This window comes from Mastigoproctus giganteus, chromosome 4, assembly GCF_048544385.1.
Source record: "Mastigoproctus giganteus isolate SK-2022 chromosome 4, ASM4854438v1, whole genome shotgun sequence".
Classification (NCBI taxonomy): domain Eukaryota; kingdom Metazoa; phylum Arthropoda; class Arachnida; order Uropygi; family Thelyphonidae; genus Mastigoproctus; species Mastigoproctus giganteus.
In genome coordinates, this window is record NC_143578.1 from 10,695,015 (window position 1) to 10,836,703 (window position 141,689).

Consider the following 141,689-nt stretch of genomic DNA (forward strand, 5'->3'; position numbering starts at 1 on the left):
CCAAGGTCGCCCGAGGGCTACGTCAACCATAATATACCCTATCTGACGCTTGTCATCAATTGTTTCATGAGGTTCCTGTGGCCACAGGTTCAAGCAATTCAACCGGACTGTGTTAAAAAAGCTCAGTTGAAGTGGACTCCACTTAAGGAAGCCGATGGTTTGTATCCCATTAACCCCAAACCAATGCAGAGTTCGTTGAAACTGGTGCCATGATTTCGAGCCCTGACAAATGGAGTACAGTTCTGTTCTCTGAGTCCCATTTTAGCCTATAAACAGATTCTAGACATTATTTCATCTGTAAACAAGGAATGCAGAACCATCCCTCCAACATCAGAGAAAGGAGCACTTATGGTGAGCCGGTGGGGGCGGAATAATGATTAAAGGCCGCACCCCTCTTCATGTTTTTGATAGGGGTATCATAACTGCGCAGAGGTACCGAGAACAGATCCTCGATTCGGCTTTTTAAGCGTGTGTTTGGCCCAAAATTTCTTTTCATCAATGATAACGCCACTGCACATGGAGTTCAAGTGGTAGAGGAATATCTTGAAACTGAAAAATCCAACGATTGCCGTGTCCGGCACGATCACAGACTTAAATCCGATCGGCCATATGTCGGATGCTACTGGGCGTGCAATGCGATGGTCACTTGGTGAGCTAAGGTCTGCGCTGGTGGAAGAAAGGGATTTGTTGCTACAGAGTCTATAGACACCCTAATATCGACCATGGTTCACCTCTGTCAGGGCTGTTTAGCCGTTGGAGGGGATCATACGCCGTACTGATGTCAAGTGACTATATTTTCGAGGATCTTGATTCGACTTCTGTAAGGTGACAATTTTTTGGTAATTCTTATACAACCCCTATAAATGTCCCTTATATATTTCCGAAGTTTATCGCGTTTTCCTCATTTCATTGTTAATCTACGGTACACCACCATATCAAATTTTGTTCCTCTTCACTGCAAGCTGCAGGAGTTCCACCACCACTTTTTCTACGTGTTCTGTTAATTTTTCCGAGCAGTGTTGCATCTTTATAATTTTAGTATTTTTTTCATTTCATTGTTTTGTTTTGTTTTGCTTTTAAATTCCCAACTTATATATTTTAGTTTCAGTTCTTTTATTTGCATCTTGGCAGTGGTAATAAACCTAAAGTAACAAACCTGTTGGATATCACTGTACATCTAGTGTTACAAGTTTTTGTTTATACAATATTGGAGAAAATATAAATTATTGTTACATATACATATAATACAAGTAGGATTAAAGCGTGTTTGAACATTAAAAGTAGAACAACTTAGGATTAAGTGCAGAAGAAGACAGAACGTGCTGGAACAACTTTTAAAAACAGATTCAGCAGTGGCTGTGTACTTGAGACTAGGAGTACTTGAGGGAGTTTAGTTTGGAGAAAGCCCTTTCCAATGCTTTTTCCAGTTACTGTAGTGGTCAATAATCAGCAGTTCAGCTAGGTAGCAGATTCCACCGGGTACTGTACCGTCCTGCATCGGGTTGTGTACCCGCGGGCTACCAACAATCGGATTTCAAGTAATTTTTCGGTTCATGGTTGGGTGCGGTCCCAGTTCTTATAAATAATTCATTGCCACACGGCACCGAAAGATTAGAATTAAAAGATTCAACAGAAAGAAAAATGAGAAAGGCAGACGGTCTGTTTGAGGTGGAAGATTCAACCAACAAAAATGTTGAACCTCCACATGGCGAAATCCAAAATTACATATCACAATGAATTTCACATCTTGCAGCTATGGCTGGTTTCATCTTTGCCATCCCTGTCAGCAGTGTAGCCAGTGAGATTTTTCTGTAGTTGAATTTCTAATCTAAGAAGAAATACAAATTTGCCTGTTTTGTTGGATGAAAAACTTGGGTTTCTGAGAATAAAAAAAAACAAACAAAAAATCGCCATCCTTGCCTGAGACCGATGACTCAGCCAGGGAACCAAAAAAAGCCCATCGCGTCATTGACCGTTTCGAACCACAGTCTTTTTCACCCAACTTGGGGAGGACGGTGCTTATAGCCACTGTTCTACCCTCTCGGATGGTAACAGATATAGAGAGATAAATAGTAACATAATGAGGTGTAAGAAATATAATATAACATAAACAAAAGAATATGCAATATCAATAAAACATACTCTGCAAATAATAAAGTAACAAAAGAGTCAATATGCAAATACCATTCTGATAGTAGTTTAATACGATGTTTAATATACAATAAATATATTTTAAATATTGAATTACTTACTTAATAGAGCTCAAAGTGGGTTACAATATTTTTAAAACTATTCACAATTGAAACATTTTTAAAATTTTTTAAACAAGGAGTTTACATCTCCACTGACTCATTTTCATCTGTCTGATTTGTTTGTTCTAACTCGTTGACCCGTAACAAAAGATTTGCCTTCTCCTCAGGATTCTCAAAGATGCTTTCTTTCTCTAGCAACGGTGACCCATATTCGAAGGGAGTTTCCGATAGATCGGTTGCCCACTCGGTGTCCCACTCTAAATTGGAAACCGCTTCCTTTTCATCCTGGGGCAACAATACGCTGATATCGTCCTCACTAATGTTGAATATTTCAGTCACTTGTACTCGATTGTTTTCATCTGTGTAGTAAAAAGCCATCACCGCATCATTAGAAGCACTTACATCAAGGAGCTTCTCAAAGGTGTCTGTATTTTGAGAGTCAATGTTAGTGTGGTAACTCCCAATGTAATCTCGTTGCCAGTTAAGAGCTCTGCTGGTAATGTCTAATACATTTTGAAGCTGGCTGTTATTATCTTTACGTAGTGATTTCAATGCATCTTCAAGTGTCACATTTTCTTTTTCTGGAGTTTTAAAAGTTGGAGTTAGACCCATTGTAAAATCAAACCGTAGATTTCCAAGCACTCTTTCTGGACCGTTGCTTTCATCGAGAGACCTGCCACGCTCAGGAAGACTGTAAGGTACTTGACCAAATCCAGCATAAGACTTTCGTTGTAATCTAGGTGGTGGTGAGAATTTTCTGGGATCTGGAGACAAAAGCCCATCAACTATGTCTTCATGGATCACATCATCATCAGGGGTAGTAGCTGCTTTCGGTGAACTTGATGTTTCACTCTCATTATAATTGAATTCTGTCACTGAAAGTTGACAGGAGAATACTGCTGTGTATTGAGGTTGTTCATTGAAGATTTTTCTCAAAATAGTTTTTGGGAAAGCCAATAGTGATTGAAGACTATTCTTTAGTCTCTGGTGGACTACATCGACCAATCCCCATAGACTATACGTAATGGAAATGGCTGTTTCGATAGGTATGACATACGACACTGTGGATAGCAGTTTTTCTTGTATGTGTTCCGAAAATTCACTGATTATCCCTTTTTTATCTTGTTTGCAGACCTCTTGTATTGCAGTAGCTACAGATTCTGGAAGGCTGTCCATGAGTGCTGTTTGCAATCTGTAGCGACAATCTGAGCAGCCGTCATAAATATGGTTGCTTGGTAGATAGCTCTTCTGAGGTTCTGGTTTTTTTTCTTCGAGAGACTCCTTATCTGAAAAATATATACTGGAGTGGACAGCTAAGCATCTTTTACACGATATGAGATTATTTCTTTGGAGAAATTTTAAAGTGTCATCAAATCCTTGCTGACACATTTTGCTTAAAATTTCTGGATGGGGAGGAAACAGCACACGTGCGAATCGATAGAGATTTCCAGAAGTTAACGCAATGCTCGTATTTGAGAAATCGATTTGCACAATGTTCAAACCCTTGTCTTGTGGACAGATATCACTCTCGCCAGAAAATGGGGAGACAGTCACTGTGTTCTCATCTAGCACAGGCAAGTTGTTGCTGAATCCGCCGTCAATGTATCCTATACCATGAAATTTGGGTGGTGCGAATCCTGCATACACAGGAATAAAACAACTGCAGATTAAAGCTTGGATAAGGTCCTCCCTGCTGTCAAATCTACTCAATAGAACATTTTGGCCATCTGAAACTCTCGTGACAGAAACGTAGAGTCGTCCATTAGCACGTAAATGAGCATCGTGAGGCAGCATACGACGAAGACCGGACTGGACTATATGAACTAAATGAAAACTTGGCTGAAAAGGTCCTAGAGTTCCCTCTCGAGCTTTTACTGCTACCCTTAAAATCTCGCTGGTCACTTCGCCAAGAGGTATTCCCGTCATCAGAGCACATGCCGCCAGAGAACCAGCAGAAGCCCCAGCAATCTTGTTTACCACAATATGAGGAGCATATTCCTTGATACAGCTGGCTACTCCCACATGATAAATTCCCAGAAATCCACACCCCGAGAATGACAAATTCACTTTCTCAGGGTACGGCTCTGATGTCCGGCTCATATCTAATGTTTAGACTGCACCCTTTCGAAATTTTAATTACACTCCCTAAAAAAAGTTGCACAAAGACACCAGAAATACACTGTTTAACACGACCACAGCGATCTACTCCTGCGGTAACGAAGTTTGTATTTCATCACAGATACACACACAACACGAGTCACAAGATTATCACCGATATGGCACTGACTCAACATGATTAAGGATCATGACATCACTGGAATTTCAGTTTACGTATACAATCACAGCATATAACGCAGCTGATTTGATAAGAGGCGATCAGGACATCGGGCAAAAGTTGCTTATCACATCAACTACACATCTAAGCACTTTGATCGGAAGGCTTAACAAGGTCCAGATCCTTTGTATAATGAAGTCAAAATCCCTCCCTGCCATTGTTTGTTGCCTTGCGCCCGTGAATTCTCAAATTTACTCGGCTTCTTTAAGCTGACAGAAAACAGGTGGAGAGTTTTGAATTGAGTCCTCAACTTAAATTGGGCGTGAGAACAACTGGTATATTTTTCAAACTGTATTACACTTCACATTTGGAGTTTGGAACAGTTTTACAGGCACCACAGATATAAAATTTTCTAGTCAATAAATATGCGAGTGCCAGCAACTTTTCTTATTGTTCATAAGGATTTCAATTCAGTAGGATACATTTGGAGCTACCATAAATACAGATTAAAGTGCTATTAATGCTCATGAACACTTACATAAAATCAAAGAATAGTAAAGGACTTCTAGAAACCCGATCACCTTTATGTAGTAGCACTCTCAAAAGATTTCAGGAAAGTGGATAGAGGGGAGTTTAAACATGGAGAGACAATTGTGGGCATTACAAAGTGGACTATATAGTCCTACACCACGAGAATGAAGTGAGACCAACTAACACATCCACGCTGAAAACAAAGGCCCATAAAAATTCCTCACGTCATCAACGGAACTGGAACCCATGTATTTCCATCTGGTGTGGGGAGACGGCGATCCTACCAAGTGTGTTATCCATGAGGGCAAAAATTAATCAAAAAATCCAAGTTCCTATATTACATCATCATCAGCCATTTTCAATCCAATACAGGATGAAGGCCTCTCCAGCAACTTTCCAGTTCCTTCTGTTTTGAGCACTGGCCAGTGCTCAAAACAGAAGGAACTGGGAAGGAACTATATTACATATTTGTTTCTAAATGATGACCTTGAGTTCAATCTTCTGGTTGAGCTCAAGTATGAGGTACCATGGTTTTTTCTCCCGCAAACTCGGGTTTTTCGTCCAGCAAACAGAAAATCGGCCACAGAACACGCGCAATTTACAGACCGTATACACGGAGCAATATGGCCTTGGTCGCTGATGCTCCTAAAACTGTACAGCAACAACATTGAATTTAATAATGTTTAGATAACAATGTAACTGTGTAATTCCCAATAATAATAACTTGCAAATATTTAATAATGTGGTCATTGGGGGAGGTAGAAACATGCGTCAGAAAATAATGACTCATTCCCTGCTTAAATTTTGCATCAACACTTGATTCCTATGATTATATTTAAAGAATGATAAAATATTCAGGCACTTGCGATGGCGCATAACCTTGATAAACATCCGTTTCTGTTTTAGAAACTCCTTTATTAACCTTTATGGTCTTCAATGTCCTTGAACATTGTACTTTGCGTATCTTAATATATCATCATCATTAAGTTGCAGCTACGACATATTTAATAGTTTCGTGGCTGGAACCCACTTACTGTTGAGAAAGACTTCTAATTGACTATTGGAAGATTTCTGAACACAATAACGAATATTTCTTTTCCTTGAGAGACTTCGGGCTTATCTTCTTTCATTTGTCTAATGTGTCCACTCTTATCATATCTTTGCCAGGTGGTCCGATATTTCTATTCGTGATTGTTTGCTTTATCAGTTCTTTCTCTGGCAAATATTCAGACCCCTCCATAAAAGTTATTTTTACTGTTCCAAGAGGAACTTCCATTTCCGGTTGTTTTTAAAGACTATTTTCTTTCAAAACTATTAATAATGCAATAAAATATCCGCTTTACTTTTGGGTAAAAGTTTTAAGGCGAGATATACTTTTCTCCTTTCCAGAGGGTGGTGATATTGAGGACCATTGAGCTTATTGGGTCTTTCCTTTCAAACATAAACATAGCGCCAACTGTCGGTGAATAACTTTCAGACTTGAAAAGGCGAGTTTCGCTTTCCCCTGGAGTGTTGCCATGGGGAGTGTCTGTTGCCATACAAATGCAAATGTAGGATGTCAAACATCATTCAACTCCTCAAGCCAACGATCCCCAACGAACACAATACAGGAATTAAAATGGGTGAACAGAAATAAATGTATTCGAGTTTTTCTGCTGAAAATAAAAAATAGACAGAAAGATGGGTGCACGTTGGGTAACCACTGGTGCGATAAACCGGTATCATACATCAGTGGTTTGCTAGCTACAGAGATAATTTTGCGATTGTTGAAGAAATAACTGGAGGGAAAAAATGTGAAAGGATCGAGGATTTAGCCATGTCATAGATCGCACAATATGTTGCATAATACGCTCTTCGAGTTAACATTGTTATGTAAAAACAGGGGGGAAAATAGTACGTTGACTCATGCCAGGAGAAACCGGTAGCTCCTTTTGTGTGAAAAGCGTCCTCTTGCGATAGATTTACAAACGAAGAAGAATGAAGAGAGAAAGAATGCATGGTAGGATCTGATTAAAGAGTACTTATAGAGAAAATTTGTACTAGTTATTTAGAAGTTGGAGTTACTGGTAACATCCTACACTGGATGCAAGCTGGCTGAAAGATAAGAAACAGAGGGTTGTCATAAAGTGGCCAGTCTTCAAAGCGGACCAGTGTAACAAATGAAGTCCAACAGGGTCGGTGTAAGCTGCCCTCCTTTTAAATTTTCATTGATGAGTGCGCCCAAGAGAAGTTGTCAAAGTTTGCAGATGATTTGAAACTGCGAAAGGTTGATTAGGAACTCAAGCCAGACCATGGTGCTTCAAAAATACTTGGATCTATTGCGTATATGATCCGAAAAATGGCAATTAAACTTTAATGCTTCTAAATGTAAGATGATAAAGACTTGGGGGTTATCAGTGGCGGGTCCAGGTAGGGCTAAAAGGACTAGAGCCTCTTTATGATTTTTTTAACTGCTGCATGATGATTAAAGCTTAATGATTCTCCGAACATTGCTTTAACCCCTCCTCCCTTTAGAAAATCCTGGGATCACTGGAGTCACAACACTGGGCGTTGTGATTCAGTCTGACATTAAATTTTCAATGCAATATAAACGACTAGGAAGGTACATGGTGTCCTGTCTATGATTTATAGGGCGTTTGTTAGTTGGGAGAAGTGATGGCTAGACCTCATTTGGAATATTTTATTCAGATCTGGCCACTGCACTTAAAAAAGACTGAATTTGTGGAGAGGATTCAAAGAAAGGTGAAGATTGGTGAAGAGAAATTTTGATCCAAAGTTTTCCCTGGAGGAAAGAGACAAAAGAAGTTTGATTGCAATAGCTCCCGTTAAGTCCACGTAGATGAAAGAACAGCGACTTTTTCCTTGTATACTGTATTAGATTCCACAGTAGATAATTTTAAAATTCTATTTTTACTCTGGAGTATTCATAAGGCCCAAACCCTATTATTAAAAGAGATAATGAGATGACAAAAATGCTTGTGTCCCCTTCCTCATCCTATGAAATGAGTGCTTATGGCATAAGGAAATATAAAACAAAATACGTTCTAAGAATACAACAAAATCAATTATATCCTTGAAACACTGCCAACAATCACGAGCACAACAGAAAAACTCGATATGGCTGAAGTTATTTGTCACAACCCATAACATCCCTATAAATGATATTTCTCATTCACTTTAGGAAAGTTGTCTTCGAGTGGTTTCATTCTACAAGGTGCTGCACAAACCTGAAATGAAAACCTTGAACGAGTTGTCGACCTACTTTAATCACTTAAACAGTTTAAGTACCAGGAGACTCTTATGAAGAACTTCGAACCAAAGAAACTATTCAATGTAGAATCTCATTACATTGGTGATAACTCATGACAAAACTCGAAAGAAGAGCTTTTATATCATCTCTTGCGTTTGTTGCCGTTGTAGTTAGGGTTTTAGGAACATCAGTAGAACTTTGCAAACGAGACGATTGACAGTTTCACTTAATGGAGTCAAATTATCGATGAACGAATCTCATCGATTTCAATAAGGGAAGGAGGATATCCTGAAAAAATTCCTTCTTTCCCCTAGGTCGTAATCCATCATTATAAGAGTGTGCGTGAGATTGATTAAAGAAAATAAAAGGTTCCGAGTACTCAGTTACACAATACCTTTCAAAAGCTACCTATAAATCGTTTTGATAACATTTATATTCAGTTGCAGAAGAGATGGAAGGACCAGAAAGATAAAGTGACCTCTTTATCTGGTAATTAGAGTAACAAGCGAGTAGAACGGGTCAATTAAACTTCCTCTAATTGCAGTTGAAGCCCTCGATTTGCCACGACTTAAAGACTACACACTCGCTCACACAAACGAGATCGAAAGGGAAATCTTTTGTTTCTCCATTAGGACAAAGTAGCTGGTCCATTATCTTATGGACCCCGCATTATATGGCAAATAAAGAAATCATTTATATCAGTTGTCATTGTTCCGCTATCAACCGAGACCAAAGAGAAAAAAACCTTCAATGATCATTTCTCTTTCATTAATGTTGATTGTTTTTGCAACATCGGTTGGTTGATCACAGTGGAGAAAGAATCCCTTATCTCCATTTAAGAAAAAAAAAATAATAATAAAATAAATAATCTATTTTTTTTCTTCAAAAGACCTTTTTATTTACGCTAGAGTTAAAGCCTGGGTTGCTTTTGTTTGACTTTTCATCCCATACACGAGATTAGGACCATCAGATTACGACTTTTCTCAATTCTTGTCCACCCAGAGAAAAGTCGTTGTTCTGAGCTACCAGTTCGTTCAGGTATGATATTATTTTGTTTTATTTTTCTAGGTGGCGCCTTTGTTGGTTATTTCTTTGAAATTGCAAATAATACTTCGGGGAAAATGTATTTAGTGTTAGATGGCGCTAATGATTCACCCAGTTCTTAATCAGCCTAGAAGACGCCATATTTGAAAATATAGGACGGTCAATTTTCGCTAAATGATTTGATGATTTGAAATGGCGTAGCTTATACGTTTCGAAAATAGAAAGGAAACGTAACTCATTCGTTCTCTTGTGGTGAGCACGCAGCGCGTTTGCGAATAATCAGATAACGCGCTCCCTGTTATTGTGTTTTTCCAAATTACGCTGTTTACGTAAGGAGGCAACTCGTTATTAGTTGCAGATGGATAACGGAAGAGGAACTTCCTCGGGTAAACAATGGATAACGCAATGATAAACGGTGGATGCGAAACGATAAGGAATGGCAACGACGACATTTTCATCTTGAAAGAAAAATGGCCGACGGGAAAATTTTATACAATGCTATTTTTAAGAATCCACGCTTCTTAAACTAATGTAATTATTGTTAGAATTTTTAAGTGTGAAAAAAAAAAATTAGAATCTTAAGATTTGTAATAATGATCTTTAACGAAACGAGAAAGCTTTGCACTGGCTGGGAATCGAACCCGTGCTGCCCGTGGGGGAAGCGAGTATTCTATGACCGAACAACCATTTTTAATTAATTAATTTTTTAATACGCGTGAAGATGTCGAGGCACAGAATGAGGAATTTCAATAAACGCGGGGCTCTTTTCCTTTCTTTTCTGCATAAAATTTCATTAATGAACGAATTTACTGCATCGTCTTTAAACATGGAAATGTTCAAAACTTGGTTTCGGTCCTGCCCTCCTGACTTGCTTTTCTCTATCCCCCCCCTCTCTCTCTTTTTCCTATTTTGCCTCTCTCTCTCTCTCTCTCACTCTCTCTCTTTCTGCCTCTCCTATTCTGTCTGTCTTCCTTTCCCTCTCTCTTTCTGCCTCTCCTATTTTGTCTGTCTGTCTCTCTCTCTCCCTCATCTCATTCTGTCTTCCTCTCTTTCTACTTCTCCAATTCGGTCTTCCTCTCTCTCTCTCTCTCTCAATTTTATTGCTCCATTTTTACCTTTGAACCTCTCTCTCTCTCTCTCTCTCTCTCTCTCTCTTTCTGCCTCTCCTATTCTGTCTGTCTCTCTCTCTCTCTCTCTCTCTCTCTCTTCTTTCTGCCTCTCCTATTCTGTCTGTCTGTCTCTCTCTCTCTATCTCTTCTTTCTGCCTCTCCTATTCTGTCTGTCTCTCTCTCTCTCTCATCTCATTCTGTCTTCCTCTCTTACTACTTCTCCAATTCGGTCTTCCTCTCTCTCTCTCTCTCTCTCTCAATTTTCGTTCTCCATTTTTACCTTTCAACCTCTCTCTCTCCTTCTATCCGTCCTGTCTTCTGTCTTTCTTCTCCCTCTTTACTTTTCTTTCTCTCTTTTTGTTTATTTGTTTCTTTTTCTTTTCTTCTCTCTCAATTTTCCCAATTTTTACCTTTCTATCTCCCTCTCTCTTAGTCTTTCTCTCTCTTTCCATCCCTCACCCTCTCTTTTCGGTCTTTCTTCTTCCTTTCTCTCCTTTTGTTTGTTTCCTTTTTATTTATTTCTTTCTCTTTTCTTCTCTCTCTCTCTCTCTCTCTCTCTCTCTCTCTCTCTCTATTTTCCTTTCTCCATTTTTATCTTTCTATCTTCCCTCACTTTCTCTTTTTATCTTCCTCTCTTTATCGTTCTCTCTCTTTCTGTCTGTCTTTCCCTTCTCTCTTCTTTGCCTTTCTTTTCCCCTCTCTCTGTACCTACCTCTTCTTTTCGTTCGTTACTGTTTGTTTCTTTCTTTCTCTATTTTTACCTTTATATCTTCCTCTCTCGCTTTCTGTCTCCCCATCTCTTCTTTGTCTTTATTTTTTTCTTTCTCTTTCTATCTCTCCCTTCTCTTTCCTTGATTTTCTTTTTCTCTTTGTCTTCTCTCTCTCTCTCTCTCTCTCTCTCTCTCTCTCTCTCTCTCTCTCTCTCCCTGATTTCTTCTCTGTCTCTCTTTTTCATTCTCTTTCTGTTTCTTCCCTTCCCTTCTCCGTCTTTCTTTTCCCTTTCTTTTCTCTCTTTTTGTTTGTTTGTTTCTTTTTTATTCTTTTTTCTGTCTCTTTCTCTTTCTGGGTTTTCCGTGTTCATCGCTCCATATGACAATAACTTTATTATCTGAAGTTTGAAATATAATTGTTAGATACTCCATTCCCTTGCCATATATCTCCACTAGAGGCGCTGTTTGTGGGTGAATTTGGTGAAAAAATATCTTCTGGTCAATTTTTCAGTAATTCATTTGTTCTAACTGTATGTCTGAAAACAGACCTACGCTCTCACTGATCTTTTCTTTTTTTCTTTGTAGATGGACAGGCTTTATTTATCTCCTTATTAAAAATTTTATATAATTGATTTTAAACTTTTTAAACTTTATTTCCCATGCTTCACAGTTTTATCGACTTACTACTCTATTTTGTTCGGTTAAATACTGTTCTTTTTACAATGGTCACAGCAGTGTCAATCACTTTAGACCAATTCGAAACATTCCTCTTATATAAATACTTCAAAAAGAATCCAAAAAACAGTAAAAGTTGAAGAACTTTTCGCCACTCGAGAAGAAACGAATAGCACAAACTATGCATGTGTGTAGTAGTGTTTGAACGCATAACAGTTTTAAAAGTTTTAATGGTATTTACGCACCTGGATTTCCGAAATCCTGGGAAGAGAAGGAGAAGAACCTCAAAGTGCGTTTCTTCCCCTTGTGTACGACCCTGTTGAGTGGTTAACCGCGGCATAATCACAGCCGTCCTCTTCCGCCAGAAGATGCCCACACTGTAAATGAGATCCGAAAGTAGTTTGGCCAAACATTGTATATATTTACAAGGTTTGGTTACTCTGCAAATGTGTTTTCGCTTGAGCAATCCATAAATCCTCTTGTCACATAACAGTGCGTCCGTTTCTTCCTCCCCTCCCACCCCCAAGAGTCTAGAGTAGGGGAATGCCTACAGAGAAGACACAGCCTGTGCATCTTGATCATTACCGTCCTGTCCAAATGAAAAATGATGGTACAGATTACCATAGCCAGGAAGGGGAAATGAGGCAAAATTTTCTTAATCAATGTAATTCCCAGTCGTTTAGCGTAGTTTCAAAAATAACTGATAATACCAATAGCTCTTACTGGTGCTATCATCTATGTACGTTAGAAGTGATTAGCTTGGAATCATTTATCACAAAGTAATGTCTTCTGTGCTGCGAAGGCCCTTTAATAGACACGTTGAGTCTCTTCTCCACTAAAATTTTCTAAAGTTGTTTGCATGAAGCTTCAGACCAATACTTGTTGGTATTGACGCTTCCTCTGAACATGTGTACGATAATTACCTCCAGACTGTTCGTATGGTATAAACTTTGTTTTGGTTTTTTTTCCAATTTCCTTTTTTCTCAGAAAAATTGTCAACAACAACAATCATTTCCATTATTCCACATGGCTTCCTCTTGCGGTGTACATGGTGTTTGTGGACTGTACCATTATTAGATTGATTACAATAATGTAATCAATAAGATTTCTTTTTAGTTTCCAATTTGTGGTTATACGTATAATATAAATTTAAAACTTTGATAGTCAAGGAGTTTCATTAAGGAAAAGGTCACCTTCTTTTTGTATCCTCCATGAGGAATACAAAACATCATATCTGTGTATTGCCTGTATTCTATGACCGGTTTACTATTTTTCGGGATGAAGAACCCGAGTTTTAAGGACAAAACCATATAACCCTCCCGAAGCTGATTAGCTGGGCCACAATATGAAAAAAAATTTTTAAATAGTAAACTCTATTTATCGAACAGATTTAACAGCAGCTTCATGACTTTTAAAACCGTTTTCTGTTGAATGACTCGTCCTTCCATTATTTTGGAAAACCATACCATTTTAGAAGTAACGAATAGCGAACAAAGCGTTTACCCAATCTGTTGACCACATCTAGAATATTTCTAGATGTGGTTATCTAGAATATTTCTAGATGTGGTCAATAGAACGCAATTTTACCAAGACAGAGGAGTAAATCCAAGGATAACTGTTCCTAATCCCTTTAATACATTCTTAGGCCTAATCGAAATATTTTCTTCTCTCAAATTACAAACTTTTTAAGATTCGCTTTCCTCTTTAAATCTTCATATCATTATGACTAACACACTAATAAGTCATATAGTATAATAAAGTATGTTTTCCTAAACAACCAACAAATCTTTTAGAGAATCATGAAAATAACATTTTTAAAAAATAAATCTCAAAAAAAGGGCGACTTTGTTTACTGAGTTTGGAAAGAATGGTTATGACCCCTTAGAGATGTTGGTATAGCCACCACCTCAAAAGGATTTATATTCACTACGCGAACTGCAAAATGAGGACACCGTATTTTCCTTGTCCCAAGTTCCATTAACCGAGATGATGAGTCGGTTCTGTTTGCTCCTTCTCACGGCCGATAGTATAGAAATATAGGGGAAGGTGAAGAATAAACGAATGTGTTTGAAGGGAGAAGTTAGGGGGAAGCAGTAAGACAAGATTGCATTATGCTCCATTCAGGTCTCGTCACGTCTAAGGATCTACAGGGGAAGGTGTGCCGTGGGAAGGAAAATCCTCAAATTTACGCGTATACAAGCTCATGTGTATGGGAGTATAGGCCAGAATAAGTTACACCACCCAAGTAGAAAGGAACAAAAGGGGAGGACGGGGGGTTTTCACATTGTGCAAGCAGGTTTCAGAGAATTCAGGTCGACCAGTTTTCCTAGAAACTAAGGAACGTTGGGATGCTTAATAGGAAAACCTACAGAGATTAGGTGAGTGACGGTGAAATTTAGCCTTTTTTGCGGTATCTGATGAAAACAGAAGATGGAAATTGCAACCATTGGAGTAAGCGATAAAAAGCGCAGATTACCAGACAAAGTGATATATGAGGACATGTATCACTTGTCTGACATAAAGGAAGCTGTTTCATGGGGTTAGTTTTCTCATTACTCAAACAGTATCATGACGAGCTACATTGCCAGATGAAATGTGTCCTCAAGAGAACAGCAACTTTCTATGGCTTCAAGTGGGAAGCCATAGAGAGTTGCATTTTCTCTAGGTCATTTCGTCATCGAAATAACATTCGCAGAGATCAAACTATATAAAAATTCCGCTATTGATTACAGAAATATGGTTTGTTATGTAACAAAATGTCTTCACTACAACGTGATTTTCATCCCGATTCGAGACATAATTCATCATCCATTATATTTGCGAACTATGTGTTTTACAGTTGACAAACACAATACACTAAAGCCTCATAGCGTGTGTTGACCTGGGACTAATGTAAAGGAGCTCATTCAGGTCCGTACATTCACCTAGATTCGATATTGGCAAAAATATAAAATATTAAACGTCGACTCTCTTCTGGTATGTTTCCTAGACAACCAAATAAAAACAAGATTATACCGTCCCTTTTATAGGCTTTATAGGAAACTTGCATTAATGGTGTCAGCTAAGGGATGGTCGTAACACAATACCGTAGAGCACGCGTGCGGACACAAGTTCCATTAGTCGAATTGATGGTCTTCTGTGAATCTCCTTACTATTATGTAGTTAATAGAGATGGCTGACCTCGTTTCACGTGGCGCCCGTAGTGTTTACAACTGCCCATTTGTTTTCTTCTCTGATGAGCAGAGAAATGTAAAAATCGAGGTAATTGGACAGTTTACTAGTAACCAAGGACACAAGGACTTGTTTGAAGACTGAAAAACGGCAAGTATAGTTGGTTGTCAAGACACGTTTTGGCCATTACAATATGTTCCAGATGAATAGTTAAGAGTTGAAATAAATACCCAAGATTGCCAGTTCAATATGTGGACAAGGACAATGAAATGGATAAAAGAAAGGGACTGGAGGACAAATGAGATGCGAGCAACTGTTACGAGATATTTATAATATCCATCTAAAGCGCTATGTGGTTTTAATCGGTGTCTACCTTCAACGGAAGTGTTCGGCTGGTTAACTGACCTGATTAGCCAACTGGACGCTATGAGTAAACAAAATACATTGTATAGTTTTTCAAAGTTCAATAACCTCATTACATAAATGATGAGATTATTGAAAACATTATCAAACCTTTGGTTTTGCAATGCTCGAGTAAGATGACGTGAGGAATTTTTATGGGCCTTTTTCAGAAGGTAGGTGAATTAATTGGTTTCCTGGACAAAAAATCCGAGTTTCCGGGTGAAAAAACCATGCAACCCTCGCCCGAGACCAACTAATTTAGCTCGTTGTGGGAAAAAAAAAAATTCCTCTTATCAACGACCAGAGTCGAACCCAGACCTTTCCCACCGGATGTGAGTAGGATGGTGGTTATATCCACTGTGATACTCACCAGGGCTACATTTCAGCCTTCCTCCCAAATTCAGGGACTTGAGTTGCCTCTTACGCTGTGTGTACAGTACTTTAAAAATAAATGAAAGTTCGTGGATATTTCTTCGAGTTTTTAGAGGCAACAGGCTGTGATTTTTAAAAGCATATGATGATCACGTCTATGAAGGTCAATTTCAGAGCATATCTGAAGCATATATACACTTACTGACCAAAAAATTAGACACCACGTTTTGCTCGAATTACAACTCATACCGGTGGTCGCCTGGATTCCATTAGGTGTCTCGGGGAATCTAGCTGCAGATTTGACCATTTTTCCATCAGGATCTTTGTCAGTTGCTGCATTCTTCTGTAGAGAACTGCGAAGCTGAACAACCCTTTCAAACATATCCTAGTCATTTTCAATTGGATTCTGATTTGGAGAATTAGGCGGTCAGTGTATTTTACTTTTAGAGATACATTCTCCTTTCGTCTTCCACTCATTGTATACTTTTCAGATGGTTGCTATCGACACACCTTTCTGCAAATCGGAAAGATCATTGTCTTCCCCATAATCAAATCGACCAAGAAGCTCCAGGAAGGCATGCAGTGCCGATACCAAGGAAATTGTGATTATATCATGTGACAACTTACATTTACATACTGTGCGTTTAATTACCTATTCACGACAAATGCCAAAGGTTTCTAAATTTCTTTGTCCATTAATTGTATTTCATTAATTTCATTTCAATGGTTTTAATGAACTGAAATAGATATTTCTTGTTGCACGGGTACCAAATCTGTCTCCATAATCAAGTATAGGGAGAAGTTTCCTTTGTTCCCTCGGGGTTGCACAGTTGGTAGAATCGCCATACTCCCTACACCGGGTGGAAAAGACCTCAGTTCGAATCCCGTCGATCACGAGAGGAATTTTCATGGCCTTTTTCGCAATATGGTTGAGTTAGCCGGTCTCAGGCGAGGGTAGCATTGTTTTTTCTCCCGGAAATTCGGGTGTTTCGTCTAGCAAACAGAAAATCGACCTCAGAACACAAGCAATTTACAAACAGTATATATGGAGCAATATGGCCTTAGTGGCTAATGCTCCTAAAACCCAATAACAACAACAACAGTGGTTCTTTATGCCTGAGCGTGTCAATCTCTTCCTGTAACTTATACACATGAAATATTTGCAAGGCTATGTCATTTTTCGGTTAAGAAACAGGTGACGAAATTTGGTAGAAAGTCAGAGGTATTTCGCATAAATAGTTGAAGCATAGCGTGGCTTATTAATGGACCCTAGCTAATCCTTATTATGGTCCCTTTCCTTTTCTATATTTATTCATACACTGCTTCCTTTCAGCACTTTTGTTTCACGGGTTCAAAGTTACTACCCTTTATTTATGGATTTGTTTCCAGTTGATGTGAAAATCCTCATTTCAGAAGAAGGAAGCTTAAAGAGTCGTTACGAGGTTTATCATCAAAGGCACGCTATCCCACGTTTTTTTCCCAATAGTCATCAACTGGGCTGTACCAACTTACTTACTTTCTGCTTCTAATGCTTTTTCCCTCAACGAATTTATGTCACATTCGTCGTTAACGTTAAGTGGGTTATCTGCTGAATTGGAAAATGCGTACACAGATGTCAAAAAAATTAAGCGTAAAGAATTATACAAAAATAAAACAGTATGAGTAGATTGTAGACAACTAGGATGGTTCCATTTTTACAGAGAATTTCTGTTTTTGACCATCCGAATTTCGACGTTCATTTGTTCTTAAAAACAAATTAAAGGTCTGCCACTTACAATTTACATCATGTAGTAACCACGTATATATATATAGGGTGTCCAGATATCGATGGTAGGGCATTGTATATTAGATGCAAGGATTATTCTCTTGGGCTGGAGAGTGACAACACGTCTCCCTAGTCCATAAAGGAGGAGCTAAAGAAGTTTTGAGCTATTATAGACCGGTATGTTTGGCTTCTGTGGTTGGTAAGGCTATGGAGTCTATGACTATTGAGTCTAAGAAGGAGTCTCAAGATTTGGCATTTGCATTTGCAAAGGCATATGATGCAAGAAAGCAAGTTTATATAGCATCAGCCAAAAAAAAAAAAAAAAAAACATTCCCATTTCATCCATTCATTCCCAAAAGTTTGTCCAGTTCTTTCTTGAATTTATTTAAACTGTCAACTTCCACAACAACAGATGGAAGTTTGTTCCAGCAATCAACCACCAGCTGGCTAAAGGCAAACTTCCGCACATCTATTCTACAATTCTACATAAATCTGAATTTATGTCTCCTCAGGCAAATTAATCTGGGCAAGAGGAAGAATTCCATCAGCATTGAGCTTGCCCAAACCATTCAAGGCCTTATACACCTCAATCAGGTCACCTCGCGAGTTGCTAGTCTCCAGACACTGTAATTTGCAAAACTTAAGCTTTCTTCTTAAGAGCTACCCTTAGTTCTATTCACTAATTTTGTTGCCCTTCTCTGTACTCGTTCCAGCAGCTCTGCATCCTTCCTAAATAATCACCTCCTTAAACCTGCTAGCAAAGTTCCTGTATATCATTGACAAAACCCCATGACTTGCTCTGGCAGCCTCTCTGCACTGTCCAGAAAAATTCATATATGGCTGCACAATTACCCCCGGGTGTTTTTCATTCCCCACTACCCTGAGTGTAGTACCACACAGTTGGTACATTTCTCTGGGGTTACTACTACCCATATGCAATACTTTGCATTTGTCACTGTTAAACGTCAGTTGCCACTTTTCAGCCCATCTTCCCAACTTTTCTAGATCCTTTTGCAGTAGCATAATGTCTTTACTGTCGTTAACAACCCTGCCAACCTTTGTATCATCTGCAAACTTGGACTTTAAGCCTGATATACCTTCATCAATATCATTGATGAAGGTATATACAAAACCACAATGGGCCCAGCACCGAACCCTAGGGGACTCCACTAATAACATTAGTCCACAAAGGGCAGTGTACGAAATTACTACGTAGCCTTGATATGGCTCTTCAAGAGAAATGGATTAATACCGTTGAGACTTTAGATTTTAAACAATCAAGCAGGCAGGCATGGTCCTTATTAAGAAATTAAGTGGTGGAAATCCATTAATACGAGACAATTCTTCAATTACTCCAAATAAGATTGCCGAGCACATAGTTACACTGTCCAGAGTACCAAGAGATAAAAAGCATACTATTCAAATAAATAAAAACTTAAAAACTCTGAAGACTACTTGCCTAGCTGAATCGGAATATTCTCAACTATATAAAAATGAAGAAGGCTGTGGTCTGGCCCTTCTTCTGTTTAGTTTGTATATAGCAGATATGTCCAAAATATTTGGGCGTCACTCTTGACAGAACTCTATCATATAAATACCACTTAACTAAGACTGTAGCAAAATTAAAATCCCGGAACAATATTTTGCAGAAACTCTGTGGAACGACCTGGGGCTCTAAGGCAGAAACTCTTCGATGCTCAGCTATGGGTCTTGTTTATTCCATGGCTGAGTACTGTGCTCCTGTCTGGATTAATAGTCCTCATACCAAATTAATCGATACACACCTTAATAGTAAGATGCGTCTAATTTCAGGCACAATCAGATCAACTCAAACTCAATGGCTGCCAAACTTGAGTCATATTCCTGCACTACACCTTCGAAGGAGTAAAGCATTGCTAAAGGAATACCAGAAAATTATGGCAAATCTGCATTTCAGATCTAGACATCATCCTATTAGAACAGCGGAGAGATTGAAAATTATTAATTTTAATCTCTTAAAGAAATGAAAACATGAATGGAGCCAACTTTCTCCTCCAGGACCTTGAAAATACTAAATGGATTTCGGAAAGACCGGATGGTTTTAACCTACCTCGGAAGATCAGGACCAAAATAAACCGAATAAGAACTAGACATGGCAGGTGTGCGGATTTCCTTTCTAAGTGGAATAAAAGTTCTACTTCACGATGTGACTGTGGTGCTGATAGAGAGATTGTGCAACATATTACCATACAACACTGTAGTCTAGGGTAAGATGTTGCACAATAGTTACTCACTCAAGGTAAGAGTGGATTAATAGTTTTGTAAATTATAGATTTGAGATGAAAAATGGTACTGATTAGACTAGTGGAATGTGCTTTATTGTGTGGAATAACAATATACACTGAGGTGCATCTTCCCCCATGATTAAGAAGAAATGTATTAGTATTACTTCTCACTTGCTCTGTCTGCAGCTTAAGCTCGAAACCTAAGGAGTTTTATCTGCAGAAGTTTATTGCTCATAATCAGTCCTCCGATTTCTTTGTGTGATGGCTTTATAATTATATGGTAGCCATAAATGCACTATATCAGGACTGTTGGGATGTTTTACAGATTGAATTACACTGGTGTGCAAACCTTTCTAAAGGTTACAACCACAAAATCTTTACTTAAGGTACTCTTTACTGATGAGAGTAGATTCAGTCTCAGCAGCGATTCTGGATGTCAGCAAATCAAATAAAAATCTTTAAAGGGATCGATATGGCGGTCGAGGTGTTCTCGTGTGGGGAGGCGTTATCTTCGATGGACGTACACAACTCCAGATACTGGAAGGCGGTACTGTAACCGGTGCACGCTACTGAACTGTGGTAATCCTTCCCCATGTGCGTCTGTTCCGAGGTGCCATTGGCCCCGAGTTCGTGTTTATGGATGATAACACCACACCCCATCGCACTGCAGCTGTTGATATGCTTTTGGAAAGTGAGGACATTGTTCGTATGGATTGTCCTGCCCGTTCCATCGATCTAAATCCCATCGAACACATATGGGACGCTCTGGGGAGACGCCTAGTGGCACGTCCACACCCACCAGAAAACGTTCACCAGCTGAAGATGGCGCTGACGAAGGAATGGACGATGTTACCGCAAGAACTTATCAACAACATTGTTCTAAGTATTGACAGACCGTGTAAAGCCTGCATCGACGTTAGGGGTGGCCATATCTCCTACTGAGGACCACCTCTTCCCTTTGTTTCATCTTTGACAGTGATGCATCTGTATCATGGCAGCCGGTGTTATGTTGCCAATTTTGAATAAAGTCCCTCTGTACCGTTTTGTTTCCGTTGTTGTGTCGGTGTTGTTTCCTTCATCATTTCTGTACCTCACGAGGTTCCTCTGGTATGCCATTCCCATATCCAGGCCACTCCTGTAGGCCACTCCTACAGGTGAAAACCTGACTGGTCCTTAAATTTTGCACACCATGTACTATGTCATTACTTTGAATACTATAATGTCCTGATATGCTACAGAATTTTAAATTTCAATTTGTTCATAATGGGATGAGAAGATGGGGATTAGCATTAGCCATATGGTGCATGGAAGCCCAAGGCTTTTGCTGCACTAGCCAAAAATAAATAAATAAATAAATAAAATAAATAATATAAAATAAATCAATAACTAAATAAACTATCTGACCCTCTCTTCATGTAAGACCCTATCCAGATGATCTTTGAGTCTTCCCAAACCTTCTACCATAATTTGAATTCATAGTCATAGTTCTGAAATTATTTATAGCAGTAAAAATTTCACCACCATTCATTTTAATTTTCTCTCTTGGAGCCTATACACTTCAAATGCTTCCTCGGTGGTGCCTTGTTACCAAGTTCTGTACCTCACATAATCGAAGTGTTTTCTCATATGGTTATCCTTTTACTAAACTTACCGGGTGCTTTGCCCACCTTTGGACCTTTTGCTTGACCTTTTTTTTAAGGTGTGATCTTATGCATATTGCCATAGTGTTGGGGTAAGGTGACACTGGTGGTTTCCCACAACTGCGCCATCAGTAATATTGTGAGGTAAACAGAACTCTGTAAATTCCAGAAGCGTGTGTGGTAAAGTGTAAAGTGTTAGCTGTCAAACGGTCCCAGGGGTTCCCCCATCTCCACATTGTGTGCTCTGTTTGTGTACCACAGAACGCTGTGAGGGTCAGAGGTTTTCAAAATTGTAATGTGTGCGTTAGTGTTGTGTAATGTGTGTGTGTTATGTCGTTCCTCTGACCATTTAGCTGTTGGGCCTCTAGTGGGCCCCCGTTGCCCACACTTAGCTGAGGTAGTAGAGGGATCGCATAGTGTGTTGTTGTGCTGTTCTTCTGGCCACTTGAATGCAGTGCCCCGATTGTGGACTCCACATTGCCCACCACCAAAGGAAGGTGAGCAAGGCAGTCCCTTAATCTCTGGCCAGTCTCATCCTGAGCTTCCTGATGGAGACAAAGTTAAACAGAAAAAAAGTGAGAGTAACAGAGATAGTTTAAGAGGGGAAGCAAAAGTGGGAAGGAAGTAGGAAGGACGGGGAAATAAGGAATCCTACTGATGAGAGAGGTAGGGATGAAGTAAAGGGTTGGATCCCCTTGAGCTGAGAGATCCACTCAGATCCAGGGAAAGTAGAAGGTTTGCAGGGCAAGAGTGCCCTGCAAAGTGGAGTACCAGAGTGGCATCCCACACTGGAGAGACAGGTGTCAGCAGGCTGACACCTGATCCACCAGATGATATACAGTACACCTTTTTCCGTCTACTAGGGACCTAGCAAATCCTAACCTGAGGATATTCAACTCGTCAGGTCTAGTTGAATTCCAAGAATCTCGGTAGGGTTTCCTTAGTCGTTGAAAGAAGCCTCACTTTTTGGCCTCAAGATATAGAGGCACGAAACTAGCCAAGACCTGGAGTACCATCGATGCGGCAGGCTCTAGTGACTGTAGCAGTAGTAGCAGCAATTATAGAGGCATATGTTGCAAGAAAGAAAGCGCATGAGCTTATGTAGCATCAGCCAAAAAAAAAAAAAAAATGTTCACACGACCATTCCCTCATTTCCTCTAAAAGTTCGCCCAGTTCCTCCTTGAATTTATTTAGGGTATCAACTTCCACAACGACAGATGGGAGTTTGTTCCAGCAATCAACTTCCCGCTGGCTAACGGCAAATTTCTGCACAACTGTCTTTCCTCATTTTGAATTTATGCCCCCTCAGGTTCATAATCTGAGTCATCGGAAGAATCCCTTCAGAATTCAGCGTGCTCAACCTATACACCTCGCAGGTGCCTAGTCTCCAGTCGCTGCAATTTGCAGAACTTAAGCCTTTCTTGGTAAGAGAACCCCTAGAAAGACATGAAGTATTCATGCAATGTAAACAAGCAGAAAGAAGGGCACATAATATTGTGTATGATTTATCAGAATTTTTCAAGTAGACAGGTCTTTACCCCTCTCTATAAGATGAAGGGTCAACATTTGGAACATTGTATAAGGATGTGCATCTAAAGGAAGATATAGAACGTCTAGAGAAGATGCAAAGAAAGGCGGCTAGATTAGTCCCAAAAGTCGAGGAGAGGACATTACTTTGCAAAATAATTGATATAGTAAATGAAATTCAGCATGAAAGAGCATTATGTCATCATAATATGTCTTTGTGTGAACTTTTTGGAAAGCATGTCATGTATGAATATGCAAATTAGCTCAAAGAATATGAAAATGGGTGTTCAGTAAAGGAATTTGTAGATCTCAATATGTGGGCAATATGTTATGGTACAAGAAACTATTGCAATGTTTTTAAATCAGGATTCTTCGAGAATTTCCCCACATGTTCCACCAAAAATTAGCATTTATCGTATATTCGGCATATAAATTGACCTCTGAAGCACTAGGAACTCATCTAAAATTTTAAGGTCGACTTAACTATGCTGCAAACCATTCCCTCCTAAAAGCGAAAGCAATTCAAAAAAATGCGACCTTGACAGACAGATAAGTCGAACAGTATCTTCTCCTACGCCCCTGATTTACAGATATCGTACATACAATTTTTATCATTGACTATTGAATGGGTTAGCGTCTTTGCACCATGTTTGTTCGTAGTGAACTGTCCAAGTCGATAACTGGCGTCGTTTTAATTGTACCTCATATTGTGGATACCTTCACAACGAGTAGCCGGTATTGCACTGCTTTGAATAAGTAATGCTTCACCAGTGGAGAAGACTTATTATCGGTGGATACCACCACTCAGTCTGCATTGTTTGAAAAATGGTATGGGATAAAACTCTGTATCCACATACTGTCCCTATTAGACTTAAGAAAGCAAAAAAGGTGTAAGAAAATGATAGTAGGAGACGAAGAAGAAGAAATGCGATCGAAAGAGGAAAGAGACAGTTACTCATCACTAAATTAAACCACTCTTATCTCTCGAATAGGCAACGCTTTCCCATTAGGGAAGACTATTCGCTGTAACGAGGGCCCCATCAAGACCTTTCACCCCCAGAAGGCACCGTTTCAGAGCTCTTAGGCTCTTTATCGGTGGGTGGGCAGGTACCCTGGTGTTGCAATAGTGACAACATGGTGCAAAGGCACTGACCTGTTCAATAGTGAATCCTAAGCATAGTCCCATTGCTTCATGCAAAATAATCGCCTTAGTTTATACGATTATACACCATCAGGCATCTCTCATATTGTGGACTTATACTTCATAACTAACTTACTTATTCACCGATAAGTAAGCCAACAAGCTTTGAAACGGTGCCATCTGGGGTGGGGGAAAGGTTGATAGGGCCCTCGTTTCCCCGAATAGGTAACAACAATCTTCTCTAATGAGGACGCATTGCCTATGCGGGGGATTTATGAGTGGTTTAGTTCAGTGAGTGAGTGAGAAGAGTAACTGTCCCTTTCCTCTTTCGATGGCATTTCTTCCTCTCCTACTATCACTTTCCTACACCATTTTGCTTTCCTAAGTCTAATTAGGATGTGGATAACACAGTTTCAGTTTCTTATAACATACCATTTTACAAATGGTACCGTCTGGGTGGTGGTATCCGCCGAGAATAAGCAACATTAGTCTTCTCCACTGGTGAAGAATTACTTATTCAAAGCAGTGCAATACCTTGGCCACTCGTTGTGAAGGTATCCACAATATGAGATACAATTAAAACATACGCCGTTGAGAGGCGCTGTTCTAAAGATCTTGTCAATTGTATTTTTAATAAATAAATTCCTTGCTCGTGTACATTATGCATTGTTTTTTTAAATTGAAAAGCTTTTATTGTGAAACTAATTCTATTTAAAATTATGCAATTATAAAAACTTGTTTATATATCTGTAGAGGCTGCACAAAATTGCAAAACAACGACCCCATTTTCTTTTCTTTCTTTCTTTTTTAACCATTATTGCTCGCTAATTCTGTTGTCACTAAAGGCTTCATTACACCTAAACACGAAGAACTGACTTTTAATTAAGCAATTATGGTCTGAATTCCCTTTAGCACCTTTTTTGTAATCACGAAAGTTACTCCAACGTGAAATCTTGGTGAATATGAGGTTACGGGAATTTTCTGCCCCTTAATTTTCTCCTCTTCAGAATACACACACAGTGCGGGACCGAAGCACGTGTAATAATTTTACGGTTCGCCCAACTGCGGAAGTACACTCAACCTGTCGTTAGCCCATTAGAACACCTAAGAGTTCCCTAATCGCTGTGTGCACGAGGTCCACCACTCACTACCAACCCCCGTTACTGAGAAGTCGCGAGAGATATCAAAGTGGTGCCATGTCATTCCTATCCGCATAATTACGGGGGCGTTGCCCGGCTTGATTATGAATCCGTCTTTTTCTCTTCCGTGTACAGTGCGCAGTTCCGTCTAGTGCTTATTAACGAGCCCACAGGGCCGGGATCGGTGCCACATTGGATGATAGTTTGTTGACAGCGCAGTTTCCATGTGGCGGTGGTGTGTATTGTTAACGGTTACCATAGAAACGTTAGTGTGAGGTCAGAGCTGTCCTTTAATTAGGATGTTCCGTAATTGCATCTGAAGAGGTGAATGCACCGCAGGTTCTTGGTAAACTTCGCTATTATGTGTTTAGTTGGGTGTTACTTGGGTCCTGAACAATATCCTTGTTGAATGCCACTTGTAAGCTTGGGAAGAAATGTCTGGTGATGCAATGAGTCTCAGGCTACGATGTACCATAATACTATTAGATTCAGGAAGGAAAAAAATGCATTCTACTAGTTTACCAATATTTGTTTTCTCTTTTGATCGACACACTATTGTGTTTGTCCATGTCCACTAAGATTGCAGGCAGAGATGATATCGTAGTTTCATAACTTGCTAATTGGGGAAATAGGCGCCTCACCCCTTCTTCAAATATTAGATTACGATGTGATTATGATAATTTCTATTGTCCAGTCAATTATGAGATTCCTAACGCGTGGTTTTACTGTCAGAGAGCCACGTGGCAGAGTTCTAGCAGTAAACAAAGATTTATTACAATGCATCATTTGTATCTGTCAGGTATCACAGCATGGATTAATGACGTTAGGATTTTTTTTTTCATGCTGGCCATTGAGAAGAATTACAGTTTTGTAACTGTTTCGTAATTTCTACTCTCAGTGGATTGCAGACATTTTTTGGACAACACTGATACGGCCATTCCAGCAATTATTTATTTCCAATCCTAGTACTGTATTCTATTAGAAGGCCCACATTGAGTCCTTACAAGTTAAAACGAAGTAAACACTACCCTTGCATCCAGTTACAGGAAGATAATTTGGTTCTTAGTAGGTTTTTTCTAACTCTTCTTAATTCACTCTATAATGGAAAAGATTTCAACCAGCAACTCCCTGATAGAATTATCCAAGTTACCCAAGAGATGTAGCCCCAGGCTATCAATATTATATTCTTGAAAATTATAAAAGTCCAAATGAAAACTTTATTGCTTCAACAAAATACAATAATTATTTATTTGAAAACAAACAAAAAACTAATAATAAATTCAAAGATTAATGTAAAACTTTGTGAACTTGAATTTTTTACAAAAACCATTTGGTTAAATAAATAAATATCAATAATGTGAGGAATACTTGAGATGATACAATATCCTAAGATGTTTTGGAGGTGGCAATCTGTCAGCCCCAAACCCCTGTTTTTCTTTTTTCTTTTTTGTGGCTTTATCACAGTGGATTATTATCATTATTTGAAAAATAAATTCACCCCTATCCATCATTACTTTCTGATAAATTTATAAAAATAATTAAAAATTAAGAATTCTAATAATAATTAAATAATAGTTCGAAGTTCATTCATCCAAGTTTGAGCTTCATATAGCGTAAATCTGGTTAGTAAACTCTCCCAGGATATTAATATAATAAATAAATCACCTGATTTCATCTGCGTGTTTGTCCACCCTTAAATTTGTTCAAGCTCTCAGTGACATAAAACAATTTTGCATTGTCAATATACGAGGGGTGATCGTTTAATTCACAAGATTGGTGCAAGAGCACGCGAATTTTCCATAACTGCCGCTAGAGGCGCTCTCCCTGATCACTACTGAGCAGACTCGGTGTGCGCATGCTAGTACTTGTCGAGCTAGTGTTGTGGGAAGAGATATGTGTTTTATTATTGAAGAGATGAATAAGGAGTATGGTAATGATGTCTTGTTAGGACGGCCATGTTTTGCAGGCAATCACTGCCGCAGGTGCTGAGATTCTGCCACATCCCTCTTATTCACTGGACTGAGACCCTTGTGATTTCTTTCTGTTTCCACGTCTGAAAAAAGCTCTGAAAGACAAGGGTTTCGCGTCCGGCACAGTCTTTCGAAAAATGGTTTGAAAGAAGCATTTAATGCGCGGGTACAACGGGGGCGAAAGTGTGTAAAGTTCAAGGGAGAGTATTTCGAGAAGGAGAAACCCGCAGAAGATTCACATGATGACAATTAAGATAAGATCTTGTACCAATCCGAGCTGGCACTCAGATATGGGCAGCCTGAGTGCGGAATACTGGCACCCACCTGTATAGCACTACCTCAAGTAGGTGCGGGATTAGTGCTAATTTACACAGTAAGATCTATAGTAGATCCAGGTCCGGCTCCACCTGCAAGGGATAAGCACCAGCAGCTGCCCAGGTGTTGGTTGCTTCCTGGTGGCAAAGTGGCCTGAACACACACACACCATGTACAGTACACAACGTACATTCAGGACTCTACACAGAGTATTGACAAAATTACAAGGTGGATTTGGACGAGAGCCTTGGGCCCACCAAAGACTAGATACACAGATAGACACCAGTCCGAGAATTAAATGATCATCCCCTCGTATAATAAGAAATTATTAGAAAATAATACTGCAAATAATACAGCTTTATTTACTTAATTTTAATGTAATTGAATTTTATTTATGTAATTTTATTATTTTATTTATTTTTTATTTTTTTATTTCTTTCTTTCTGTTAAAAAGCTGCAATGCTTCTTAGTAAAAATCAACTGCGAATTATCTAATTCGGCTTTGATATTTAATGTAATCATATTTTAAAAGATAAAATCAAACTGTCAAAATCAATATAAAAAAAACCATTGCATAATTCATATTTCAATACATTTTAACACTCTGCAATTCCTGGTTGCCATAGTAACCCCATAGCAATTAGCCAAGTACTTTCTTGGCTAACAGCGCATGTCGTCATAATGACATCATTAAGAAGCTTTTTCAAGCACGACTCTTTGTATTCACATAACACGTAAACAGCTAAAAAACAATTAGAAAATTCTCGTTAAATAGATTTTAATAAATGATTCACCCCCTTGTGTCGAACGTATTTAGACTTGGGTGGAATACATTATTTATTGCTGTAATAATTCATGCAATAATGACATCCCTGCGTGTGCAAATAAAATGCTATCAACTAAATAAGATAAAGAACAGAAACGTATAAAAGCATGCTACATCAGCGCCATAGTGTCCACTTTTGAAACTATCGAGCTGTATACCAGTTTGGCTGTTGTCAGTTGACCTCAAGCGGCTTCGATAAAAGGCAAGTATATATTTTCTGTGGTGCATTAATTAGCGGAAATGATCTTTATCTCTTTCTTTATTTTGTTTCTTATTTTGACAAGCCGTCTTACCACTTTAATATTATTTAAAATAACGTAATTAGAATCCCTACTCAAATCCTTGGTTTCCTTATAGGTGAGTGGGACAGAGGGGCCCAGCCGTGGGCACAAGTGTCAAGGATATCGGAAGGCAAATGAAATATATATTAATTACCACAGCTTGCCTTGAATATAATAACCCGATGCAGTAATTTTCTTTAACAACTGACACAGGTTAAGGCTGGAGTAGCAGCCGTCTGGGAACGAAAAATACTTGAACGAGAAAAGAAGAAAAAATAATATTTTATTGTTCTCTTCAGGGACGTAGTTTAGCTGTCTGGGGGTTGGGATTATTTCCCCTTTATAATAACAGTAGCTACTTGCTGCTGAACACCGTAACGGGCTACAAAAAGAGTGTTAAACTGGGTCAGTGACTGCTGAGTTGTATTTTCTGGATGAAAATGTCCATAAAATAGGGGATAAGTCTAACAGACAACTGTCAGAGAGAGATAAATGAGACACAATTGAAAGATAAAATGAGAATAACCAGCTGCGATGGGAGGGGAGGTATTATATCCCCTTCTTATTTTACTTTGAAGTTCCTGTACATTATCAGTTTTTATTGACTTTTGTTTTTAAGCAGTCGCGAAGGCTTTGCAGTTGCTAGGTTACAGACTTTACCCTGTAATCATTCCAATCTATGAGTATTGTACGTCTATTCTTTTCTAAAGGACTTTTTTATGCCCATGTTATTTTTATTTTTTGTTGGGTTGCTATCAACAACTCGATGCTGTTTATTGCATACCATGTTTAGATATTTTTGTCGTTGGGTTCTGTGGTGGATTTGGCTGGACGAAAAACCAGAGTTTCCAGGAGAAAATACCGTCTCAGGCTGCCTTCGCCTGAGACTGATTAACTTAGCCACATTGTGAAAAAGGCCCATAAAAAATTCCTCACATCATCAACAGGACTCGAAATCAGGTCTTTTCCACCCGGTGTGGGATGGAGGACGATCCTATCAACTGTGCTAACCACGAGGGCTGAATTTTAGAGGCGGTATGATGTTTTGTTTAATGGCTCATCAGTGCTTTCTCGTAGTCAACGCGGATCTGTTCTACATGCACACTTAGAAGACTGAAAAGTAAATAAATTACGACTTTCTTTTCCCACTCCTGCTAGTCATTTCAAAACCTCAGGGACTTATAATCAGTTGATCAACCGATTATAAGGCCTTGGTTGAACTTGATCTTAGGCTGAGTAGTCAAAAGCAATTTCATTATGCATTTGTGTTTCTATATCTGTCATTCTATTCAACCTCCCGCTCTTTCACAGATTTTTCTCTTTTTTTTTTTTTTTTTTTGGAGTGACAGTTAAAGAGAGGACACGATGAACTAGTGTATTCTTGTATTGTATGGGTAGTCTGTTTAAGCCGAGGTTAGCGACCCTTCTGTGTAGGAAACAGCTGTGAGTTAAGACTCATACGGATGGCTTCGAAAGGAAAGCTTCGATTCTATAGAATTAGGACATCAGGCCAGCAGAGAGGTCACAGAGCTAAACGAAGGAAACTGTTCTACAAGAAAATGTTGGTTTGAACTGTAAGACATGATGTAGATTAACTTTGAATATAGACACAATAACAAAAATTGCGTTATATATGATCCTTATAATGAATATTATGCAGTGCAAAACACTTTTTTAAAGCATGAGAATTAAGGTATGTCTTACTGGCAGTATGCTATAAAAAGAAACTGGATATTCAAAAGAAAAAATATAAGGAAGGACTTCCTTTTTACCTCACGTAATAAGTGTGTTTATTGATATCGGTTTAGAACTACGTGTACAAGAATATAAGCTTCCTCAATCCTATCAAACTACTATTTTCACCAATTACCTGGCAACGTTTCTGGCTCCACTACAGAATCCTGTCATCGGGCAAAGCAAAGGTGGGGGGAATTATTCTGAAAGCAAGTATAATTCGTGATAATACAGTGACCTTGACTGATTTATTATTATTATTTTATTTATTTATTTTTAAATATTTTTTCTCCTTTATGGGATTTTTTCTCCCCCTTGACGTGTACTGGTACCAAGTGTATGGGGTTGTTGGTTGTGTTCTTGACTTGGCGCATTATGGCCTTAGTTGCCAATACGCTATAAAACGGCAAATAACCAAACTTTGGTTGTGTTCGGTTACAATTAATATTGTTATTATTACTGTTGGTGGGGGAATTCTCTGGCTATCCTACAGGTGTTCTCTGGGTGGCCAATTGCTGCTAGGTTCTTACGGAGACTCTTTGGCACCATGCCGGTGGTTGATAACGCTGATCGGGATGGTCATTACTTTTTCCATATGCCACATTTATTTGACTTCCTTAGATCTCTGTACTTCCTGATCTTTTTCTTGAAGGTTTTCTGGAGGTTGCTAGTATTGGTCACTGCTATGTGGATCATGTAGGTATCCATTTCGCTCTTGCCCATGAGGGTTACGTCTGGTGTCTGTTGTGCGGGATATTCTTTTCCGTTATTATGGTATGGTCCCAGTACAGTTTGTGAGTAGGGGTCTCTAATGCGGCCTGAGGGTTGTTTTTGCGCTAAATTCTGATGTATTATTCTGGCGACCTGATCGTGTCTGAGTATATGTGGACATGCGTCTCGCCGAGGAGCCCGGAATGACAGATGACACGTCGACGATCCCACCTGGTCTCAGTAACGATCCAACATATCACCGCAGGATGCAGAGTGTACCGTATTACAAGTACGAACCCCCAGGCAATACTAGAAACCCCAACCCAAAAGCTGTACTGGGACCGCGCCGTAATAATGGACAAGACAATCCCGCGCAACAGACCGGACATAATCCTTGTCGACAAGAAGGAAAAGGCTACCTATCTGTCTGACACAGCGGTCCCCAACACTGGCAACCTCCAAAAAACCCACGAGGAAAAGATCAGAAAGTACAAGGACCTAAGACAGGAGATCAAAGAGATATGGCATATGCAACACGTAAAGACCATCCCGATCATCGTGTCAACCAACAGTACAGTGCCAAAGACCCTACATAACAGCCTAGAAGCATTAGGTCTCCCAGAGAACACTTACAAGGAACTCCAGAAAGTCGCAATCCTGAACACCTGTAGGATAGTCAGAGGGTTCCACGACCACAGTAATACCAGACATACCAACCACACTGTGCACTTGGTACCAGTATCCGTCACGGGGTGGAACGCACGCATCAGGGAGAAATAATATAATAATAATAAATTATTAATATTAATATTTTTTTTCCAATATCCGTTAACCTGTTCTTGGGTTTTGTAACTTTTCAACAGTTGTGAAAAACGAGTATCCGCTTTCTTTTTTCTTTTTTTTTAATGAAAACCTCAAACACGAGAGGTATTGGAATCTATAGTACTTCGTACCATGCATGGGTTGAATTACGGTCTTCTAACATTGTGACAACAATTTCAGATGACTTGAAGGTTTATAAGTAATAAATTCACCATCTGAGAGCACAGAACGTCAAAGTCTCCTTTGGTTGAGTGAGTGGTGCCTCTCTCTAGCCTCCTAGCTTTCGATAAAATGATTATACCAAGTAAAAGTAATTATTACTTTCCATCTATATGATTGGGTCACCCTTGTTATTCTCCTTACACACACTGCACTGGATTTCGTATGTATCATCGTGGTGAAGAATCTACCATAGTCTAAAACTATGGTAGATTCTTCACCACGTAAGTAGAATCAAAATACAAAAGTAGAATGGTAATCACAGAACTTACTCAGTTTACAGACAAGATATAGTAAAGTGTCCACGCTTATTCGGAAAAACCCCCACTAACTTAAGCCAATTCAAAACAATATGTAGGGTGTAGTAACGGTAACATGTGACTGCACTTCATTTCGAATTTTTGTCCAGTAGTCAAGGCCAGCTACTGGATTTAGCTGCATCCAGTTCAAGGGCGGATGGTATTGCTAATAAATTTTCCTCTGGTGTATTTTAGCCTTCACTTTTCAACTGCGGCCTTGAAACTTTTTCGTCTTCCTGTGAGTTAGTCTGGACTGTTGGAGTTGATTTTACAAAAGGTAGCGCAACTAGTTTGCACAGTGAGGTCATCATTGTTTATATCTCCCTGATGTCATCCATTATTTGAGAAAACACAAGTGTGATTAGTAATCTTGTTATTTATTATTATTTTTTAAAGTATATATTTTGAACTATCCTGTCAGTATTCCATCATCGGGGCTATCAGTGTCATCTGGGATTCGTCAGGGCAAATGTTTGATTACACCCACAGTAGAATTAACGAGGTCAAGTAACGGACAGGGAATTTACCTTTCATAACGATCGTCCACTCTATCTTAAAAACGTGCCCCGTCAGGGTTTCTTAAATTGGCTTATTTGGAGGAATCTCTACGATAAAACAACTTGGTGAATACTCCATCTTTCCTTTCAGTGCCCGAAACAGGAAGTGCCATCGATCATTGAATCAACCCTCCTGCTGACCCAATTAGGACTCCTTCTTTCGCAAAAAAAACATTGTGTTAGAGAACCGCACCTCTCGGGAGTCCGTAATGTTGGAAAGTCGTAATTAAATAGAGGGCGTTTTAAAACATGACACTTTTGTTAACAGTGTTTTGTTACATGGAAAATCAGTACAATTAGGGCGATAAATGATGTTTCACAACTTGCTGTGCATCGTCCCATTCGCTAAACCATCTTGAAAGCAGCACATTAGTTATTTATACTCTCTGGTTACGCAACAATGTCAATCTAGAAAGATAAAAAATAAGAAACTGGAGTCCTCAAAGTGAATTATCAGGGAAAGAATTTGTATGGAGTGGTACTGTTATATAGTAATTAAAGACTGACCAATTGATAATGAATTTCCTTCACATTTTTTTAAATATGAACAGTAAGTGTGAGCTTACCCTCGCTGGCCAAAAAATTAGGAACATTTATTCAATATCAATTAGGACCACCTTTTATCCAAATTACAGCCTGAACATATGACACGGATTCCACTAGGTGTCTAAAGGAGTGTCGCTCCAGATCCGACCATTCTTTCATCAGAATATTTTTCAGTAGCTGCATTGTGGTTGGCAGAGAACTGCAAAGACGAATTGCCCTTTCCAGCATATCCCAGATTTTCTCAAGTGCATTAAACTCTGAAGAATTAGGCAGCCAGGGTAGATGCTAGACGTCTTGGGAATGTTCCTCGAACCATTCACATATAATTTCTGCACGGTGGATAGCTGCGTTGTTCTTGAAGGAATCCATCGCAATCCAGGTAAAAATTGCAAAGTGAAGTTGGTCCGATATAAAGAAAGATATTCATTGGAGGTAACACGACCTCCATCGGCTTTGATCGGAGGACATGAGATTAGACAGTCTGGATGCATGGCTTCATGAGGTACACACCACACTTTCGCCCTACCATTGGACTCGTCAGACCACATATTTTTCCATTGTTCCATAGTCAAGCCATGGCATTGGCAGCACCACTCCAGTCAAATCCTTTGGTTTTTTACGGAAAGAAGTAGCTTTCCTACAAGGCAGAAGACTACCAAATCCTAGATTGTTCAATCCGCCGCATAGTTCAGTTGGAAACGGGTCTTTCTTTGCCTAAAGTGAATTTTTCAGTCATGTGTTGCATAATGTACATTCTATTCGTTTTAATTCATACGCACAGTTCGGTTAAAATTCCTGCAGTTTCGAGTTCGAGTGCCGACTTTTTGCCACATTTCTTTCTTTTAGAGCTGCATTCTCCTTTCATCTTCCACTCATTGTCTCCTTTTCAGATGTTTCCCTTCTACACGCCCCACCCAGTGAATTCCTTTGTTTTCTGAATTTTGGCTCCTGCAGCCTGCTCCAACAATAACACCCTTTTGAAAATCGGAAAGATCGCCTACCTTCTCCATGACTGGTTCGACTATTCTCAGGAAAGCATACAGTATTTAAATGTGACAATTAACTGAAACGTACCTGAAAAGTGGTATCCAGCAGGGAAGGTGGTGGACTTTAATGGACCAGGAGGCATGGTGCCATTGAAAACCGGGCAACATTCGGAAATAGCTATCTACTGCTGATGAAGCAAGACTCCTGACTATATTGAAGTCCAACCTTCTAGGACAGTTTTCATAATTTGTCTGGAAAGTGGTTGACGAGCACTCGCAGATAGCACAGTGGACGTAAATACTGTGTTTTCTACACTGGGCGGAAAATTGGCAAATTTCAGCTGGTCAATGACGCTTAGAATTTTTATGGGAATTTTTTCTTATCTGGCTGAGTTGATCACTATCAAGAGAGGGTTACATGTTTTTTTTACCCGATATTTTTCATTCAGCAAACAGGCAGATCGACCACAGAATATACGCAATTTACAGACACAATATACTGACGCCTCATAATCTTAGTTGCTTTGGTGCCAACACACATATAAATATAAGTGGTTGATGACTGAAAATTTTGTTGCCTACGGTATCTGTTACATGCTTAACTGGTTTTACACGTGGAGACCTTGGGAATTACTCAATTAGGAAGACATTCTCTGAAGAAAATTCCTTTCTATGAGGAGCATTTTCATCCACTAATAAAAGCTTGGGCTTTCAACACCAAGTGCCCGATTTGGTTAGTTTGGTGCTGTACCGCATATACATTTTTAAGAGGCCTTTTTCTAATATTTTTATGCACAAGATGGCTGAGTTTATGAATGGGATATCAAACAATAAGGGAGAGTAAGAGATTTTAACCCAATAAACTAAAAGAGCAATATTTATAATAAATGAAATGAAATTATAAACTATAAAACTTTTACTTCTTTCAATAATTGCGTTGGTCGAAGGCAGGGGAATATTCAGGGAGCAGAAGAGGGGGAATATTCCCCTCCTTAATTATACGTATAAGTGTTCCTAGGTCTATCTAAAAAAGCACTGAAAACCCTGGTCGCCATGCTCCCCCCCCCCCTCTTTTATGATGATATCTGGAAACGATAGTGATTCAAGGTGTCCCTGTGATCCTATAGCAATTGCGCCATTTCATCTCGGTAAATCCGTCCTTGACTATACCTAAAAATTCTGACTTAGGTTCTAAGGTTTCGTATCATTAACTCATAATACTGTTCCAGTACATTAATACCTACCCACCAGGCTGCCAGTGGTCCCTTTTATAAAGAAAGGGACCTCTGCATTGATCAGTGATTTTGGGCTATTAAGAAAAGGAACGTAATCCTTGAACCTTGGGCCAGAGTTTATTAAGGATTCGGTATGACTTGATTCGGTGATTCGGTAGAATGGTTTTTTCTCCCGGAAACTCGGGTTTTTCGTCCAGCAAAAAGAAAATCGACCACAGTTTCGAACATACGCAATTTACGAACAGTATACATGGAGTAATATGGCCTTAGTCGCTAATGCTCTTAAAACTCGACAACAACAACAACCACCAACTGGAAAGAATGTACACTTCATTGTTACTGATTGAGCATTTTTTGTGACAGTATAGATTCGAACAAGCAACATTTATCCCAACAACCACGTATTCTACCCCAGGACAAAGGAAAGCGGAAATCCTGTTCTAAATGATTGTCGACGATTCTTATCATTCTATCCATCTTTGACAACTGTTTAATATTCGAGTTTCATCCTCGTTAACATCTTCTAATTTAGTCAAAATGTAACGCTTTCTTTGAAAGGGACGATCCATTTTGACACTTCTTAACCTATTATCAAAATTTCACGCATGATGCACAACTAATAGTAGAAGCAGGAAGTTCTACGTATTAGGAATAAACAAGAATTGTGTAAAAAATAAGACTTTACTTCTAGTCAGCAACCTGAAGTTTCAATGGAATTTTAAATGCTCATAACCGAAACTTACAGTAACTCGTAACTGAAACTAATCAGGTTTATGGTTGATGCAATTTTTATTTTCCTAAAGAAGGTCAGATTTCCCAAGTACTTGTAACCTTTCCACTCTTGTGGAATATTTTGTAACTCATGATTTACGACCCACTTTGAGAATCACCTACTTGTAGCTAAGAGCAGTGCCAATACGTATGATTTGTCTTTAGAGGTAAGTCGGAGGGGGAGGGACTTTCTGCCACCTTATAGCAAAGTTATTTATTTCCCCTGATGGTTTATAAATCTCTTTCTTGGTGAGACAAATCAGGAGAGGCCGTTGGTTAACAGGGATAAGGAGAAATTTAATATATGTGTTTAGTATTAGTATTGGCAAAATGATGCAAGCTTGTATGGCATCAGCCACTGAAAAAAAAAATACTCCTTCGATGCTTGCCCTTCCAATAATTTGTCCAATTATTTAAATTTATTCAAACTACCAACTCTGACGTGTCCCACTCATAATATTGGTCCATGAATAGCATTTACCATTAATAAGTACTCTCTGTATTTGGATTTCAGGAAAGCTTTTGACACTGTAGAGCATGAAAGACAATTGTATAAATTGGAGTACAATGGTATTAAGGGTAAGTTGCTACAATGGATAAAAGGATGGTTAAGTGGGAGAAGACAGAGGGCGGTAATTAATGGGTGCTGCTCTTCGTGGACTAATGTTATTAGTGGAGTCCCACAGGGTTCGGTGTTGGGTCCACTGTTGTTTTGTGTATTTCTCAATGATATTGATGAAGGTATATCAGGCTTAATGTCGAAGTTTGCAGATGATACAAAGGTTCGCAGGGTTGTTAATGACAGTAATGGCAGTGTGCTACTGCAACAGGATCTAGATAATTTGGGCAGATGGGCTAAGAAGTGGCAACTGAAGTTTAATCTTGACAAATGCAAAGTACTGCATATGGGTAGAAGTAATCCCAGAGAAACGTACCAACTGTGTGGTACTACACTTAAGGTGGTAGAAAATGAAAAAGACTTGGGAGTAATTGTGCAGGCAGATATGAAGTTTTCTGAGCAATGCAGACAGGCTGCCAGGACAGGTCATGGGGTTTTCTCAATGATATATAGGAATTTTGCTAGCAGGGAAAAGGAGGTGATTGTACCTCTGTATAAGGCAATGGTCAGGCCACGCCTTGAGTACTGCGTACAGGTCTGGAGGCCTCATTTTAGGAAGGATGTAGATTTACTTGAGCGTGTACAGAGAAGGGCAACAAGATTGGTGAGGGGAATGAAGGGATCCTCTTACCAAGAGAGGCTTAAGTTCTGTCAATTGCAGTGGCTGGAGACTAGGCACCTGCGCGGTGATCTGATTGAGGTATATAAGGCCTTGAATGGGTTGAGCACGCTGAATTCCGATGGGATCCTTCCACTTGTTCAGATTACGAACCTAAGGGGGCATAAATTCAAATTAAGAAAAGACAAATGTAGAATAGATGTGCGGAAATTTCCCTTTAGCCAGCGGGTGGTTAATTGCTGGAACAAACTTCCATCTGTCGTTGTGGAAGTTGATAGGTTGAATAAATTTAAGAAGGAACTGGACAGGCATTTGGAGGGAATGGTGTGATTTTTTTTTTTTTTTTTTTTTTGGCTGATGCTGCATAAGCTCAAACACATGCTTTCTTGCATCACATGCCGCCACTACTACTACTACTACTACTGTCTCCTGCCACTCAGCCATCTCTTTAGCAGTAACTTTCCTCCAGAGCCAGAATGGGGGAAAGTTTAATACAAGGTTTCAACCCTCACACCAAAAAAGTTATGTTTCGTCCCATATCCCGTGGCTTGTCTAAACATGTCCTGGATTCTTCTAAAAAGAGGGTGAATAAATCCTACGGTCAACTCAACCGCGTGTGCCACTGCACTCTCCCAACTGCCTACTCGGCTACTTCAGACCAATTATGTTGTTACTGGCAGAAGTATTTTGTATCTTTACTGAATCACTTTTGAAGGATGTTTTATCAACGTACAACCTTATACAGTAATAGCATCACAAGAGGTGTAATCTCCAAACCGGGCCTTCTGTCTGCGTCTCCCCCTCACCGCGATTATTACACCCCCGACTACGATTTGTACCTTGTCAAAGACCGAAGGGTGTCGCTCAGACTCACAGATATGGCAATTTTCCTCGTTTGCATCCAAAATTAACCACCCCGTCTGGTATGATTGAGTGTTCTAACTATATAAGGCTTATCTCTTACAACCCATACGAAAAAAGTGGGTGTCGTGAGATGTTCTAATCACGTTTAATTTATAAGGACCGACTTTGCGTGGTATTAAAACAGGACCAACCCACTCATGTGACAGTCTTAGGTGTAGGTACGTTCCATACACCTAACAGTCACTGCAAAGGGGGGGAGGAGATATTTTTATACGCCTCATTACACCTCAGCGGATTCTTTACTAAGATTTGGTGGTTGTCATGGAAACGACTCACACGCCTCTTTCCTCTTCGTCTTCCTTGGACGCTCAACCACCTAGAATATATCCCAGTGGCATTGTTTACCGCTGGGACTACGGTAGACACGCCTTCTTTTGTACTACGGGGAGGAGGCCCTTCAACGTCTCGTTTGACTGTGTATACTCCTCTTCTCCCCCTCTCCCCGCTCTTTATCGGTCAGGTCGCCGACCTCGCAGTTTCCCGTCTAACATTGACATGTGGGTACCCATATCAACCAAACAACTCGATGTCAGTTCGCGCTAACATACAGTGACGGGTAGACGGACAGGTTTTTCCCTCGTGCGCGAAGACTACACAGTTCATAGGAAGGATTCGTTCTGGTGAGTGGCAGGTAGGTACAAAGGCCGTTTTTATTTTCGTCATTTGAATTTGGTATTCTCTCGTTAAGTACCTGCTGTAATAGTAATAATAATTTTTGCTATTAGATTTTAGTGCCAGGATGAAAATTCAAGTTAATACTTATATTAGATTCTGTCTGACTTATATTTTTATATTCAACACTGAAATAATTTTCATGATCCACTAAAATAACCTTAATTTTTCTATCTCATTCACCTGATTATGTGGATAGAATCTATTTAAAAGTTGGTTTAAAAAGTTTTTCTAAATATTGACTTATTTACAGCCAACACGCCACCTTGTGGGAAAAGTACAATTTTTTATGAAATGTGCGTCACGTATGGTTTCTATTATTAAGGATTGTACAGAATTCGTTGAGATTGCCTTTGTCTCCAATGATCTATTTGCATTATCAAAAGTTCTTGAGTATTTAAAGTGGATAATGAAGTTGCATTTCTATCTTGGGTATACTGTGGACAGTCAGTAAGCACCTGATTGTGATGGTAGAGTTATAGTCGGTACACAGGTAGTTAATTTCTAGTTTGGCCTCCCCCACACCGGGTGGAAAATATCTAGGTTCAAGTCCCGTTGATGACGAGAGGAATTTTTATGGGCCCTTTTCACAATGTCGCGAATTAGTTGGTCTCCGGCTGGGTAGCATGGTTTTTTCTCTCGGAAACTCAGGTTTTTCGTCCAGCGAATAGAAAGTCGACCACTCAATTTACAAACGGTGCATGAGGAGTAATATTGTAGTCCTTGATGCTCCTAAAACACAACAACAACATTTCCAGGTAGTAGGTAGAGGTGTGTAAGATGATTATGTCAAGTGGATGTACCTCGGGAGGTCAACTGTTCGGTTTTGGCCGGGAATCTCCAATACTGTCATCTCCAATACTATCATGCTTGATATGCATAAGTTTGCTTTTAATATGGGTATGTTATATTTGTTTCCACTGTGTATGATAAGCTCAGTGTACTGAGGGTCGATAGTTGAAGATTGGCAGTGAAATGAAAGATATTGGTCTTATCAATATGGATGGATTTTTGGCTTTAGAGAGTGAGTTGGGATCCAGCAAAAGGTTGTCTTGGTTTTCTTGTTTTTTTTTTTTTTTTTTCCTTTTTCCGTAATTGGGATCTGATGATTTGGTTCATGATGGGGGTTCTTGTTGGCAGGTCCTTTTTTGCAGTTAAAGAATTAGTGAAATGTACGTACTTTGAGTTGGGTACAGTTTTCAAGTGCTATTTTTATGGCATATAATTCTGCACTAAAGTTGATATAGTAATATTGGGAAAGATGCTGATACACCAACTTTCGTGAATCATTGGTATAAATCTGCAAGAAATGAGGATAATTCTCGAGATGTGCTGTATGCAGTTTGCTGGACATCGAAATCCCTTGGGCATTTCTTATTCCAATTGCCTAAATTAATTATCGCAGGTTGGTGGGTAGACAGAAGCCAGTAGTAGTCAATATTTTCAGTTTCTTTTTGAATTTTAAGGTTAATATTCCATGGTAGATCCGTTGATGTTTTCAATGTGCCCAAAGCTATGTGAGGGCATTGTCTGGATGGGTTTAAGCCATTTCAGTTATGCTTGGCAGAACTATAAATAAATACTCCATAATCCAAATGGGATCTGATTACGGTGCTGTATAGATGGAGTAGACTAGTTTTGTCTTCATCCCAAATCACAGCTGAGCATACTTTAAGTATATTCGTGTTAAGAGATGGGATATAATTGATGTGCTTTTAAAAAATTAAATTAATTGTCGAGTATTAGTCCGAGAAAACGGATGCAATTGAAGAGGCGAAGTTTAGGATTTGAAGGCAAGAATCGTTTCTGGAGAAGTGTATGGCTACTGTTTTTGTTGAGATGGCCGACTATTATTATAATAGGTTATTCAATAAATTTCGAAGTTGTCATTCTATGATGCTCACGTCTTTGAAGTGAAAATAAATAAACTATCTGTAAAGGGGCAAGTCTCCACTGTGTTTGGGAGTTGGTTTGTCGCCTGGCTTATTCTAAGGAAAAAGGTGGCACTTAGAAATGATTCTAATGGTACACCTTCTCCTTGGATAAAATGCCGTGATTGAGAATCTTGTCACAGACCTGGAATGATCGATTTTGCAAGGTTTCGAATGTATAAAGGAAGGCGCAGTCTAAGATTATAGAGTTCTTTAAGGGTCCCAGAAAAGTTTTTTGTATTGTCTTTTTACTTTACGCAATGAGAGACTTAAGTATATAATTTATTTGTTGGTTTATAAAGGACTAATGCCCTTTGGTGTCATGGATAAATTAAGCAAAAATTAAATCAGGAACTGGCCTACACACTATAGCTGTGACATACTTAATTAATAATTATGGTAATTATTTTTAAAGTACGTCCTACTTAGAGAATTAGTCAAGTAATAAGCAAACTAGCAATAAACAAGAAATTAGGCCTGTTGCAGCAACAACTACCTCCTTTTTCAAGAGGTGGATGAAGAACTCTGTCACATGTACTGTCTTATCGCTCTATTATATGTACAGTACCTTCTTAAATTTGGGTAACACAATAATTTGGTGGCTGTGTTGTCTCGAAAAGTTAATTAAAAAAAAAAATAGATTTAGATTGGCTTGGAATATAAAAGTATGCTGTCTAAAGAGATGTCACTTATAATATTCGTGGTTTTTATTTTCGGGCAGACAGAAATAAAGATACTCCATCAAGGAATCCATTCCTCACCTGTACTGTTTCATTTAGACCATGAAAATAGATTATAAAGTATTATGTATGTATCAAGTATCTAAGACTATTAGTTGTTAGTATATTGTGAAAATAAACTGTTCTGTTGTCGAATTGCTTGTTTGCTGGATGAAAAAGTTTTCCGGGACTTGGATTTTTCATCCAGCCACCACTTTTCACCACTACTTAGCCATGTTATAGTGAAAGAAGTCCATAAATTCTTCTCGTCATTAGCGGGATTCAAACCCATGACTTTTCCACCCGGCGTGAGGAAGACTGTAATTATATCAACGTGCTACCGTGAGGGCAGATTATTAGGAGTGAACAAGTTCGCTTTCCATATTTGGAAAGTGGGCTAAAAATGACTAATATGTCGAAAGAATGACATACGTTGTTTTTCATAACGAATTAACGAAGATTGACACAAATTAAGTGTCAACTTAAGTGACACTTTCCGTGTGTAGGAGTTTTAACTTACTAACGGTAAGTCTTTCTCCACAACAAATTTCACTTCATAACAATTAGCCTGGTTTAATAAGTGCCACCTTATTTTAAAAGTAAAATTTCATGGAAGCATTTATCTAAAATGCAAAACCCTATTATTGGTCCATTACATAACCAAACAGGTCCTTTCTCAAGAAAGTAAACAGATATTCTTCTACACTACCTGCCCACTTTAATACGACCGCGATTTGATACCGTGTTGACCTGCATCACCACTGCTCTAACCCGGCGCGGCATGGAGTCGATGGTGTTAAAAAGTGACATGAAGAAAATAGCCCATTCGTGTAACAAACTGTCCTCAATTAATGGAGTGACCTGGGAAGAGGACTGTGCTGACGAACGCTCCTTTCCAGTTAATCTTGAAAATACTCAATAAGATAAAATCATGTAAGATACTTGAAGTCTTCCTTGCATTTCCCAAACCCCTCTTTTAGCTTGGTGGATGGTTGCATTGTAATCTTAAAAGATTACAGTTTTTTTTTGTTTTTTTTTTGGTTTTTAGGAGCATTAGCAACTAAAGTCATATTGCTCCGGGAATATGCGGTGGTCATTCCCTGACCTCTCCGTATTTGATGGTCACGGGCTCGAACCCCGGTCTAATCAAGAAGCGTGTGCTACGCATTGCTGCTCCTTTTCGCCTGTAATCTGGGGCGCCTCGGATTACAGTAAAAACATTAGGGAACTTTCAGGGGAATGGGTCATAAGCGATACACATGCAACATTGCCTGGAGTGTACCCGAGTTGCATCAGTGTTCAGATATGCTCTGGCGTTCATGGTGCCCTCCAGTGGGATCGGGAGACCGAGGGCATGAAAAACCAACCCATGCCATTACACCTTCTCTGGCAGGCTGTACTGACATTGTGTTGTCGGTACACAACACGATGGTGCCGAGTATGGTTTCCTCCATATGTGCGCCTTTTCCATCAGTATCTGCTGAAAGAGTACTGACAATTATTGCTCTTTAGAAGTCTGTGAGATCTTGACCGTTCCTGATTGCCGGTGAGAAAATCTGGACACTTCGGGTCACACTGTTTTATAATTTCCTGCAAGTGTCGCACAAACATACACCCCAAGAGCGGGGCGACCCTGGACTGTCAGAAATCGACGCACTAGGCGAATCATAAAATCTGCATCGTCAAACTCCAGGTGCAGATGTCGGCTAAGGTTTCTTTTTTTTTTGTTAACTAGAAAACATTTTACTGAACATCTGAATCATTATGTCCGAGAGGGTCACCTTGACCTCATGTCGCCAATTAAAAGAATTTAGCTAAAATATTATATATCTTTGAAATAAATAAAACCTTTGAAACATTACTGATAATTTAATGTATAGAGAAAAGAATTGTCATATTCCCTACGTATATTTTCAAAATCGAAATAATGGCGTATTTATATTGCGTGCATAGTTACATTTAAAATTTTTTAAAACTTGTTTTACTTTGAATTTGGCTTCCTAGGCAATTACCCTTAACTTTGAGGCGTCCCCTCTAACTTGGCACCTTAGGCAACTGTCTAGGTCACCTATATGGGTGGCTACCCCTGCCTCAGTAGCAACAAATCAGGGGCGCAACAATCCATGTAAAAATACTCTTTCCAGTCAAAACATTATGATCACTCTCGTGTTTTAGCAATCGGCCATTACTCCCCAACTGGTGGCGCATATGAAAACTGTGAATCTTGTGGGCTGGTCGCCCACAAGATTCACAGTTTTCGTATTGAATGAGGGAAAAGGGGAAAAAAACGAAAGAAAAATATTCCCGGCTCTTATTCACCTTGCTCAGAGCCCTTGCAGGAAAGCACAGTTGGGTATAATTGCCTTCCTACCCACACCAGGTGGAAAAGACGTGAATCCGGTCAATGATGCCAGGAATTTTTATGGACCTTTTCACAAAGTGATTGAGTTAGTCGGTTTCAGGCAAGAGCAGCATGGTTTCTCTGCCGGAAACTCAGGTTTTTCGCCCAGCAAGCAGTAAAGCGATTACAGAATATTATATACGGTGCAATATGGCCTAAGTTGGTGATGCATCTAAAACCGTACAGCAACTAAAGCTTGCTCAGAGAAAACTAGCAAAAAAAAAAAAAAAAAGGGGTCGAGAACGTAAGATTTCCTTTGTGGGGTTTCATCCTATCATTCACGGGACTTTAGATGAAATAGAGAGCAGTGGGTTACCCTTTTGAAATAGGGACATCCGGATGAAACACAATATACAAAACGATAATGCAAATAGAGATATGCTGATGTCATTTCCGGTGGCTAATAATGGGCATGCTTAAAGCTTTGTCTGCGCATGCTCTTATAAATTGACATGTTCACTGGACAGAACTTTATTTTGCCTTTTTCGCAAATCCATTTCCTGTTCCGTTAATGTTTTTACAAACAGAAGTGCAAGTGTTGTTAGATTTGTTTGCTGGAGATTACAAGCAATAGTTAAACTCCATGAATAAAACATGCCAAACTTGATTGTCCTGGTGGTTACTACAGATAACATCTCCTATTCTCTTCGTGTCTATTTTCGGATTCGTAATCTGATCTTAATGTTCCTGCTTCCGCTCACTGGCTAGGAAAGGGGGAGTGGGGGGGGAGTTGAAGAGTCTTTTGAAGAAGTCTTAGTATATTTACCGATCTTGGCAGCATTTGTCCACTAATGCAGTGCACTGAGCTTCTTTAAGTACCAGCAACGCCGCCTACGAAAGACAAGGTCAAAGGAGCGTCACATGCCGAGTGATATACGACACCTCTCTTGGGACTTGTCAAGCGGCTTGCCCCTGTTGGTAGGGAACAACGTGGATGGGCTGTTTTATCGCATTTTGTTATCGGAGGTCCCTCGCAGATCATCCGAACTTCGGCTCTTGTTGATGGGTGGGGTCCGATCACACAAGCCGTCACCGGCTTGACCTGCACGATACGTGCCGTTACTTGAGATGGCTGCAGGCTGTCGGACGACTGTTAACAAAACCCAGAGTCCGGAAGAGATACACAATGGGGCGAATAAAGAAAACTAAGTGAAAATCTTTCTTGATTCCCTGCTGTGTTGACCGTTCATTTCGGTAACTTGAAGAGACCATGGTGACGTTATCTGATTGACAGCTGCACACTAACCCCCTAGGTCACGGTACAACCTTCCTCGAGATTTAGAAAATAACCAAAACGCTTTATTGAAGCAAATTGGGCTATTGACCAGGAGTCACACACTGACGACGTGCAGTCCACCAGTTCAATTTCTTTGACTTTCTCGGCGATTTTATTCTAATTATAAAATGCAGTCCGGGTTAGTGAACCAATCAATTTGAATTCTTGAAATCCAATTTAAAATTTAAATAGATGAATCATCATCAGAAAATACGTTATTCAAAAGCCCTCCAGCTACTGCTAACTCTATCCCTGCCGGTGGCCATTCTCAGAACTTTTAAAACATTTGTTTTGGCTCCGATCTGACAATTCTATATATATATATATTTTTTTTTTTCAAGTGCCACAATGGATAAATTGGAATTACAGATTAGTGATTCGGTTCCTCTTTCTCTGCAAGGGAAAACACCCAAAACAATCCATGAATAAATAGTCGGTTTATGGAGAAGACTGCCCAGGTTACCGTGTTGTTGCACATTGGTATAAATAGTTCAAATTTGGAAGAACCTCAGTGCAAGATGAAGAAATCCCAGGACTCCCAGCAAGTGGTGTAAAAGAAGAGTGTTGCAAAAATTAGGGCATTAATCCTGGAAGATGGCCGTATTAGCGTCAAAGAACTAGCTGCAGGGAGCCAAATTAGTGTAGAGAGTCTGTGGAGAACATCATCCATCAACAGTTCCGTATGAGTAAAGCGTCTGCTAGATGGGTTCCCAAACTTCTGACCCATTTCCAGAAGAAAGGGCACAATGTGCATATGAAATGTTGTCGGTGAGCCAGGAAAAACTGAAATATCGCGCATCCTGCTTATTTCCCCGACCATGCGCCCTAGGATTTCTTCCTCTTTCATGCCCTGAAGTCTTTTCTTTCTGGAAAACACTTTGCTGCTGCTGTTGATGTGATTTCTGCTGCCGAGTCGTGATTTGGACAGGACTTCTACAAAACTGGCCAGCGGAAATGTATTGAGGTGGAAAAAATGTCTTCATCTGGTGACTATGTTGATAACAATACAAACATTTTCTGAACTCAATGCTGATGGGATTCTTTCTTTGCTCAGATTACACACCCGAGGGGGGCATAAATTCAAATTGAGGAAAGGCAGTTGCAGAATAGGTGTGCAGAAATTTGCCTTTGGCCATCGGGTGGTTGATTGCTGGAATAAACTTTCACCTGTCGTTGTGGAAGTTGACAGCTTAAATAAACTCAAAGAAAAACTTAGCGAATGGAAGGGTGAAATGGGGGGGGGGTTGGATGGTGCTGTATAAGCTTGCTTTCTTGTATCAATATGCCTATGCTCTCCTATTTTAATTTTTTTTTTGTATGTCATTGTTAGCAATATTTTATTTAAATACATGTAGTCGAAAGGGACAGTTTATTTACTCAAAATAAATGGGCGGGGTTTCTGTTAAGTAGACCTTTTCTAATTAACTTCTTAGAAGCTGATAACTAGATTAAGAATCTTGATAACGGTAGAATCAAATAATGACCTATAGCAAATCCCCTTTGTTCTAAGACCTCATTCCGAAGCGTCAATTCCTAGAATCTGAACGAGTACAATTTCAGAACATATTGGCAAGAACCCTTGGAGGTGGAGTCCTTTCCAAGAAAAGATAAACTCGATGTAGACAAGATTTACTTTCATGTTTGTGTTCATGATGCATGCAGTTTTTTTATTGTCTTTGGCTCTTAACGCTGCTTAGCCATTCTTTGAATTTATAAATAAAATTAACGGCTGATCTATATTTCCAGGAAATAGAACCTTGCTCATCTTTTTGGACATTAATTAAAAGTTTAATTCTAATTCCGAATCGGTACTCCAAAAATATCAATTTGTATTTTGTAATAATGAACATTAGTGATGTTAATTTTTTTTTGTATTTTCACTAAATGTCGCAATGACAGCTTACTTTTAATGACTTTTGGAGGAATGCTGTTTTGTGGTGCACGTTTTAATATTTCTAGAAATTATTTTTGAAGTGTGGTTATAACGAGGTGAGGAATGTCGCAAACGGAATATTCGTGATAATTTTCAACTATCGTTAAGTGAAATATTGTTAAGCGAGGTACTTTTGAAATGTTGGGCAACAAAAGTTGTTAGATGCAATTTTTATGAATAACATTCCTTATTACGCGATAGCCTTATAATAGATGTTATGCAATGAACTGCTCAGCTAAAACTGATTTAGCATCTTGCAATTGCTTCATTTTTGGAAAAATAAAAATGTTATTCAATAGCAAAGTGTTTTCCATGAAGAAAAGACTTCAGGGCAGGAAAGGGGAAGAAATCCGAAGGTGCAAGGTGTATGTTGTGCCCTTTTCTTCTGATGAGAGGTTAGAAGTCTGGGATTTTTTTTTTTTTTTTTCTCTTTTGGTAGTTATTGGCGCATCGGCTTCTGTGGCCATAGTGCACCTCCCAAGGTTTTTTGCAGTAATTGGATCCAAGCCCGAGGCGGGATTCGAACCCGCGACCTCTGGGTTGCTAGGCAGGTACTTTACCCACCCGGCTAGCCCGGTCGGCTTGGGAACTCATCTATCAGACACTTTACTCATATGCAACTATTGATGGATGACTATTTGACAAAACACAAAAATAGATGAACATAAAATCGCTGTTCTGTTATAATTTTTTTTTTTTTAAATTAAAATCCCAAGCACGAGAGGTATTAGAACCTGGGATGAAGGCTGAGAAGATGAAAGAAGATACTTGTTGACATTAGACTTGAATTTCTGTAGATTTATAATTTTCGAGAAATACGTAAGAAGGGAGATTGTTTCAGAAAAGGGAAGTTGAAAGAATAAATGAGGAAGAAGAGTTGGTTCTGTGAACTTGAAGTTGGATAAAAGGATGCTGACTGGTTGCTGCAAGTGTTGGGACTGGTTTGGTAGGGAAAGCGGGAATTATAGAAGGCGTTTAGAAGCCAATTCAGATCACTGCCCATAGAAGTATCTATAGAAAAGGCATGTAGCTGAACGTCTGAGACAGAAAGCAGAGAGAGACTGTGTTAGAGATGGGTCATTAGTTAACCTAACTGCCCTCTTTCCAATGGAAATTAGAAGCCTGGGAGAGGTTTTGGGGCACCGTTCCAGATGTGAGAACGATATTCCACGGGAGGGCGGATTTGCGATTTGTACAGGGTGAAAAGAAAAGTAACGCTGAGAGCAAAAGAGAAAACAGAGTTTTTTAGATGCATTTGCGATCTTGTGTAGAAATCTGAGTGTCATCGAAAATAAGAATAAGAGCAGAATCCTTTTTGCGAGACATAAGACTGAGTTTTAGAATAATTGAAATCAACTAGTTATATTTGCCCCACTGGAGAATAACCTGGAGATCAGCATTTAGGGAATTGGTAGCGGATATTCGAGAAGTTAAAGCTGTTTGTGCAGGGCAAGGGCTGCGAAACTGGAAGGTGGAATGCACTGTGCTATCATCAGGAAAACTATGGAGAGGATTTCCTATCAACGGAAGGCCATTAATATACAAGAGGAGAAGAATGGGAGAAAGAACTGAAACTTGGGGAACACCTGCATTGGTGGAGAAGATAGAAGACAGAGCCGAATACCATCACCCGCAGTGAGCGATCATAGAAAAAACTGGATATCCAATTACAAAAAACAGTTGGCAAACCATAAGATGGAAGCTTATTTATAAACCCTTTATGCCAAACACGATCAAAAGACTTTGAAACGTCAAGAGCAACTGCTTGAGTTTTTATAAAATTTGGTAGTAATTTCAATTAGGTAGTGTCTTCCCATAAAAATCGATAATGCTTGTGCAATTTCTACCACTTGTTAATTTACATCGGGGCAGGTGTACTGGTGTTAAAAGTGTAAGCCTTCACACTTTTTCACCGAACCCTGAAAAATTAAATAAAAAAAAAATTAATACAAAACCATGTTATTTCTAGCTTAATATACTTTCAAAATTAGATCGGATTATCTGATGATTCCTTTCATCAGATAATCCGATCTAATCTGGATGAAAGGAATTATCTATATACTGTAATAATTTGCTTATGCCCTCTGTCCAGAACGCTCTTTGAACTTTAATAACTCAAAGACTAAACAAGCTTTTGACCTGATTCCTTTTACAATAGGTTTTATTTAGCAGTAAAATTGAAAAAGAAGGAAAAACATTCTAAAAAATTTTCAAATCCAGAGAATTGATTTAGCTCCCAGTGCTTACTTTGAAGCGAAGAAAATTTCTTAACTTTTGTCATCACAATCAACAAATCTCAGGGCCAGATTTTGAACAAAGTTGGCGTTTTTGCTCAGGGACAACTTTACGTAGCTATTTCCAGGTCCAGATAAAAGTTCCATTGACATCTTAGCTAGCAGCAAAAGGAGCCGAGGGAAAGATTTTTTGTAATTACTTGGATATTAATCTTTACTTCTCTGAAACAGTTTTGACGAAATATTCACCACGGCTATTCTAGTTATTCATAAATAATTGTTTTAAATTAGGTTCTGCTGTCAATTACAGAATAAAAATCCGGATTCCATATCAAATGACGTCATCAGACACCTAATGGAATCCGTGCTACTATGTAAGGGACTGTAATTCTAAAAATCTAATTTTTTGGTCAGTGAGTGTAACTATATCACGGATCATTAATTAAATCCCATAATACTTACGCCTCTTCCAACTTTATGCCTGAGTCAGGTATCTCAGTAGTTACATCCTGATCCTAGCGTTGCTGGATATTCTTTATCGCACTTTAATAACCGTATATCAATCCCTAGTTTTTCCTTTTAATTATTTTATTCAATGCAAATTTAAATTCCAATTTGTGTAAGGATTCAAACTGGCTCTTAAAATTTGCAACATTTCGGCAACTAACGGCCTCCGAAAGAAGGCCAAGTCTTAACACATTTTAATTAAAGAAATGGTAATCTTTCATTAATTAAAGTTTAAAAAAAAACTAATTTTAGATGGTTTTGGCTTTACTAATGAACGAAATCTTGAAATCACTTACTCGTTAAATTATTTTAAAAAATAATGCGTAAAGTTAATGACTTGTAAACAACATATATGACAAATACGTACTTGTTTGAATTTTAGATGGTTTTCGTTTTACTAATAAACGACATCTGATTTCACGTACTCGTTAAAAATTTTTTATTTTTTTAAAACAAAATGCCTAAATTTAAGAATTATTAATTTATGGCTTCCAAATATTACAAATACGTACATGTTTGCGTTAACCTTACTTTCTACCAAACGATTGTTAGTTTGTGCATTTAATCTCGTCCTCAGAATATTTTAAGATTTAAAATAGGTATATTATATTTATTTCAGCAGGGATTCGCCCAATTTTCTTCGGTCATCAGGTAAATACTTCCTTATTTTCATATATTCCATCACTAGCAGCAATGAGCGCGGTCGGTGAGCAGGCTCACGTGAAGCCTGCTCTAAAAATGGATGTAATCACTGTGTAGGTAACTTTTATTGTTTTGGAGGAAGACAAGAGCTCTGAGGAATATGTGCACGACTGGGGTTATCAGTGCAAGCGAAGACAGGAACGTTCCGCAATTGCCATGCCTGGACGCGTTTAATCCTGTTGTGCCGTCAGCGTGTGCGTTAACCATGACACTCGGTTCGCTAGCGTTGTTTATTACAGCCGACGTTCAAAGCTTTGTATTTCTGGCCGCATGACCGCACTTGCAGAGATGCGAGTCAAGGGAAGTGAAGAGTGGGGGGAAGTCGACAACTAGGGGGTTAGTCTAATGCACGTGAGCCGTGGGAGTGCGTTTTGTTTTGAAGTTGCTTCCTGGCCTTCTTCTGTTGTCCAGGGTTGCAATTTGTGTAATCACTGCTACAGTCAGTTTTTTTTTTATTATTACTTCTGTAAGAAGTTTTTGTTTAGTAAAATGAAAAACAAAGTTTTTCAAGTTTTTGAAACAGTTTCTAACTCTCATTTATTAGCTTGTAGGGAATTCATATTGCTGTTGCCCTAATCACTACTATCAGTGACGTATTCAAAGGATTGAGGTTAAACTATGGTTTGGGGTTTCTATCTATAATTAGATTGCTTTTTTAAATTTAAAGTGGAAATTTAAGAATCAGTTACTCGTAACGTTCTATTAAATCTTTTTTATTTTATAATTGAGTAATTTTAACTTTTGTTCTTTTTCTCGTATCGGCTGCCTAGTTTAGAATTGTCACCTGATACGCTGTGGTCTAATAGGAGTTATTGCTAACTATTGTTCTTCAGGAAAAATTAGGAATAAAAGTTTTGAAGAATACAGTTAAAATACTGCAAAAATTAAATGAAACACTCGCTACTTCATGCAGTTTGTAACATTTCTGTTGACATGTTTCTAGTAAAATCCTCGTATAAAAATGCGGAAACAACGATTACCCTCCCCCCCTTCTCCGCCGCCATTCTGATGACCTTAGTATGAAAAGAGAATGACCTTCGTTAATAGCTTCCAATCGGGAACACCCCTCCAACGTCTTTCAGCGTTAACTTGTATACAGGGGATGAAAAGGGGTGGTATGAGAGGAAGCACATGGCTGTTCAACCTTCAAACCTCGCAGAATGAAACATTGCACACAACACTTGTGATTTTGTTACGGTTCACCGAGCAGAAATGGCGGCAAGCCTCAACAAAACCGTGTCTGTCCTGCAGGTCATGGCCTATTGACTATACCGGAGTTCAGTGATGAACACGCTCCCTTTGACAGCTGGTTGTCAGTCAACAAAATCACTCAGAGGAGAAATTGCTAATCAAACGTTCATTTCTGTCCCTTGAACTTCAAAATAAATTTGCGGAAGAAAATTGCTTCGATTGTTACTGTTAACGTGAGGACAGCTCAGGTCATGGGATGTCAATGTATTATGTTTATGAACTGCATGTCTTCTAAGATTGGTTTGCCTATTTCATTTGTGCGACGAGAAAATTCTACTGGAAGCACTGCACCTTCTCCCGACACAGGTTGACTGGGTTCTACCTAAATGCTTCATGAGTTCCTAATGACGGTTACAAGATTCGAACCTTTTACTGTATCTGTTTAAACTGGAACCTTTGACAACTCCACAGCCAAAGAAGTTTCCATCAGACTGCAGTTTACACGCTCCACTAATCCACAGTTTTATAATTAATACAAAATGAACTGTTATATGGTATTCTTGGCCATTTTCTGATGGGATTGTTCAGTGCAGCTCTAACCATTTGGCTAAATGGACTAAATCTAACCATTGCTAAATGGATTAGGGGAACTGGCCTTTTAGGGAATCTTCCTATTTTGTGCTGTATATTTTTTAAGATTTTTTGTTGTTGTTTTGTGTTTATGAAAAGGAAAATGTGAAATCTATATTTACTTAACTTTAAAATTTAAATATTTAGTATTACTCAGTAAATATGTAATACATATTGCACTGGCTATAAGAGGACGTATCATGTTATTAGCTCTGGGCGTCCCTTCTTAAGATGGTCTGGGTTTGATAGGTTAGAATGAGCGTCACGGCAGCTGAAGTCATGAAGCATCAACATACCATCTGTAAATTGGAGGGTTGTGACGGGATGAAAATCCAATTTTTTTTATAGTAATAGTAGGGGAAAATGATGATGGAAGAAAGCAAGCTTATATAGCATCAGACAAAATAAAATAAAAATTTTACCCCTATCGATCCCTCCAATATTTGTTTAGTTCTTCCTTGAATTTATTCAAGCTGTCCACTTTTTCACAACAACAGTTGGATGTTTGTTTCAGCAATCACCGCCTGATGGCTAAAGGCACACTTCTGCACATCTGCTCTGCAATCATCCTTCCTCAATTTGAATGTATGCCCCCATGTGCATAGTCTGAGCAAGAGGCAGAATCCTATAAGCACTATAGTTGCTCAATCCATTTGAAGCTTTAAGCACCTCAATCAGTTCGAATCGCAGGTGCCTAGTCTCCAGACACTGCAATTTGCAGAGCTGAAGCCTTTCATAGTAAGAGCATCTTGCTGTTCCCATCACCAATCTCGTTGCCCTTCACAAGATGTGGCCTGGCCATTGCCTTAAACAATGGGATAATCACCTCCTTATCCCGCTAGAAAAATTACTGCTTATCATTGACAAAACCCCATAAGCTGTCCTGGCAACCTGTCTGCCAGTGCAAACAGGCTGCCAGAACTTCCATCAGACTGCACAATTTCCCCAGGTCTTTCATTTTCGACCACCCTGAGTGTATCACCACAGATTGATTAGTTAATCTCGGCTTACTGATACCCATACACAGTACCCCTGCTTTTGTCAATGTTAAAGTTCAATTGCTATTTCTTAGCACATCGGCCTAATTTTTCTAAATCTTGTTGTAGCAGCATACCTTCATTACTATCATTTACCACTCTGCAAACTTTTGTATCATTTGCAGACTTAGACATTAAGCCTAATATACACTTATCAATATTAAATATAGAAAACAACAATGCAAGCACCGATCCCTGTGGGACTCCACTAATAACATTACTCCACAAACAGAGTCCATTAATAACCATTTCCTGTCTTCTTCCACTCAACCATCCCTTTATCCATAGCAGTAATTTTCTCTTAATGCGACACTGCTCCACAATTTGTACAACAGTCTTTTTTGTGCAACAGTGTCAAGAGCTTTTTCTGAAATCCCAGTATACGATATCAAAATTATTTTTTGCATCCAGTTCCTTTGTGACCACATCTTAGTATCCAATGAAATTGGTCAGACAAGATTTCTCCTTGAACAAGTTTGAGAGAGAGAGAGAGAGAGTTGCAACCCTTACTTGACCAATTGAGATCTAGTGTGCAAAAAGACCATAACCTCTCACTCAGGTCTTCTAAGCTGAGCGGAACTGTTTCACCCATGTTTATATTATTATTTACACCTTCGTAAATAACGCCTAGCTGTGGCTGTCCCGTTGCACTTCTCCTAACAAAGTAAAGAGAAGAGCCTGATGTAGCCGTGTATACAGTAGTACACTCGTTTGAGTTGACCTGCTTTGAGTTTATGAAACTATTAAGTAGGTAAAGTAGTTAAATTCTTATATTGTCTATTCCGGGAACTGCTACATGATTGTTCCGGAGTATAAGCAGAATTTTATTATTAACTGATATGTTCCTAACAATAACAGCCAAAGTTTTAGGCCCCAGAGGGGAAACCATTTCTAGTGGTTGTCCTTGGGCTATAAATTTTAGGGCTACTAACAAAGAATTATTGTCCTTTTTTTTTTATACGGTAAATGTTTTTTTAATTAGACTCAACGTGAATCTGTATGCACAATGATTAGGTTAACCTTTGACAGACTTTTTACTAAGTCCTGCCTTAAGTCTTCCTTCAAACATGACAGAAAGTACTGTTTTGACAGGGGAGAGTTCGCTGCACATTGGATAAACGAATGCTTGTCAAACCGATGGCGTTTTATTTCGACACATCTCGAGGACTATCCACTTGGCTGTGGGGTTCTGGAAGTCTCCTGGTGGATTGTTCCCATCTTAATAAAGCCAGCAGTTTTGTAGCGCGTTGTACCTCTCTTTCTTTTGCCGCGAGCAGTCGGCGGGCCTCTTTAGCTGCGTACTGCTCGGGTCAGCACGCCAAGTGTTGCCCCACTGTAATTGGATTGAAACAGGTCTGTGTGTACGCCCCAGCTCCAGGTGGCTCTACTTCCTGTCTCGACAGTTCTTCCTCGTGGTCACCGTGCTTTGTGTGGGAATTCTGCTGCTACTCGCCTGGCTGCATATTACTTTGTTAGCTCAGAACAGGCTGAAAGCGACAACGCACCAGACGTCTCAGCTAGCGACCTGGAGTTTGCTGTGGCTGCTTTTCTTTTTACCAGTTAGTGGTGTTGCAAGATCTCCAGTTACATCCTTTACACCTAAGTTAAACTTATTATTGCTGACTGAAATATATTTTCCCTTCATTAAATTTTGTGGAAAAAAGAAAAATTGCTTCTGAACCATCCGTGCGTGCAGGAGTATCTCTAGTTTTCAGCAAATTTGTAAGTAAACAAACCATTTTGAATCTTTTGAGCATCATGAATTTATATTATCTTGATGTTGATCTCTCTTGAGTATCCCTGAAATATTTTTTTCCTCTTTTTTAACTTGATGATTCAATTATGCATTAGAAATCTTGTTTCTTGCATGGATTTAATGCCTTATTATAAATTTTAAAAAGAAGCGAAATAGTCCAAGTTTGTGTATGACTTCGGATGTGAACTGCCAGTTACTTTAATGTGCTTTATTCCCCTACCCATCCTTTCTTTATTATCTTCCAGTCTAGTGGAAGATGCTAATTGCATTGCTTTGTGATGTTATAGCAATAATCCCTTAGGATTATGAGAATTTGCAAGTATTAGGATCTTTTAACGGTTTAAAATATTTGAAATTTAAGCTTTCAAAAGCAGTTGCTGTACCTATTTAAGAAAGGCCTGTACATTAATCATAAGAGGGAATTCTGAGTGTAGTATTACTGCCCACCGTTGTTACGGGGCCAACGTTCGCTTGTTTTAGCGGAGGTGAGGTGATTGACTTCAGATTGCGTAAGTGGTAGTTTAGCAATAATTCTTGTTATTAAAATAATGACTTTCATTTATTAACAGCGCCATTTCGTCACTATTGCTGGGCTGTTTGGGTTTAGAGTCTCAAAATATTGAAATAATTCTTATAATATATAGATTCGCTCTTCTTCAATGAAAATCAAAGATCCTTGCCCGCTGGCCTTTGTCAACCCATGATAAAACTGTTTAAGTACTTAAATATATCCAGGCGATTTTTATATATCTTTAATTTAAAGTACTGTATTTACATTTTAAATACAAAATCGATTTGTGTATATTTCTGCGCATATGGTAATGAGTTTTTAAAATAAGCTGGGGAAGTTATCTAAATTTTTGATTAGGAGAGGATGGTCTATTTTACAAATACCACGCTAATAGTTTATTTTAACTTTTTATTGCAGACAATATGCATGCATGTATGTTTAAAGTATCTGATATTTTGATAAATTATCTTGCTGTGATTTGCATTTTATTCAGGGTCGCCATAATGGTTTTGCACCTGAGGGGGATTAAATTCAGCGATTTTCTTCCTCCCTTTCTAACTCTTAATTTTTTTTTTTTAAATTAAACATCTCTTCCCCATTATAAAGCTGAACCTCAATTGGGTTGTTTCGTTGTATTGTATACCCTCGATTTTTATTTGTTGTCTACCTGGAATTATTTTTTGTACTTGTTGCGGCCCTCAGGGTTTCACCTATACGCCAAATCCACCTGGAATAAATACTCAAGTTTTCTCACCGAGCGATTAAATAAAATTCTCTGTTTATACTCCGCGATGAGCTCATGGTTAGAGGAGTTCACAAGATAGAGCATACAAGAAACAGCACCGTATTTAGCAGTCACTGGCTTGAACCCCGGTCACTCAAAGCATGTGTACTTATGCACACTCATACCTTATAACTCAAAAGTTATAGGCTACGGTAGCCTATAACATTTTATGTAATGTCACCTATTTCAATTTATAATTAGAATGATGGAGGAACAAGGCTAGAAAATGCATGGTGGATGCAGATGTAAGAAGAGCATTTTTAATCTTAAAAAAAGTTAAACTTGTAATATATTCTTAATACGCTAATTCGTGCAGTCTCGAACAATCCTAAATAGGACAGCACATTCTAAAACAAAAACTCGATTATCCAAACTGGACCAGTTCGGATATTCGATTAATTGAAGCCAATTTTTAAAATTGACAGCAGTTTTTATGTGATGCCTACTTCATATTTGGTCTCCAAACTGGTACCATTTAACTTTAAGTATTTTGAATATCACATTTGGTTTTTCCGATGATTCACAATTTTGTTATTCATGGATAGCGCTACATGTTTACGTTTTTACATTGGCCTTGCTAAAAGAAGTCTTACACGAAAGTAAAATTACTGGTCTTGAGTGAAAGCTTCACTAAAATAGAATTCTGAACACGAAAAAAGTTCTACGCGGATCACTGTATCTCACGAGGTTATCCAATCAAAATTACTATGAACTTATTAAAAACGAAAACATAATTAAATGTGGTGAAAGCGTTCGCCTTACCCAGGACCATGCAATGGTGTTCCTGCGGCACGTTTAGTTTTGTCCTCCCCCCCCTTTCTGTTATAGCCGTGTTAGCTATTTAAACAAATATTCAACCCCTTCTGCATTGGGGTTTCGGCGAGTCGCATCCAGTTCACCCCTTTTGTACGGTCCTGGCCTTGCCCGTATAGACATTCAATCCCCTCTTCTTAGTATAGTGCAACTCGTGAAGCATATCGTTTATCATCAATGGTGTGTATTCAGTTATATTTTGTAGTACACTTTAATTTGCCACACGTCTAAAAGTACATCACTCCATAACCAACGATACGTTCTTTTTCCTTAGTTTCTTTGGTACACCGTTATTGGCCAACGTGCTGCGCGATAACTGTTTATCTAAGTCGTTGTTTTAGTACTCTTAGATACAGCAAGAGGAGGTGAACTGCAGCTTCGGTAGACATACGCTGTACGGTAACAATGGGTTTGCACTATTTTTCATGGTGGTGTTCGAATCCGACAGCTTGGCTCTCGGAAATTAGTATTTTTAAAGACAGAGAATCGGAAAGCTAAAGAAGACAGAAAATCCCTTTTCAGATAACATTTCCTGCATCTCTAATGATCTTAAGTCACGCCAGTTTAACAGCCAACTCATTGGCCAACTTGGAATGCAGTTGCTGGTCAATATCCAGAACCAATCAATGAGACACGCATAGCATGTTGGCTAGTTGGAGTCCTAAGTCTTAACCTGCATGTCAACATTAAGAATGTACCTCGATTGAATTTATACGTTCAAAAAACAAACAAAAAAGCTTTGTTCATTGTTAACTGAGAATCTGTTCAATTTATGTCTGTGGTAATAGTTGTAAATTTTCTTTCCAAGGGCCTTTGAAGATTATAGAATGCAAACTGATTTTGTTTGACAGTACATGAGACTAATGAACGAGTTTGCTCATTTTTATGCCGAGGCTGCAGGAAACGGAACCTTCTCCCTAACTCAGGTTGTCTGTATCTAGCACGCAGTTTGGCAATGTAAAGACCTAGTATCGTGTTGGTCATAATATCTCTTATGGACTGATATGTGTCGAAAAATCACTCCACCTTTTTTTTATCAAACAGTTAGTGACAATAGGCATAAGTGCTTCAGTGCAGGGGATGTGGCTGTGCAAGATACTGTCTGCTGTAACAGAATCCTTGGCACCCTTGGTTGAGGGCATCAAGGATTAGATGAGGGACCCTCTGGTCTGTCTCCCAGGTTGTTCCTGACACTGTCACACACTTTGTTGCGTCATTCGGAATATGTCATGCTAGTTTCCTCATTGACCCACATGTGCATGTGTTGGCCGCGCTACAGTTAGGTTGTGTATAATAGTTATGGAGAAAACCTGTTTCTCAATTTGAGACTTAGAAACTCAGCCCTTTGCCCGAAAATACACATTAGAATTGCCTTCATGGTAGTTTCCATTATATATTTAAGACAAAAAGGTAAATTACTATTTTGCGGATTAATAGGATTTGTTTCCTAATGGTGTTAATCGTCTTTTTCTCTTAAGTTAATTTCTTTCAGGTGCATGCGAGGGATGTTCAGAAAGTCGTGGCAATACTTCTAAACGAAAATTATCTTCAAAGCTTGTTTTCTAACAAGCTCATTTACAAGTTATTTACGGTTACATTCACTCAATTCTGACTTTCTGTATACACCCTAACCTTACTATGCAGGCGATATGTAATATTACCATTAGTGGAATCGTCACGTGTCACTCGTTTGGATTCGAATCATGTCGGAGAGAGAAATTCTTGAAGGCATCTTCAGTCCACCAAACTCAGGAGGAGGAAGTAGTTTTCTTCGAGTTATTCCAGGTTTTTCAGCTGCAAAATATGCAAATCGAATGTGAACACACTTCTACAGACCCATACAATATGAATGAGCAAACAGAGCCGGTGCTGTTGAGATAATTTGAAAAAATGTCTCCTTTTACATAGTTTGTTCTCCGTGATCCATGTTCGTGAGAGTGTATGAGTGTGATAAAAAAAAAAAAAAAAGTTAAGGGACTGAAGTATTGTTTTGGATATTGTTTGGAAGCTTGCAGACTATTCAGAGGAATCTTCTTTGAAGTAGTCTTAACGCTATGCAATTTCTAGAAATGGTTCTAATATATTTTTTTAGAATTGCTATTAGCGCCTGTGTTGCTTCCTGATTAGTTTCCTAAACTTTGGACGTTATTATGGGAGGTTTCCTAAAACGTTCCATAATAAATAAAAATTTCACTAGCAACTTCGCAAATACTTAGTTCGATTACACTGATCGGATCACGAACACGAGTGGTTGAATCGTTGGTTTGAAGTTGAAGGGGCTGCCAGAGCGAAGATTATCTCGATGGATAAGTGGGCCTGTTTAAACTGAAAATCGCTGAAAATTTTTCAAACGACGCATAGCAGGGTCTCAAAGCTTTTGTTTTTTACATATTTCGTAGGATTTTTGCAATTAATTAAAAAACAAAAAAACTTATTTTAAAATGTGAGAAAACAGAAAACTCCTCCTATTCAACTTGCGCTAATACGGACTGACTGCAGATGAACCGGCGAGTCTCATGTTACTGTTTGGAAGTCACTGAACATGCTACACCAAGTTGCAACCCGCAATTTCATCATACAAAATCAGCGCCGAACTTTTTGATCACACCCCACACACGGCCACTACTTCTTGAACAACTCCACCGTATAATTTTAATGTCTAGTTATATATATAATGCCAAAGAGTCTCATCCCTTTGGGACGCATATTTTAAATATATAAGTTCCGCATATTTGCCCATCACCTGAGGAAAGCATGTTTCGTTTTAAGTTACTACCAAATTCTGAGAAAGAAATAGAAGCTTCTGTCATTCTGGACTCCTCTTATCCTAGAATACTGTTGGCGAGGTGCAAAGTTCGCTCGTTAATAAGAGAACTTTGCCGATTTCATTATTGTTTGTGCGTGGTTTATTTTGACAATCAAGGATTATTTTTTTTAAGGATTATTTAAGGATTATTTTTTTTAAACACCTTTTACTTTTCTGAAGTTGAAGCTGGGAGTATATCTGCTAGGGGTACGAAAGTGGAATATTTAAGATAAATTTTGGGAGAATATTTCTGCTAAGAACTCCAAATGAAATAAAGTAATTTATAGAGGGAGATGCGCACAGTTAGTATAATCTCTCCCCCTAACACACGGGAAAGACCAAGTTCGACGAAAAATTATGGGTCTAATTCAGAATGTGGCTCAGTTACTTTGTCTCTGGAGAGAAACTCGGGTTTTTCACCTAGCAACAGGCAATCGACCGCAGAACACGCAATTTACAGATATATGTATGGCTCAATATGGCTGGTGCGCCTTTAAATCCCACAAGAAACAAATGGCTTTGGGAGTTAAACATATCTTGATGAAGATGCACTACAAATATGGGAACTGATTTCGTTATGGACACCGGGAATTTGTATCTTTAGTGGATTGAAGTTTCATTGTCTTAAAAAGCAAAATGTGACAACGATTACACTTTCTCCCCTTGAAATTTGTATTCATAATAAGCTCTTAAGTGGAGCATCATATTTGCATAAACAAATACAGCATTGTGATTGTTAGAATGGGACTGACGTAGCTGTGACGTCAGTCCCAATTCAGCAAGTTTTTTTTTTTTTTTCTATAAATGTTACCTCAACTCTCAAATGTACATAATTTTACTGTAAGACGTTGCAGTCTTATTTGAAAATGTGTCAAGGCACTAATACTTAAATATGTGAAAAGTTTCAGGGCGATGTACTTTGGAAAACGTGATTGGGTGTCACCCTGGTGTTGTAGGTTTATAATATAATGCTGGTTAGGCGAAAATACATGGAGCCACTAGTGGAATGTCAAATTTATTTTTAAAACTAGTAGTTTTAAGGATAAAGAGTTCAACCTGAAATTCATATTGGGAGTGTGCAAAGGCTTCGTTTAGTTAAAAAAAAAAAAAAAAAAAAAAAAAATTCCCTTTATCTACTATATTCATTTATTGCACATAGTCTAGTTTAGTTTTATTTCTGACAGCATCTTAAAAGTGGATAGTAATAAAACTAATAGCAGGGCGTTTAGAATACTTTGAAATGATAATAGTAACCCCAATGCATACTAGTAGCGCACCTCCATGGTTGCGCTACCGGTATAGGCTTTGAGTGTTTATGAAAATGACTAAGGTTCCAGAGAACAGAAGTAGAAGGGATAAACGAGGAACTAAAAAGTTACTTCTGCGAGTTTGAAGTGGGACAGTAAACGGATGTTGACTGTTTGTGGCGCGGGTTCGGACTGATCTGGAAGATTTGGGGGGGGGGGTATATACCATTTCGGAAGAGCACTGCCCATGGAAGTACCAACAGAAAAGGCATGCAGCAAAAGCTGAACGTCTGAGATAGAGTGGAGATTTCGTAAGAGATAGGTCATTAGGTTTTAGGGATACACCCCCGATGTGGGATTTGAGGAAAATCCGCCCTAATGATAGGGCGGATTTTCCTCTAAAAAAACTATTTACCCTGTACAAATCTCACTTGATTTATACAGAATGAATAGTTGTTTAGAGGAAAATTAACGCAGAGCGAAAAAGAAAACCAGTTTTTTTTTTATGGAGAGCAAGTACTACATTTGTGATGTGTTTATGCCAAGAGAGATTAGAGGGCAGAGGAATATCTGAAAGAGATGTAATACTGTCTAGAAATCTGAGCAGTAGACGTTTTTTGTAGGGAGAGAAATAAGACAGGACTGAAGAACGATATGCTTGTTGACAACACCGACCAGACAGAACGTGACTTAATCTAAGTATTAAAAAAAAAAAAGAAGAAAGGACTGAGTTTTAGGATTAAAATTTAAGATTCCTTTCGTCCCACTAGAGATCGGCATTTATGGAATTGGCGGTAGATATTCGAGAAAGCCTCTGTAGCAGTGGGCAAGAGCGGGAGTGCAGTAGCACACGCTCTTTGAGTAGACCGGAGTTCGAACTACTGATTGAAATAACCTTTGAGAAAACGAAACATAAGTCAACCAAGTGGACTGGAAACCAAGCATCACAACCAAACTGAACAGCAGCAATTGCTGCCACATGCCCTATTGGCGACCTGTGCTGGGCTCTAGCCCAACACACTTTCATTCCCTTCCCTGGAGGGGGGAGGCGACAGTGCTCCTGTCCCCTCCTCTCCTCCCCCTATTTTTCTCCTGGTGGGGCACGAGCATGCCCCACTGTACTGCCTTGGGGTCGCCTTCTCTATCGTCCCCATATTTCTATCTTCCCCTTCAGTCTCCCTCCCTACTCTGCCTATATCGCCAGCGGCGCCCCACACAATGAAAAATTAAGTGTCCAAATTCTCACCGCATACGTGAACCCCTTTTGGCTTAACTAGATTCTAGCGTCCATCACCCCCTATTTTTTTTTATTATATATATATTTTTTTTTTCTTTTTTATTTTTTTTTCTCCCCTAGCCACCGAAATCTCAGGAAACTAGGTGGCAGGACCTGCCAGAGTAAATAATTTCTCAATACTGGTGTACCTGGTCTGCCTCCACGGGGCAAAGTGTGGGCAACGTTGGGCTCCAGCAGGGGTCTAGCGGTTAAATGGCCATAAGAAGAACGGTACACAACACTACACTCATACAATATCCATACACTTTTAAATCTCTGGCCTTCCCAGTGAACTGGTACGACTACAATGAAAGCAACGCGGAGATGGGGGTAACCCCTGGTGCCGTTTGACACTAAATACACTTTACTTTACTACTGACTGCTAAATACGGTCGATCTGCCAACCTTTTTTAACCTTCTTTATTCAAGAAGTTGAAGCTGTTTGTGTATGTCAAGGGTTTTCAAACTGCAAGGTGAAATGTAGTGTGCAGCCAAACTGTAGATAGGTTTCCAGTCAGTGGAAGATAGTCATTAATATACAAAAAGAAAAGGTAGGAGAAAGCAGCTGAACTCCTGGAGAACACCAACATTATTGGAGAAGTTAAAGATTGGATCACCATGATCAGAGAGAAAACTGCATACCCAATTGCAAGAAGCAGTCTGTAATTAATAAGATGGGAGTTTGTTAGAAGACCTTTTGTGCCAAGTTCGAACAAAAGCCTTACTAGAATTTATTTTATTATATTTTTTAAAATATAAATAATAATGAACGGGATTTGTTCCTGTATAAAATACGGTTTTTGTTACTTTATATTTTATATACAGGGTTTTTTTTTTTTTTTTTTTGTAATACAGTATATCTATTCAGATGTAAGTAATTTAGTGGCGTCATGACAACGTTCGACTTCATTGTATTTAAGAAGTAGACATTCTGAATATTCAGAACAGTGAAACATGAATAAGAACAAATACGATTGAAATAACATTAAATGGTAACTTGAATGCGGTTAGATAAGTAAAACAATGTAAACGAATATCAGACATCTGTTAAATTAGCTAGAGCTAATGTTAAAAGCTGGTGTTGTCTTTGAGATTCAACAGGTGAATAAAACAACAACAACAAAAAAAAAAACATGGGAAAATATACTATTTATCAAAAACAATTAAAATAATGTCCACATTTATTTCGTAATTGACCGATAAATTACTTTTAATGTTATAATCAGCTGCACGTGCGACAGTATAGGTCGTGAAACTAGCCCCTTTTTGACCAATATATTATGCAGATTTGTATAATTATCCCAGTTTACCTTAACTATTGTTTAACCTCGAAACACCAAGTTCACGTGTTCATTGGCCTTAATATAAACTACTTAATATTGATAGGATACTCTTAGAACTAACCTAGACCACATGACCTGGAAAAGGAGGTAACTGAGTTGCGGATACAAGGTCACTCCCGTGTTGGTATATCTAATGGATGCACCTGCAGATTGACAGAGACAGGTAAGTGTAGGCAAGCAGGCAATACTAGCTTAAGCCCTTGAAGGCTTCGGTAGACTTTTAAGGGCATCAACCAGACGAGTTGTGTACAGATTGCCAATGAGGTTGTCTTAAAACGGAGTCCAAGTTGAAGTTCGCTTCGCTAATGACGTAATTCACTTGCAGCTAGAATAGGAAATTTGAAGTAAGGAACTTGATATTTTCGGCAAATGCTATTTAAGGTAATTTTATTTTAATTTGAATGCTCAATTTATTATCGAAACAGTTCTGGAATATATTTGTTCCCGATATTGGAATCGTGTTTTGCAGCTACTCAATTCTCAACCAAGAGTTTTGTTTATGATATTAACAAGAATTTAAGGAGTTAATTTTGATATGCGAAATTAAGCATGAATTCAGGATATTATCAAGCACATGGATAATCGTTAAATCAGTAGTTATGGATAAGTTTCAAGCTTGTTTTTATTTTATCCCTTCTTCCACCATTTCTGGAGTCTTTGGAAAATTTACTTTATTTGAGAATATAGTTTTTTTTTTTTGTGTTTTTTTTTTTTTTTAAATCCACATGCAGGGTAGTATTTTAAATCATACTCTTAGAAGTACACCGGGTTAGATCAACCTACTATGCATGTTGTTGGGTTTTAATCACATCGGCGGCCATATTGCACCTGTGTGTATTATGTCTGTAAAAGTGTATTTACTGGCCAGTTTGCCATTATACTTTTATGGAGGACGTAGACGCCACTAGAAATATTTTCATATTGTCATTCACACTCCTTTTATCAGTGATATGCAGTTTGAACGATTTCTATTATATTGGAAACCTTTTAACATGGTGTTTTAAAAGGATGTAAATTATGTCCACATAATTACCCTGAAACACGAAAGTTTTAAGCCGTTATGCACGAAATGCGTGATGAAACCAGAAGTCTTCAACGAGGAGCATGATTTTGATAATGCAATACTTAAATCCACCGACTAACTCCATATTAGGCTTGACCATGATTATATTAGCATTAGTGATGGCATAAGATGTAAGAAAGCAAGTTTATATAGCAACAAATATATATATCCTTCCCATTTCACTTATCCATTCGCCTCAATGGTTTGTCCGGTTCTTTGAATTTATTTAAGCTATCAACTTCCACAGTGATATTTAAGTTTTTAAAACTTAAATTACTGTAATTTCCTAATTTTTAATTATTGAGAAATGCTTTTCTGATTAGACTCCAAAATCCGCTCATGGATAGTGTCATCTGGTGGTAGCTAGTTGGTTAATTTTTTTAAATTGAAATTATATTTACTATTAATGCAAAAAAAAAAAAAAAATTGCGATTTAATCACTGAGAATTTGTTTTTCGTAGTAGAATGCTGTAATTGAACTAGAATATTGCCGATAATGAAAGATAGTAGTCACGTGACGCACTTTTAGACACCATGTTTGTTGACTAGTTAGTAGTAGTTGTAAATGGAAGCCTGTGCAGTTAATTATTTAGTTAGTTATTAGTGGAAGAAAACATCTCTAGCTTGCCCTTCATAAAAGGTCTTGTTAATTCAGACACCATTTTATCATTATGGTAAACATAACCGTTCCTCTGATCATTATAGTATAGGAATCAGTTCAGGTGCAGATGGAGGTGCATTCAAGTGCAAATGCTTCTTTTGAGGAGTGTGCTCCGTAGTATCATTGCGCACCCACGGGGGTCGGTATGAGGGAGACAAAATCCCTTCCAAGAAAATTATTTGTACTGTCACGTGTTGAACCTTGTAAAAGTTAATAGTGTGGAACGTACCAGATCCCTGGGACAATTTCTGTGTGCCTCTGTCTTATCTATATGAGACTGTCATGGGGTATACGTCTGAATGTTTCGTTCAAAGTTTGTCAAAGCGCTTTTATCCGATTTAAAGGAATTATTAGACCGAATCCGTTAAATCGATTCACACCAAGTATCGAATGAATTTTCTCATATTTTATCGTTCATGAATGAATCATTGTTTGACCCTTAGCAGGGTTGTTCGCTCCTGTAATTAGCAAAGAGAACTAATTTATGAAACGTACGAACACTGGTATCTTTTAATTTTCTTTAATTAAGATAATTATCAAATGTTCTTGAATATATCAACTGTTCACGATATTGACCTCTAGTTTTGCATTTAGAAAGAAATCGTATGCCATTCGAAAAGTCTCAACTAGGAACAGAGTAATATTAACCCGGACTTAATGATTTTATTTTTCACCTTCCCTCTCTAACTGTTGTTGTTAATATCATTAGCTACATGGTGCAAGGAAGCCTGAGGCTTATGCTGCACTAGTCAAAAAAAATTCCCGAGTTACCTTGAGAGAGAGAGAGAATATGATGATATCCAGCTCAGGACCCTGGTATGCCATGCCCATACTCACCAGATGTGAGCCCCTATGTTCCTTGATTCTTTTGAACAGAAATCATGTCACAGGGGTAAACTAACCACCAAACTTCAAACAGGAAACTTTATTTTTTTATTTTTTTTATTTATTTATTTTTTTTGAGCTTTGTTACTCATTTAAGTTGGTAAAATATTTTGCGGGTGGTTGGTTGGTGGAACAGACTTCCATCCCTTGTCGTAGAAGTTGATAGCGTAAATAAGTTTAAGGCTCAGCTGGACAGGTATTTCGAATGAACAGAGGAGTGAAGTGGAAGTGGTTATTTTTTATTTATTTATTTTTTTTTTTGGCTGATGCTGCATAAGCTTGCTTTCTTGCATCAAATGCCTATGCTAATATTTTATAATTTATTGAAAGATATTTGAGAATGTGCTAGTAAATGTTAGGAGTCAATACCATAGTTATGTTTAATATTTGAAAAATATATATGCAAGAAAGTACTTTAAACCCAAAGTTAGGTCAACTTTATATTTTGTGTAAGTTAACAAAATGGGTGATGTGACATTGCTGTTATTGATGCTATATGTGTACATGAGTGTTTGATTATGTAAATGAGCTGGTGCTTGTTTAGTATTGAACCGAAGATTGGTTTGTCTGCAAACAATGATACAATATGGATGCTTGCTACTATTATAAGAAATTGATAATTTTTAAAGCTTACTTTTGGTGAATAGTACCACTATTTAAAATTTGATTATTTTGAAGAAGAATGATGAAAATAAAGTTTCCAGTAGGATTTTTGGTTCACATGAAAGGTTGGAAAGAATCCATCTTTAAATTTGACACTTTTTAGTACTCGAAAGGTCTAGTTATATGCTGGAATATAGGTATATATGAATTTAAGATAAGTTTTTAGTGCTTGGCATATAAGTTGGCTTATGGTTATTTGAAGGCAACCTTCAAAAAAAGTTTGACTTTGTATGATAACATTATGGTGACAAAGATTTGTGTATAGCAGTATATTCATATAAAAAAATATATTAATATACTATGTATTATTTATTCATATAGGTATAAAGAAAAATTTAAAATAAAAATTATATTAAAATGGAAAATATTTCCTTTTGTAGTAGGGGGTATGACCTCCCATTTCAAGTTCTTTAAAATTTAGTTAAAAGTGAATGGAATGGAACCTTTTTTTTTTTTTTTCGAAATTACCATTGCCTCCCTTTTCAAATTTATTTAGCACCCATTTGGTTGTAGGAGATATGGTAGGATTACCAGATATTCTTAGGATTAGCTGCTCCATGAGAGATATATAATTTTTTTTTTTTTTTTTTTAGAATGTGCCCCCTGCCTTGCTTATGGGGACACATTCTGGTTGACTCAAGAACTGCAAATCATCACGTACTTGAGACTATTGCCTTTTCCAGGTCTTTCCATTCTACATATATAATGAGCTCTCTAAATTGTTAACAATGGCATTACCACTGCTATGGCTGAATTAGTAAGAACATAGTGGCACAAGTAGGGTATGGCAAATACAGTTGAAGCCACATTTGCTATATGGAGTTGAAGAAAGGACTGCATAGTTAACAAGTCTTAATACCTACCACAGAACAAACTTTTTTTCTTTGCAATGAGTAGCCCTGGTATTGCACTATTTTCAAATACATTAGTTTGAAATTAGTACAATTGACAGAAGATTCTTTTAGAGATATTATATCACTAAAAGATTAATCTTCTATGTAGCCAATGTCTCAATCTTTTAAATAAATGGCATGTTAACTTTTTTGTTTATATCATTTCTTAGAAATATTAGTGCAACTCTTATTGAGGCAGAGTTTCTTCTGTTTAGCATTGTTAAGACTATTGCATTAACAAAACAATTTCCTGCTTGCTGCAAAGAAAAAATCCCCCTGACTTGCTTACAGCTTAAATTATTTTAGTTTTTATAACTAATTAATTGAAATCAATTAATATTGTAAATGCAACTGATTTCAATTATTTAATTCTATCCCTGGAAATACAAGTGGTATGTTTATTTTCCGTATTATGCTGAATATTATAATATGGAAAATTGAACTTTTATTATCAAGGGGTTACCATCCCTCATATTATAATTTGAGGGGAGAGGGAATGTAACCCTAGGATACCTATACCCTTCTAAAAATTGGAAAACTGAATGAATTATGAAGATTATTTTTGAAATGATCTTGTTATCAGTCGTTTTACATATGCTTATAGTTTAGACACAAGATCCCTCATTACTTGTCACCTTGGTGCTAATCTTAACAGTCCCAAGCATTTTTTGGAAGGAAGTATAGGGACAGTGGCACTAATCCATGAACATTTCTCAATATAAAAATTAAGTTCCTGTAATTAAGATATTTGGTCTGTGAAATTTAATTTTTTTTTTTACTTGTCACTGGCTTCATGTTCACAGGTTTGTAAAATATCACTGACAAGTAAACTAAATAATTTTGATCTATATCTTTAAAAAGATGTATTAATAACAGCTTTATTTATAGTTCACATCTTTATCTGAACATGGGAGAGAAGAAAGGTCTGAAGGCTTTGGAAGTGTGGTGCCGAAGAGTTACTGATGGTTACAAAGGAGTAAGCGTACAAGATATGTCATCTTCCTGGAGAGATGGATTAGCCTTCTGTGCTCTCATTCATCACTTTCATCCAGATTTAATGTAAGTTGCAAGTTTATACACACACACACACACACACTGGTGTTCAAAGAAAGAGCATCACTTAGAAATTTCACATTTTTACCCTTTTTCACAATGGTATGTTACATTTAATGACTAGCATCACAAATAGAAATATAAACAAAAGATATACAAAGTATTTATTAATAGTTAAAGCAAAGCTAAGTAATATTTGACAGGTGCTCTCAAAATATTCCAAAATGAGCATTTGCAACCTTCATACAGCAGTTTTGGTAAACACGACAATTATGGCTGATATGATATCAGAAGCCCTCAGTTTGCTTCAGTTTATCATTTTAAATGGAAAACAAACTGAAATGCTCACCAGGTGCAAACTAATATATAGTTTGAACTGGCTCTATCTCTGATGACAGCAGTACACTGTCGAGACATTGACAAGATCAATTTCTGAAGATAATCAACTGATGGTTCGTGGTTCCAAACACGAATTATGGCTTCCTGAAGTTCACAAAGGGTTTTTGGTTTCTTTCTTGCAACTGCAGATTCCACATGATGCCAACAGTTCTCTGTAGGATTCAGGTCCGGGCTGTTTCCTGGCCAGCTAAGAGTTGTACTGGACCGTTCTTTCAACCATTATTTTTATTTTTTTTTTTTCCACCTGTAAGAAATGTAAACATTACTGTCGAGCCTCTAATGCAGAAATGAAGTTAAAGTAACTACAAAAGTGCCTACTTACACTTTCCCAATGACAGGGAGCATAGTCATCCTGAAAGTTGCAGTTACTTGGCAGGTTGAAATGGTCTATAATAGTTGGCAGCAATTTGCCTTCCAATATAGCCAGGTATCCATTGTCATTAATGCAACCTTTTATAAACCGCAGGTGAAACGAAATGCACCCCTTCCCATATCATTTGGCTGGTAGGGAATTTCACTGTAGACACCATACAGTCTGGATGGTATTCTTCACCACATCTACGACGAATTGTTTGTCTCTCATCTGAGCCATGCAGGTTGAATTTCTTCTCATCTGAGAAAATAACTGACTTCCACTGCTCGCGGGTCTATTTGACATGCTCCTTACACCAAATTAATTGGGCCTTTTTCATTTTTTGTGTGAGGAGGGGCTTCTTAGGACAATAGGTTTCAAGTCCATTTTTGAAGAGGCATCTTCTGACTGTTACTGCACTTGCTACCACTCCTGTATGCTCTTCCCATTCTCTTTTCAGCTCAGACGAAGAAGCTTTATGATGTAGGTTTTTTGTAGACTCGTTTGCATCCGGTTCCTTTTTTCCTGTCAGCAGAACCAGTATTCTTGAGTTTGGAAGGAAATCTACTGTGTCCACTGATTACAAGACACTATAAGCAATATGACGAGAAGAACATCCTTCCTCACGTAAAACAATAATAGCACTCTTTCTTCATGGCATCAACTGCACGTAACTCGCCATCCTGACACAGTCAAGGAATGACTGCAACTCCTGCAGAGCATGCTTATATAGTTGAAAGTAACAGCTGATGCAATATTATGTCACCACCTATGCATGTCAACCTTACTGATGCAATCTGTAAGAAATATTGTCATACTTATGTTATTCGAATGACAATTTTGCGCACGTGTGTGTTGTTTGGTGATGCAGTTTTTGTTGATTAACAATTACTAACATGATTCTGTTAATATCAGTCCACAAAATTAAAATTATTTTAACAGCACCTAAGCTTGTTGCTTGTCTATGCAATATATTCTGTCTATAGAAATGTCTATTCACCGACTGATTTGCATGTTGTGCGAGCTGAAAAATCCAGAATAACTCTTGGGGGTGGAGTACCTACCCTTTCCACCCGAGATCAGCCTAACTGCACTCTTGGTTGAGGACTTCAGAATATCCTGTTGTTGATGGGAATTCCCCCAAATGACTGGAAGATGGCATTGTTTTGCTCTGACTGAGCTGCCACAGAGGACAGTATCAGTCTACAGGGGTATCTCTTTGCTTATGTCATTTGTGTTTGGACAAGTTTCATAGGAAAACTGGGAAAAAATTTAGTGCCCTTGTGTTTCATGGTCAAAACCATAAGTATGGCAAGAAATTTTTACTTAAATTGAGTAGTGATGTCAAATGGGATGGGGAAATTTTAATCTAGCTTTTAAGATTTAATGGGATTCCTTGGTATGGATAATAATGGCTATAATCTGTTGGCCAATAAGCTCTGACTTAATAAAAAAAAAAAAAAAAAAAAACTTGTGTGGCATTGGAAAAAAAAGTGCAACTTTTATCTTCTAAATCAAAATAAGTCTTCTAAAACAGTCTGTGAGCAAAAAAAAAAATTAACTGCTGCTTTCAGAATTTCAAAAACATTAATGTGGATAAAAAAAACAAGTAATTTACAATTGTTTCAACAAGGAATGCGATTATTAACTGTATTTAGCAGTCACATGAATTGAACTGTCTACTCAAATTCATGTTCTAGTGCAGTTTCTCTTGACCATTGCATTATGGGCTGAAAAATATCAAATAAAGTGAATAAATGTAACTTATAATTTCTTGGTACATGCATTCACAAATAATGCTTTTTTTTTCTTTCTGCTTTTGGAATTACTTTACTTTTCTAATGTTATAATTCTGTGTAAATTTAAACTTTTCTTGAACACCTTAACACTGAATAAATGGTTCAAATGAGCTGCTCAGCATTCTTAGAAATCCTATATATCCTATTCTTAGAAAAGATAAAATAAACTTCAGACGACATGTGTAACATGATTGTTGAAAGGCATGATTACATAGGCTGTAATAATTATGAAAAAGCTTCTGCTAGTCTCATTAAATTTTTAATGAGAACTAATGGAAATTAGTAATTAACATTTAAATATTAAATCATATATTCCATTTGTATCTTAACCTTTGTGGTGTTAATTATAAAATATATATATATATATATTAATTAGTCAGAAAGTATACATCAAAATAAATTAGCCACATACTTTTATTTTGATGTATACTTATTCGGGGCATGTCCCGAACTGTGACTACACCCTGAGAGTTTGGTTTGGGAAAACGGCGAACCTTGTATGCCATTGGATATGCAGAGCTTCATGCTGTTGGATGTTCTTTGCTGGCATGATGCTATCCTCTAACTGCTAGGACCAGCTAACTAGTTTTTATTAGAAATCTGTCTAACCTGGTAGAAGGTTAGAGGATAGCATCATACTAGTAAGGCCATCCAATAGCTGGGAAATATTGCACAGGCCTAGGGCCAGCACTCACTATCCTCATGATGCATCTTCATCTGCTGCTTGTTTGGATACATCTGGGTTTGATTCCTGTTGATTGGAGGAATTTCTAAAGGCCTTTTTGAGGCTATAGTTACCTGATCTCATGTTGAGGAGTCCCAGCTGAGTTATTCTGGGTTTATCAGTCCATATAACATGCAAATCAGCCCATGAACATGCTTCTATAGATATAAAACCCTCATAGTTGAGTGCATGCTTGACAGCTATGTGTGATTTGGAGAAGCATTGTTAATGCAAATTTGTAATTAATCTGTCACTAAGACTACAAGGAACTTGGAATTTATATATGACCTGTTCAAACATACGTATTTAGGACTACACATTTGTGCATAACTATCTGTTTATTTAGGACTACACATTTGTGCATAACTATCTGTTTATTTGCAGAGTTGTGTGTGGCAGCTCTGTATAATGATTATCAGTTGCACTTTGTAGCACCCTGGTCTTTGTGATACAGTATGCATACATAGTAACTATCCTTTTTTTTTGTGTTCTTAATTGGTAGGCAGGGCTGTTTTAAGAAATCTTGGGCACCCGGGTGAATTTTCAAATGTGGCCTCTATTCAGTTTAAATATTGTTTTAATTTTTTTTTCTGGGTCTCTAAGTCACATTCCTAACCCTAAGTGTGAGGCCCCTGGTACACCCATGAGTTAAAAGGTCCAGTTTGTAGGGGGGAAGGTAGGAAAATGTTATTGGTAAAACTTTTAATATGGTCTCTTTCCAGACACTAATGGGTTATATACCTTTTTTTTTTTTTTTAGGAATCTTAATAGCAAATTAAATTCTGCTTTGAATTTCTGAACTGTAATTGCATTTCCTGGCAATGGAATTGCAGTTTAAATTTTAAAAACTAAAGTTCTTATGAATGCTATAAGAACAAATTCCAGTGTTCATGTTTTTTTGGGAATTCTGAGAAAATGATTTTTTTTTTATTGCTGATTTTCTATAAGCTTGTTTCCTTTTTATGGTTTGTCACTACTAGTACTAACAGCTGTAAACTACAGTGACAAATACCTTCATTTTTGCAGTAACAGAGAATGCATGCACGCTCGCTCTCTCTCTCTCGTGGTAAATTCAGAATTTTTTTTTTTTTTTTTTTTTTTTTGGCTAGTGCAGCATAAGCCTCAGGCTTTCTTGCACCACATGGCTAATAATAACTGTTTAAGAGCAGATATTCATTAAATATGCATTTCTAACGCAGACCTCTCTTCAAATGGAATTGATTGAGTAAATGATGTACATTGAGATTAAAGATGAAACATGCAGCTCCTTAATTAGGACAGAGAGAGAATTCATAAGGAATAAGACAGGGCAATTGGAACTGCCAAAAGACCTCTTATTATATGGCCAAGTAACCTGCACTTAAATTATTCTCGTCTCAGTGAATTCTTGCCTTCCTAGCCTGTACATGTTCCCTTGCCATATCTAGGTAACACTTTTAATAGTGTTCCTTTCAGGCATAAGATAATCTGTTTTAAGTACCATCTTATCTTACAGGATATGGAACTTTAAATACAATAAAAGTGGTAATAAAAAAATTCAGAATGGATATGGCCCTTTATAAATGTGGTTAAAAAGAATTGCACAATTTTTATGTAAACAGCAAGGAGTACAAACTTAGCTTGCTTATTTCCAAGTTAATTTTCATAGTTAAATGCACGTAATAAATGTACTTTAAGTGCAGTTGTTTACATTTTTATTTGGCCATTTGCAGTTAAAATAAAATTCCAAGTTACCACTAATTTGAAATTTTCAATCTTTAAAATGAAATATTGTGGGGTAGAGTTAAGAGGTAAATACCTCTTGATAATAGCTCTTCTACAGAAAGATTATGTAAAATTGTTCTTGGGAGGGAGTATTAAATTCACTTTTTGTGAATATATTATCTTCCAAATACCATTTGTAGAAGAATATTTTAGTTCTTGCCTTCATAGGATACCATTCTAATGAAATTAGTGCCAGATTGACTGTTAAGGCTACAATTCCTGATACAGATTCCTGGTAACATTGTTGGGCTGTCTTTATAGTTTGATTATTGTCAACTCTTATTTTAGTGTAATTTAAATTTCATTAATGTAGAACAAAGTTTTGTTATTCAACTTATTTTAACTGATATCAAAATTCTTGCTGTTTAAATTGTAATGATTATTCTTAATACAGTAATTTATTATTATTTTTTCTGTATATGCTTTCCTAATACCATCTGAGTGCATCTGTTTTCTCATTCAACATATTTAACTTGTCGTTAAGAGACTTGTATAAATGAAAAACAAGTGAAGTCAGGTTTTTGATATTAGCATTACCTATAACGCAGATAAGTATCTGCCCTGTCATGTACATTCTCCATGGTAGTGGTACTGGGAAACACCCCCCACCCACCTTTCACCCTTCAACCATCATATAAGTAGAAATCCTGGCTCTCATGATCTAGTCTTCTATGCCGGATGATGGAGATTTAAGTCCACCTGTCAGTAAAAAAAAAAAAAAAATATATATATATGCCTACACAGAAACAGAAATTGGTCCAAGGTTAAAGCTACAAGTCTGACAATCTACTACAAAATTTGGTTAATTGCTATAGTGAAATGTCTAAGAACAAACTTGAGAGGAAGGCAAAAACCTTTTTAAAAAAAGGTATTGTTTAACCTCAGTTTTGTTATCAAAGAATAATTGATATTGTAGTGTTAAGATTAAGCAAATTTCAATACTTTTCTTTTCATATCGAAATGCCCTTATTTCATTTTACTTATGCCTTTAGGAGGCATGTAAAAAAAAAAATTTGAACAGTATTTTATGGTAGTGTATTTTGTACATTTTTTTTTTTTTTTTTTTTTTTTTTTTTCTTCATTCTGAAAATACAATTGATAATAAGATCAAAAAACAATAATGGGTATACTTTTTGGGTGTACAGCATACTTTTTAATGAATAATGCATCAAAGAATTTTTTTAAAGCTATATTTTTTTCTTTAGTGATGCAGATCAAAAGTGAATAACATACTGGGGGAAATACTGAAATTCACTACTTCTAATAGATACAAATTAAATTTTTCGTTTTTTTTGTCTATAAAGTACGTACTGGTGTGTTAATAAAAGTTAAACTTTGTCCAGTGAAACAATTCATTTGTTTAACCTTAAGTGGAGACTACAATTTCTCACTCATTGTGTCTTGTGTGCTAATGCAGATTTCATCTCAATATTCCAGTTTATTATCATTGTTAACATCAAATCTATTTTATTCATAGCCTAAATGATGTTCTTATTCTTTCAGAAACTTTGAATCCTTATCCAAAGATGACATCTTTCATAACAATGAACTGGTAAGTATGAAATTATCAAAAAACAAAAATATTTTTTTTTAACAAATTTAATGAAAATGAAGTTAGCTATATAAACCTATGAATATCTTGGACAGGTTTTAAATAGAAGTAAATTTTAACATTCAGTAAAATCAGTTTATTAAAGACTCTTGGTTATTACTAAGAGCTTTAATAACATTTAAATTACATAGTATATAATTTCAAAATTTGGGAATTTAATCAATTTTTTTTCTTTTTATAGGCATTTAGTGTAGCTGAGAAATATTTAGGAGTTCCAGCCCTTTTGGATGCTGAAGATATGGTCAAGTATGAAGAACCAGATAATTTGAGTATTGCCACTTATGTTTCGCAGTTCTATCAGCTATTTGAAAATGGTGCCAGCCATAAATGTAAGTCTCCCCCCCCCCCCATTAATTTTTGTGGTATTGTTTTTAAATTTTCATGGTACTGAAGTTTGAGATTGTTCTTGTTCAGGCTGTTTAATGTCTCCTTTTAATTTCACACCATTACAGATAGGAGTATATAATCTTTAATAAATAATGTCAAGTTTTGTTATGCTTTAATTTGAAAGCATAGCAAAAGTAGAAAAATATTTTTTTATCTATGAAAAGCCTAACTTTTCATAGTAAAGTATAAAAACTTGATTCTCTTTATTTATATATATATATATATATATATATGATCACTAAATGCTTCTTAGTGGTTATACTTTGGAAAATGAGCACTTAATTTTTATGCTATATAAGTGCAGATTCTCAAATTACATAGCTTGAGATTAGATTCTTGAGGCATGGCCACTGTCTCGTGGAAGATACAAGGTTACTAACTAAAGTTGGATTGGTGCACTTCTGTGTTATGCTACTTGGTAGAAGCTGTGGCCTCATGAGACCAGAATGAGTGTTTAGCCATTTTGTTGAGACCAGGAAGAATAGAAGTGTCCATGCCACTTGTTGGCATTAGCTAGCATTTTTGTAATGCTTGCACTAAGAAGTTTCAATTTAAACAATGTGTTTAATGGACATTCTTCACTGATAGCTAATGCTGTATTTGAGTGTGTAATTTTAGTATTAAATCAGCTCACACCAACCATAAGAATAAGCATTTACTGTAACTAGAATATTTATTTACATATTAAAATAAAATAAATATTTACAAAAAACTGCTATTATATTAAATATACATGTAAAAACATTAAAACTGTGATAAAATCCTTGAGATAAAATACACTAAAATAAACCGGATTAAAAACGATAAAAATCTCTGGAGCTTTCGGAAGCTTGCGCTCCCTTCCTCAGCAGTAACAAAACTTCCTGCAGCACGTCCATATATAACAGGCTCACGGTACCTATACACGTGGTGCAGTCGGCGCATGGTCTGAACTGGAAGCGGAAATAGCTCGGGAACGTGTTAAGCAAAACCGTTCATCCCTACTTAGGATAATAGTTTCAAACAGAGGATGCATACGCATACCTCTGTCCCTATTCATAATATTGTGGTCGGATGAAATAGGGACAGAGGTATGCGTATGCATCCTCTGTTTGAAACTATTATCCTAAGTAGGGATGAACGGTTTTGCTTAACACGTTCCCGAGCTATTTCCGCTTCCAGTTCAGACCATGCGCCGACTGCACCACGTGTATAGGTACCGTGAGCCTGTTATATATGGACGTGCTGCAGGAAGTTTTGTTACTGCTGAGGAAGGGAGCGCAAGCTTCCGAAAGCTCCAGAGATTTTTTTATCGTTTTTAATCCGGTTTATTTTAGTGTATTTTATCTCAAGGATTTTATCACAGTTTTAATGTTTTTACATGTATATTTAATATAATAGCAGTTTTTTGTAAATATTTATTTTATTTTAATATGTAAATAAATATTCTAGTTACAGTAAATGCTTATTCTTATGGTTGGTGTGAGCTGATTTAATACTAAAATATGAATTTTCCCAACCTCAGAGGCCTTTTTTCAGGATATTTGAGTGTGTAATACTGATTGAAGCCCCACTTATTTAAGCACACTTGAATTTCACCAAAATCAGCCCTTAGCCAAGACCTGTGCTTGCTGTCATGCCACAGAATAATTGTTACTCCTTGGACACTAGGCAATATTAGGTGGTGGAGTAGTACAGGTCATGTATTTATGGTTTTGGCAGGCATGGCAAGATCAAAAGTTTGGAGGAGGGAAGGGGCAAGTTGATAATTTTGTAAACATGAATTGGTGAAATATTTAGATATGGCTAGAATATGTGCAGCTCCCTGATTTCATCAGGAAGCTGCATGTATTCTTGGATGCCTAGGTATTCAAGGGGTGCTGCTTCAGCAGCACTCCTTGAATCTAGTGCTGTGAATTCTCCAACAGTACAGGAACTATTAGTAAGGAGTGCTCACAGTTCCCAAAGTTGGATGGTGGGAAGAGTCAGTTTTCAGAGTAAAGGCAGCAAGATTACACAGTACATTTTTAAAGGTACGGTTGCTGTATGCTAGGTAGTCCAACTAACCAAACCTGTTTGTAACACTCTTGGTAGCATCTGAATCAGCTGATGTATAATCCTGCTGCCTCAGCTCTGTCAGCTGTGACTGGAGGGAACCAGCACTGAATATGCAGCAGGGACTATGGAATCCATTTTGTCAAGGAGCTTGGTATATTCTTTGCCTTTTATGTATGCCATATCTAAAGTTATTAAATCATGAGCCTCCCCCGCCAACTCTGCTATAATTTATACCAGTGTATCATGAAATTGTGTAGTTAAACCAGAGAAACCTTGAGGTTTTCATGGAAATTGGCTAAGTGGAACTAGCAGAAGGACTAAGTTTGATACCAGAGGAAAAGTTTCTGTTAATACAGTGGTCTTCAACCTTTCTTTTTAATAACGGCACCCCTAAGTAATTTATTTTATTTTGTGGCACCCCTACTCAATTTTCTGTCTGTTAGATCTGATTCTCTGTGTATAAAACACACACACACACACACACACACACACACACACACACACACACAATATTAAAAAATATATATGTTATATGATATTTATTACAATAATACAAATTTTATATATAGTATATAATTTTATTCTTTATAGAGGTACTAAGTAAAGATCAATTATAGATCACCACAAAATTAAAAAGATACCGTACACATTTTTATAATGAAATAAATATAAAATAATAAGTTTAAGTAACTTAAACCCAAATTACGTGGCACCCCTGGAATGTTGTTGCAGCACCCCGGTTGAAACCACTGTGTTAATAGAACCAAAGCTCTCCGTACCTTTTAGTCAGTTTAATTCTCAATGATACCTTCCATCAGTATTCTGTTAAGTTAGTTGAGGCAACTGACAATCTCAATTATTAGTTGTCTCAACCATCACCCATCTCATTTGTAAGTATTTAATCTGATTTTTTTTTTTTTTTTTTTTTTTATATACTTAAGTGAAACTTTTACATATGTCTGTTCTGATATTCCTTGTAAGACTTCCTAATTCTTTTTTGGTTTTAAACTTGCTCTCTGTCAATTGACTTACAATATTGCATGTAAAGTTAATGTGTGTATATATATGCTTTTCAGTGCAGTGCAAGAGAAGAGTTGACCTTGTTTTTCTAATTTAAAAATTATTGCAAAAATGCTTTGTTGGATATTTCTTATTTATAATGCCCTGTTTTTAATTGCGTAAGTTTTTCAATCCTGTTTTCTCAGTTATCTTTGTGTGTGCATGAAGGGTGGTCCTTAATGAATGCACTTTCTTTTGCTTTTAACATTTTAAAATAAACCAGTAATTACTGCTATATGAAACACTAGAAATAGAATGGTTCTGCCATAACACTTCACTTGAAATATCGAATGCAAAATTGCTGACTAGTCTTTCTCCAATATGGAATCTTATGCACATCAAATTCTCATGTGTCCGAGCACAGCATCATGGGAAATTGTGAACCCTTTTTAAACTGTTTCTACTCACATCTTCAGCCAACTGATGAATGTTTTTGAAAGTTTACTGTTTGGACTCTTGGCTTTGTTTGAAGATTTTAGTTTCCATTACATAGTGATATATATAATATCGGTGTTTAGATACACCATAGACACTCTTAAAAAAAAAAAAAAAAAAACTACAAAGTAGTTGTTGTGGGCATCATTTACTCTTTCTCATATTGTGCTCTGCCTTCACGACGAGTTGCCATGATACTGCACTAATCAAATAAGTAACGCTTCACTAATAGAGAAGACTATTGTTTAGACTATAGAGAAGACAATTATTTTAAATATTATCTTATACACCTTTTGGCATCTCTCATATTGTGCGATTAACTTCACAACTGGGTCGTCATGTCTGCAATACTAGGGTACCTGCCCACCCACTGATGATAGGCCAATAGCCTTGAAACATGTCTGGGTGGTGGTACTCACTGAGAATAAGTAACAATAGTCTTCTCTATTAGTGAAGCGTTACTTATTTGAGGTAGTGCAGTATCATGGCAACTCGTCGTGAAGGCAGAGCACAATATGAGAAAGAGCAAATGATGCCCACAACAACTACTTTGTAGTTTTTTTAAGAGTGTCTATGGTGTATCTAAACACCGATATTATATAGATACTAAACTCTTAAAGTATTATGCCATGTGCATTTAATTATTTTATATATATATATAAATATATATTTTTTTTTAGATTACAACCAAAGGAATAGGCAGTGCACTTCTTCCTCTGGGCTTAATCTTAATTAAATGACTAACGTATCTCAACCTTTATATTTTTAATTAATTTGTGCTTTTAATGTCTTTACCTTTCAAAACTTCAATGTAATGTAGTCACAGAAGCCACAAACGCATTTATACAAAGCTGGTCAATCAAATAGAGCAAAAAAAAAAGGATGGAGAAAGTTAGTGAAAAGTACTAACTTTCGTGTTAGTACTTTTCACTAACAGAAAAAATTAGGTTGGTAAAGGCTGTATGTAAGAAATCATTGGCTAAAAGCAAAAAAAGAAAACAAATGTATGACAATGGGGACTGTCGTGGTGTCCTGATGAGTTCATAAATCATTCTTATTATGTGATTGGACAGTTCATTGATAATCAAATTCCATACAGAATGTAATGCTGGAATTGTTTTGACAACTCCTGTTTTCTATGTATTCCTCAATTGAGCTTTTCACTAATAGCATATCACTTACACCTTAGTAATGCCTTCCTGTGCCTGCTTCCAAGAAGGCACAGCAAGGTTTCCCAAGGTTAAGTCTGGGAAAATTTCCAGAGAATTTCACTTTGGAGAATAGTGAAAATTTGAACATGTCAAAGAGGCTGTATAGAGTGTAATCTGTCTTAGCTTTCTTAAAAGGACTAAATATTATTCCCAGATGTTTTGCGGTACATCCTGTACAACTTAATCAGTGACTGTAAAGATAGCAGAAGTGGTATGTTGGTAATTAAATTACAGCATTCTTTTTTTAATTTTGAGGGATTACTTAAAAGATATTTGATTGATATTATCAGGTCCATTGTTAATTAATAACCAAATTTTAATAGTGATTAATAATATCTAAGTGACTATGTTAATAATCAAAAAAGAATAGTAATAAAAATGAAGAATTAAGGAATTAGAGGTTAGTCTAGTCTGTCTTGTAGCTATTCTTTGAAGACCATCTTAATTGTAGTTGGTACCATCTACGTTAGGGGTGGCCACCCATGGCACTTATGGCCCACAGTTCTTGTTGGTGGCCTACCTCCCAGTGTGGTGAGGAAACACTTTAAAAAAAAAAAATTTATATATATAAAACTAGTTGTTTGAAAAATCAAATTAAGCTAAACACTGCAACAGAGCTTTCAGTGTATTTTGCTTCATGTCCCAAATTTTGGTGACCATTTGGGATATGAAGCAAAACACCTTGGCATAATATCAGCATTGTTTTCACTCTTCATTTCTTTCACTGATGTATTGATATGATTGATTAAAAAAAAAAATTTTTTTTCTTTTTACATGCTTTACTCTTCCATTTTAGCTTTCTCTTTGAAAGCTAACTATCCAAAACAGAGAGATTGAGATTAAAAATTAGTTTTTTCTTAGCCATATTTTCTAATAACTCTTTCTTCCTTTTAGTGGGTTTACCTCTTAGTAAGTCTCCTGCAAAGTCCCATACATCATCACCTCTGCATAGTACACCTGATCGGATACACACTGGACCTTTACATAAGGTGAGTATTTTTTTATTTTAATGGTACCAAAGATAAGTGATGCACTTTTTTTTTTTTTTCTGTAACATTTGAATACATTTCTACCCTTGAAATCAGTAGCACTTTGTCCAGGGCAATATTGCTGCCTGGAACAAAATATTTGCAAAACTTTCTATATAATTGGCATTTTTTATGTTAGTTCCTCTGTTGAATTCCTTTTGTGTTCTTTGTTGGTGGACTGGCATCCATTATATCTGCAGAAATGTTCCCCTTCTAAATACATTCTTTAAAAAATAATCCTATCCATTCTTTACACCAGTATTCCTTTATCAGAAAGCTAATGGGTATGAAGTCATTTCACACTTCTCAAGTAAAATTTACAGCTATTTTTGTCTTAAGCTGTATATGTGAAGATATATCCACACTACTATTATGCTTTTGGGAGGAATACTGAATTATATTGTAAATGAGGGTTAAAACAGAAATTGACTGTAGTTTTATTGAAAAAAATTATATATAGACACGAAAGACTTAAATAGAAGCTAGTTTGTTTAAGATCATAATTTAATTAGTATTTTGAAAATGTATAAATTTTTGAAATAGTTTTTATTACAATTAGCTTATTTAGACTGTTAACCAGTTATGCAAATGATTGCTGACTATATGCAATGTATAAAAAAAATGTTGCTATTTGTCCACCAGATTTTTCTGTACAGTGTAGAGAAAAATAAAGCAGTAAAACTTTCTTTTAACTTTGACAATTATCTGACAACTTAAGGCTTAACTCTTACTCTTTAGAAACTGTTGCAAGTTGATTTATGCATTAGTTGAGGCATACAGTGCAAGAAATCAAGCTTATGCAGCATCAGCCAAAAAAAAAAAAAAATTCACCCATTCATGAAATGGGAGGTTTTTTTTTTCCTCATGCAAAATGCCTGTCTGGCCTTTTGATATCCCAATTAAAAATCCTTTAAATTATTTGCACACGAGGAGTGGACTAAATGGATGGAGGCACCAGATCATAACTTGACATCAAGGCAAAATGACCAAACTTTCCCAGGTGTGTGAATGGGTGAAAAATTAATGGAAGTTAGTGAAACCAGAGATAGTTATTGGCTACAAGTGTTTCAAGAAATGTGGAATCAGCTGTGTTCTTAATATTCCCTGAAGATGATGCATTCTTTATATAGTAAGTGCAGGTTGGCCCATAACATCAGTAATGACAGCTTTCACAGTAGGAATGATGTTACTGATGTTAGACAATGTATGGCAATAAAGTTTGTGGACTGGTGCTGTTGCAGTCATGTTTGATGAGTTTGAAAATAAATGGAAGTGGTATGTAGTAGTTCAAACTTCTTCCAACAGATGATAGGATAGTTTGTCCAGTAGACTGTGACTGGTTGCAAGTAACAACCAGTTTTGTTAGTAGCATTAACATTCCATGTCATGATTTTGTAATGGAGCAACAAACATTGAATTTTTTTTTGCTTTAAACTGGAAAAACCTGCAACAGAAACATAATGCTAAAAGTGGACATCTGTCAACCTCTTAAAATGAGGATAATTGCAAAAGTTCAGGAAATTGTGGCAAAAGATTGTCATTTGCCCTCAAAATGATGAGTTGGATTTGAATAATGATTGGATGTGGCTGATGAGTTGGATATGAATAAGGAGATGACTTGTCAAATTCTGCATGAAGATTTAGGGAAAATGAAGGTCTGTGCAAAACTTGTTGCACACCTCACAGATGAGCAGAAGAAAGTGTTTTTGTGCAAAGACTTCATCCAAACTTAACAAGACTACTCTATTGTCACTGGAGTTGAGCATTTTAGTACAACCCAGAGAAAAAGCATCGGAGAATACAGTCAACTTCAAAATCATTATCAAGGCCCAAAAAGTTGATGAAAATCCAGGATCAAGATGATGCTGATCTTGTTTTTTGATGAACTGGGTGTGATTCACAAGAATTTGTACCTGAAGGGGAGAGTCAGTGCCAAGTTCTACATACAGGCACTTCAAAGACTTGAGTTTCAGGGTGAGGCTGCAATTTTGAGAGAAAGGCAGCTGGTTCTTGTTGCATAACAATGCCCCCACCCATTCTGCATGTGTTGTGAAGACGTGGCATTGTACAGATCAACTATTCACTCTGCTCTCCCAAACTAGCACCAGCAAACTTCTTTCTCTTTCCCAAGGTGAAAATTGTCCTCAAAGGAAAAATTTCAGGATGTTAAGGATATAAAGAAAAACATAACCACCAAATCAAATAAGCTTTTTGGATGCCTTTGCTGACTGTTTTCTAAACTTAGAATGTTGTAGTAAATGCATTAAATCAGGTGGCAATTACTTTGAATAAAAATAAAACCATTTTTGATCTCCTTCACTTTGTTCTTTTTATTGCACTAGTACAGGAACTTATTGCCACATCATCATATGATGATTTGTAAATTTGTTTCAAATGCAATAAAATTTTTTCCCAAAATTTGTTTTGAAATATGGGTGCATCTTATTGTATGGAAAATGCAGTAATTGACCATGCATTGTTTCAGTAGCCTATATGTATTGCTCATAGGATATCACAATAGACTGTATAATTACCTCAGATGTTTTTTGACTACTTTCTCTCCTACTAAACCATTAATTTATCCATAGTAACTTCCCCTATCTTGCTCCAATTTATATAATTGTAAATGTGGAACAGCATCAAAAGCTCAACTGAAGTCTATGAGATCATATGACATCAAATTTTTGCATCTGGTTCCTTTGTGATTGCATCTTATTAGCTAATCAGATTTGGTGTGATGTTACCTTCCTGTAACAAATCCATGCTGTAATTGTCTTATCAAGATCCATTGTTTCACTAACTACTGACCCCATTATTTTCCCTGGCACAGAAATCACTCTGAACCATCCTTGTAAATAGAAAACATTTCCAATATGTAGAGCTTTTCCTGAATCCAAGGATGCTTTAAGTATTTAAAGCTAAAGGTTTGATTATATAATTGGGTAGATTCCATCAGCCTCAAGTGCACTGTTTAATTTTAGCTGAACAATTTCTCTTCTTGCTTCATTTCAGGTATCATAATTGCTATTCTTGTCTCTAAAATATCCACCTTTTGATATTCTTGTGGAAATATCCAGCTGCATGTCTGATTACACCAAGTAACCAGTTTTCAAAAATATTCTTTTTATCTGCATTTCTTAAATGTTTCTTTTGGTTATGCTGATTCTATAGCTTTTACATAGCTTCAATGGTTTGCCCAGAAATGAAATAAAAGTAAATATGCAATAACACTAAATGAAATTTAATAATACAGGGTGTCCAAAAAGTCACTGTATATTTTGGTGGAACAGTGATTTTCAAATAAATTTCATTATAACAAGTATAATTCTTTTTTACATAAAACATAATTTGTAATGTGTTAGAAATGTTATGTTATTATATTTTTTTTTTTTTTTTTTTTTTTTTTTTTGTTTTCTTTTGACCCATAATTCACAATGAATGTTCAAGAGCAAATTTTTGTTGTAACATCCTGCATCAGAGGAATGAAGTTTTGTGAAATTAGGGAAAGATTTTCAAGGAGATTTCATAGTGTGGTTCATTAAACTTATGTTGGATGTGATTGACAAATTCTGCACACATTGCTGCTCAAAGAAAATCTCCTTCATGCAGGTTGTGCAAAAGTTGGATGTGATAGGGCTTTTTCATCAGTGTCTAACACAATTCTGTGAGCTGATGCCTTGGGTATGTTCAGTCTGAGAGTTCCCTCCCTAACTGATAATGTTGGGTCTTCTTCAAACATTTCTCGAATTGAAAGTGTCCACATCTTTTTCATCAATCACAGACCCGAGTTCTTTTAAACTTATTCACCAGTGCATGAATTGCATTGTCTGTAGGACTGGGACTATGAAGTCTTAAATCTTTCCCTGATTTCACGAAACTTCATTCCTTTGATGTGGGATGTTACAACAAAAATTTGCTCTTGAACATTCATCATGAATTATGGGTTTGAAAAGAAAACATTTAATAAAAATTATAACATCTCTAACACATTACAAATACTGTTTTATATATATATATATATATAAAAAAAAAAAGAATAAATATACTTGTAATGAAATTTATTTGAAAATCACTGTTTCACCAAAATATGCAGTGACATTTGGGACACCCTGTATTTAGCTTCTGTACAGTATAAAGTGTTAATCTTTGCTACATGTAAACAGATATCACATTTATAAGGGTGATATTTATTATGAATAAAATGTTTGCAATGATACTCCTGAAAAAACATTTTTTTTACTTTTGTAGTACATATTTCATCATTTTATTTGTTTATTATTGATTTTAAAGTCTATATTTAAGTAGAATAAATGAAATTATTACTTTTACATGCTGTTAATGTAGCAGAATTTCTTTGAACAAATAGCCTTTTGAAATAATTTTCAGTGATAATCATTAGAACAAAATTATTTGTGCACCCCATGAAATGAATAACTATTACTTGTCAGATTCTCGTGGTTCATGTGAAGTGTTTTTTTTTTTACTGTAGAATTTTTAAAAGATAAAAATTGTAATAATTCTATAATAATAATTTAATGGATGCTACTTATTAGAAAATAATTAATGCTGTACTATAAAACAGTCAGATTGGTAGTGCAGATGCAGTATTTTCTTTCAAGTAATGACACTAACAACCGTATGAGCTATATGAAGCAACAGCAGTAACTAGACATGCAGTGTGTCAGAGTTCCAGAACAAATTGAGACGTTGCATCCATTGCAGATGTGTAAATCCTGATCAAAAAAGCAATAACATAAACTGAAGTGCTGATTACGATAAAATTTTTTTTTTTTTTTTTTTTTCTCTATGTACATGTCTGAATGTGATTTCATAAAAGTAATACCGTTATCCATAATCACGATAAGTAGCATGCATTGTAACACTTTAAGTTCAATAAATGTATCTTGTTCAAAGATTGTATTCTAATCTATCTTCTGATCCCTTTTTAGCGCTGAAGATGTTGGTCACTGGGCTTTGGTATGTGAGGGTGTTTAATAGGATATTCATCTGATGCAAGGTGCACAAAATAGGTTTCAAGCATAGAAGGATTTGCTCATTATGCATACCATTTGTTATTTTAGATGAATTTTAGTGGCAACATTTTATCGGCTTTTGTATATAGGATGTTTCTTGATGTCTTTCATAGTAATGTTTATGATAGATGTTTTTTTGTACACTTTTTAATTTGTGCATGTTTACACCCTTTTTAGAAAGCATTCACATTTAAGACTGTTACAATGTTATGTGATCCTGTACAAATGTTTATAATACGTGTTGCTTTGTTACTGCACAAAAATAGTTTTAAAGCTGTTAAGACATCTGATTCCCAAGTCAGTATTGTTTGCTACAGTTGTAATTTCTCAGACTTGTTATCTGATTATTATCAGCTGAATGACACAGCAGGGATGTTTTAAGCTCAAGGAATTTTTTATTAATATAATTTTAATTGTCTTGAAATGCAAATGCTTAAAGATCAAAAGTTGTTAAAAGTAATGTTGTGCTTAATACTACACTTCTGGCTGCACTCATTTTGATTTCAAAATAGCTTTTGTGCCTAAATTCTACCTCTGAAGGATTTTTCTAGTTGAAATGCATTAAGCAGAATTTTAGTATCACTTTGATTATTAAATTTTTTCAAATATCCCAAATTGCATTCTGCCCATCTATAGTCTTAAGATTTTTTTTTTTTTTTTAAGCAACCCTAGTTCCATCTTATAATTAATGGAACTGCAGTGTTTTGTATTTTATATTTTGTGAAAGTTCTAAATATTTACTGAAGAACCCGGAATTTACAACTATTCTCCACATACCAACCATCTCTATGCAGTCCATATGCGAAGAAACCTTCATCCATTACAAAGAACAGCCCAAGCATCTTTTAGTAGCAATACTAAAAGTTGAATTTGTAAAAAAAAATTTTTTTTTTTTTTTTTTTTTTTATACCAACCAAATTGTATTTGTGGTAAAGGTTATGTACAGTTAACTTTTTTTTTTTTTTTTTTCCAATTTTTCATGTCACAAATACTATTTTTCTTACATATCAAAATGCTGTATTTGATTATAATAAAGGTTTCTTTTCTAAGATTGAGTTCGAATTTGTATTTGCAGTTAAAGGGTGCACACTAGCTTTTATATTAAAAATGAACGTTATTAAACTTGACAAATTTTTCCAAGTTGTATTTACTTTTTAGTTGCATAACTAACTAGTGAAGGGAAATTTTTTTTTTTTTTTTTTGCATTGTTAGACTTCAATTTCTGTCGATTTTAATTTTCAGGAAATACATAATGAAGTTGAAGGAATAAATGAGGAAGAAAAGTTGGTTCTATGAGTTGGAAGTTGGACAGCAAAAGGATGCTGACTGGTTTGGAAGAGTGGGAATTATAGAAGCCAATTCAGAAGAACAGTGCCAATGGAAGTATCTATAGAAAAGGCATAAAGTAGAAACTATGGCTATGAAATAGGGTAGAGAGAGACTTTGTTAGTGATAGGTCATTAATTAACCTAACTGCCCTTGTTTGAATGAAATCTAGAAGCCTGAGAGACGTTTTGGAGCCACAATCCCAGATGCGGGAACAATATTCTGTGGCGGGGCAGATGTACAATTTGTACAGAGTGAACAACTGTTTAGAAGAAAAATATCGTTATAATAATTAAAGATTGGGAAAAATGCTCAATTCCCTTTTAACAAATTTATCAGTTCTAATCTGCTATATCTAAAATTTTCATTCAAGAAGTTTTTAATCCAAAGACATATGGTGAGATCCAACCTTCCTTATATTTTGAGGGTACAGCTCTAAAACGGTGTTTGTAGGATGGCCACTAGATAGTCCACTGAACTGAAATGATTAACTCTCTAGGAAAGATCCAGATCAGCTAGTGTATAGCCTTGCTGTCTACTCTGCCAGATAGTGACTGGAGGGAGTCACAGTAGTGTGTATGCGGGGGACATTTTTGAGGACACATTATGCCAAGGAACAAGGTTCTTGCTGTTTGTAAGCCATATCCAAAAATTTCATGTCCTTCCTCCATCTTTCCTTTTATTACTGAATGCATCATCAAGGCACAAAGGTGGAGTTGGCTTTCTGGTCCATAAAGATATATAAAAAAAAACTTTTTGGAATTCAAAAGTACATCAAGGGTATCAAGACTAATCTCAGGATTTCTAAGAGGTACAAGCTAAAGGTTATAATGATTTATGCACCAACATCGAGCAATGATGAAGAGATTGAAGAAATGTACACTGAAATTGAGTCTTCTAGATGAGCAAAAAAACCCACTACTATCATTATGGATGACTTCAATGCTAAGGTTGGAAAAAGACAAAGTGCAAAAAGGGGAACGATAGGAAATTTTGGAATTGGTGAAAGACCTGTGGAATTTGCAGAATCTCAAGGAATGTCAGTAATGAACCCTTTTTTTTTTTTTCAAGAAAAGGGTGAACAGAAAGTGGACATGGAAGAGCCCAAATGGATTAACAACTAATGAAATCAACTTCATCCTCACTAACAGAAGATATATCATGAATGATGTTACTGTCCTGAATAAGGTAAATGTTGGAAGTGATCACAGAATGGTAAGATGCACACTTGATATAGATAAAAGAAAGGAAAAAACTGACTTGAGTAAATAATACGAAGGTCTTTGAGATAACAAGAGGAGAAAAAGCAGTATGTACTGGAACTTAAGAACAAGTTTGAGCTTCTGCAGACTACTCAGGACCAAGATATTGATGAGGAATATTACAACTTTCTGAAAGTGATAAAAGCCCAAGAAACCTATAGGTAAAAAATCCAAAGAAGAAAAATTTAGTCGAGAAACACTTGTCATGATGAACCGAAGGCGACAAATGAAGAGCAAGATAACCACTGACAAGGAGAAAATTGAGTATACTGAGTTATGCAAAGCCATTAGAAAGAGACTCTTAGGACATAAGAAGATTTAACACAAAAAAAGTAGAACAAGCATTAAGGGGAAAACAAAGGACTTCAATCAACAGCCATGAACAGAAAGACAAATGAAACTGAAGAATAGCAATGGTATACTTATAAATAGCAGAGAAGGCATAATTCAAATAGCAGAAGACTATAGAGAATTATACAAGGAGTGAGGGAATGATGACAGCAGTGGAAAAGATGGATTTCAAATTAACAACACATACGACATACCTGATATTCTTCCTGATGAGGTAGAACATGCAATGAAGAATCAGAAAGCCCTGGGGGAAGATGAAGTTACTGTAGAGTTGTTAAAATTGGGAGGAAGAGACATGACAAACTGGCAAGACTCTTCACAAAATGCATTAGAAAAAGTGTGACGCCTAAGCAGTGGAATAATGCAATCATAGTTTTGCTGCATAAGAAAGGAGAGAAATTGGAAATTATAGACCAATTAGCTTGTTATCCCACATCTACAAGTTGTTTACAAGGGTCATTACTAACAGATTAGAAAGATTACTTGATGAGAATCAACCGAAAGAACAAGCTGGCTTTAGGACAGGATTCTCAACTATGGATCACCTTCACGTAATATCACAGCTAATGGAGAAAGCAAATGAATATAAAACACCATTATGCCTGGCATTTGTGGATTATGAAAAGGCATTTGACTCCATACAGCATAAGGCAATGTTTTGGGCACTGGAAAGACAAGGCATAGATACCCCATATATTATGATTTTGAAGAAAATATGAGAACGCTACCTCCTTTATTACACTAGACAAAGACAGTAGCAAATTTTAAAATTGAGAAAGGAGTTTGACAAGGATTATCTCCAAAGTTTACCGCTGCCCTTGAAGTTTTCAGAAGATTAGACTGGTTGCAGAAAGGAGTCAATGTGAATGGAGAGTACCTAAACCATTTAAGATTTTCAGATGACATTGTGATCATAAGCCACTATCCCAAAGAATTGGAGGAAAATCTTAATTAGTTATGCACAGTTAGTAAGGGTTTTGGACTAAAGATGAATATGGCTAAAACAAAAGTAACGATGAACAAGTATGCTACAGAAAGGGACATAATGATCGAAGGAGCAGTAATTGAAAAGGTGGAGTCATATACTTATATGTGACAAGTTATTAGCCGTAATAATGATAAATGGCTGGAAGTCAAGAGAAGAATAAATTTTGGATGGATAGCATTCAGGAAATAGTCACATACAGAGGAGCAATATCCCAGTTTGTCTGAAATGTAAAATAATGAACCAATGTATACTCCCCACCATGACTTATGGAAGTGAAACTTGGGCACTCACCAAAAGAATGAAAGAGAAGCTGAGAACTACACAGCAAAGAATGGAATGAATTATATTGCGAATCAGACTGTTAGATAAGAAGAGAAATGTGGCGGATTAGGCAGAAAACTCAAGTAAAGGACATTCTTATGAAAACTAAAGAATAAAGAACTAAAATAGTCTTGGGCAGGACACATAGCTTGATGACAGAAGGACTAAGAAAATAACAGAATAGTACCCAAGAGGAGCTTAATATGATACATTGAGGGACAAGATCCTAACTGCCTCATACATTATGGCCTCATAATACATGTTACGTTCCTGTTACTTCATGTTAGAATTCACCTAAGTAGAAATTCCGCCTGTAGGAAACTCAAATTAAAGTAAAAATAGGTGAAATTTTGTAAACCATGCACTTGTGTATATAAACTCTATTTGTAAACTGAAAGTATGTACTTAAAAAAAAAAAAAAAAAAAACAAAGCAGTAATGACCAGCCTGTTCTCATAGAGGGCAAACATTTTTAGGCTAAAGCCATATACAGTAAACCCCCTGCTATTTGCTGATTTAATATAAAATGAAACCTAAAAAAATGTGAATTTTAAAGTGCTGTGAACATTTTCCACCATAAAAAAACATAGGTGTGGCTAAAATCATCTTTCCCGGTCAAAACAGTGCTCAGCGGGTGGGGGAGAGGGATGACAAAATTTGTTTGAAATTTCTAATAAATATTAAATTTTCTTATTTTCATTTTGATGCCATATGCTTGCATTTTACTATGTACATATTCATATTATGAAGGTACATATAATACATACCTAGACAAAATTTTAGACTAGTTTTTCTTATATATTTCATACTTTGGAACGGAACCCTTTTATCACTATGGGAGCCATAACTCAGTATTCATGCTTTCGGTATTTGCAGCATTTCTCAGGAACGTAACCCCTATGAATAGCGGGGGTTTACTGTATTATCATTATTAGTCCATGAGGTATCATCCAGTTAAAATATGGAATTTTTATTTATCCAAATGAAAAGCCAATACTGCACATCCACTAAGATGTTGACTTTTCCCTCCTATCTCCTGTTGTCAATTGCCACCATAAAATGAACACCAAATTATTTGCAAACATAAGCATGAATTGGGAAATCAGTCTTATAAGTGGAGTTGCATACTTTGTGATCCTATCATATATAAAACAAAATTTGTCTGCACTTAAATTAAAGAACAGGATTTACATATCCATAACTAAGAAGGGGCACAAGGTACAGAACTAATGTACGAAGGGTGTGAGTGTGAAATTATCACTATCAGATTTACTAGTTAAGAGCATTTATTCATATAAACGTATGTTAAAAGGTTCAATTTTCGACAAATCTGGGACTGAGGTTTAAGAAAAGAAAGATATCCCAACAAGAACCATCTTTCATCCACCAAAATGGGAATGTTACATAGTGCCCATTTCAGTGATGGGCATGCATGTGTGGGAATGAGATAGCATCTCATTTTAAGACTTTAGAACTTAACACTTAAAGAAAATAAGGGGGTGGTGGGAACAGCAATGCAAATGCACAACTCTTCAAACAAGGGATGATCATCACAAAACGAAAATTACACATGTCCATGAAAAGAGAATACAATATCTACATGTGAAACTGACATGGAAGATGCTGTCAAGGAACCTGCATAGATAACTTCAGAGTGGGATCTGCTACCAATTTAGATTTTATTTCTGGCATTGACTGTTATCCAGCAAACTGTCAACAGCTGTCCCTATATGATCCATATACAAAAAAAAATTAAACTGCAGTGTGATATAATTTATGCAATTATTACTATCCTCCATAGTTCAAATGAACAAGCAAAATACAAATTCCAGTGCGGACTACAACCAAACCAACTATGCACAAATTAACTTTAAAACAAGAGTTTAAATTATAATGAAGTTCATTACAGTAAACTAGTGATTACAGTAAACTAGTGAGAAGCTAGAATAGAGAAAACATGAATGTACAAAATTAAAGGGAGAACATAGATACAAACAAAAAAAAAGGGAGGACCTCATTTATCCTTTTTTTTATTTTATTGTAGGCACTGGTATTGACCCTGGTTTCTTTCTCATGTCATAGTCTCTCATGCGAAAACATTGTATGCAGCATGGCATGTAAACAAGTTTTAAATTAATTAAACATTGTTTAATAAAACATTAGTTTTATTAATCAAGAAAACAGTTCAGTATAACTGAACCAGATTTGGTCACAAAGGGAGTGGATGCAGAGAATAACTTTGATATCATATATTTGGATCTTAGAAAGGCTTTCGATACTGTTGCACATGGAAGACTGCTGCACAAATTGGAGCAGTGTGGCATTGGAGGCAAATTGCTGCTATGGATAAAGGGATGTTTGAGTGGGAGAAGAGTGGTAATGAATGGACACTGCTCTTCATGGACTAATGTTATTAGTGGAGTTCCCCAGGGGTTCAGTGTTGAGTCCATTGTTGTTTTGTGTATTTATAAATGATATTGATGGCATATCAGGCTTAATGTCCCAAGTTTGCAGACAATATGAAGGTTGGCATGGTTGTTATGGACACTAATGACAGTACACTGCTGCAACAGGATCTAGAAAAGTTGAGCAGATGGGCTGAGAGGTGGCAAATAAAGTTTAACATTGACAAATGTAAAGTACTACATATGGGAAGCAATAACTCCAGAGTAATGTATCAACTCTGTGGTACTACACTCACACTGGTAGAGAATGAAAAGGACCTGGGGGTAATTGTGCAGGCAAATATAAAGTTTTCTGAACAGTGCAAAGTCTACAAGAGTAGCTCATGGTGTCTTGTCAATGATATACATGAATTTTTCTAGCAGGGATAAGGCAATGGTCAGGCCATACCTTGAGTACTGTATACAGGTCTGGAGGCCTCATTTTAGCATTAGTAGAGGCATATGATGTAAGAAATCAAGCTTATGCAGCATCAGCCAAAAAAAAAAACCACTCCCATTTCACACAGTTCGTGTGAAATACCTGTCCAGCTGAGCCTTAAATTATTTAGGCTGTCAACTTCCACAACAAGGGATGGAAGTCTGTTCCACCAACCAATTTTAAGAAGGATGTAGAGCTGTTGGAATGTTCACTATATATTTGGCATTTCATTTTATAAGGAATTCTATTGATAACTTCAAGAAATTTTGAATGGATTGTGTCATTAGTTATAGCAAATGTTTGTAAATCAAAAGTTTGCAAACCAAGAGTTGCCTGTATTACATTACAAAATGGTAATCACCTTGATACTTTACTATGTGCTGATGACCCAGTACTCCTGGCCAATACAAACACACCATCTAAATCTTGCCACAGAAAAAAATTTATTTTATAGGAAAGTGAAGCCTAAACCATAAAAAAAAAAGGTGAATACCGAATCACTTCAGCCAAAATGAAAGTTATGAGGATTTACGTTGTCAGACCGAATAAAAAAACCAAGGACAATACTAGAAATGAGACCCATAACTGAATACATACTCCAAAAGTATTTCTGTGCACCAATTACAGAAAAATAGCTACAACACATAAAATGAATAAGAATGAATACATATCTAGGATACCTCTTCAGATTTTCCAATACATCCCTAGAGAAAGGAGAATGCCAGCTGTCTCTTGACTTGGGTAAGTGTGCATAGTTCTGTGGTAAAATTTCTGCAAATCCTGTCAAGCTATTTCAATACAAATATACACTGGTGTGCAAAATTTAAGGACCAATCAGGTTTTCACCTGTAGCTTCTCCTAGGGGTGGCCTGGATATGGGAAAAGCATACCAAAGGAACCTCTTGAGGTACAGAAAATATGAAGGAAACAAAACGGTACAGAGGTATGGCCACCCCTAATGTCAATGCAGGCTTTGCACTGTCTGTCCATACTTAGAACAATGTTGATAAGTAAGTTCTTGGGGTAACATCGTCCATTCCTCTGTTGGCACCATCTTCAGTTGGTAAACATTTTCTGGTGGGTGTGGACGTGCCGCTAGGTGTCTCCCCAGAGCGTCCCATATGTGTTCGATGGGATTTAGATCGGTGGAACAGGCAGCTCAATCCATACGAACAATGTCCTCACTTTCCAAAAGCATATCAACAGGTGCAATACGATGGGGTGTGGTGTTATCATCCATAAACACGAACTCGGGGCCAATGGCACCTCGGAACAGACGCATGTGGGGAAGGATTACCTCAATACAGTAGTGTGCACCGGTTACAGTACTGCCTTCCAGTATCTGGAGTTATGTATGTCCATCCAAGATAACGTCTCCCCAGATGAGAACACCTCAACTGCCATAATGATCCCTTTCAGTGTTGTCTGCAGGTGATACCATGTGCAAACCTCTCACCAGATTAGCTGACATCCAGAATCACTGCCAAGACTGAATCTACTCTCATCAGTAAAGAGTAATTGGTAAAGAGTAAAAGTAATTTTAGTAATTGGTTATCCAGTTTTCTCTCTGATCGCTCACTGAGGGTGATGGTAGATGGCTCTCTGTCTTCTAACTTCTCCACTAATGCCGGTGTCCCCCAAGGTTCAGCTCTTTCCCCCACTCTGTTCCTTTTGTATATCAATGACCTTCTTCCATTGACTGGAAATCCTATCCATAGTTTTGCCGATGATAGCACATTGCATTCCACTTTCCATTTTGAGAAACCTTGCCCTGCTCAATCAGCTTCAACTTCTTGAAAATCTGCTACCAATTCCTTAAATGCCGATCTTCAGGTAATTCTCCAGTGGGGCAAAGACAACTTAGTTGATTTCAACCCTTCTAAAACTCAGTCTTGTCTTATATCTCGCAAAAAGGATTCTTCTGCTCCTATGCTTATCTTTAGTGTCACTCCGATTTCTAGGCAAAATGATATATCTCTTTTGGGGATTACCCTGACTTCTAATCTCTCTTGGCACAAACACATTACAAATATTGCTTCCTCTGCATCTAAAAAACTTGGTTTTCTCTTTCGCTCTCGGCGTTACTTTTCTTCCAAACAGCTGCTCAACTCTGTATAAATCGCAAATCCGCCCTGCCATGGAATATTGTTCCCACATTTGGGGTGGTGCCCCCAAAACCTCTCTCAGGCTTCTTGATTCCATTCAAAAGAGGGCAGTTAGGTTAATTAATGACTCATCTCTAACAGTCTCTCCACTCGCTTTCTCATAGACACACTGTTTCTGCTGCATGCCTCTTTTACAGATACTTCCATGGGCACTGTTCTTCTGAATTGGCTTCTATAATTCCCGCTCTCTCTTTCAAAACAGTCCGACCACGTGCCGCCACCCCCCAACATCCATTTACTGTCCAACTTCAAACCCACAGAACCAACTTTTCATCTTCCTCATTTATTCATTCAACTGCCGTTTTCTGGAACAACCTTGATTCATACGTATTTCCTGAAAATTACAATCTACAGAAGTTCAAGTCCAATGTCAACAAATATCTTCTTTCGTCTTCTCGACCTCCAACCTAAGCACGGTATTAAGTACTATAGGTTCTAATACCTCTTGTGTTTGGGGTTCACATAAAAAAAAAAAAAAAAAAGTACCTTAAGTAAAGATTTTGTGGTTGTAACCTTTAGAAAGTGTTGATCCTTAAGTTTTGCACACCAGTGTATTTTGTTGAATAAAATCATAAGGCTTCAATTCAAATTGGTGGGAAGTGGCAAATTGTTACCCATTTGGAAAGATCCAGTTTAGAATTCTCTAAAAAAAAGTGAACTTAAAGCAACCTATTCAAGAAGGAAAGAGTATGTCTCTAAGTCATGAATTCCATCTTTGATGTTTGGAAGATACTGCAGCCTGATAGCATAACCTTGGTAGTCAGTGTAAACGAGAGAGAGAGAGAGAGATTAATCTAAGGCCATTGTAACCAATTGCAAGAGTACATGTGCTTTCAGTGACTGTGGTTCAAGCCTATACAACTGTTCTCGTATCTCTCTCCTGTGAACCAAAGGAGTTCATACGATAAAGATACAAGAACATTATCATGTATATGATAATTTAAGGCCCGAAGTAGCCAACTGTGGTAGTTTTAATGGACCACAGTTCAAGCCTGAACTACTAATACAGTCAACACTTGTCATTTTTAAAAATAATTACACATTCTTCCATCAAAAATTCAATTGAAATATTGTTTACGTAATTGATTCTAGGTGGGCATTATTTTTTTTCCATCTTAAAACCATAGCCAAGTGGCGAAGTGTGTGAGTACAGAAGTACACATGCTTTTAATGACCATAGTTCCATCCTAGGTGACTAATAAATATGGTAATATTCTTGTATTCTCTATATCTTGCAAGTATCTCTGACCTTACATGGTTGTTCCAAAGTATAAATTTTTTATTTGTAAATACAATTAAAATGTATTTATATAGATAAGAGACTGGATGATGTAGGTGAACGTAATTCCCTATGTTGTAGGATGATGTTCAGTAATCTGAGCTGCTAACAAAATTCAGCAGCTAGGCTTTTTTTTACTTTTCTGAATATAGGAGTGCAATCATTATTTCATGTGATATACCTTTCCCCACCAAGTTTCTCTAAACAATGCAGCAGCATTTATTTTCATTTTACAAATTCCACAGATTACAAGCAATCAGTTGATGTCTAACAAAAAACCAAACTATTACTTAGGGTCGCCCAGTAAGTTACACACATACCCATGTGTATTCCCCAGTTTCTGGGAGGAAAAAAAAAAAAAAAAAAGTTGCTATCTATGCCTGACTAACTCCTCGACAGAGTGATAAAAAGCCCATAAAAGTTCATAGTCATCAACGGGATTCGAATCCAGGCCTTTTTCACGCGGTGTGGGTAAACCGTGATGATACCACTGTGCTATCCATGCAAACAGTTTAAGTCTAACAGATATACAGGATAATATTTGGAATTGCATATACAGATAATATAGTGTTCTTTGATAGACATATGGAAAGGTTCCCTGTACACAGCAGCACAGAAGGGGCATCATATTTATAAGCCCTCTCAAATGCCTGTTGTACCAATTTTATTCATTTCTCAGACAAATAGAAGTACTGGTTTGCGATATCAAAACATTTGTATTTGATACCATATTTCTTCGATTCTAAGACAAACTTTTTCCCCCATAAACGTATCTAAAAGCGGGGCAAGTCTTAGAATCGATGGAGTCTTACTATCGCAGTTTTTTTCTTTCCAAATTTTCCCCGTGCTTTGCACACAGCACCACACATTTTGTTTTTACACGGAAACCCCCGCCTCCAAGTTTGACTGTTATCGCATTCTCCAATTCCATTGGAGAATGCAATAAAGGTACAACACTTGTGCGTTGTAGTGGATTATCGTTAAGGCACTGAACATCTGTCAAAAAATTCCTGTATACTTTCAACAGAAGCTGACTAACTTTCAGCGACAGGTGATGAAATTAAGGGGAAAAAAAAGAAACCGAGTTTAGTCAAATTGGAAATGCTGATGAAACCCTGGTTTTCTTCGATATGCCTCGAAAATTACACCGTCAACGCTAAAGAAATCAAGATTATAAGCATGGGCTATGAAAAGCAGCATATCACTGTGATGCTAAGCATCACCACTAATGGTTGAAAGTTGCCACCATATTTAATTTTAAATTAAAAAAAACCATACTGAAGAATGAAATTTTTACCAAAAATGTTATTGTGCATGCACAAAAAAAAATGGATTGATGTTGGCAGAGCTTACGGAAAACTGGCTAAATGTTGTGTGGAATAGACGTTCTAAAAGTCTTCGTAACCCACCTAGCATGCTAGTTAGTATTTGATGCATTTCATGGACATTTGTCCGAATGGGTAAAAAATAAAATTGTGCAAAAATATGGTGACTTGGTTGCGATTCCTGGTGGCTTGACTTGCCAACTGCAGCCACTCGGCATTTCAGTGAACAAACCATTTAAGGATTACTTGAGAAAGGAATATGAATTCTGGCTGTTGACTGACAGCCTTCTGCTGACACCTTCCGGAAAAATTAAAAAAGCACCGGCATCAAAATTGGCAGAATGGGTATCGACAGCTTGGAAGCTAATCCCAGAAAGAATAGTGCAGCACTCATTTACAAAAATGTTGCATCACCAATGCTCTCAATGGCTCAGAAGATGATATATTATGGGATAATGACAGCTCAGAAGAATCTGACTCTGAATGTGAAGTAGACTCTGATATCGACAGCTCAGAAGGAAGTGATGAATAACATACCTACTGATAAATAGTATCGTTAGTAAATTGAATTCTATTTTAATAAAAATATTTGTTAGATATATTTTATCTATTTATTTATTTTTCTTAGAATCAAAGCTTTTTTCTGTTGGTCGTACTGAAATTAAGATGCATCTTACAATCTATGGAGTCTCAGAATTGAAGAAATATGGCAATTAAGTGCATATATTTCTGTGGTAATATTTCTGCAAAAGATCAATTGAGATGATAGTCATGGAAGCTACGGCACAAACTTCCCTGTTAGATTTTGAACCACCAGTGTGAATTTGTAAGAAATGTGCAAAATTCTGAAGAGTTTTTGAAGCATTAAGTCAATGAATACTAAATGTTCAGCAACAGCTTCTCCTATTGATAGAAGAAATAGTTTTCATAGATATGCAAGCCACTGGAAACAGAGGGTCAACATTATCAGTTTTGGAATTTTAGCAAAAAAAAAAAATTCTAAATCAAGTAATGTAAGCCAGCCTATTTGCTTTGGGCTTGTTTCTATAGTAAATTACCATTAAATGAAAAAAAAAAAAAAAAAAAAAAAAAAATGTATTTCCAAATAGAAAGACTATTTTGTCAACATAAACAAGTAACAGCATTTTATCTCCCAAGATGCAATGGGACAAAGCTGTGTGGAAGATTGACTACCACTTGCTTTTTGTTTCTTGCCCAGGTATGCCTCCTTACAAATTCTCAAGTAGAATTTGCAAGGAAAGTTTTCAGTTGATCATGGTGGTTGGGGGGGGGGTGGACATGAATGACAATCTGGTTTAGTTTTCTCTAATTAGAGCGAATAGGTAACAGAAAACCATACAAACAAGAGAGGAAACAATAAATCAAGTGATGTGGCAACTTTCCATCAGATTTCAAAAGCCACTCCTTTGATTTGGTCTTACAAAGAGCAAATCACAATGAGAGTGTCATTTAAATATTTAAGTAAAATGTTGTTTACTTCAGGTTACTCTTAGTTTATTTGAATGTATTATATAATGATACTAGATAAAGACTTAAAAAAATATATATCTTTATTTTGAGAACTAAAATACTTCTTAAAATCCTCCATAATTAAAATTCCAGATCTCCTTTTAGGTAACATTGCCACAACAAGTTATATTCCCCTCAAGCACAAGTTGGCATTGTTATTGCCTCTTCATATGGAGGAGGAGGTGACATATCCTCCAGTTTAATTTCTTGTAACTGCACATTATGCAAGGTCGGATTGCATTCCATGCAATTGCACTCATAGCTTGAAAGTCTGATGCAAAAACTGCCATTATTTCTGGTTGGCTGATGAACACTAGGTATCTGAGGTTCTTGAAGACTTTTATTTATTGGAATTTCAACGCTCGGACAGGATTGTGGAGCTTGAACAGCAGTGGACTTCTGTTTACTTCTCTGAAAACAGGATATTCAAAATATGCAATATTAATATAAAATAATTAAATATATTTTACATATTTTAAAGAGTTAAGAATTTTTTTTTACATCTATTTACAAAGATCAAGCAAAAATTAAAGTAAAATAATCCATTACCTACAGAAACTTTCTGGATTCATGCATTTGTTTTAGATTAACATATGTAATATAAGATTTACTGGATTTTAGATTTTTGAGAACACCATCACAGATATTATCATAGGCATATGAGCTTATACAGCATCAGCCAAAAAAAAAAAAAGAACCCTTCCCATTTCACAATCCATTCACTCCAAAATATTTGTCCACTTCTTCCTTGAATTTATTTAAGCTATCAACTTCCACAATGACAGATGGAAGTTTGTTCGAGCAATCAACCACGACCTGACTAAAGGCAAATTTCTGCACATCTATTCAACAACTTTCAATTTGAGTTTATATCCCCTCAGATTTGTAATCTGAGCAAGAAGAATCCCATCAGCATTGAGCCTGCTCAATCCATTCAAGGCCTTATACACTTCAATCAGATCACCTTGCAGGTGCCTAGTCTCCAGGTGCTGCAATTTGCAGAACTTGCAAGCTTTCTTCGTAAGAGCACCCCTTTGTCTTGTTGCTCTTCTCTGTACTCGTTCTAGCAACTCTAGATCCTTCCTAAAATGAGGCTTCCAGATCTGTATGTAATACTCAAGGTGTGCCTGACCATTACTTCATACAAGGGGATAATCACCTTATCCCTGCTAGAAATATTCCTGTATATTATTGACAAGACCCGATGACTTGCTCTGGCAGCCTGTCCGCACTTCCTAGAAAACTTCATATCTGACTGCACAATTACCCCCAGGTCTTTTTCATTCTCCACTATCCTGAGTGTAGTACCACACATTTGGTACATTTCTTTGGGGTCACTGCTACTCATATGCAGTACTTTGCATTTTTCAAATGTTTAAACTTCAGTTGCCACTTCTCAGCCCAACTCTTCTAGATCCTGTTGCAGTAGCATACTGTCATTAACAACTCTGCCAACCTTTGTATCATCTGCAAACTTTGACATTAAGTCCGATATATCTTCATCAATATCATTGATAAATGTACAAAACAATAATGGGCCCAGCACCAAACCCTGGGGGGGGGAGTAGCCCTGTGTTCCTACATGCTGCCAGTAAGCAAAATAAAATTTGCCGCCCTAAGTGTTGAATACTCATAAGTGTTAAGCAATCAAAAAAAAATTTTGGTGACCTCTTGAACTGACGCCTATAAGTGATGCTTACCTTGCCTACCTACTTGCGAAAGCCCTGCCTGGGGGACTCCACTAATAACATTAGTCCATGAAGAGCAGTGTCCATTGATTCACTTGCTGTCATCTCCCACTCAATCATCCTTTTATCCATTACCCTTAATGCCATACTGCTCCAATTTTTACAGTAGTCTTCCATGTGCAACAGTATCAAAAGCTTTCCCGAAATTCAAATATATGATATCAAAATTTTTTGCATCCAGTTTCTTTGTAACCACATCATAATAGACAATCAAATTGGCCAGGCAAGGCTTCCCCTTAACAAAAATAATTCAGACCCATGCTGTGTCTGAATTATTACTGCAGTCTTGTCTAGATGATCCTGCAATACTTCTTTAACCAGTGTTAAAGAAGTATTGCAGAAGTATTCCATTATTTTCCCTGGAACAGAAGTTAAACTAACAGGACAGGTCTGTAATTACTTGTGCAACCTTTGATTCCCCTTTGTTTATTGGAGATACATTTGCACATCTCCAGTCCATGGGGATCTCCACTGAGTCCGACGATGCTCTCATAATTATGGCTAAGGGTTTGCTTACTTCCTTAAACATAACTAGATAGATCCATCCACCACAGGTGCCTTTCTTATGTTTGACTTCAACAATTTCTCCTCCATTTTGCTCTCAGTTATTACAAAATCATTTAGCTCCCTGTTAGAGTTTAATAGGCTTCTGTTCTCCACTTCCCTACAGAATTCCTCATGTGTGAACATTACGCTATTGTAGGACTAGTTCAAATTTGTAGCTGCACAGAGAAAAAGTAATTGCAAAAGAAAATCAGGCATGAAAATGTGCAGTTCAAAGTTTGTTAAAGAAGAAAATGTATATGATCAAAACTGGACAGATTTTCAACCAACAGAAAAGAATTGGCAACTAATATATAGAAGGAAAAGAGTGGGTGAAAGAGTCCAGCATTAGTCAAGGTGGTTGAAGATAAAGTATTAACCATTACACAGAGAGTAGCTCAGAGGAACTAGCCATCTCATTGAGGGAAGAAAAAAAAAACACCAGCTAGGTCATTTCATTTCAAAATACAGATAATTTTTTAATTATATATTTTTATTGATTAGCAAACAGGTTACAAAAGAATAAGCTTATATCATATCACTCTCCTTCACATTTCTTTATATTTCCAAGAATAATGCCAAACAGTATTAATATCACTATTTTATTTTAATATCATAATTATCATGATGCATTTTTTAATGAATAAATTTCCTGGACTAAAGGACATTGAGAGCAACCTTAAAAAAAAAAAAAAAATAATAATAATAATTCTAATAACTACATAATAAATGAATCAGGCAGAAGGTAATTAAACTTGTACCTGATTCATTTATTATGTAGTTATTCATTTTCAGTTGTGATGACACTAATCTTTTTGCACTGGAATCATTTACTCTTCTATACAGTAGAATCTCATTAACGCAGAGTTCAAAGGACCTAACTGGACAGGTATTTGGAACGAACGGAGGGGTAAAATGGGAGTTTTTTTTTTGGCTGATGCTACATAAGAACTGTAGTCACAAAAGAACTGGATGCAGGGAATAACTTTGATATTATATATTTGGATCTTAGAAAGGCTTTTGATACTGTTGCGCATGGAAGACTGCTGCACAAATTGGAGAAGTGTGGCATTCGAGGCAAATTGCTGCTATGGATAAAGGGATGGTTGAGTGGCAGAAGACAGAGAGTGGTAATCAATGGACACTGCTCAACGTGGACTAATGTTATTAGTGGAGTTCCTCAGGGTTCAGTGTTGGGTCCATTGTTGTTTTCTGTATTTATAAATGATATTGATGATGGTGTATCAGGCTTAATGTCCAAGTTTGCAGACGATACAAAGGTTGGCAGGGTTGTTAAGGACACTACTGATACTATGCTGCTGCAACAGGATCTGGAAAGGTTGAGCAGATGGGCTGAGAGGTGGCAAATGAAGTTTAACATTGACAAATGTAAAGTACTACATATGGGAAACAGTAACCCCAGATCAACGTATCAACTCTGTGGTACTACGCTGACAGTGGTAGAGAATGAAAAGGACCTGGGGGTAATTGTGCAGGCAGATATGAAGTTCTCTGAGCAGTGCAGACGAGCTGCAAGAGTAGCTCATGGTGTCTTGTCAATGATATACAGGAATTTTTCTAGCAGGGACAGGGATGTGATTATTCCCTTGTATAAGGCATTGGTCAGGCCACACCTTGAGTACTGTATACAGGTCTGGAGGCCTCATTTCAAGAAGGATGTAGAGCTGCTGGAACGAGTACAGAGAAGGGCAACAAGATTAGTGAATGGAACAAAGGGTTGCTCTTATGAAGAAAGGCTTAAGTTTTGCAAATTACAGAGCCTGGAGACTAGGCATCGCCGAGGTGATCTGATAGAGGTGTACAAGGCTTTGAATGGCTTGAGCATGCTCAATGCCGATGGAATTCTTCCTCTTGCTCAGAATAATCACCTGAGAGGGCATAAATTCAAATTGAGGAAGGACGGATGTCGGATAGATGTGCGGAAATTCGCCTTTAGCCAGCAGGCAGTTGGTTTGTGGAATAGACTTCCATCGCTTGTTGTTGAAGTTGATAGCCTAAACAAATTTAAGGCTCAGCTGGACAGGTATTTCGAACGAATTGAGGGGTGAAATGGGAGTAGTGGTTGTTTTTTTTTTTTTTTTTTTTCTTTCTTTTATTTTGGCTGATGCTGAATAAGCTTGCTTTCTTGCATCATATGCCTCTACTAATGCTAATGCTAATAAGCTTGAATCATATGCCTCTACTAATGCTAAATTAACATTTTGTAATAAATCCAAGACATTCCACTCTGATTTCAAATTATATATGTTTTGGATCAAGAACCTTATCGGGCAGAATACATGCTTCTTGTGAGGATAAAAATAATGCCTTGATTCAGTAGCTGCACAAAAAGTAGTGCAACTGGGAGATAAAAATAGCAGCCACATGCACTGGTGTTCAAAGAAAGTGCATCACACCTTAAAATTGTAATTGTCATCTGAATAACAAAAGTATATGGCAATATTTCTTACAGATTGCATCCAATAAGATTGACACGCGTAGGTGATGATGTAATATTGCATCAGCTGTTACTTCCTGCTATATGAGCACACTCTGCAGGAGTTGCAGTCATTCCTTGACTGTGTCAGGATGGCAAGTTACATGCAGTTGATGCCACAAAGAAAGTGTGGCTTTACATGAGGAAGGATGTTTTTCCTGCCATATTGCTTATAGAGTGTCTTGAATCAGCCGACAGTGAGCAGACTTCTTTCCAAATTCAAGAATACTGGTTCTGCTGATATGAAAAAAGGAACCAGATGCAAACGAGTCTCTACACCAAAACGGGACTGCGTTTTGAAGTGCTTATGCCTTAAAACCATAAAGCTTTTGTCTGAGCTGAAAAGAAAATGGAAAAAACATACAGGAGTGGTAGCAAGTGCAGTAACAGTCAGAAGACAAGTCTTTAAAAATGGACTTGTAGCACTTGTCCTAAGAAGAAGCCCCTTCTCACACAAAAAATGAAAAAGGCCTGATTAATTTGGTGTAAGGAGCATGTCAAATGGACTCCTGAGCGGTGGAAATCAGTTATTTTCTCGGATGAGAAGAAATTCAACCTGCATACAATTATTTGCCGTATATGTGGTGAAGAATACTATCCAGACTGTATTGTGTCTATAGCAAAATTCCCTACCAGTCAAATGATGTGGGGGTGCATTTTGTATCATGGAGTACGTCACCTGCAGTTTATAAAAAGGTTCCGCAAATGCCAATGGATACTTGAAGGCAAATTGCTGCCAACCATTAGAGACCATTTTCAACCTACCAAGTAACTGCATCTTTCAGGACGACTCTGCTCCTTGTCATTGGGTGAGAAGTGTAAGTAGGCACTTCTGTAGTTACTTTAGCTTCATTTCTGCATTAGAGGTTTGACAGTAATGTGTTTACATTTCTTAGAGGTGAAAAAAATGATTGGAAGAATGGTCCATTACAACTGTTAGCTGGCCAAGAAACAGCTCGGCTGGACCCGAATCCTGTAGAGAACTGTTGGCATCGTGTGGAATCTGCAGTTGCCAAAAAGAAACCAAAGACCTTTGTGAACTTCAAGAAGCCATAATTCATGTTTGGAACCATGAACTATCAGTTGATTATCTTCAGAAATTGATCTTGTCAATGCCTCGACTGTGTGCTGCTGTCATCAGGGCCAGAGGTGGTTCAAGTAAATATTAGTTTGTACTTGAACTTTCATTTCGTTTTCCATTTAAAATGATAAACTGAAGCAAATTGAGGGCTTCTGATAACATTTCAGCCATAATAATGTTTACCAAAACTGTTGTATAAAAAAGGTGGCAAATGCTCATTTTGGAATATTTTGAGAGCACCTGTCAAATATTACTTAGCTTTACCTTAACTATTAATAAATATCTTTTGTTTATATTTCTATTTGTAATGGTAATCATTAATGTAACATACCATCGCAAAAAAAGGTTAGAAATGTGAAATTCCTAGGTGATGCACTTACTTTGAACACCAAGGTATATTCATAAACTTTTCAGCATAATGTGCAAATGATCTAGATTCAAAGTGTTCCATTTTCTTTCTGAAGCCATTCTTCTGTCCACTCTCAATAACCACAGCTGAAAACTTTTGACCAAAGGAAGGCCAAGCAACTCTATTAGTCTCATAATCACACGAAAGTTGGTTATCTAGTTAAAAACACCTTTTCTTAGAAAATTTACCAATGGGCAGTTTTTTTATTGTCCACCTGAGAAACCTCTGCATTGCAGCATAAAGGAATAGCAATTCCTTATTTACCTATTTTTTCACTACTGCAAGACTCTCCTCAAAGAGGAAGTGTTTTATTTGGCATCAAGTTGTTCAGCAGTCAATTGCAATATCCTTTGCTTTGAACTTTTCTAGGAATGTGACCACACAGAATGTAACTAGCTGTAGGTTTTTCCTATCATCTGATCCCAACTTGCCACAGATATTTCACAAAACAGTTAAACCTGCCTGTAAATTTTTGGAGCCAGTCACTACTGCACTTAGAGTTGCTAATATCATTGAGCATTTTCTTGCTGAAAAATTGGACCTGATATTGGTAAATTAGGTGCATGCATTTGTTGATAACACTCAAAAACTTTGCTTCAAACTCTTCATGTGTTTGGCACCATAAATTTTTTTTCTTGCTTTTATAAAATTTTTTTTATTGCTGCCTCAGTATCTTGAACTTGAACTTTTTTTCTGTTGTGTAGACAAAGTAGGTAAAGGTATTTTTTAATGTCTGTTTTTATGTTTTTTTTTTTGCCATAACTGTTAAGTCAAGTTTAATATAAACAAACTTAAACCAATTGCAACTGACTGATGTTTTTCAAAGTCAAATTTAGCTACCACGAAGTAGCTTTGTTTATATAAAAAAAAATAAATAAATAACAATTCAGCCCACCATCTTTTGGGGAAAATGCAGAACCACATGGTCATATACATGCTGGCACTGATAATAAAGCAGCTGTGCCAAGCTTTGAAGTAACCATGAAAAATAACATTATTCCTCATTGGGTAAAAAGCAGACTGTAATACATATTACCAAATTTTGGCATAAACAAGTGTTTAGAAGAGCCTTTTCTTTCTTCAGAGAAAAATGTACTTTGTATAAATGAGATTCTAATGTATATTAATTAAATTTATCATATATTTTGTAACAATTCCTCCAATAGCTTCAAATTTTAACCCATCATAATTAGCAGAGTAGAGAATAATTTCTGAAAAATTATTCTAGAATCATCCATCATTATTCATAAATACATGGACCTTGCAAGTTCATTTTGGTCCTGGATTGAGAGGCATTTGTCACTTCATTAAAAAAAAATTCATGCTATCAGTGCTGGGCCAAGGTATTTCTGTTCTACCCCAGGCAGAATGGATTTTTGGTGCCCTTTGATAAGGATATATAATTTTTTGCCACATTGTTCTGTTTTTGGTGCCCCTTAAAGAAGGCCTGGGTGCGGCATTCTTTTAAGGCCCTGCTAGCCTGTACCTTAATCTGGCACTGCTTGCTATTATGATTTACACGCATAATTGTTCTTATTGATCAAGATGACAGTTTAAACATCTTTCAACATCTTTCAAATCAAATCAATATGCCAATTTGAAACTGGGGATTTTCATTTTTTGTTGCTTTGGAATGCCAATGCTATTTGTGGAGCCAGTGTGGGAACAAAACTATCCTTTATCTTCACTTTCAGAGCTTATCCATACAGAAGTAGTTCAATCCTGTTAAAACCACTAAGGATCAATGTCAGATTTATCAAGGTACAATTTTTTTATTCAAATTATTGGTTGTTGCAGGAACAGAGCTTGTCTAATTTTTCCTATATAATCTTGTCTATTTCCAAGATTAGATTTCAAAAGATTTCTGATGAACCAGTGGAAATACAAATTTTCTTGATGTTCTATAGGGACATGCTATTTAACGACTATGTTTACAAATAATAGCTGTTTTCATATTTCCAACAGTTTCAAAAATTGGCATAGGAGGGTCAACATGATTTGAGATGCATGGTGAGCTTATACAAGCAAAAACCAAAGAAATTAAATTTTTTGAAATTCTGAGCCAGACATTGATGAAACCAAAGCTGTTCTCCATTATTTGGGACCCAGTAGCAATGGTGCCATTGTGAATTGGTGCTTGGTTATCATGATATGTTGGCATCTGCCACTTGTTTGAAGAAGTCTAGTTTGATTGATTCTCATTGACAATTCAAGGGACTTCTAAGGTCCTCTTCAGGGCTGTAGCTATCCAAATCAGGCAGGAGTAGTGAAGTTTTATCCCCCTGTGAAATGTTTTGGATTTTTCAGCCCATGAATACACACATTTCTACAAGCAAAGCAGAACTGAAACTTCATTATGTAAAAGAAAAAAAAAAATAAAATAAAAGTGATGTTAAATCTAAACTTAATTTGATAAATGAACAAATATCAAACCACTTAGAGGAGCAGAGCTTAGAAATCGGAGCAATTAATGATATTAAATTGCAAGTACCTGTTGATTATTCCTAAGCACTGATGAATTCCCAGCTGCTGACAACTGCTCTTGCTGTCTTCTTTTGACTTTCTTTTGCTTTACAGCAGCACAAGCACACCACAAACAGCATCCTCCAAACATCATTCCTAGAACAATCAAGCCTGATACAAGAGTAAGCCTAAAAAAAAAAAAGACGACATTTTTATTTAGAAGTCATATCTATAATAATTGAGTCATAATATCAGAACAAAGTGAGTTTATTAAATTGTCTGCCAGAAACAGTTGTCACACTTGGATAGTACACTTTTCATCGAAGGAAAAAAAAAAAAAGAAAAGCAGAACATTTTATATATTTGAGTTTTATCTTGAAGATATTGATTGCAGTGAATGTTCTCCTTCCAGTTATACACTCTTGAACAGTGCAAGCAAAGTGTCATAATTTTGATGATGTTGTTATTTGATTTTTAGGAGCATTAGCAACTAAGGCCATATTGCTCTGGGGATATGCGGTGGTCATTCCCTGACCTTTCCACGTCCTCCGTATTTGGTGGTCATGGGCTCGAACCCCGGTCTAATCAAGAAGCGTGTGCTATGCACTGCTGCTCCTGCCCACCCGGCTACGGAGGCACCATAATTTTGATGGAGCATTTCTTCATTTATCAGGAATTTCTTCATGAATACACATCTTGAACTCCGGTAATACATAGTTTAGTTAAATACACACAGTTCTTGTATCTTCCCATAAAAAGTTGGGTGCTGTAAGATTTGAGGATCAAATTGGCCATAGTACTTCTCCACAGCAAGAAGTGCACCAGCTCAGAAAGATTTCACATAAATGATTTACACTCACTAGTCAAACTCCATCATGCAGATATCATATCCTGTCAATTTCTTAAAATTGTGGTCTGAACACTGGTTGTGTCACAGTTAATTTTCTGCACCAAATGAAACTGCTTGGCTATTTTCAAACAAGAAAGAGACCATAATCATAAAACAGCAAACTACACTATCAGCAAATGAAGTGGCAATTCACAGATTTAACCAAGGTTATCGGTGGCAACAGTACAAAAAAAAAAAAAAACTGAGCCTATTTATTTTGTCATTCTTGAATATTGTGCAAGAAGTATACAACCTTGCAGTAGCCTCCAATTCAGTTTGCTAGTCAAGCAAACTGTACATTTAGAAAACCAATCTCAGGTGTATTTACAGCAGTTATTGTGGAGCTCCCAGTGGACTTACATTTAACCCCAGGGGCTCACATCTGGTGAGTATGAGCTTGGCACACCCATGATCCTGAGCTGGACACACACTCCCCATTTTTCAGGAGATCATCTGTACTCTATAATTAGCTATTTAAACAGTTACTCTGTACATGTATGTTTTAAAAACATTGACATTAACTTTGTCTTAGCTTTGCTCTTTATAATATCTGAGTTTTTTTTAATGCCATATTCCTTCACAGATACAGGGACATAATACAGTCTAGCATCTCTAACAGTTTCAATTTCTGCACAACACTCAGATGCATGCTTTTTCTTTTCATCAGTTATCTTAGGGGTCATGAGGATATACTGTAAGTGAGGTTATAATAAAGAAAAGAAAAGACAATTTACGATAGTGAGCTTATCTATCCATAAACAGAATGCCTGCTGTTTGATGCTGTGACTTAAGAGCTCCTCGTTTTTTCTATATTGTAAATACATTCTCGTGCCAGAAATGTTTTTGTCCATTAAGTCTGAAGTCTGTTAAATCAAAGATCTATTGTACTAATAAATTATAAAATTTATTTTACTTTTTAAAAATCTTAGGTCCAATTAATATGCAGGCCATCTATAAATTATCCACCTAATTATGAAGCTTGACTAAAATTGTTATAGGTATCTTAAATTGGCTTGCTGCAGTTAAAGCAGTTTTGAGTTTTTTTCTCATGTGGTTGGCAGCCTTCATCCCAGCAAGCATTGTGACACTACAGCATTATAATGACTACACTGCAAGAGAAGGCAATGCATGTGTGGGATACCAAATCTCTAGTGATTGTAAAGCAACGTTTTCAATGAGAATTCCAGAAAGATCCACTATGAAACAACCAATGAGGTGAAACCATTTCAAAAAACTGGCAGTGTGCTGTGCCAGAAAGGAGCAGATAGGACTTAGCCATATGGTGCAAGGAAGCCTGAGGCTTTTGCTGCACCAGCTAAAAAAAAAAAAAAAAAAAAAATTTGAGTTACCCTGAGAGAGAGAGAGGGGGGGAAAGGGAAAAGAAAGAAAGAAAGAAAGAAAGAGTCAGAAGTAGGAGGAAATCATCAAGAAAGAGAAGAATGATGATATCCAGTTCAGGACCCCTGGGTGTGCCATGCCCATACTCACCAGATGGGAGCCCCTGGTGTAGCTGTAGATAAAGTTTTGGAAATTCAGAAAGTCTTTACCTGAAGTCCTACAGAAATCTATCCGATTGAAACTTGATATCTAGAAAGTACAAATCATCCAGGAAATTAAGCCTAAGCCAAATTCCGCAACAAGAGGAATTTGCTGTTCACATTCTCAACCATATATACAAAGATAAGCACTTTCTGGAAAATGTTTTTCGGTGTTTAAGTAACATTCCACCTGTCTAATAAAGTTAACAGACAATTTTCACATATGAGGATCCCAAAATCTCCATTCAGTTTGTAAACACAAGCGTGATAGTCCCAAGGTAAACATGTGGTGTGCACTGCCCTTCAACCAGGTGGTTGATCCATTTTTCTCCCACAAAAAAAACCAAAAAAAAAAACCCAACTAATTCTACAAATTATCTAGATATGCTTGAATTGCATGCTATATGTCAGTTGAGATAGGTAGCCATGTGTGTTCTATCAGCAATTTGAAGCACTATCACAATGGAGCTTGCATCTGTCAGATTTCCTTAATAAAAATTTTCCTAACCAATGGATTAACTGGGATGGTCCCAATCCATGGTCTTCATTCCCTGATATCACACTCATGGATTTTTTTTTTTTTTTTTTTTGTATGGGGCTACTTAAAGGACAAGTTGTATGCAAAAACAAATTGATATCACATTTAAAATACCAGAATGAACAGGAAACTACTTCCATTTCTCAAGAGATACTTCAACTTCAAAACACTTGGAATGAAATCTGCTACCATCTTGACATTCCACCTGCCTACCAAAAGTCATGTGGAGGTTTAATGAATTGCAGTTGTAATAAATTGTTCTAGTTGCTTTATTAAATGCAGCAAATCATTTTACAATACAATTTTAATCAAGCTTCATAGTCGATTGAATAATTTACAGACAATCCTATATCTCTTAAATAGAAATGTCATGATAAATTGATAAACAGTTTGGTCTGTCAGCTAGATGCAAGAACACATGCTTATGACAAACTCCAAGACTGTATTAGCAATTAAACTTCCGGCTAGCACCCATATTAATATCAAGTCAAAGTACATACGATTTTTGCATTTATGTGGTACCCTTCTGACCTCGGCCATCTTGAGAATAAACAAATTTTTCTAAATACGATTTATACCTTCTGATAATTATAGGTATAAAACTTGGATACAAAATAAAGTTCTTAGAGTTGCAGTTGCTAAGAGTATTACATTTTATTTTAGCCAGCAAGTTGCTGAAATAAGCAAATTAGCATAGGCACATGATGCAAGAAAGCAAGCTTATACAGCATCAGCCAAAAAAAAAAAAAAAAAACACCCTCTCATTTTACTCATCCACTCGCTCCAAATGTTTATCTAGTTCTGCCTTGAATCTATTTAATTTGGAGCGATATGGCATTAAGGGCAAGTTACTGCAATGGATAAAGGGATGGTTGAGTGGGAGATGGCAGAGAGTGGTAATAAATTTTATGAGTAACTGAGGCTGAATGCTTGGAGAAACTCAAAAGGTCAGCTGAATAGACAATAATATACATCATCCGAAAGGTTCTGACAAGGAAATCAGTTTATATTCACCATAAGTAAATAAATTAAAGTTTAATGTACAAAACTGAATGGCGCCACCGTAGCCAGGTGCAGCACATGCTTCTTGATTAGATCGGGGTTCGAGCCAGTGATCACCAAATACGGAAAGGTCAGGGAATGACCACCGCATATCTCCAGAGCAATATGGCCTTAGCTGCTAATGCTCCTAACAAAAACCAACAATAACAAACCTGAATAAATTTGTTTCATCAGCAAGTTACAAACCCCAGGGGCTCACATCTGGTGAGTATGGGCTTGGCACACCCAGGGTCTTCAGCTGGATATCATCATTCTTCTCTTTCTTGGTGATTTCCTTCTACCACACACACACACACACACACACACACACACACACACACACACACACACACACACTAACTCAGAAATTTTTTTTTGGCTGGTGCAGCATAAGCCTCAGGCTTCCTTGCACCATATGAATATTAATAATAATAAAGTCAGCTACTTCACTATTCTAATTTAGGCATTATAGACTTTTCACCCTTATAGGTCTCAGTAAGAATATAAGTTTAACACTTTTGCTGCTGGCTTTTCCAATAAGCTTTTTTGATCCTGGATTGAAAACCACAGGATTGAGTCAATCTGCATTGAGAGGGTGGAAATATTTTTTTAGGTATTCTCACTATGTGATTGAATTATTCAGCCTCTAGCAAACATTGCCTGACAATATCTCATTTTACTTCTGTCAAAAAAGTGCCCACTTAAAAGAACCTTCAATTGAAACGATACTTAATAACATCTCGGTCCGATTTGGCCTTAATTACACACTGCATCCTTGTCAGTAGACAACTAATTTTTGATGACAAGGCAGTATTTCAGTCCATTCCTCTCTCAACACAGCTGTCAGTTCAAACTACTAACTGTAGTTTTGTCAGCATGGCTCAAAGCTGATATACCAATTCATCCCAAAAAGTGTTCAATGAGGTTATGGTCTTCTGGCAGGTCAATAAAGCTTTTGCATGTTTTCCAATCAAGTATGACATGGTGTATTGTTATGCTGAAACAGAAGAAGGCCTTCCCCACACTGCTGCCAGTGTAGAAAGAGCAAAATTGTCCAGAAGGCAAATGTACTGCATATTCACTATACTAGGAACGATGATCTATGCCCAAACCACAAGAAACAACACCCAGATGGTGACAACACCTTTGCTAAACTTTGGTTGGCCATCAGATCAGAAAACCATATACATACTATGATTTGTTCTATAACACAGCTTTCCAACATTCCAGAGACCAATTGTGATGGGCTGTGCACCAGGAAAGTTAATGCTACACAGTGTGTGCTGCAGGGCCAGATTTACACATAAGCTAAACAAGGTACGGCTTCGAGCCTCACATTACAAATGGCCTTGCTCCATCTTAAACAAAAAAAAAAAACTCCTTTTTTTAATATTGTCACAGGTGAACTGTAAGAGAGAAGGTCCTCATACATGTTATAGCTTACGGCCACAAGTTTAAATCCGGCCCTGCTACGTGTGGTTTAAGCTACATCTCTTCTGTAAAATTCAAGACTGTGCAGCTCCCTACATACCATCCTTGTTCTAATATCAGTTCTTCCATCTGCCTCAAACTGCTGGTTGATAGTATTTGATGACAACGGGATCTGTATACCACTCTTCTAAGCACCATACAATCTCTTTTCACCAATTCCTGCAGTCTATACGAACAATTCACAGCTGCAGTAAGACCCAAGACATTTCCATTTGGTGATTATGTTAGCCACCATTGCCTATGATGTTGCAGTTTTTGTCACAAAAACATGAGTAAATTGACTAATACTTAGCCATCCTGCGATGACTTAGTATGCCCATTAGAAGTCAATAAATTCAGTGCCTTGCCCCGTATGCTGTATTTTCTAATTCTACTTATTTATGTGTGAACACAACTGCTTTTATACCTATTCTAAGCATGTCAATGGCAGGTTCAGTTAATTTTTCCCTAATCCCAATGGTGCCCAGATACTTTTCTAATATAGTGTATATCAGTCCCCAAATAACTGTTTGTCAGCTTCAACATCAGTGCCATATTAAGATATGCTGAACTATAGATTAGGAGAAATAATAAAACAAAACAATAACAAGAGTAAAAATATTTTTAACGGGGCTCACAAGTGGTGTTAAGCATATAACAATCTTTCCATTTTAAAATGTGTTAACAAGTCACTTGTTACAGAGCTATAAATTCTGGAGTTCCCCATGGTGGTGGTCCTACAAGTATCACAAGTGTCACAGTAAAATGTCCTAGACAGCTTAAAGTTTCCCTTGAATAAAGGATGGCCCATTGTGACAGTATAGTGGCATCATTTTCCACTTATTTGGAGAGATCTCCATTCAATTCCTATTGACAACTGGAGGAATTAGTTAAGACACAGCATGGGTTTGTTAAAGGGAGATCTTGTCTGACCAATTTGATTGGATACTATGATGTGGTCACAAAGGAATTGAATGCCAAAAATAATTTTAATATCATATACTTGGATTTCAGGAAAGCTTTTGATACTGTTGCACATGGAAGACTGCTGTACAAATTTGAGAGGTATGGCATTAAGAGTAAGTTGCTAGGATAAAGGGATGGTTGTGTGGGAAATGACAAGAGTGGTAATCAATGGATACTACTCTTCATGGACAAATGTCATTAGGGGAGTTCCCCAGGGTTTGGTGTTGGACCCATTGTTGTTTTGTATTGGTGAGGGGAATGAAGGGATCCTCTTACCAAGACAGCATTAGCATTAGTAGAGACATTTGATGGAAGAAAGTAAGCTTATGCAGCATCAGCCAAAAAAAAAACACCACTTCCACTTCACCCCTCTGTTCATTCAAAATACCTGGCCAGCTGAGAGACTTAAGTTCTGCAAATTGCAGCGGCTGGAGACTAGGCACCTGTGAGGAGGTGGGCAGGAGCAGCAGTGCATAGCACACACTTCTTGATTAGACCTGGGTTCGAGCCCGTGACCACCAAATAGGGGGGATGCGGAAAGGTCAGGGAATGACCACTGTATATCCCCGGAGCTGTTCTTGTTATTTGGTTTTTAGGAGCATTAGCAACTAAGGTCATATTGCTCCGGGGATATGCGGTGGTCATTCCCTGACCTTTCTGCATCCTCCGTATTTGTTGGTCACGGGCTCGAACCCCAGTCTAATCAAGAAGCGTGTGCTACGCACTGCTGCTCCTGCTCACCTGGCTACAGAGGCGCTTTCCCTGGAGCAATATGGCCTTAGTTGCTAATGCTCCAAAAAACGAAATAACAAACACCTGCGAGGTGATCTGATTGAGGTGTACAAGGCCTTGAATGGGTTGAGCACACTGAATTCTGATGGGATTCTTCCACTTGTTCAGATTACGAACCTAAGGGGGCATAAATTCAAATTGAGGAAAGACAGCTGCAGAATAGATGTGCGGAAATTTGCCTTTAGCCAGTGGGTGGTTAATTGCTGGAACAAACTTCCATCTGTCGTTGTGGAAGTTGATAGGTTAAATAAATTTAAGGAGGAACTGGACAAACATTTAGAGGGAATGGTTGTGCAATTTTTTTTTTTTTGGCTGATGCTACATAAGCTCATACGCTTGCATTCTTGCATCTTATGCCACAATTACTATTATATTTATCAATGATATATCAGGGTTAATGTCCAAGTTTGCAGATGATACAAAGGTTGGCAGGGTTGTTAACGACAACAAAGATATTATACTACTCCAACTGGATCTAGATAAGTTGCACAAATGGGCTGAGAAGTGGCAACTGAAGTTTAACTCTGACAAGTGCAAAGTACTGCATATGGGTAGCAATAACCGAAGAGAAACATACCAAATGTGTGGTACTACACGCAGGGAAGTGAAAAAGACCTTGGGGTAATTGTGCAGTCAAATATGAAGTTTGCTGAGCAGTGTAGGTGTGCTGCCAGGACAGGTCATGGAGTCTTTGTCAATTATATATAGGAATTTTGCTAGCAGGGACAGGGAGGTGATTATTCTGTTATACAAGGCAATGGTCAGGCCACACCTAGAGTACTGTGTACAGGTCGGAGGCCTCATTTTAGGAAGCCTTTGTGCTAAAATGAGTACAAAGAAGGGCAATAAGATTGGTGAGGGGAACAAAGGGGTGCTCTTACCAAGAAAGGCTAAGTTCTGCAAATTGCAGCACCTGGAGAGCAGACACCTGCGAGGTGATCTGATTGTGCTGTATAAGGCCTTGAATGGGTTGAGCAAGCTGAATGCTGATGAGATCCTTCCTCAGATTAAGAACCTGAGGGGGCACAGTTTCAAATTGAGGAAAGACTTCAGTTTTAGCTCAGACACAGCATGGTTTTGTTAAGGGGAAGTCTTGCCTGACCAACTTGATTGGATACTATGATGCAGTCACAAAAGAACTGGATGCAGGGAATAACTTTGATATTATATACTTGGATCTTAGAGAGGCTTTTGATACTGTTGCACATGGAAGACTGCTACACAAATTGGAGCAGTGTGACATTGGAGGCAAATTGCTGCTATGGATAAAGGGGTGGTTGAGGGGGAGAAGACAGAGAGTGGTAATCAATGGACACTGCTCATCGTGGACTGATGTTATTAGTGGAGTCCCTCAGGGCTCAGTGTTGGGTCCATTATTGTTTTCTGTATTTATAAATGATATTGATGATGGTATATCCGGCTTAATGTCCAAGTTTGCAGACGATACAAAGGTTGGCAGGGTTGTCAAGGACACTACGGACACTATGCTGCTGCAACAGGATCTGGAAAGGTTGAGCAGATGGGCTGAGAGGTGGCAAATGAAGTTTAACATTGACAAATGTAAAGTACTACACATGGGAAACAGCAACCCCAGAGCAACGTATCAACTCTGTGGTACTACACTGACAGTGGTAGAGAATGAAAGGGACTTGGGGGTGGTCGTGCAGGCAGATATGAAGTTCTCTGAGCAGTGCAGACGGGCTGCAAGAGTAGCTCATGGAGTATTGTCAATGATATACAGGAATTTTTCCAGCAGGGATAAGGAGGTGATCATTCCATTGTATAAGGCGATGGTCAGGCCACACCTAGAGTACTGTATACAGGTCTGGAGGCCTCATTTCAAGAAGGATGTAGAGCTGCTGGAACGAGTACAGAGAAGGGCAACAAGATTAGTGAATGGAACAAAGGGGTGCTCTTACGAAGAAAGGCTTAAGTTTTGCAAATTACAGTGTCTGGAGACTAGGCACCAGCGAGGTGATCTGATAGAGGTGTATAAAGCCTTGAATGGTTTAAGCATGCTCAATGCTAATGGGATTCTTCCTCTAGCTCAGAAAAATCACCTGAGAGGGCATAAATTCAAATTGAGGAAAGACAGATGTAGGATAGACGTGCGGAAATTTGCCTTTAGCCAGCGGGTGGTTGGTTGGTGGAACAGACTTCCATCCCTTGTGGTGGAGGTTGATAGCCTAAATAAGTTTAAGGCTCAGCTGGACAGGTATTTTGAACGAACAGAGGGGTGAAGTGGAAGTGGGTTTTTTTTTTTTTTTTGGCTGATGCTGCATAAGCTTGCTTTCTTGCATCAAATGCCTCTACTAATGCTAATGCTAAGACAGTTGTAGAACAGACATGCAGAAATTTGCCTTTAGCCAGTGGGTGGTAGATTGGTGGAACAGACTTCCATCTTTTGTCGTGGAAGTTGATAGCCTAAATAAATTTAAGGCTGAGCTAGACATGCATTTGGAACAAATGGAGGGGTGAAATGGGAGTTTTTTTTTTTTTTTTTTTTGGCTGACACTGCATAAGCTTGCTTTCTTGCATCGTATGCCTCTGCTAACACTAATTTCTAAAATCCTCTTCAATTGAGGGCAGTAATTAGCTGATCAAATGGAGGGGGCAGAGTTCTTTCCCTTCAATTTATTCCATTCACATAAAACATGCAAATCAGCTTGGGAACACATAGTTCTACAGATATAATATATTTATATGGACACAATATACACTTACATAGTTACACTTGGGAGCCTTTAGTTAACATAATACATAAAGAATGCTACTTTAGAAAATATAAATTAAAACAAGTTGGGCAATGTATGCATAGTGTTACATTTCAAGGGCATTTGATTATCAAGTACAGTATTTACCTCCCCTTTTTTGGGGGAGGGGGGAAGTGGTTGCACGAGGGAAATGGGTTAACCTACTGAATGAAGTTTGGCACAAAAGATATTTTAAATAAGTTTTGAAAAGAATTAGAACTGCTGTTTTAAATTTATATAGTGGCAAAACTACCAAACTGCCAGATCCATCACTAGGAGAGCCCATAGTTTGATGTGGTTGTTAAAGATTACACATGGCTGTTTGGCAAGCAATCATGGGGAGGGCAGAATTTATAGAGGTGTTTCTGTAGGGGAAGAACTGGAAGGGAACTACAGAATTTGACCTAAACCTTCCCAGAGACTGGAATTTTGTACCAACCCCACTTTTGTGCATCAAATAATGACACAGAAAACACACAAACGTCTGTATGGAAAACTCCAATTTTATGAAAAAAAAAAAAAAATGCCGAATTTGGTCCGATTACATTGGTCCAATTTTAAAGAAATCTGGGATAGTTCAACATCTTTCTGAGAGACCCAAATATAAAATTCGGTGAAAATCCAGGAGTTGAAATGAAAAATTTTTAAGAACTGTTATGAACACCACAATGCAGATTCATGTGAAGAACCAGAAAAGCGTTCCAGTGCACTCCAAATCCTGTTCAAATCTACTGGGTGTAGAAGACTGAGCGTGAGTACAGCTTCTAGTTAGTTAGAAAAAGTATTAAAAAAGTACCATTTATCAGCAAACCGCGAGGGCCGCTCTCCTCCCGCAGTCAGTACCTACGGCGTTGATGGGGAAAAGCACCCGGATGACGCAAGCAACAGGAGGCCAAGGCCCCAATGTTCAACATTTTTTCTGTTTATAGTTCGAGGCAATCACATAGGGTCGTAGGAATTACTAAATAGGCAGAATACAAGAACAGCGTCGTATATATACACACACTGGAGTGCAAGGTTCAACTAGTTATAAACAACGACGTATCTACAATCACTTAACACTGTGCCAAGCAATTACCACAGAATACAAACAGGCTCGCACAAGCCTGCAGCAGCAACCCCTCCTTATAAAGGAGAGCATTTTTTTTTAAACTTTGGCGGTTGACAAATCCTCCCCTTACTCCGTTAATTAGGTCATGCACCTTTAAACTATTATATTCTTTCGAAAAGTCGGATTTGTGCGAAGTAGAAAACAAGAAATCCACCATTACATTCGGATATGGTGAATACGAATTTGGAATGAAACCGGCAATGATCAGGATTGATCCACAATCTTCGGTTAATGTTGTCCTCTCTCTCAAAAAAAAAAAGGGGGGGGGGACGTAAATTTGTTAAATAAAGAAATGCATGCAACTTCTCTTTATTCAAGGATAAGATTTCCTCACACCTAATCAAATATCACATCATACATAACAAAGATTTAAGCCATTGACAATTAAAATGACAGAAAACTCGAGTCAGATCCTGGGTGGGAGGGGGGAATTAAATCTTCGAAATTAATTTCAAAAGCACGCACTTACATCTGCAGCAGAGAAGTATTGGCCCATGTGGTGATAGCCATCAAGAGCCAACAGCAAATTTGGGTCATCGACAGCGTCATGAAATAATGATTTTGATGGGGCTAAAATTTCTACAAGCCGCATGATCATTGCAGATAAATCCAGCCTTGATCTGGGAAGACGTTATCTGCTCCACTTCTTCCCAAATGAAGGCCGAATTCGCCCTCGTTCTGAACAGGGGTCCAACAAAAATAACATCGGAAATCTGTTTACAGGTAACGCAGAAGCAAAAATGTAAAACCATGCTTTTGGAATAGTTTCGGGTAGTGTGGAAGGTGCTATCCTAACCCCCCCTACCCTTCTATATAACCCTTTGTAAGTTCGACTAGCTGTTTAAATTAAACAGCTAGTCGAACTTACAAAGCTAGTCAAACTTAGTACAGTAGTCATTCCTTGTTTACGTTTGAAGGACTCTTCTTTTTGTAAGTTCTGGATTAATCCACCGGTAGCATAATTACAGAAACCCATACCCACTAAGTTCATTTCCGTTATCACCCCCTTTTTTGACTAAATACAAAAAAAAGAAAAAGTCACACCCATGTTTTAATCTCTGATATTCTCCATTCCCTACAGTAAAATCTTTAACCAATCGTAGTAGGCAAGTAACGACATTCAGTAGCAAAACAGATTATCGAATTTGTTCTTTCTTTCTTTCTGCCATATGAATATATCAATCATAATATGAAAGATAAAAATTATACTCATATCAGGGGTGGATCCAGTATTTTCTAAAGGAAAAAGAGCTATTCCGGGAATCAATGCTTTAATTATCCAGCAGAAGGAAAAAAAAAAAAAAATCATCCTTCTGACCATAAGGGAGAGAAACTATAGCTGTCCTATACACCCTACCTGGGTCCATCACTTCCCACACTTTAAACTGCCATTTATATCCCCAAATATCCAGAAAGCTGATCTCCAACTATATAAAATCGCATTTTCATGCAAAATTTCATAATAAAACTTACATAATATACCATTCGAAACAACTTAAGAAACAATAGCGTTCGTGAGGAGAAAAAAATGCGATTTTTAAAAATTGTATACGGTTTAAAACTTCTAATAACTACTGAAGACTTACAGAATGTTTTTATATCAAATCTCCAGCTGCATGATCGAAACGTAGTCCATGGGAAGAACGTATAATGGGGGGAGGAAGCTAAAATTGATAAAATAAACTGTCAGAGCATTTTCTTTCTTTCTGTTATTAATTGCTAAGGGGAAACTGCACTCTCTCCATTGAGGAATAAAGCTAAGAGACTGTCAGAAAATAAATGCGTTTTTGTAAAAGTATTGCCTTACCTTCTTCCTCACATGAAGTGTTTCCTCTTACAAAATTGTGCAATCTTACAAATTAAAAAGGCTGTTATTCAAACACTGCGCGTAGCACGTGGCACTCTGTACACAGATAGTAAGATAAGAGTGTGTGTACACAAACTTTCTGATTGGTAAATGTCCCCGATTTAAAAAAATATATATATATAGATATATAAAAATCTTGATGGAGTTTGTAGTTTACACAACTGCAGAGACTCCATTTTGTTTGTTTACGTTAACAGGAATATTTCTTAACTTACTTTCTACACCTCAAAAAATAATAACAAAAACAAAAAAAAAAACAGCTTAACTCTGAAATAATTGTTTTTGTTTAGAATCATTACTTAACTCGTTGTTGGATAAAATTACTGCGGAAATTTAAAATTATTTCAGGATAGTCTACGAGTTGCCGGTTCCATCAACTTAATGAATTTTACCCAACATTGTTGTACACTGGATGACAAAATTAATAGAAAACATGGTCTTACTCGTGCAGCTTGCGATGAAGCGGGACAACAGTCCCAAAAAGGTCATATTACAGAAGCCGATACAAGATGCTAGAAAGTATGTTGCCCCCTGAATACTTAATGTGGAACAGGGCACGCACCCCTGCTGACTACCAAACAGCGCTTCACTTCACAGGCCGCTAGTCCTGCATTCTTCTCTTTCTCTGGGTTGGATGGGCTCCCCAATTACTTCGCCCCTTCCCCTTCTCCCTCTAGTGGAGGATGCTTCTTTCTTCATCCTTCTTTCCTCTACTGTACTCCCAATTTACTCCTAGTGGTGGTGGCGGGCAATTCCGAGTTCCATTAGGGGACCCTGCGGCCAAAGGCCAGAAGAACAACAGAACCCAAACTACTCTAACACAAAACCACACAACACTACACATGTACAATATCCATACATTTTTAAATCTCTGGAATTTCCAGTAAACTGGCACACCCATCACAATGCAAGCAACGCGGAAATGGGGGGGGGAACCCCTGGTGCCGCTTGACACCAAACACACTTTACACTACGTACATTTCCACCACCACAGAACCTAACCGATTTAGTCCTTCCACCATTTTTCCTAGATGGCACCTGTTCCGGGATCTGTGACACCTCAGGACAAGATCTATGACCTTCAGCTCTGCTGTCAATGCCACCTAGCGGTCTGAATAGGGTGTTCTTACTCGATTCACTTTAACTCCCTACCCCTTGGCGGGAGGACCCGGTTCCCTGTCTCTTCCCGCCACCCCTTCTTTTCCCTCTGGTGGGGCATGGGCGTGCCATTGGGCCCCACCAGGGGCCAACAGCTAAAAGGTCAGATGAACAACGGTACACAACACTACACTCTACAATAACCATACACTTTTAAATCTGTGGCCTCTAGTGTTCTGTATCACACGACAATGTATGCTACGCGGAGATGGGGGAAACCCCTTGGTGCTATTAGACCCTAAACACACTATACGCTATATACACTACACCTACTTCTAGGATTCACAGAATTCTGTTTACTTCACGCGAGAAATGATGGAACAGTTGTGAGAAACCACCGGTGGCGCCCCAAACCAAAACTCCATGCCACTATGCTCATACAGCGTATGATCCCCTTCGACTGTTAAACAGGCTTTACACCGGAGAACCATGCTTGATATAACGGTGTCCATAAGATTCTGTGGCAACAAATCCCACTCTTCCACCAGGGCTGACTCAGCTCACCAAGTGATCAAGGAGTTGACTGTTGGCGTCCCACATGTTTGTTCGGATTGAAGTCTGATGCTCGTGCTTGCCATGGCAGTCCTTGGATATCTTCAAGATGTTCCTCCACCACTTCAGCTCTATGTGCAGTGGCGTTGTCGTGCATGAAAATAAAATCTGGGCCAACCGCATCTCTAAAAACAGTCGCACATAGGGTTCGAGGATCTGCTTCCACCGTAAGTGTCCCTTTCTCTAATGTTGGACGGATGGTACCGCATTCCTCTTTGTTTCCAGTTGAAATAACGTCTCGAATCTGCTTTAGGCTAAAACGAGACTCGTATTTTATAGTGAACAATGTCTTCGGTGACACTGTTCATAATAAAATATTCATGAGAAACATTTGGTTCTGTTAATTTTGTCAAGGAGTGTATATGTGTCATATTTTGCTGGGGTCCTGGTGGATAGGTAGTTATGGGGGAAACTACCTTTTGTTATGACTTTGGCATAGCAATATAGCGAAATAAACACAAACCGGCCGTGAACACACTCAATTGCAGACGCACAGAATGCACAGGCGCCAAGGCATGCAAATTAATTATTCTTCTACATCTTAGCTGCTAAGATGTAGAAGAATGTATAAGATGTACCCCTCACTGAAAGGGTTGTTTGTTGTCCCTAAATTTGTTACAGTAGTATTGTGTTTTGCTGGTAATTGAATATTTCTGTTTTGTAAATTGTTTTCAGTGGAATAATTAAAATAAAATTATAATTACTGTAAACAACAACAACAAAAATAAAATAAATAAAAACTTGCATCGGCCGGGAATCGAACCCGGGCCGCCCGCGTGGCAGGCGAGCATTCTACCACTGAACCACCGATGCACATTAATTATTTCTTTGATAATATTATAAAAGCAGTATCACAACTTCGTTTGCTACTTTAGTTAAAATATTTTGATTAATAATAAATGATTGTCCTGTGAAATATTAAAATGTCTCCATGATCAGCCTTAATGGAATATATGCTTTCAAGTATGTCACCAAAATTTATACATACGAATCGATGTGTAATGAATTAAAAAAAAAAAACAACAACAAACAAACTGAGAAACTCTAAGATAAATAAATGTTGTATATGGATTATTATATCATTACAGTGTTTTTATTTTCCATATTTAATAATTTAATTTTAAGTATATACTCATTCTCGGATTTTAAGATACCAAACTAAAATCTACAACATTTGTTTAAAATCGCATTTCCTTTGATGAATGGTGCCATCTAGTGATAAGTTAACATATCATTGAAATTGCTATATTAGCAATGGTGGACATCCTCTAGTCTGCGTATCAAAAATAATTAATGTGTTTATTACGAAAATTATATTTTCGCGTACCATAAAAAAACGATTTAAATAATCTTTAATTTATATCTTAAAAAGTAACGTTATTTGAGTTTCGGCAAACTTAGAATTATAGAGATATAAGCTCCAAAACTTGTCACGTTATTTCCAATTTTTGCTGAATTCTCCTATGGGACCTCCTATGCCATTTGACTCTTAATCTATACTATACAATACACTGTACTTATGCCAGCAGGTAAAAAAAAAAATATATGTATACTGTATATTAAAAAAAAAGGAACAGCTGCACCCTCTACTTTTACAATAGAAAAGAGAGGGTGAAATAAATAATAGAATTAAAGTATTTTGTTCATCCCAATAGCATTGATTTCTACTATTTTTCATTGCGAATGTATAGTATTTTGCCTAAGGAAAAATACGATAATACATATTAGTAATTAAAATATACGACCATGTACTTGATATATGAGCTTTTTGAGACAGGGCCCGTTCTCAATTTATGCTGCATCAAATGTAATAAAATGTAACATTCAATTTAGAATAAAATTTATCGAAAATTAAAAAAAGAGAGAGAGAGAGAGAGAGAGAGAGAGAGAGAGAGAGAGAGAGAGAGAGAGAGAGAGAGAGAGAGAGAGAGAAATGCAGGAAGGAGAAAAGTAAAATCAGAACTGGTTCCTAATGCTTGTGGAATCTGGGTGGGAGAATTAATTTGTGGAATAGGACCACAACGAGCAATTCTCCTTGCCTGAGTTAAAGGTAACTTTCGTTAGGGGATTTGGAGTCCTTTCCAGCCGTGATCCGGATGCATTGCACCTGGGGATCGTTCTTTAGGACCGGCTCCGTTAAAAAGTATTTTCCCAGTACGTATCTCTGTGCGTTTCTCTGTTTACAATCGGTGTAGCAAGACAGTATAATGATTCCTTGTAGGCTAAATGTCGCTATAGGTTTAAATTATGGGTTTAAATTATAAGTTTAAGCCATGGGGCGTTACCCAGTTGAAATGAATATGGGCCTGTATCAAAAAACTGCCACATCAGAAAGTATGAATGTGTGCAAAATGTTAAAGTAGACCAGACTTTGTTCTCTTGGGTAACCCTAATATGAAATACAAACATATATATAAATAGCTTTCCAGATATTGACTGAAACTTGTGGTTTAGTCACTCCTACACAGCAAACTTTTATGGATTTTTTGGATGACTGTACCTCAGTATGTTAGAGAAGCAACAACGGAAAGCAATACTCAGGATCTGATTATCAGCAGCGACTCTTCATTCATTAAGAAGTGGTCACATTGTATTGAGGTGGGATTTTCATTAATACATAACTACTGTCAAGGCTAAAAGGAATGGCATTATGATAACTGCAGTGGTCTCAGAGAGTTTTAAATTATGTGCAATGGGACCAACTGATAATGATGTTACCAACAGCAAATTCTAATTAAGAAGCATTCGGGAAGTAATTGTAGAAACTACTGGGCTTTTCATACTAACTAAGAAATACTGTTCAAAGCTTACACCTAAATGGATGTCGGATGAACTGATGAGTCTTGTGGCAGAGAAGAAAAATGCGTAGAATTCATATGAATTATCAGGTGATACAGCAGCTAATGGTAGACATAACCTAGTATATAATCAAGTCACAAAAGAAGTTAGGCAAACTAAGGCAGATTACAAGAAGTATCTGGCAAAGAATGCAAAGAAAAGCAGCAAAGACTTCTTTACTTATATTAACAGTATAAGAAAGATGTTGAATCACATTGGTCCACTTAATGATTTAATTGTTGATGATTCTGCTCAGATTGCTGACAAACTGAATAAGTATTCTGCATTTGTATCCACACATGAGGAATTCTATAGTGGAGAGGAAGCCAGAAGTTTATAAAACTCTAACGGGAAGCTAAATGATTTTGTGATAACTGAGGTAATAGCACCTTTTGTTCCCTTCACCAGTCTGGTTGCCCTCCTCTGCACCTGTTCCAACAAATCTATATTCCTTTTCTAGTGCGGCCTAATCATGGCTTTATACAAAGGAATAATCACCTTGTTATCCCTGCTAGCAAAATTTCGATGCATCATTGACAAAACCCTGTGAGCTGTCCTGGCAGCATGTTTGCGCTGCTGAGAGGATTTCATATTTGACTGCACAATTACTCCCAAGGTCTTCATTCTCTACTACTCTGAGTGTAGTACTACACAGTTCATAAGTTACTCTGGGGTCACTGCTATTTAAATAAATAAATAATTTTTAGGCCACCCGAATAATTAAATTCATCTGCCGTGCTGTGTTTTATGTCTGTTAATTGCATGTGTTCTATGGCCGATTTGTCTGTTTTGCTAGACGAAAAACCCCAGTCTGGGGGAAAAACCTTGCTATCTGCGCCTGAGACCGACTAACAGCCACGGAGTGAAAAAAAAAAAAAAAAAAACCATTAAAATTCCACCTGGTGTGGGAAGGAGGGTGATGCTACCACTGTGCTACCCGCGCGGACAGTCCTTTGGTCATTGCTTCATAGTAATCTATGCAATCCATGCTGTGATTGCAGTATAACTGATTGCCTGCCCAAATGGTTCTGCATTACTTCTTTAACCAGTGACTCCATTATTTTCCCTGGAACAGACGTTAAGCTAACTGGTCTGTAATTACTCATGTTGCCTTTTGATCCCCTTTTAGGAATTGTGGATACATTTCCCCATCTCTAGTTCATAGGGACCTCCCCTGAATCCAAGAATGCTAGCATATTAGGGCTAAGGATCTGCGTACCTTAATATAACCGGATAAATTCCATCAACCCCAGGTGCCCTTTTTATATCCGTCTTCAACAATTTCTCCTCCACTTTCATCCCCTGGCATCCTCTTCACTAAAGAATTCCTCATGTTGCAACGTCTATGCAAAATACCTATTCAATTTGGCTGAAACCTGAGCAGGGTCATCAAAAGTTTACTCATAGTCATTAAGTGGACCAGTGTGATTCAACCCCTTCATCATGGGTGGGACGCCCTTGGCCATCGCATTGCACGCCAAGAGCGAACTCCTCGGTCATTTAGTCAGCTGAGTTCTGCGTTGGTAGAAGAATGGGATTTGTTGGCACGAAATCTTATAGACACCGCAATATCGAGCATGGTTCATCACTTTCAGGCCTGTTTAGCAGTTGGAGAGGATAACACTTCTAGTACTGATGTCATGTGACCACCTTTTTGAGCATTTTGTATCACCCTCTGTAATGTGACCTTTTTGGCAATTCTTATACAACCTTCAGCGATGAAATGAAGAGACAGCGAGAAACCTGAGACAGGCATAATGTCCCTTATACCTGTCTCAAGTTTCTCGCTGTCTCTTCATTTCCTCGTTCTTCCATGGAACACAGTAAATTTTTCCAGTTTCATTGCAAGCTGCAAAAGTTATTGCAGCTTGCGATGAAACATTTTCTACATGTTCTGCTAATTTTGTCCAGCAGTGTATGTATACATGAATTGTGGGAATTTGTCAACGATTTGTGTCGAGTTTTTAGTACTGCTATGAAGTTTTTAATGGAAGAGGAATTGTAAGAGGCCGTCGTAGCCTAGTGGTCAGGCTCGCGGGTGCATAGGTACACGTGCCTTGAGTGACCGGGGTTCAAGCCCGTGACTGCTGAATACGGTGCTGTTTATTGTAATCTGTCTATCTTGTAAACTCCTCTGACCGTTTGGTCGTCCCGGAGTATAAACAGAAAATTTATTTATTTATTAGGAGAGCACTTGTATACCTAGGTTTTCATTTAGATAGTGATGATCCGACTCCCCTGTGCTGGAACGGTAACACCCCCACCACTGTGTGACCAGTAAAATGGTTGGTGAGGCTAAGTGATCAGTTCAAGAAATTTTATGATGAAATGAGCGAATCTCAGAAAGCACTATGTCAGGAGAATTTGAAGATGATGGTATGTACTATAGTCGGACCATCAATTTTAACTTCCCATTATTCTTCGATTATAGATTGTACAGTGAATATTGGTTTGAGAGTATTCTCAACATCAACATCCATTTCCTTTTCTAATAAAAGGAATCACTTGTATAAACAACGCATTGTAAGATCCCTCTGGCTTTCACTATTGTGTACAATTTATTATTATTGTTTCTTTTGTGTGGATGATGTCACAGGTAATGACGTCATCAGTGCAAACGTGATCGACGAGGTATCCCATGACCTTTTCGCGATCTCCTCTCCAGACTCAGATGTCCAGCTTCCCATGGCGCTTTGCGCGCGCCCAGACGCCGATAGATTCAATGATACTTTGCACTAGCCAAACGCTGATAGTGAGTTCCCATGATGCTTTGCGCCCACCAAATTCAATTATTTATTTTTTTTTATTTTAAATTTTGATCCTAGATGGCGCAACAAATTTTTTCATAAAAACAATTTGGAGTGTTTTGAACTGAGGTTAAACCCTTTGCATAGATAAGTGCTTTAACCACTGTGCTACTGAGACTTTTCTTGTTATTATTACAAAACTAGTATTAGAATGAACTCGAACCTAATTTTTTTAAAAAGTACTGTCATTTTGAACAAAATGTGTGGCTTTTTAATTTTTATTTTTTAATCAACAAATTATTTAGTGTTACTTTGAACACAATATTTAGGCTTTTATTTCATTTTTTTAAATCAACAAATTAATGAGTGGAATTAATTCATTTATTTTGATTATTTGAACACAGATTTTTTTTAATTAACGATATTTAGTAACAAATAATTTCTTTTTAAACTGCTTAACGAGCGTCATTTATTATTTGAACACAATTAATGTGGGTTTTTTTTTTTTTTTTATTTATCCTGCCAACCAAAGATAATATGGAGAAGTTATAGAGTTAAATGAAACAATTTCCACACTGTGGTTAAAGCTTAGAAATATTAATTTGTTTCAATTATAATGTACCTGCAAGTTAGATGGTGTCTGGTATTAATTCGGGTGGCTTGTATGCGGCTGCGCAAACATGGTAACCCATATCACGGTACAACAAAAACATGTGGCATGATTTACACTTTGCGTGTACAAATGATAGGGCGAGAGATTGATGTTAACCTCATATCTGTCTTGTGACCACCAAGTGGTGGTATCATGGTATGGTTATTTTCTGATGGTAAGGACTGGGTCTACTCATATCAGAAGGCTATTATCTCCAATCAATATCTTTCTGTCGTATTGAATCAAATTCACTCTGCAATTTTCACCCCGATTGTGATGGATTCTCTCAAGACGACAATGCAACTGTCCACAGTGCAAAAAATGTATATGAATCATTCGAGGAACACTCCCAAACTTTCCAAAATCTAACCTAACCTGCTAAACTTCCAGGTCTGAATGCAATTGAGAATGTCTGGGACATGCTGAAAAGAGAAATTTGTCAGCTGAATAGACCAGCTGACAAATATCCTGGTGGAAGAACGGACAAATCTGGAGCTAGATTTCCTCAGACACTTACTGGAATCTCTGCCACGACGTCTGTGGGCAAAATATAGTCACTAATTGTGACTACTCCATTGCAATTGGGGTGTTTGTTACCTGATTGGATTAACTATTTTTGAAAACCACAACTTCAGATCAACAACTTTACAACAGTAAACCCTGTTAATCATCAGTTGGGTGTTGCTACTTATCCAAGAGGAACCGCACTGTACGATCCTAATGGTGGGTGGGGCATCAATGTGGCAGACGTTTGTCTGTTAAGTGGGGAAGGTACACAGTGCACTCATCTGTTCGTCCTGGTGCTCTTCCGTCTACGGATCCAGTTCACCAATTATGGATTGTTTTCTCCGTTTAGGCATCTCAGGACTGACCGATTTTCAAACGGAAGTTTCGAATGAGGACATCTTTGTCCAGGATGCTTACTTCACTCTGGGATGAACAATTCAAGAATCTCTTGAAGTGCTGCAAAGTGAATATGCTGGGAAGAGGACAATGGCGTACAGTTGCTAAGAAATAATTAGTAATACTAACACTAATTGATTACTGCGGTGTAGTCATTACAATTAGAAGCAGGTAATTATTTTTGACAATTTACATCTGGCCTTTAGTAAAGCTTTGGATACTGATTCCCACGAAAGGCTGATATATGGCGTAGTTCTTGGATCCTAGAAGTTGGATTTAATGTTTAACTATTACGCTGGATTTCAAGCTGGCTAAAAGTCAGGGTTCTACTGAATGGCCAGTCGTCAGAGTCGACCGGTGAAACAAGTGGGTTCCTGTGGGTTCAGTGTTAGGCCTGCTCCTATTTCATCATTTTAGTGATTGATACATACGAGGTATTGCCAGGCTATGTTACTTCAAACAGGCTTCGATCGGTTGTATATATGTGGTCCAAAAAACGCAGTTGAATTTAATGGTTCTGAATCCAAGGTTATGCAGTTAAGGGGAAAAAGGATAAAAGCGATTCAACAAGAAAAAGAGATTTTGTGATCAATCTGGCACGAAACTTTTCAAGCAGGCGGCTAGGAAGGCAAAGGATATATCCATGGTTTATAACAGCTTTGCTAGAAAGAAGAACAAAGTCATTAGTACTGTTTATGTAACGGCGATGGCTGGACAGCTTTGGAACACCACACTATTTAGGTCTGGAGGCCCTCGAGGGTACCACAATTGGTTGGATTGCCGTTTTCCCCACACAGGGCAGAGAAGGCCAGAGTTCCAGTCCCGTCGATGAGGGGGAGGTATTTTATGGGGCCTTTGCACAATATGGCTGAGTTAGTCGGTCTCAGCCGAGGGTAGCATGGTTGTTTCTCCCAGAAACAGGTTTTTCGTCCAACACACATAAAAATCGACCTCAGAACACTCAATTTAGAGACAGTATACAAGGAGCAATATAGCCTAAGTCACTGATGCTCCTAAAACCCTACAAGAACAAAAACAACAACAATTAGGTCTGGAGCCCTATAACCTACAGACCCGGAGCATTTTATGATTGTAGGTCCACATGATAGATCTATGGGTAAATACACTGCCATGCTATTAATATCCAGACATCTCTCCATGGATGTGAAAACAGGTCCTATGCATGCAACACGTCAGAGAACCTGCTATAAATATTCACACTGGATTTCGAACAGACAATTGCAAAAGCGGGCATGCAAGGTGACACGTTCAACAGAATTGATCACCTCAACAAATGCTAGACGCCGATTAACATGGTGTAAGGAGCTCGAATTCTGGACTGTAGAGCAGTGGAAAGCAGTCCTATGGACAGATGAGTCGACGTTCGCATTCTACCAGTCTGATGGACCTGATGCTCAAGTGGGTTGAGATTTCACCGAAAGGGCGACTGCAGTAGGTTAACACATGGGTAGCAAAGTTGGTGTAATCACCGTCCTTCCCACACCGGGTAAGAAAGATATGAATTCGAATCCCGTGAATGACGCGACCAATTTTTATGGATCTTTTTTAACGTGGTTGAGTTAATCGGTCTCAGGAGAGGACAGCATGGTTATTATTCCTAGAAAATAAGGTTTTTCCAGGAATAAAAACGCAGCACTACCGTTGGCTGGATGTTATTTGGTTATTGGATCGATCTCGATACACCCAAGACAGCACAACCTAAAAAGCCCATCGGAGTTGCAGTGTCTGAGGTAGTCGATATGGACGAGTCTCTTGTAGACTAATATACCACGTTAAAAGTTACTTAAATCTTCCTCCTTGCATGAAAACCGGCCCTATTTTACGGAAAGGGTAGGCGTACCTAATAATGTGCAAACTCATTGTACATGCCATGATGCTTACCGATGTCTGAACAAATGTTTGAAAAATTAAGTTACTGGCCATTGGATGGATCTCCTTTGAACAGGTCACTTAATACCACGCCTTTTGCAATTGCTAAGAGTTTCTGTGTCACTCGCTTAAGAATTTCATCAATCGTAGCGAATCCGTGGTCAAGGGGGTTTTATGAGTGGAAAAGAAAAAATCACACAGAGATAAGTCGTTAGAATATAGTGGATATTGGAGCTCACAGAGCTTTGCAAAAATGTATAGACGCAGCAGGGTGGTTGTCATGATGCTGGAGAAAATTCTCTGCAGCGCACGTAGTTTTTGTAGTCCTGGTTCACTCTTTTACCATGCGAAAAAAATTATAAGGAACAGTGCCCTGTGAATCAAAAAATACGATTAGTATAATCTACACTTTGATTGAGAATTTGATTGAGATTATCTTAGTCTCTTGAACCTTGCAGAAGATGACATTTTCCATCGAGAATGCTAAGAGTTTGTTTCCCAGCCATAGTAGTGGTGGCATGTGATGCAAGAAAGCAAGTGTACGAGCTTATGCAGCATCAGCTAAAAAAAAAAAAAAATTACAAAACAATCCCCTCTAAATATTTGTCCAGTTCCTCCTTACATTTATTTAACCTATCAACTTCCACAACGACAGATGGAAGTTTGTTGCAGCAATTAACCACCCAATGGCTAAAGGCAAATTTCTGCACATCTATTCCACATCTGTCCTTCCTCAATTTCAATTTATGTCCCCTTAGGTTCGTAATCTAAACAAGTGGAAGAATCCCATCAGAATTCAGCATGTTCAACCCATTCAAGGCCTTATACATCTCAATCAGATCACCTCGCAGGTGCCTAATCTCCAGCTGCTGCAATTTGCAGAACTTAAGCCTCTCCTGGTAAGAGGATCCCTTCATTCCCCTCACCAATCTTGTTGCCCTTCTCTGTACACGCTCAAGCAAATCTACATCCTTCCTAAAATGAGGCCTCCAGACCTGCACGCAGTACTCAAGGCGGGCATGCAAGATGACATGCCCGCCTTGTCATCTTGCATTCCCGCCTTTTCAGTCAACAAGGAAAAAAAGTGTGGTTCAGCAATGGTGTGACGAAGATCCTGATTATGGTTGATTGGCTAATCAATCAAATTATGTTTTATTTAAAAATATTCTTCCATTGTAGTTTAGGACATCGATTACCAACAGGACATCATTAGTCAGGACATCCATTGTTCAACAGTAAACTTGAATTTCACTGTTCACAAGCTTCTCTTCATTCTTATAACGAATTTCAACAATTGTCTAATTGTGACTACCTCAGAGTAATCGGTTTTGTTTTAGGTAGTTGGATTCGCCATTCCAATTGACAACAACTTCAGATCTACTACTTTAGGCAATTCATCCAGTCTACGAGATGTCCTGAGTGATGTGTTCCTTCTTACCTAAGAAAATCTGCTCTGTGAAGTGGATACATCAATCAAATATCCTCCGATGGAAGTTACCGCTGATTGCTGTCTGGTGGTTGCCAACCAGCAAAGACTTTAATATTGGAACCATCCATCAGAGGATATATCTAATCCACGGAGATGTAATTGTATTATCTCCTTGTTGACTGAAAATGATTTAAAAATAGTTTGTATAAATATTTATAATTATTAGTAGTATTTGCGTCTTATTTAAGTTTTTATTTTACCATTGATAGTCAGATATTAGTTTTTTAAAAATTAGTGATTAAAATATTTATTTTTATTATTATATAAAATTATTAAATTTATTAATTATCATAGTTAGGACCTTTTTCTTAATAGTAGTTCGTAAGATTAGTGTAAGCTTTTTTTTTTTTTTGTTTAAGGAGTATGTGGTGAGCGATGGATGCGTTGGGTTCCAACTGAGCAGCACCCTGCTGTATGGATGATGCCCGTGAGGAGGATGGAGGGCACGCTCATTATTCCCACACGGGGTGCTGCGTAGTGGAAAGCCAACATGTCCATCAAAGGAACTCATCGAGAGGGTAGTTAAGGGGAGAAACCGAAAAAACTGTTGCGTTGTAAGAATAGGGCGGTGGGTGGGCTTATTCAAGAGGGAAGAACTGGATCCTGACGGTGGGGTGGGGGCACCAGTGTGGCAGACGTTTGCCCGTTAGGAGGGGGAGGTACACGGTGCACTCATCTGTTCGGCCTGGTGTCCTTCCGTAAGGGCAACCCCGTCCATGGATCTGGTTCACTAATTATGGCTTGTTTTCTTCCTTGAGGCATTAGCTGATTGACGGATTTTCAATTCAGCTTCAATGAGGGCCTTTTCGTCCAGGATGATTGCTTGGATCGAGGATGGACAACTCAAGAATATGTTGAAGTGAGGCTGGAAAGAATTACAGGGCGTTCAATTGCTATGGATTATATTGTTATGTATTTAAGAATGATTAATACTTTGTACTCTCAGTTTTGAATATTTGTTGATAATAAAGGGTTTTTTTAATTATTAATTGGCGTGCGTTAATTAATGTTTTTTTTTTTGGTAATGGATTAACTGCAATTGCTGAGGAGTACGACCTTCTCTCAAACCAATATTCAATCTATTCATGCTGGGATCGAGGGTATTGAAGAGTAATGGAAATGTAGAATTGATGATCCCAGTATAGCCCACTCATCATGTTCAAACTCTCTTGACATGGCGCTTTCTGAGGTTTGCTTACATAGGGCCACATTTCTTTATACAATTCCTTGAACTGATCACTCATCACCACCCACCACCCACCACCCACCTGACCGGTCAGACTTTGGTGGTGGGTTACCGTCCCAGCCACGGGAAGGCGGATCACCACTATATAAACGAACGCATACGTATACATACGTATATACAGAGAATTACCACAAATGTACATTCGTCTTATGTAATAAAGACATATTTACAAAAAGAAATAAATCAATAAATATCCAAGACAATGTACAAAATATACATCACCACTATATACATATACACTCAATTATCACTGAATTCTGACCACCCCATCCATAATGGATTATGCCACATAGGTCACAGTACAAAAAGCCGGACAGCTTCCTATGCTGGAGCAGTGGTAACTAGCATCTGGTCGTGCAAGTCAAAGTAATAAAAAATAGCAGTTATGGTACATAGTAAAGATACCACGGGGTTTCAAAGAGGCATGATTGTGGGAGTGGGTGCTTCGGGCGTCCATATCGGAAACATGTTTTGTCGGTTAATCATAGCCCACTGTGGTCAAGGTGAACAAGGAATAGTGTCGAAGGGGTCAAACCAGCTCCCGCCGACAGAATTGTAAAGGATTACGCAAGGTGGTGTTCGTAGCACGCGAAGGATGCAACGCGTTATATCGGCTCAACGGCTGCTTGCTGTGCGAGAGTTGACTTAGCAATACAATATGGGGAATGCAAGAACCCAAATGCTATAGGTCTCAGCGTGCTGCGCACGCTGAGACCTATAGGATTCGACAGCAGACGAACCTAGAGACACCCTTTCCTTATCACTGATCATTGTCGATGGTGAATGCTGTGGTGTCAACAACACTCTAGCTAAACACTGGAGGACTGGAAACAAGTGTGCTGGTGGGATGAGTCCAAATACCTGGTGCAACACGCCAACGGACGCCTTCGTGTGTGGCGTAAACAACACGAGTCCATGGACCCGACTTACATATAGTGCCCACTATCCAAGCAGGTGGAGGTAGTTGCTTAATATGGGGCATGTTTTGCTGGATTCCTGATGAGTATAGGGAGAACTAGATTCCTGGTGAGTATGGACCAACGTTTCATTGATCTACCGGTAGTTCTTCGGAGAGAATGTGCACCCTGGCATGTTTAATTTTTTTTCCAGACATAAATGGGATCTTCCAAGAGGATAATACCCCGTGTCATCGGGCCCTCATTGTGGACGAATGGTTCGAGAAACACAGTGAATCCATCACCCATCTTGATTGGACTCCAAATTCGCCCGACCTCAATCCAAATGAACACCTGTGAAATGATTTGGAACTGGAAGTGAGACGTTAGGACACGCACCCGTCATCTATTCCGTCACTGCGGAAACCCCCTTGCAGGCGGCATGGCCAGATCATTACGGATGTCTTTAGACGTCTAGTGGAGTAAATGCCTAAGCGAACACCGGCTTTCATACTTGCGAACGGTGGTCCAACACGGTGTTAGACAGGTGGTCATAATTCAGTGATCACTCAGTGTATACAGAGAACTACCCATATATGCATCCATCACTATATACAATAAAGACACATATACGACATTATAAATAAATACAAGATAATATGTAGAAAATGTACATCATCACTATATCCATCACTGATCAATAATTTTCATCAGTACACCAGATTCCATCCTTATAAAATCCATGATGAATAAAAAATGCATTGTATATTCAATCTACGAATAAAATCTCTGTACATATATACAAATCTTATGAAAGGTTGTATAATCCTTTCCTCCTCGACTCAATTTTTCATACAAATTCCAAGAAGCTTTGATAAATTCTCCTATCCTTAGAGAGGTGAATCGAAAGCTTCAGTGCCAATCACATCACAAAACTTCATATGGATCTCAATATAATGATATAACGCATATAATGGGCAATACTTTAATGTAGTGGGTCCTCAATTCTACTGCATCGGCATTCTGGATCTTGTATTATTCCTAATTAAGCCAATCGTCCCCTTAGACCATGCACTGTTACAATAGAGGTCCCTAATAACCCCAAATCAGGCCACTTCCGAAGTTGCTCCTTCTTATATCAGGCTAAAAAGGCAAACGGTCACCGGCCAAAAACAGAGCAGTTCCAACGCTCTTGCCATTTTTCTTTGATTTCATTCTGTAATCGCTTCCTTTCATCTTTGATATTATTCTTCCCACACATTCTTGTGATATCAAGACAGCAGCGTACTCCAAAAATCTCCAATGATTTATCATTTGCAAACTCTAATGTTCGTTTCATGATAATCAAATCATCTGCTCTCTGCGTGCAATCACTTGAATGACATCGTTGGAAACCGTTCTGCATGCTCAAGTGTCCCCAAGAAGGGCAAATCTCTTTGTACAGCCACATTTTGTACCCCCGATGACCCCCATACATAAACATCAATACGAAAAAAAAAGGCATTTATTAAGAGATCAAGGGGCCCTACATTTGATTCCCCACAACACCCTCGCATTGGGAAAAAGGTCATTCTTTCGTCAGCAACAACCCCTAGATAGCCGACTAAGGGGCATATGAAATCGCGCTGAAAAATAATTCATCTATGGAATGTCGACCATAAAAAGCTTTCCTTTTAATAGCATCATGGTCTAATTTTGATATGAAACCACCATCCTATGGAAGTCAGTCTACCGCTCTATCTTTTCCAAGGATTCTTATGCTCTTTGTTCTAATTTTTTCCTTAAGTGACCATACCGAGGGCGTCCATGTATGCAACTGGGCTGCACCCTACCCAATTCTGATTAAGAAATTCATCCATGATATGATTTCATGTATAGATCCAATGTGATGGAGCTCTGTAGCGCACCTGAGAGATGAACCAGGCTGCCCATCACACTCTGGCTGGTCTCAGCCAGGGTCACTTGAGCTTTCTGGACTTTTTAGAAAGCTGTTCCACCACAGCCCATCAAATTCCCCTTATATAGTATGCAATGTTTTACCCTAAGGAAAATAATGGGGAAACATTACGTGGTGTTCTGCTGTTGCAGTAGAACGCCATTTTGGCAAACCGATTTAAATGCTGATAGCTCTAACGATTTACTCGAAATCAAAATGGACAAAAATCAGTAACTCAGCCACATTATGAATTCAAAAGACCCACAAAAATTCCTTCCGTCTTTGACAGGATTCTAACCCGCAATTTTTCACTGGATGTTGAAGTACGTTTTTATCCACTGAGCGACCTGCTAGGACATTTTAATGACATTTTACAATAATTATTGCAAATATGAATCATTATTATATTAATTGATTAATTTTTTGATCCTCTTTGAATACGGCGAGGAATTAATGAAATTTTCGAAAAAAAAAAACAAAAACAAAAAAAGAAAATACATCGTGTACAAACCTCCTTATTAAACTAAAAACTATTGTGTGAATAGGACAGATGATATAAACCTGAAGCAACTCCTAGGTGATAGAGGATATCTTCAAGTTTTTATTACTCAATCGAAAATGCGCACGCTAAAGCTTAAGGTGTCAGTATAATCGCAAAACAGCAATCATGGAGGAATTTTGGGTAGCATTTTGTTCGAAAATATTTCAACTTATGGATGACGGCAGAATGGGAGGATATGGGGCGCAGGAAAGCTGCAGCCAATTTTGGAATTCCAATGTGACAGTCCGAAGATAAGTGCCATAAGATAAGTTGGACTGGCCAGTCCAACTTATTAACAGTCTCTCCTGTTAAGCGCAGACTATGCTGGAAAAATTCTATCCCATGAACCTTGCACATTCTGTCAGAGCCGAATTGATTGACAGGGCTCTCAACATGTACACCCTCTTATCGTGTCTGGACAGAATTGCAGACACTTTTAAATTCAATCCTAACTTGCGACTTTTTCCCAACATTGCCCTGTTCTTGTTAATTATGCTCTCAGCTATCCTAATCTTAATATTATTAGTGCTAAACATGTAATACAATACAGTATCATGTTTTGTGCCTTAAAAAGATATCTGCTCTACGTGATCTACTTTTGACCCTGGCAGACATACTCTTATAGTTGTGTCTGACCTTGGTGCTCAGGCAGGACCAATTATCTACAGAGGAGTGTCCGGATATTAATGATAGGGCAATGCTTGGCATATGTCCAAGTACCAAAAGGTGCCCACATCGTACACCTTTGAAACTTGATGATATTCTCTATCACATGTACCCTATTCATAAAACACGTTTTAGTTTTGAAAGGTTTATGGACACCATATATTTCAACATTTTTTTGGGCCCCCAGCTATTGGGATCTTCGACTGTGTATATACACTAAGGCACCACGGGAGAAAAATGTTTGTTTATTATGTTCAGACTATACAGAAGAAATCCTGAAATTTTCTACACTGACTGGCCAAAAAATTAGAAACTTTATTCAATATTTAGTAGTACCACCTATTTCCCGAATTACAGCTCATATACGTCTTGGACTTCCCCGTACAACACATTCTCAGTTGGATTCAGATCTATTCAGATCTGGAGAATAGGGAATATATTGGAAATCTTAGATATCTTCCTCGAACCATTCAGACACAATTTTTGTACGGTTCATAGGTCTGTTGCCGTTTTAAAAGAATCCATCGCAATTTGGTAAAAATAAAGCATTGTAGGGTGACGCAAACCCGCAACCCTGTTGGTCCGATGCAACAGAAAGATATTCATTGGAGATTCATGCATATTCATTGAAGATTCATTGCAGGCTTCGCTCAATTACCATGAAACCCAATTGTAAAAGGTTTCTAATTTTTTGACCAGTGAGTGTGTAAGTGATGCAGATCCACCGTGACAGGATAACAGTTCTGCCACTTGTCACTCGTTTGTAGAGCTCTTGGTTCAATTGTAGTCAGCCACATGAGAAATCTTTTCGCGCTACTTCAGCTCTACGTCATGATGTCAAGGGCGGAAGTAGGTTTCTTGAAGTTGCACAAGAAAAATGGAATTTATCATAAAATATACTCTAGGAGTATTAATGAACAGAAGATTTAAATAACACACACACACACAAAGAACGTTGATCTAACCATTACCTTTCTTCATCTTTGAAGAAAGGTAATGGTTAGATCCACTGCCATCTTCAAATAAGAGCTCACTGGGTTCTATCCATGCAATCTCAATTTACAGGGGGTTCCAACTTCGACGAGCAGATTCAGTATTTTTGTTGATGAATTACCATAGTAAATATTCGTTTCGATTGTGATTGTTTTTACACTACGAAAATCATACTCCTGAAAAAGCCATTGAAGAATCTGCAAGTCTTCTCCTTAGAGCTGCTTACTGGTATTTTCTTATTTGTTAGCACATTCTAATATTTTTGGTAACATAGTACATATTTTTAGGAAAGTTAAATACAGTACGTTGCAAATATCACTGGATACATAACTCTACGAGAGTCATTGTTAAATATTATTACTCGTTTGCATATTTGAAACCAGGGGCAGGGCCGTGCAAATGAGGATTCATAATATGCGCCAAACCAGGCACTCGACTTAAGGGGGCCTCATTCGAGGGCGCCATCAAAGTCTCAACATAAATAGACGAGGTCCCTGAACTCCTTTTGCATCCGGACCC

General features: G+C 37.6%; 3 protein-coding genes and 1 non-coding gene across 6 annotated transcripts; 1 reads left to right on the top strand and 3 right to left on the bottom strand.

The window, feature by feature from the left end:
* Window positions 1–2,333: 2,333 nt before the first annotated feature.
* Window positions 2,334–4,352, bottom strand: LOC150086395 (patatin-like phospholipase domain-containing protein 2). The gene has a single exon (XM_090371299.1). The coding sequence runs from the start codon at window positions 4,350–4,352 to the stop codon at window positions 2,334–2,336; it is 2,019 nt and encodes a 672-aa protein (XP_090227425.1).
* A 24,119-nt stretch (window positions 4,353–28,471) lies between these two features.
* Window positions 28,472–88,423, top strand: LOC150086396 (MICAL-like protein 1). Of its 3 annotated transcripts, none has more exons than XM_090371352.1 (6): window positions 28,472–28,580; window positions 69,524–69,694; window positions 76,230–76,278; window positions 76,520–76,667; window positions 82,362–82,456; window positions 87,445–88,423. In XM_090371352.1, exons 2-6 carry the CDS (start codon window positions 69,543–69,545, stop codon window positions 87,448–87,450), a joined length of 450 nt encoding a protein of 149 aa, XP_090227478.1. In that variant the 5' UTR covers window positions 28,472–28,580; window positions 69,524–69,542; the 3' UTR covers window positions 87,451–88,423. The 3 variants fall into 3 exon arrangements, with proteins under 3 accessions (XP_090227478.1, XP_090227479.1, XP_090227477.1); XM_090371353.1 differs by lacking the exon at window positions 28,472–28,580 and adding an exon at window positions 39,209–39,332; XM_090371351.1 differs by lacking the exon at window positions 28,472–28,580 and adding an exon at window positions 55,323–55,656.
* Window positions 88,424–101,045: 12,622 nt separating this feature from the next.
* On the bottom strand, window positions 101,046–122,344 carry LOC150086397 (uncharacterized). The gene is made up of 3 exons (XM_090371354.1): window positions 122,270–122,344; window positions 109,727–109,886; window positions 101,046–101,368 (listed from the first exon to the last, which is right to left on the bottom strand). Coding segments are annotated over exons 1-3 (438 nt in total). The 5' UTR covers window positions 122,272–122,344; the 3' UTR covers window positions 101,046–101,092.
* A 2,771-nt stretch (window positions 122,345–125,115) lies between these two features.
* TRNAG-GCC (transfer RNA glycine (anticodon GCC)) lies at window positions 125,116–125,186 on the bottom strand. The gene has a single exon. It is a non-coding gene; the product is annotated as a tRNA-Gly (tRNA).
* Window positions 125,187–141,689: the final 16,503 nt, after the last annotated feature.

Coding starts and splice junctions, on each gene's coding strand:
- LOC150086395 (XM_090371299.1), bottom strand. CDS start 4,352: ATGAGCCGGACATCAGAGCCGTACCCTGAGAAAGTGAATTTGTCATTC.
- LOC150086396 (XM_090371352.1), top strand. CDS start 69,543: ATGGGAGAGAAGAAAGGTCTGAAGGCTTTGGAAGTGTGGTGCCGAAGA. Junction 76,279..76,519: donor TCTTTCATAACAATGAACTG/GTAAGTATGAAA, acceptor TTCTTTTTATAG/GCATTTAGTGTAGCTGAGAA. Junction 76,668..82,361: donor AAATGGTGCCAGCCATAAAT/GTAAGTCTCCCC, acceptor TCTTCCTTTTAG/TGGGTTTACCTCTTAGTAAG.
- LOC150086397 (XM_090371354.1), bottom strand. Junction 101,369..109,726: donor TGCTTAGGAATAATCAACAG/GTACTTGCAATT, acceptor TCCTGTTTTCAG/AGAAGTAAACAGAAGTCCAC.